Here is a 142,066-nt window from a genome sequence, read left to right as displayed (position 1 = left end):
TCAGTAGTCTTTACAGTTTGTTGTCAGCTTAAAGGGATACTCCACTGATTTTTCATATTAAAGCAGCACTATGCAGTTTTTTTGTTTACCTTAACTGAATAGCTTCGGTAGCCTGGTTAAAACCAGCAGACCATTGTCAGTTGTAACTGAGTTATGGTCTGGAAAAGCGTCATAGACAAATCATTTCCAGAGGGGAGTCACCAGCAGATGTCGCGGGTAGACCTAAAACCAATCAGAGCGATGAAGGTGATGACGTTTGCAGAGCGGCGGAGAAACATCTCTGAGTATTGTTCTTTGCTCGGTTTTTAACAAAAAGGAAACGTTCAAATCACTTTAAAACGATAGCTGATTCGAGCGAGTGATGTTCGACAGCGGCGTCCATCTTTGTAATGTAGGCAACAAAATCTGCTTCAAAATCCCAGCGCTGTCGTCATCGTGTAAAGCCCGCCCCAACGTTTCTGATTGGTGCCGCGATTTCTGCAGACTGGAAATGGGTTTGAATGAGTTCTTTGCCAGACTAACTTTCAGAGCAAATCTAAATTTGCCGGAAGTTGTCTGGGTTTTCCCAGGCTATAGCTTCGGAGTTATTGCAATGGTTAAATAACTATTTTCGAGTTGAATGTTGGGCGCCTCGCCCCTCCCCCCCTGTTGCCTGTGAGCGGAAAAAACACACTTGCAACTTTGAGCCGGCAGGCCGCAGCATCAGAAAGTGTTGCGTGATGTAACGAATTGCTTTACGACAAGAAGGATCTGCTAAAATGAGCAGCAAACAAAAATAACCCGGCGCGGATACATGTGGTGTTCAAGGCGCATACTACAGTATAGACGAATCCGACGAGCGTTCTTGTGTAGGCTGCCATCTTGTGGCGACGCCATTACTGAGCTGTTACACCGGCATAGACATATGCACCGGTATGTAAACAAACCTCGGAGATAAGGTGATAACGCACCCTTGATGACCGCTACAGCCAGGCAGACTTGTTGGGTTGATGATGTTAGACATTGGCCTCCAGTCACAGATGAAGGTACAAACGATCTTACAGATTATTTATGAAAATAGCTTGGCAAGCAAGCTAGGCTAACGTTTGCTACCGAGGAAACTAAAAAAAGACCTGTCCATTTGGCAACAATAAATAAATAAATAAATGAAATCAAATAAACAATTTCATGTTTTTTATTTGTGTCCATTATTTATCTCATTTTTACATTGCAACGGGCATGGGTAAGGTAACGTTACAGCTAGAAAGTATACATAATATCGACCAACTACTGTTTTTAAACCATGGAAAGAGGTCAATATAACAGCAGGAGAACAATTATATCACATAACGTTACATTCAGCTCAGGAAAGCCATTTAATGACCATAGCATGTAAATTGAATAGAAAAAATAACAAGAGAGGAGATTTTGCTGATCACTATATCACACATTTATTATATTTTTTTACTTATGTCATTAAATAATTGTTATTATACGCGAATGTCCGCGTCTTGTACTCGCCCAGGAAATCTGTGTAAACCGTACGGCACCAGACAGGGGCAGTCGACCCGGGGTATTCACAATGTTTTCTCTTCAAAATTGAAATTTTACTGCCACCATTAAAACAATTTATAACGGAAACTGTTTACCCACTCGACATTATACAAGGGCTAACGTTGTAACGTTAGTGACAGTCGTAAATCGCGAGCTGTTTATTCCAGTGGACGCAAGTTGCAACTAAAACAATAGAAGGCAATGGCGCAACGCTACCCAGCAACAGCTCAGTAATGGCGCCCCGCTTACTTCCGGTAGTTTCGCCGGATTCGTCTATACAGACTGCCGACAGTTCAACGGGGCGCAGCTCTTAAAGGGGCCATCCTACTGAACAGGTACCGGTATACAGGGGGAGGGGATCAGGCCGTGAGTGCAGAGAGATCTCTGCGTGAGTGCTATTTACGACAGTACAAGTACTCCACAGTGACTCTAGGGGTCACAGTTTAACAAAAACGGAAATCCTGCATAGTGCTACTTTAAACCATGTTATTCCCTTAACTAAGACAAGTTGATACAAACCTCTCTCGTCTCAGTGCGTGCTCTAAATCACTCTGTCTTGCGGCGAAACTTTGATAGCACTTAGCTACAAACACCTCCACATTTTCCCTATTTAAATACAGTTACACGAGTAGTGTATCTCAACCAACAATAGTGACACAAAATAAAACGTAGCGTTTTTCTAAGCATCTAAAGTGGATAACTAAAATACCACAGAGTCGAGGCGAAGTGATCCCAAGCACTTGCTGTGGTATTTCGTCATACATTATAGTTATCCACTTTACACGCTTAGAAAAGCGCAACGTTTTATTTTGTGTCACCATACTTGGTCAAGTTACACTACTCGTGTAACTGTATAGGGAAAACGTGGAGGTGTTTGGTCGCTTCTCTGCTTGGATCCTAATGAATGAACTGGGCTAAGCTAAGTTCTAACAAAGTGTCTCACGCACCAGAGCGATTTCAGGGCTGCAGACTAACTTTTATTACTAGGAGCGCTGACGCTGTAGCCCCTGACTGAACATTTTAGGAGCGCAAGCAGAAATTGTAGGGGCACACCTTAAATCAGCTTGCAATGCAATTATTCAAAATTCTCCCAAAATAACTGTAATACTGACAAATTCTTTAATAATAAATACTTAACGTACAGATATTACGATATGCAGTTTCATTTTAAGTTCACAGGGCTATAAACTCAAATTTGAGGGCAGCATCACCTCAAAAGAGAACTCACATTGAGTTCTACAAAAAATTAATAAATAAATAAATAAATTCTGGTAGCACTGGGGCTGAAAATTAATCACTAAGCTTAATTTAGGGTGTAGATGAAACTTTAGTTATTATCATTCATACTGTTTTAGTATTAATTAAAAAACAAAAGGACTGAAAAAAATGTATGTTAAAGAGTGAAAATGATGAGGAGAAAATAAGGAGTGAAAATAAAATGTGGTCCGAACTAATAAACGGTCCGTGAAGCATAAATATAGATAGCGGCTGTGATATTTGTCTCCAACTCCTTCTCACAGATGTTTATGCGCACTCCCTATTCTTGTCACACTCACTCATTCGGGAGTCATTGACGCCCCCCTTCCACATTTAACCATGCGTTTAATGTGTGGCAAATTTACTGGTCGCACATGTGACCGAATGTAAAATTCAGTGGATTTAGCGCACACACTGAGACAAGAGAGAGGTACAGTATCGACTCGTCTTAGTTAAGGGAATAACATAGTTTAATATGAAAAAACAACAACAACAACAACAACAACAAAAAAAAAAAACGGTGGAGTATCCATTTAACACTACAAGGTAAATCAACAAAACAAATTAGTTAGTAACCTAGTAATAGCAAGGAGCTCAAAATCTCTCCCTCTCTCTCTCTCTCTCTCTCTCTCTCTCTCTCTCTCTCTCTCTCTCTCTCTCTCTCTCTCTCTCTCTCTCTCTCTCTCTCTCTCTCTCTCTCTCTCTCTCTCTCTCTCTCTCTCTCTCTCTCTCTCTCTCTCTCTCTCACACACACACACACACACACACATTGCTCCCCATGTGAGCCAGAGTTCAGGGGTCACCAATTACTTGGGGAGGCTGAGAAAGTTGGAGAGGCCAACCCACGGCTGCCATGTTGAATTAATGTCTGTTTGCTCACAGGTAGGAAGTCAGACCTCAATACAGCTCAGTGGATCTTTTGAGTTATAGGCCAGTAATACAATATGCATAATGTATTTGAAATCACTTACATGTATAAAAAATAATTTCTCTTTTTGTATATGAGGTTAACATAAAACAAAGAATATTGCACACATACATTACTAAAATTACCACAGGAACCATTGTAACAGTGTGGTTTAATCAAATGAAGGAGAATTTCAAATTCCAAAGAATTTGTATTTTAATAATAAACCAAAATAGATCAAACACACAGGCATTAGAACAGAAAACCACACGTAGAGTCAACAAGAACCGACAGAGACTGAACTAAACGGGTTATATAGACAGGACAAAATGAAAAGTGGCAGGTGGTCACACAACCCGATCTCACGGGAATTTATACGAATTTTTTTTACGAGGTGTCTAATTCGTAACAATTCATATGACCTCACTTGTACGAATTAGTGCAATTTTTGCTAAATTGTACATATTTTACAAATTGGCCAATTCGTTTGAATTCATACAAATGACCTACCCCTGACCCCTGACCCCGCCCCTAAATCCAACCATCACGTGGGTTAAGACAAATCGTACAAATTCGTACGAGTGAGGTCGTATGAATTAGTACGAATTAGTCACTTTTTAATCACTTGTACGAATTCGTACGAATTGGTCATGAGATAGGGTAGGGTCACAATAATTTACGTTAACAAATAGGCACACACTAGAAAACCAGGGCTGTGTCTGAAATCCGAATGAATATGCACGTCTCACCTGAAGATGTGGCCCGCAGCTGAATCATCCATTCTTCCATTTGCCAAACCGCTGGTCCAATGTGGCTATAGCATAATATCATACAGGTAGAATTTCCTTTTTAATTGATTATCAAATTGTTTAATTATGGTTTATGCATGCTATTTTCCATGACAGATAAAGATAAATTGTCCTTCATGACTCCTGGAGCTGCCAGTTTGCAAAGTTTTAAACAGAGAGCACAAACTACGCAAAAGCAGCAGTCCTTCTGGCGCACTCAGTGTCTGAATTCGCTCACTTGTTTAAATTCATCCCTTTAAGTGGACTGTATTAGTGGAGTAATGTAGGGAATAGTGAATGAGGTTATGGGGTGATTTCGAACACAGCTCAGGACAAGAAAGACAGGAAATGAACATAGGAACTGGGAGCACAAAACTAAGCCAATACAGAGCATAAACCTGACATTAAACCCCCTCCTCCTTGTGCCATAACAAAAACAAGTCCAACAGAGGAGGGAGGGGGCTCTGGAGGGGGATGTGTGTGAATGAGTGCACTCGATAACATTCACTTTGGTTATGGACACCACTACAAATGGCTGTCCCCTAAAATAGTGCCCTATTTAAGGGTATAGCTCCACCACTGGAAGAGGAAACTCAGACAGTGCCGATCCCAAGTGCGGATAAAGGTGAAGAGTTGAGTGTGGGGCTAGGATGAATGTGGTGATGATGATGCTGGAAAAAAGCCCTGCAGCCGTCTGATGTATGGTCCCTTTTTCGGCGTAAAATCAATTACTCGAATTAGCGACATGGAATGTTAGAACCCTTTACCAGCCTGGCAAACTCATTCAACTGCTTCAGTGATTTTACAACTACCAGCTTGATATCCTTGGATTTTGGAGGTACAGTGGCTGGGATCTATAATCTTTGTGTTGGCAACACCTTCATTGACCACAAATACATCCATAAAGAGAATTTATTTTGTGTGCATCAATTAGCAATGGCGCACATTGCTACTCGATGTTAAGTGTCGACGAGGAGTGGATATTGGTAACACAGTCTCATCCCAAGAAGTCATATAACTGACGTCTTGGGACGTCTTTTGACCATACGTCAACATCCACCTTTTTAGGGTACTCTTAAACGTCGGTTACATGACGATCCCGGGCCGTCATACAACTGACGCTTTACCTTTAACGTCGGTTAGGTGACGGGGTAGGTTTAGGGGTAGGTTTAGGTCTGGAGTAGGGTTAGGATCCGATAACGTCACCTAACCGACGTTTAAGGGTACCCTAAAAAGGCGGATGTTGACGTATGGTCAAAAGACGTCCCAAGACGTCAGTTATATGACGTCTTGGGATGAGACTGCGCTGATATTGGATAGGACCATCATCTCCTGCTTGCCAAATTTCGATTCCTCCTTAAGCCACCCTTTGCCCATCCACAACAACCATGACTGTTCAACGTTGCCAAACTTAAGGACCCAGCCATCGCCCGTTAGTTTCAGCTAGAGCTTAGAAATCATTTCAACTCCCTCGCCCAGTTTGATGACAGTGAGAACATAGAGGAACAGTTTTTGGATTGCGGTCGTCGAAAGTGCCGAGGTCACAACTGGCAAGCAAAAGGGCACATACAAAGAACGCTGGATCAAGGATCGGACATGGGACCTCATTGATACGGGGGGCCGACTGAAACAAGTCTGGGATCAAGCCTCAACTGAACCTGTCCTTTAAGCTGCTGAAGATAACTACCAGGCGGCAGATCGGATGGTCAAACAAAGCTGTTGGCGAGACAAACGCGAATAGATTTTTTTAATTTTTTTTAATATTGTTGAATTTGATATCATTAAATGTTTTAGTTAAATATACACTATGTGTAAGTTTTGGATATGTATATCAACTATTATGTGACAATTGTTTTCTTTTTCTATCTTCCTGAGCAAAACATTATTCTTTGTACAAGCACAATCTGGAGCTGAGCCCTGAATTCCTCACATCATAGCTTTCCTAACTCCAGTCACTCAGACATGATTTGTTCAACGCCCGAAAGCTCTCTTCCCACCCTGTTTAAAAAGAGAAAAAGAAAAGTGGCCATTGTTCAGGTCAGAGTTTGCAGAAGGCAAGCCCTTTGCACTTTGTGAATGATTTAAGTCTCAATGGGTTTGATTCATTGTGTTCAGCCAAACCAGTATAATTTGCAAAAACAGCACTTGATTTTGAAATAAAGGTCCAGTGTCGTCTTCAATTGAGTCCTTCTGCTCAGTGGCAGTAATTACAGGGGCCTTCTCTGTCTCTCTCTTACTGGGTCCCCAGTCTCCCTCTCTCAGCGTCAGTGAAAGTCCAGCTGAGCTCTGATGCAGAGCTAATGCTAACAAACTCAGTCCAGTATGTGCAAAACACACAAATACAAATTCACTGCACTTATTTTTAATTGTTGGTAAATACACATGCAACGCATTTCAGAATCCCCTTTTCTGTTCCTGTATGATAGGCTCCTACTCTGTAAAATCCCTCTGAATTCTGCACATTTGTTTGCACTAATATGTTGGTCCACTAGGTGCCAACACTCAAATATTGGCCTTTGCTTTTAACATAATCATTAATTGACCTGAATTGCTGAACTCATAAATTCTGAGTTAAATTTACCTTATAGCTTTTAGCAGCACAGTCATTTTAGAACATACCATTTTTAGCCTTTTCAATGAAATCCATACGATCAAATAAAAAAAATCCTCAAAAGTATTTTATGTAGGCACACACAGACATCAAGAATTAGCGTATTAATCTCAGCAATGGTGACAAACAGATCACCTCTGAACAAAAGCTCATTATTTATTCATGCAGCAATGCATGATGGGAGCCATGAATGAGTTTTGATTGGTGGCACCCAGATTGCACTGCAACATTCTTTATAATTGTCACCATTGTTGAGATTCAGAGGCAAATTATTGATGTCTGTGTATCTTTAAAAAATTTAAGAAAAGTAAAAAATTGTCTAAGTGAAACTTTTTTGAAATTATTTTGAATACATTGTAAACGTTAGAAATATTTTGTACAAGGTCAGTGCTGCTATAATTATTACATAAAGTAAACCTAACTCGGAAATTAGGCTCTATATGAATTCAGAGATTCAGGTCAAATAATTGTGAAATACTGATTATGTTAAACACAACCATCACCATCAGATCACCTATTTTTCTATTTGTTTATCTGACTGTTATAACTCATGTATTGCAGCCAAACTAAATCTAAAATTAATGAATTAAGTGTCAAGAGCCCAACTAAAGCTAACACTGATCACAATAATGGTGACTTAAAAAATCCGGGTTTCTCCTTTAGTGATTCTGCTTGTCAACATCAGGTGTCTTCAATAATACTCAATCATCACTCAATTATTCACTTAATTATCTCATTTAATTTAACACTCTGCTCAGAGTTTATATAATTCACAATTTTAAGTGTTAATTTAACACTGGGGATTTTGCTGTGTAAAAATAATCTGCTCCTGGGGGTGAAGCCATAAGCTTCCTACATCCTACGTCGGGTCAGAGTTTACTTTTCTGTTGGACTTTCGTACGAAAACTGGAAGCCAGTGATTATATAGTTTATAAAGTTATAAATACATGGCACGCAATAGATGTTTTAAAAAACAAAACGTTTTGTTTTAAATTATTTTAACATAAACACATCTCTAGACAGGTAATGAAAATATTCTAACATTTATAATTAATTTGTGGCTTAAATGCTTCAGCTATATGTAACAAAATGTAAGTATTTATCCCAATATACCATAATGGACTCAATGTACCATTAAATACTAATATTAGAAAAATAGCAATTCTGCTTTTGTTCAAAAATACCAGTAGCGACATGTCTCTACCAATGTCCCAATGCATAGTGAGCCAAGGTCCTCATTCAATTCATTTTTGTATGTTTTTGTTTTTCAATTGTTGTGGGTTCCATGAAGTATTATCAGGCCTACAATTCATAATTATTATTATGTTTGTGTGTCAAACTGATACTAATTGGTTAGTACAGAAAAAAAAAATCCCACAGTAAAAATTGGAACCATTGCAATTGGAGCAAACAGATCAAAACAGTATTATAACAATATGGAAACACAGCACACGCAGATGAAAATGGTCTCTTGAACAGATGTGTGGTTAGACATGACCACAAATAGAAATAGATCTGACCACACACACCGTCTTGGAGGAGACTATTGTCCAAACCTACTGAGGCTTATCAGAGCTAGGTTTGGTTCAGGTTTAGAGGTATGCCAAGGCTTTGTTATGTTACTGTCTCCAACACAAAAGACAGTAAGTGGTGCTTGTGATGGTTTTGGGTGGTGTGTTTGTGTGCGCGCACGCAAGTCAGTTTAGTCAAAAGCACATTTGTGGTTATGCATCCTTACATCACAATGGCCATCAACGGTGCTTAGAGAAATTTCTCTGATTTCTCTGAAATGTGGGTATTGTTTTATTTGATTTTGGCTGTAGAGGCATGACGTTCACAGGTCATCCAACACAAAGCATGTGTGGTTGAAGCTCTGACCCCTATAGTAATTGGACAGCTTAAGGCTTTTCATTCTCGTAGTTTCAACGAACAGTGTTTGTTTACATTCCCCCTTCTTTTCCTCTCTATTTGTTATATTTTCTTTTTAACACTCTGTTGTCCCCTAGATGTGGTTGGTTTAAGGAGAAAAAAAATAAGTTCCTGGAATTTCTTCCTTACTTTTGTCATGGGATTACTTAACTGAGGCTCTGATGATTTTTTCCCAAGTGAAGCTTTTTATGTTCAGGTCAACCAGATACAGAATTATTCTGTTGTAAGCTGCCTTAAAGATTTATTGGCTGACTGATTGCAGTTATCTTGACTTTACCTTACCCTTTTCCAAGAAGTTATGATGTTATTACCATTTAAAATAGTACACACTGTTCATTCTGTCTGTATAATGTTGTACATTGTAGTATTTTGAAATGTTCTTACATGACCTACCAAGTGTCTAATTAGCGAATGTCCTAAAAATGAAGATGGGCACATTGTTAAATATAGTAAACATATAGTAAACTGGTTGTCTGGTGTAGTCCGGGTGTTATGTTCATTAAGAAACAATTTTCATTCTGTAAATTTCACCCTCACATTCTCACAGGAAAATGTAACTATTTTACAAGGTGGCGATTTTAAATCGTACAAAAAATGTGCGATTTTAGGAAAAAAGTAAGCATGAAGGTCTTTGCTTGACCCCGCCCATAAACATAACCTTCACTGGAGCATAAGCAGATCATACAAAAAAATATTATTTAGCTACATGTTCGCATAAACTTGGTTACGATTTGGCAACAGACTGAATTAAGTGTGAATTTGTGAGCAAAACTGAAATGGTATTTTCTTGTAAAGCATATTGCCATATTATTAAGTTAAACGAGTGCACTATGCTTTTGTATCATCCTTTGTTCTCCACCACAAAGTGCATTTGTCAAGTTAACTCAGATGAACAGTTTGTAAGGGAATGCAGTGACTCATTCTAGGTGCATTAACTCCTTTGAATAGCTTAATGGTTTAGTTGCCCCAAGGCCACTGAAACCCAGTGAAACAAACGTAAAACCTAACTCAAGCTGCTTAGACGACAACAACATGTAAGCTTAGTTTGAGAGACTATGTAAATGTAAAAAAATAAAATAATAACCTTGACAAAACGGTCGTCTTTCTTCTGGAATTATTGGAGTCACGATAAATGGTGATGAGAATACTTTTGAGCAGTTGAAATGCCTTGTGGTGTGACATGTTATACTCCATCTAAAACTAAAATTATATATATATATATAGATGTTGATAAAATATTATGTGATGATATCTGAAATAATTCAGTGTTTTGTGCTTCACTTCAAAGCAGAAATAGGGATTTTAAAGACAGTTTGCTGGCGATGAGAAGTGCAGTTTGAATGACTCTGAGTGTAAATGTCAAATAACCTCAGTCTTTACAGCTGAAGCAAGGGTATTTCCCAAAAGGCCATTGAAGGAGCAGGACACCATCCTCTATGGCATTTCTCTGTCATTGGCCTTATAAAGCTGCAGGATTTGTGCGAAGCTTCTATTATTTCTCTCTTTGTCTTTCTCTCTCTTTCTCTATCTCCCTCTCCTTCTCCATTGCATTCATTTCATCCTCATATAACCGCACCATTCGGTTAAAACTGTTTGGATTTTTATTTTTTTTTCCCTGAGTGTGAGTGCTTGTGTATCTCAGGCATACAGCCTGGACAAGTGAAGTAAATGCAATTCAATTAGATACTGCCCTCAGGCTTGTAGTGTTCCTGCGTCTCTCCATCGCACATATTTATCTTACATAACTCACAGGAACTAGTCCGTCCATTACTGCACACTCACTTTTTAAGTGCTTCAGCCCAGAGAATAACAAATAAAGATGGTTGAAGGCAGCGTGTTTGTAAAATAGCTGCCTGAAAGTATTGTTACGTTGGGGATTTATAATTTCCTGTCAGCAAAGATTATTACTCTGGATTTAGTTGTCATCGCATGTCTAATGCTCAAACCAGTCCGTCAAAAGAACTATTGATTGAGAGGATTACCGGCTATTTAGTGATTAAATTGAATTATGATTTATTTTTCAACAAATAATATGGTTTTAGGATATTAAAGTGAAGCGACAGACTGACGTTCTTCACGAGGCTATTATCTATGCATCAGTGAACGATAAAGTGAATCAGTTATCCGATTGTTTCTTTCTGGTTTTGCACAATGGTCTCCTTTCAGGTCAGACTCTCAGCTACGTCTTCAGCAGGATTCTGTTTCCTTAAATATATATAATACTTCATGTTAGTAACTAGGGGTGAGCCTAAAGGGCAAGGAATGTGTTCACTTTAATTGAACCAACCCTGACAATCTTTCACTCTGCAAAGATTCATATCCCCTATCCACTTATGTGCATCAAAATTGTCATAAAATTTAAACTGGCCATTTTGTTGCCATATAGTACTCTACAGCCTCATCAACTCATTTTTTTGTGTAAATGTAAACTTTAAGTATATGCCTGTGTAGGGACTAATGCTTGATTAGTGATATATATACTTTATTTGTGTTACAAGTACATTACATATTCATTATGAGTGTCTTCGAAACAATTACAAGGAATTTGCCATAAGTGTATACATATTTGATTTTTAATTTTCACTTCAATTATTTTTAGACATTATACTGAAGTACAATTATTTTAAAGCTACACTTTATAATTTTTACCCCCATCTAGCAGTGAAAAGGTATATGACCATCCAGTGAATATTAGTTTCGGTTTCTCTCAATTCCGATTTAATTTTAACTCCTACGGTGGCCAATGTAGTCCAAGATTAAGATGGCTTCCATGAGTGTTAACTCAAACGTAAACGCGAAAGGCGAAGCATGAATTAACGGGTATGTCCCACTTTGGCTAATGTACTTTCAAGATGGAGGAGCAACATGGCGACCGACATTAAAACCCCTTACCCGTATGCATTTTCAATGGCATATTATACACTCACGAGAATACTTTATTACTTGAACGAAGTAAATATACATTAATGAGCACATATATTTTTGAAAGAACTAAGTATTTTTAGCTAATAAACTAACACAGTTAGTTTACACAGTGTAGCTTTAAAAGTTGTATTGTAAAAATAGGTAAAAGCATGATGCTATATACTTCTAAAAATGTTAGTATATTTGCAATATACTATTGAAAAGGGGAATATATTTAAGTACAGTATACTTTTTTCACAACTTTTGCTTTATATAGCTTTATAGAAAAGTGGAAAAGCAGTTGACAGAAGGAAGTAAGTGAGAGTTTCTGCGACTGTACAAACCTCATGAATATTTAATGAGGCGACAGCTGGGGCAGTTTATGATTGGTTGTTTGTTGCTAAACCATTCGCTGTAGCTTCACACTATACACCTTTGGCCTCACATTTAGGTGCTAGTTAACCATGTTCCGGAGCAGTGTTTCATAACCCTGAATAGAAAGCAGTGTGATGGTGTAAAAAGAGTCATGTGGCACCTTATGACAGAAACCATTTGCTGCTTTGCTTTATCTATTCTTCCACTTCCACAGTTAGCAAGCTCCTCACTTCTCTCTCTCACTCTTCCTGTTATATAGATGATTTAACTGATGAATCAAGCTGAGCAATGCACAGGCAGCAAAGAAATGTTCCCTCTGTTGCCGTTCACTGTCTGTGTGCATCAGTTTGAGTTCTAGAAGCAGAGTCCTGCCATGCATGTAGCAAGTGCCTCTCTGAGCTCCAAGACACTCAGCTGTCACACATCTGTCTGCCTGATTACTCGTCTCTCTGGGTGAAAAGTGTAAAGTATTTTCTCAAGCTGCTCTGTTGGATGTTAAACCTAACCATTTTATAAATGGATGTTATAGATCTTATTATGAGCATCCATGCATGTTTCTTTTTTTAAAAATTTCTTTTATTTTATTTTATCAGACCTTGTAATGTTTAACCCTCTGGTGCTCCTCAATTGGGAGTCACACTTGTTATCTTCGCGGTCAGAAGTGACCAAAGAACACCAACTTTGCGACAGATTGTTCTTCACTGAAATATGTAAGAGTAAAACGGCTTCACGAATTGATTGTATCGTTAGATCATTGTGTTTAGAAACAGGTTGTCCCGCTATCATGCCTGTAAACACGTTATGAGAGAAGAGATTTGTGAGTGATTTTGATCACAGATAAAACATTAAGAATAAACACTTTAAAAATAAGAATTGTCCATTTTGATTTTTTTTTTTTACACAGCCTCACTCCTCCAAAATCAATTGACCGCAAGCTATTTTTTAAGTGCAGCACTCTTCAAAATTCAACAACCGATGGATAGATCCAAGTCCTCCATATATTTTTTTCTTTTCAATAATCTGTTACACATGGATGAATAATATGTCACAATATGGGATCGAAAATCTGCTGCTACTTCTGTTCAAATATATATAAAATTAATCATATTAGGCATACACCATAGAACTTTTTTGGGCAAATACTGATATTGATTTTATTCTTTTGTTGTTTGATTAACATTAAAACATAGACAGCAGCAAAGCTCGAATATTAGGCTGCGGTCACTTTAAGAGATGTGCGGACCCAATATAGCCTACTGATACATAAGCATTTGATTTCTCAACTGTTTACTTTTATTTAGGACATAACCAACTGTTTTTATATAATTTTGTGTGATTTAGAAAAGAACAAGGAACGCAATTCAGTATTTGTGAGCTGTTTAAAACATGGTTTTGGGCTCTTTCTCGGCTCCTTGCACTTAAATATTTAAAATGGCAAAAACGTAAAAATTTAGTGAAGATGCAGTTCAGTCCATTGTTCCGAGCGTCTTTCACGCTGGTCCCGGGCTGTTCTCCTTGTTGAGTCCTGATGTATTTTGTACAGATTTCGACCGATACATTGGTAAGTCGCTAATGTTTATAATTTAAGGTAAATTACACATTACACATTTTATGTGGTTCATAATGTTTACACTGGCTTATAGAAACAAATATTTTGCTTGTCTCAGATAAGGGCAAATCGAAATATCAATATATTATACTAATGTTGTATCAAGAATATTGATCCTCACATTAAATGAATGTTTCATGACCTTCAAAGTAGTTTTGTGTTGAGATAATGTCTCATTATCTCAACACAAGCAAAAATGCTGAAAAATATGTTTGTTTAGGACTATTTAGTTTATTCTGTTTTTCATATTCAATTAGTAATCACAAGAACTTTTTGCTTAGATGGATCAGTGTTGGCACTAGCAATACTTGGCTTATTTATTCTTGATATCAGATTGGAAGGAAATTCACTCATCCCTGGAGGCTTTTAAATATGAAATCTACACAAGTGGAAGAGCTGTGAAATAAGGATTGTTGTATTAATGTTTATGCCAGTTCTGTAATTTTACTTCAGACACAGAGCATTACATATCTCTAATACACACCATCTCTTTAACACAAACACTGAATAAAAGTACCAAATTACTCGCAGAACTTTACAGACTCTAACCCCTCTAATCCCCTGCATGTGAGCCGTAAGCTAGCAGAAAATCTCCAGATGATCTTCAGCTAGCACATAGTGAGCTAATTATGCTGAAGTTGAAATTCATGTGGTGTAAAGTCACCATGCTCAGCTTTGAAATGGAGAAAAGAAGGAAAGATTTAAACAAGTGCAAAGCTTTGCAGAGGTGAGGAAAGTGAAAAATACACATTAAACCATTCAACCATTTAGGTGGGTTTTGATTAAGAAAGAGTACAAATGCAATGCTCTTAGAGTTAACACTGGGGACGTTTTAGGGATGCTTAACTCAGGATTGGTACTTTAAATGTCCTGTTACTTTTGTTACCTTCAGCCGCTTAGTATTATCCTGGGTGCGCATATACTTCCAGAAAAGAGATGTGAATTTTAGTTTCCATGCTCTGTAAACAAACAACCAACCAAAGAGCGCAACAATCAGCCGATAAGACTCCACTCCACATGTACAAGCTAATTGCTATACAACCCAGAAGGCTTCAGTAACGGGACCCCCTTAGTGTAACCGTATGGCTCTGAGCCTGAAGTTGGCATCCTTTTAGAAACAAGTAAATGGCCCCATGACCACACTGGGGTGTAAGGCAGTGCACCATCTGTGCATCTGGACACAGGAATAATGGCAGAGAGAGACTGAAGAAACACATGCTGGGTTTTTTTTTACATTAGGTTAAACGCACACACACATTTATGCTTTCAGCTTTAACACTACATAACCTCTTCTGAAAGACCTAACTAACCCAGCAGATTGTGTGCGTGCGTGTGTGTGTGTGTGTGTTCAACCTTATGTAAAAAACAAAAGAAAACAGTTTTTAATTGTACTCAAGATTTATGTTCAGACATCATTAGTGTAAAATGCCAGGCAGTTCTGATATTTCTGCTATTTTTGTTGTATCATAATTATAATTAATTTTTAAATCGTGTTACACATCAGAAAATGCTGGGTTGTTCCAACACAATGGTTGGGTTTAAAAATGTAATTTTAATATTTTAACCAACGGATGGATTTGTCCATATTTAACCCAACCATGAGTTAATACAAAAAAGTATTTTTTTAGAATGTAGATATTTCTAATAAGACATAAGCAACTGTGTTAGTCTGCATGTGTGTGGGTCAGATTTTGCCTACTTTAGTGTAAAAAGTATACTAAAATAAGTTTATTTCATACTAAATATACAACAAATCATCAATTTACTGACATATCACTTGAGACTTATATCTATAATATAAAAATATATTTTATATTACAAAATAAATCTTATAAATGAAAAAAATATTTGGAGTACTTCTTTATTGCACAAATCATATTTCCTAATATTAGGGCTAAAGTGTACCTATATGCTTATAGTTCAATTTTAGCACAATCAAATATACTGTAGTATATCTTTAGTTGAACCCCAGCACTATTTTTGGATAACATCTTCACTGTCATTATCAGTTCATTTGTAACACTTGTGTTCAGTAACCTTCGTTGTCTGTTTGCATTTAACATAAAATAAATGTTGGTATATTTATTTTTCACCGGGAAAGGAAATTAAACTTTGTGGTAAAAGCCAATGGTCCTCATGAGGAAACAGCTTATTAAACATTAATGTCTTATACAGTAGTTGAGCCAAAACTGAAAATTCTTTCATTTCATTTCATCTCTAAAAATCAGATATGACTTTCTTCTGTAGAACACAAAAGAAAATATTTTGTCCCAGTGCTTTTTTGGGTCTATGCAATGAACTTTAATGAGACCCATTGTAATTTGGAAACCAAAATTTCTTCTGAATGTTCACATAGAAAGTCACACAGATTTGGAACGATATGAGTGTGAGAAAATGATACTTAATTGTCACTGTTAAACAAATGTGTGTATGAATATGGCACAGATGCAGAGAGAGGAAGACTGAGAGTCAGGCCCCAGCTGGAGAGAGATAATAGCACACATTAACTCACTCTGTACCACCCAAACTCCTTGCAGTGAGAACTGGGACCGGCCCCTCCATCTTCTACCTCACTACACACATCCCATTTATCCCTAATCTCACTTTAGCTCCCCTAAAATAACATTGTTAAATCCGCTAATCGCCCTAATCAACCATGAAAGCAAAGGTGGCAGGTATAGGCACCAAAATATGTTATTTCTCTGTTCGTCTGTTTATTTCAGGTTATCGTTTGGGGTTTAGTAGTGGCTGAATTGATTTTTTCATCCTTAATTCTCAGAGCTTCGTAAATAATCCAAGTCAAAAGAAATGTAGTTTTGTCATTTTCTAGGAATTGGATGTGCTAAAATTAGAATGCCATAAGTGTCCAGAAAAGACCCAAAGAGCAGCAATAGAATAAAGAAACGAGTACTTTGCCGTTCAAACATGATCTTTTTTTATTCTCCCTTTCTCTATTTCTACATCTCCCTCTCATATGGAAATGGCTGTGTCTGGCATTAAATATGTAAAATTAGCACTTTAAGTAGAACACATTTCTGTGTTGCGCTCCGAGCTTGCCCAAGCTCAGGCATGCATATGATATGCAATTGGTCATCCCCATGGCAACCCAGATTGGATGAAAAGGTTTAGTGAGTGAAAGTGGATCAGATTGGGATGATTTTTTATTTAGTGAGTTTATTCATGGCGTAACTCACACCAAGTGTCTGCTAGAAATGCTGTATGTGTCTCTGTGGGGGAGAGAGAGCTTTAGACAGACAATGAGGTGGAGAGAAACATAACTGCATGCTGCATGTTTTTAAAATGGCTATTTGACTAATGTAAAAAATACAATGGCAATGTTACTGGTATTAAAGGGTTGGTTTACCCCCGCAATTAAAATCTTTTACTCACCTTCATGTTGTTCCAAACCTGTAAGACTTTTGTTCATATTCGAAACAAAAATAAAGATATTTTAATGAAATCTGATCTGGACCAAATCTACTGGACCAAATTGACACTTTAAAAAGTTAATAGAGGTCGTAAAATTAATCCATATGTATTGAGTGGTTTAGTAAAAATTTTCTGAAGAGACATGATCACTTTATATAATAAACATGTTTAATTTAGGCTTCATCACATTCATCAACTCACACATCAGTTAAAAGGAAGTTCAAGCATGCTCAACCAATGAGGTTAATTATTGGTACGCAGCAGGTTTGAGCTTCTGCAAGAACCAATGAGGTTCATTCTCGTGTTACCCAGCACGTTTGAGCTTCCTCTAGAACGAACAAAGTTTTTTCTTGCTGCTAAGTACGTTGAGCTTATGTTTATAGTTCTCTGATCAATGTGTATGTGAATAAATTCAATATATTGGCAATAAATTGGCAATTCGACATAATTCTATGATACTGTGTATGATGTATTACCCACTCGGTAGACACAGCTCCTCACGATAAAGTTGTCCAGCTCCTATAAGAACAATTATTTCTTCATTGCAGAGTATATTTTAATTGTGCATAGCAAAGTTTCATGAATTAAAAAAAAAAGTAAAATGTTCCAGCATACTGCTCAAACAGAGTCCGATTCTGCCATGTTGTTACGGCTTTAAACACTGTGATTTAAGACCTATCCCTAGTTTCTGTGACAACCCAAGGGAATCCAAGGCAACATGTTTATGATTTAGCATCGTGCCTACCTCGAGCTCTGTAGTGTCAACGATATGGCCAGGGGTTTGAAACCCTAACATTAGCCCACATGTTTCTGTTTTGACTGTGCAAGTGCTGGGAACCTCTCAGAGTTATTATGCTGCTTATTCAGTGCCTTAATCACCCCATACAGTACCTGCCCTCTGTCCTTATCCCATAGTGCACTGCCTCAAGCAACTGGTGGCCATTTTGGCTTTGAACCAAGCCCTAATGAAGAGGCATCTGTTTCGATGGATGTTAAACACCGCTGTTGACTTTCATTTCTCTTCTTGTCCCTCCTTCATCCCTGGAGGATGGAGGGATGATAATGGATGGATGTAGGGTGCCTGTTTTTCTGCGAAATGTGAATTTGACGCCAGCCCCTTCTCTTCCTGGCTGCGGCCTAATCAATCATAACCGATCACAAATTCATCAGCTTGAATCAATTTTGGACTGTTAAGATTAAACGCAAAAAAAAGTTTGCGGGGGGCTCCTTCTTCCTATGACTAATTTGTTTAATTTAGGACAAATTAACCCCAATGCCTTTTAAGGGTAACCATAAGTCTAGTCATTACGGGTCTGTCCAGTGTATTTTGAGACTTATCAAAACAAAAATGATTGTTTATGTTCACAGCCAAGTTGCATTCAGATTCTCATACATTTCGTAAATGCCTAAAACACTTATATATTTAAATTCACTTCACATGAATCTATATAAAAAAAAGCAATGCCAACTTCATGGCAATCACTCATACGCTCTCCTTCCACATATTTAAACACTTTAGCGTCCAGCTCTACGTCCGGAGTAGTGTATCTGTTTTGTAAATATTGATTCCAACTCAATTGCCAATGACAACTCAAAGAAACCTTTGCATTCATCAGCATTAAAGGCCCTGGGACAAATACTGTGCCTTCAAAGGCCTTCACCCATCCAGCAATTAGTGCTAATAGGTACTGCGGGCCAAAATCTTTCCCTTCCTCCACCGCTTCTCTCTTGAGCAATTCGCCGCCCCCCCTCCCTTCACCTTGGGGTGGTCACAACCAGGGGGCCAAGCACAGGAAGTTGGTCAGCTTTGAAGATCAGAATTGTAGGTCCAAAGAGCACTTTCAGGGGTGAGCTATGGTCAATTTGGTGTTTCATATTCATTTAGGGGTGTGAAGGTGGAGATATCACTGCTGCAACCTCTGACCCTATCCGAAGGTGAAAGGAAATATTTCTCTTTGTGAGACATTCTCGTTTCTTTGCCAATGGATAGTACACCGAATAGTCTAAAAGCATTTGACCCTCTTAAATGGAAAGTTCACCCCCCCCCCCCCACACACACACAAAAAAAAATGTTGTTTGGACCCCATTCATTGAATGGAAAACAAAAGTTTTTAGGTGAACTATCCCTTCAAGTTATTGCCTCCAAATCAACTCTAGTTTTTACACTCTCTATTGGTAATGTTTCAGACACAGCTTTATTTAATAAAAAACATGTTATACGTTTGAAAGCTCTTCTCGCTGATCCTCCTACGCCAGTTTTTTTTGGGACATATTTGGCCTTTGAGTCCAAGCTCATGGTAAACCTATTTCATACTAAATGAAATATTAGCTCTTCAACCTGCTGCAATATTAAACCAAGGAATACGCCAATGTGATTGTTTATTGTGTTTAAAACCTGACGTTGGATTGCCCGTAGGAAACCATAGCGGCGGTCTTCCAAACCAAAGTCACGCACAACCAGGTTTGTGAATCCGGTTGGCAGCGGTATGAGTTTCAGTGCCGCCTCCGTTGAGGTGAGCAGAGGTGTCAGTTTAAACTAACGTGAAAGGGGCCGGTTGCTTTCTCTCTGCTCCAGGCTTTTTCAGTCCAGCACAGTCCCGTCAGGATCCCGTTTCCCCCTGGCGACCGACTCCTCCAGCACCAGACGCTCAAATCAGTCACAGATTGGCACGAAGAAGAGCAGAGAGAGCATGAAAAAGAAAGAGAAATGGGAGGAAAAGGAAATCCTAATGAATAACATTTGGGGTCCACACCTTGTCTGTCTATAGACCCCCCCTCATTTTTCCATTCAGGCTTAACACTTTGATCACACATTCAATTTGTAAATGTTACCAATGACCTCAGTCCCTTTTTTCCCCCAACTTCTCCCGCTCTGTCTCTCTTGCTTCTCTCTATAGCACAGCTCAGGCCCCGGGCTGTCGATTAGGTTTCAAAGTGTTGATCCTCATCTGAAATCTATTGCTGTTATAAAGTGGAGGAGTAGGAGAATGTCCATCACCATGCGATCTGTAATCTGTGATCCCTTTGCTTTGGGAATATGATGGTATTTTGTTTCAGTCGGTGCCCTGCAAAAGGGCATCCAACACACGTTTTTGGGGGTATATATCCATTTTTCTTTGCTTTGATTTTTTTTTCTCCTTTCCATTTTGAATGACTTGCATGTTTGTGAGTGTGCTTTTGACTTACTGATGATGGAGGCATTATGAAATTGGCCATTAAGTTTCCCTTTGTAATATTTGATGATGAAATTCATAATTTTTCAAAGAGAAGATGGTTTTATCTGTCAACCGTGTCTATAGAGATTGGTGTAATTTCTGCTCTGGGAAAACACAGCCCAGCTTGAGCGGCTTTTCAGCTCTCTCTCTCAGTGTCCGGTACCACAAAAGGCCGATAACATGAATATTGGCGTTGTCCCTCAACACTTCCAATGGAGAAATTCCTGGGTAATCGTTGGCGAGGTCCACGGCGATTTTGACTAGATTAGCCCTTCCTTCTTATCCCCATTTAGATATACTTTAATGGATTTAGTTATTTCTAAGTGCTGACACATAACTAAGAAGTTGTCAGAACTTGTGGAGAGCTCATTTCTATATCCTGCTTTTTATGTATTACAGTGTTTTTGGGTTTTTTTCTGAAGCACTCACACAAAGTTTTTCTTAAGTCATTGATGTGTTGTTTCCTGAAATAAACGAAAAACAAGATTATTATTTGCAACTTTTAATTTGAAATTACGTTCTAGGTCTTCAATGTTTAATAAAAAAAGAACGACAACAAAATTAAAAAAGATTACAGATTAGAACGGAAACAGTTCAAGCAGATAGTTCAAGTCAGGTTTGCCGTGTTGTTAACAGAACTTAATCAGAAATCACTCACAAACTTCTTCACTGGAGTCTCTATGTCAGGTATTTCTGTGATCAGAGTCGTCCGCAGTGAGCCAGGACTCCAGGTGCTGAAAGAGAACTAAAGAAGGGGGTTTGTACTGACCTTATCAGTATCTAACCCCTGTCATATCACAGCCTTTAGAGGCACACAGACATCTCAACACCACACACACACAAACGCACACCTCAACACGAACACTCGTTTCAATGTCATACATTACATGAAATACGCCGCTCTTATTTTCTAGGTTATTTGAACAATTTACAGAATGTACCAAAGATCCTTTAACTCTGAACTTTCTTTCAGAAACCATAGGAAAACAGTAAAAATCCAAACAAATGGGATCCAAATAAATAAATCAAGTACGGTTTCATATCAAAAAGTTTTTTTTTTACACATCAATCAGAATTAAATTGTTGTTACAAAACTGTATTATGTGTGGGACACAAATGGTGGCTGAATCAGGGCTACTTGTGTGTTATACTGTATTTCAAGTAGTGAACAACAATTTTTTGATCTGTTAATCACATAAGACTACATGAAACTAGTGTGTGGCTATTTAAGAAGTCATGCAAATTACTTTTATGATATTTTTATGATGTGTTGTGCTTCAAAATGTCTTTTTCTACAGATTTTTCGTTTAGTACTCACAACTGAAAATACCCTCACTAAAGCAATTTCTACTTGAGGAGACATTTCCATTACTTAGTCTTGCATATGGAGCCGCTCAGCTTTTCTATACGCCATATCACTAAGCCTGTCTCATCTCTTAAAGGCATTGGATGTGTCTCATATAGAGAGGCAGTGATGGTAAACACTTCACATGAAATGCATGATTAATTGAAGAATCTGGCAAAGGGCCGTTCTTCTGTATATTCAATTATTTTGTCTGAGTCAAATACCAATTTAGGATAAAGCAAATTATGGAGAGCAATGATTTGAGTGAAGCTAATACATCCAAAAATATAATGTTTGACAACTAGTCTTTCATTCCAGCCAACGCAAACACCTAATTGGGCACCATAGAGCAACTGTTTGCAGAAAGCAAATAAAGCTAGCACGGCTTTAGCTTGTGCGGAAACATTTGCCCATGTGTGTGAGGCGAAAGACAGACTTTTAGGGGGCAGCTCACTGGAGATGTTGCACACACTCAAACACTCCTTAAGATTGCCCCCAATAAACGCATTCACAGACATTTATGCGTTTCGGCATCTGCAATATTGATCATGTAGCAGAGGCGGGTCGGAGGTTTGAAAGCTTTTACAGTGTAGGGAGCTAAAAACGCCTTGTGGGCTCCTTAAGGTGAAATGCTGCACGTCGCTTCAAAAAACGAGCCTTTCCCATCCCAGAGGCCCCCAGAGCCACGGCAGCAACTCTACACGAAATGCTCAATTAGAGCGGCACATCCAATATTTATCCAGTACACTGCCAAACTCGCAGCTCAATTTACTAGACACAACGATTTACAAGGCATGTCCTGGTTCAGGCATTCCTGAGAATTTTTGAAACCATTTCATTTTTGTTTGTTTAAAAAGTGAACTTTGTTTGCCTTGCTATTACAGTTCGATTCCCTTTGGCACTTAGAAACACTATCTTCTCTTTGCATTTCTGTTATTATTGGCTCTTAGTTTTTGTTATAGTACCTGACTTTTTTTTTTTTTTTTTTTTGCCAGTGGAGCAGAGGAAATCGTCTTTAGTCTTCAATATTTCGCCCACTTGTATTCCTTATACAGAGTCACATCTTCATTGGTGAAACCTAAATTGCACCTCTGTCCAATAAATGTTGCAGAGAGAAGAGGGGAGTAATTAGTTCTTTTAATAAGCAATAATTCATAGCTCACTCTGCACCCTGTCAGATGCAGAGATGGGACAAGCCACCGTTTCGCCTCCGGGACTGAAGGCAGCCTCATTAAAAGTGCATTAAGTGCTCTCTCTCACACACACACACACACAAACTCATACACGTGCACACACACACACATGTGAATATGGAGTTATTTAGAATTTAATGTGCTCTCTCATAGATACTAGAAGTCTTTCCATGAGAAGTTCTCTGCGGTGTGCATATGCAATGTGACAGCGTGGTTACAGTTATAATTAGAGTAAGTAGTTTGTCTAGGATGGACTTGAGAGCACAAATAGGACATTCTGACTTTGAACATTATACAATTGGTCTGTGGCGAGGAAGAGTCCGTTGCACTTGCACACACTTGTGTGTGTGGAAGAGAATGCGGCAATCCAGGAACGTTCCACTGAGCTCAGTGCTGACGAGAGCTGAACAGACAGGCCAAAGCAGGAAGCCCTCAAGTCATGCAAAATGCAACACAAATGCTCCTCCATGAAAGCCCTCTGATGGCACAGACACTAATACGCTCACGCAATCAGTGAGTCTCAAACACACACACAAGTATTCTCCCTTTCTTACAGATCTAAACACTCGTGAACAAGAAGCACACACTTCTTTATTGACTTGTGTATTTACACAAGTTCATTGACTCTTAAATAAATACTTGTCCTCACCCACAATAATCTTTCACTTTTCATGTCTGTAAAATCCTTAACATAATGCATGGTAAAACGGCTAAATAGACTGCTATCGGACAAAAGTCAATATTCAACAGTTGGGCAGCTGCAGAAATGGTTATTGAGGCTGGAGAAATTCATCCGAGCACATATGAAAACAGCATATGCCTTCCTTCCTCAGGGATGTCAGTTTGGATTAGGACTTTTTTAAATATTCATCTGTGGTGCTTGTGTATATAACATTTACACTCTTGATTTTTCATTGAGTGATATGTTCATATAATGCCAGGTACATGCCAATGATGTTCAGGATGTTGTAAAATGTTTTGTTGATCATAACCCAGGCAGATGTGCAGTATTTACAATGTGAACTAAGTTTAGGCAGATCATTTAAATAACAACAACAAAACATAAAGATAAGTTCAAACAGCAAGCTGTCAACTGCTGGGCACCTTAAAGGAGTAGTTCACTTTTTAAAAAAAACAAAAAAAAACTTTTGCTGGTAATTTATTCACCCCCATGTCATCCAAGATGTCCATGTCTTTCTTTCTTCAGTCGAAAAGAAATTAAGGTTTTTAATGAAAACATAATGGACTTCATTGGGAACCAAACGGTTCAAGGTCCAAATGAGAGTTTCAGTGCAGCTTCAAAGGGCTTTAAATGACACCAGTTGATGAGGGTCTTATCTAGCGAAACGATCGGTCATTTCAAAAATAATATAAAAACGTTAAGTTTTATAAGCACAAATGCTCGCCTTGTTCTGTTCTGTGATGCGCGTTTGTGAATCTCCTGTTTGAACTCTTCCATTAAAATGAACAAACCTTTTTCCGAGTCAATTCGTTCATTTCATTCGTTGAATGAACCAAATGACTCAAAAAAAGATTTGTTCATTTTGATAAACGAGTTCAAACAGGAGAGTCACAAACGCGCATCGTAGTACAGAAGGCAACCATTTGAGCTTGTGAAACTTAAACTTTGGTTGTTGTTTTTTTTAAATGAGTGATCGTTTCGCTTGATAAGACCCTTATTCATCGTCTGGAATCGTTTAAAGCCCTTTGAACAGTTTGCAGTTTGCACTGAAACTGTCTTTTGGACCTTGAACTGGAACATGTTTTCATCAAAAAAATTACTTTTCCACTGAAGAAACAGTGACATGGACATCTTGGATGACATGTGGGTGAGTAAATTATCAGCAAAAGTTTTTTTTAAAAGTGAACCAATTCTTTAACTTCTCAACTATCATGAAGCCTGGGTAGATTATTTACAAATTGCAATCCGTCACTGATTCCAAATTACATGACAGAAATTATAGTTAGTAATGTAATCCGTTACATTACATATTTAAGGTAATGTAATCAGACTACTTTTGGATTACATTAAATTACTTTTGAATTTACTTGCCCATAACAATGATTTGAAGGGGATAATATTGTGAAATATTTTGTGAAAACCATGCAGTGCATTAAATATTACAGTACATCAGGGTTTCCCAGACCGGGGTTTGTTAGTTTAATGAAAAGCTATTAAGTAATTCATAAATAACAGATAATTTGATTGTTGCTTAATTTTTCACATTCTTTATCCATATCCTCTCTCTCTCTCTCACTCAATCACTCTCTCTCTCTCACACACACACACACACACACACACACACACACACACACACACACACACACACAAAGGCCACATAAATCCACTTCTCCACACACTTTCATTTGGCTGGAAGTTGTGGTTTCCACACATCAGTATCCGGTGGTGTCTGTTTGTGTGTCTGAAGGTGTTTGAGGACGTGTCCATTGTGTGCAGCCCGTAATGGAGAACATTAATGATTTAGACCCACAGAGAGGGAGAGAGAGTGGGTGGTTATGGCTTTATAGTTAGCACTGAAACACAGTGGGATATCTATAATCACTATTGTAGATTTTGGTCAACTGATTGTGATGAATTATGCATTGCTAAAAGCCTCCAGCTTCCACTGTAAATCTCCCCTTTTCCCCCTTTGTTGTTGTTGGTAAAAGGCTGCACTTGCAACAACCACTTTATCAAAATCCCTGAATCCCAACATTCTCCTCACTTCTGCACTTATTCGTACAGCAAGCTAACACACACACACACACATAGACAATCAACAAGAATCCTATACGTACAACACATCGGCCTTCTATTTTCTGGTAAACTGGTAAATGGTAAACATCTTCAAGACAAGACCTCGTGCCCCAGTCATTTCTGTTCAACTACACATCCTGATTTTGCAGAGTTAAACGTTTTCCTGGGTCAACATATTTAGGGCCAATCCCAATTCTACCCCTTACCCCTTCACTTTCCCCTTCCCCTCCGTTTTGCGCGTCCACGTGAAGGGGTAGGGCTGTCCCAATTCTCTTTTGGTTGGAGGGGGAGGGCTAGGGTGAAGGGCCAGATAGCCCTTCAAACGAAGATTTTTCGGGAGCACACTTCAAACTAGTGATGGGAAGTTCGGATCATTTTACTGATTCGGATCTTTGAGTCTCGTTCAGTAAAATGAACGAATCTTTTATCGAGTCATTTCGGTCATTTCATAATTATATAATTAAAATGTCATGTTAAATATCCCATACATCTAGTACTTACGAAAATCTTAATTACATTTGTAAAAATAACATAATAGGGTAATGCAGCCAAAGCCAAAAGCAACTGAAATAACTGTAACGTTAGCTATTAATTAGTTGCTGGGTCTAAAGTTCAGGCTATTCAGTCTGACCCTGTTATAGTTCACCTCACCTCCTGATCCGAGACGTTCTTTGCTTTGCAACTTCATATTTATCAGGTTTGTTCTCCTCCTCTCATGTCTCGAGACGTTAGCTGTTGACTCGTCAGTGTCTGACTCTGATCTGTGCTGTCTGCTGGCCGTGCCATGCGATATAGCAGGACCGGAAAGATTAAAGATTAGTTCATCTCTCGAGTTCGGGTTCGGCCGGGTCCGAGTCTTTCGTTCTTCCTGTCAGTCCCATAGAGTCTATGCTGTCAGCACCGGAAAGAGAAATGATTAGTTCATCTCTCGAGTTCGGGTTCGGCGGGTCCGAGTCTTTCGTTCTTCCCGTCAGTCCCATTAAGTCTATGCTTTCAGTACCGGAAAGGGGAATGATTAGTTCATTTGAGTCTTCGGGTTTGAGTCCGTCGTTCTTTTCTCACGTGGCCACGGGTCTCGCATCAAATACAACATTAGATTCGTATTATTGACTGCGTCTGAATATTGTGTTATATAGGCATTAAAATACAAATGTTCAATAAACATTAACGTCCATTATTCCTTATTCCTTATTATTGTCCCTGTCCGTCTCTTTTCTATATTATGCATCTGTGGTGTGTTTTATTATATATTGTACATTAATTAACTACTATTATATTATACATCATCTACGTGCTTGTTTGTAAAAGGTTTGTGAATTAGTTTGTAAAAAGTTTGTGAATTTGGGTATTCAATACGGTGACAATTCACGTGACTAAAGAACGAAGGACTCAAACCCGAAGACTCAAATGAACTAATCATTCCTCTTTCCGGTGGTCTGACAGCATAGGCTCAATGGGACTGACAGGACGAACGAAAGACTCGGACTCGAGACTCGAGAGATGAACTAATCATTTCTGTTTCCAGTACAGATTCAGAATCCATATGTTGCGCAATGCGCATGCGCGGGTAACACAAGATGAACGAATCACTCCCTGAGACAACTCGATAGTCCCGAGTCATATTAAAGATTCGTTCAAAATGAACGAATCGTTCATGAACGACACATCACTACTTCAAACGAAGGGGTAAGAAGTGTCACTGCTAACCCAGGGCTGGCTGCCCAAGCGACAAAGGAGACCCATAAATTTAAGTATTTGTGGCTTTAATAAGTATTATAACGACAAATAATGATTTGCTTTATGTTACATTCAATATTGTGTTCATATTTACGGTCAGTTTCTTCACAGAAACGTTTGTAAAAAAAAAAAATCGCTACAATTGCTAACGATAGTCCCGCAACATATTTTCGTCGTCTCCGTTGTTTCCTGCGAACTTCACAAGATGCAAGAAAATAGCTGTAACCCACGCGACTGAGATAACAGCAGCTGTCGACGGGATCTTGGAAGTTGTGATAAACATCGGCGCATCTCCTGTGACGTAGGCGCTAGCGACGACTTATAATGACGTTTAACGGAGGCGTAGTGGTGTCCCATTTCTTAGGGGAATATTTTCACCCCTACGCATTGCCACTCTGTTTCAAGGGTCAAGGGGAAGGCGAAGGGGTAGGGCTAGGGGAAAGGGAAGGGGTAAGGGTTAGAATTGGGATTGGCCCTTAATTACAACCATACCCCTATGCCCAAACCTGCCCATAAGTTATCCCTAAAACCAGAGGGAAATGATAGATGAATAATATTGATGTAGAAGCACATTACCCTGGTTGTAAGTGTAAACTTGACATAAATTGTGAACTTCTAGACTGTTGTTCAAGGAACATGTACTTAAAATCAGGTTCTGCCACTCCAACACACCAGCATGGTCTTGCAAATTTTATTTGCAGTTGACTTAAAGGGTACATATTACACAAAACTCACTTTTACATGGTGTTTTAAATATGTGTCAGCAGTGTATGTACTCAACCAACCTATAATGGTAAAAATACACCCGCTCATTTTTTTTAATCCTCATAAGCAGTGCCTCAGGATAAGCCGTTTGAAGTTTCTGTGTGATGTGACTTCACATTGTTCAAGCCCCACCCACAACTGTTTACGGACTCTACCCACACTTCAAACGAAGGGGTAAGAAGTGTCACTGCTAACCCAGGGCTGGCTGCCCAAGCGACAAAGGAGACCCATAAATTTAAGTATTTGTGGCTTTAATAAGTATTATAACGACAAATAATGATTTGCTTTATGTTACATTCAATATTGTGTTCATATTTACGGTCAGTTTCTTCACAGAAACGTTTGTAAAAAAAAAAAAAATCGCTACAATTGCTAACGATAGTCCCGCAACATATTTTCGTCGTCTCCGTTGTTTCCTGCGAACTTCACAAGATGCAAGAAAATAGCTGTAACCCACGCGACTGAGATAACAGCAGCTGTCGACGGGATCTTGGAAGTTGTGATAAACATCGGCGCATCTCCTGTGACGTAGGCGCTAGCGACGACTTATAATGACGTTTAACGGAGGCGTAGTGGTGTCCCATTTCTTAGGGGAATATTTTCACCCCTACGCATTGCCACTCTGTTTCAAGGGTCAAGGGGAAGGCGAAGGGGTAGGGCTAGGGGAAAGGGAAGGGGTAAGGGTTAGAATTGGGATTGGCCCTTAATTACAACCATACCCCTATGCCCAAACCTGCCCATAAGTTATCCCTAAAACCAGAGGGAAATGATAGATGAATAATATTGATGTAGAAGCACATTACCCTGGTTGTAAGTGTAAACTTGACATAAATTGTGAACTTCTAGACTGTTGTTCAAGGAACATGTACTTAAAATCAGGTTCTGCCACTCCAACACACCAGCATGGTCTTGCAAATTTTATTTGCAGTTGACTTAAAGGGTACATATTACACAAAACTCACTTTTACATGGTGTTTTAAATATGTGTCAGCAGTGTATGTACTCAACCAACCTATAATGGTAAAAATACACCCGCTCATTTTTTTTAATCCTCATAAGCAGTGCCTCAGGATAAGCCGTTTGAAGTTTCTGTGTGATGTGACTTCACATTGTTCAAGCCCCACCCACAACTGTTTACGGACTCTACCCTGTTAGCATAGACCCCGCCCTGAGTGAGCTGTACACTGTCCGCCATGTTTATCCCCTCACCAGAGCATTTAACAGCAGCATTCAAGTACATTCAAGAAATGTATTCTTATTAAAGCTACTAAAGTTATTTATGGAAGCTCTGATCTGCAACGAAAATTTTTTTTTTTTAAAAAATCTGTAAAAAAAATACAAATAAAAATCTAGCATTTCGAGATTAAAGTCGAAATATTTTTCGAGATTAAAGTTGAAATATTTCGAGATTAAAGTCGAAAAATTTCAAGATTAAAGTAAAAAAAAAATAATTCGAGAATAAAGTCAAAATATTTAGAGAGTACGTGAATACAGTCTTCTGTTGAAGCTGCGTGTGTGCTTGCCATTGTCTCACATTGCCACACACACAGGCATTCATAATGGTGCATGGAGAGTGTTTCACACTGTGTGTGTGTGTGCGTTTGTGTGTGTATTTTGTTTCAACAAAAGGAAATTCAACAGGTGCCAATCTACCAGCCAGAATAGACTTTAGCCTGTAGGAAAACTAACCCGGAAAACACTTTTCAGACTTGATGGAGAAATCCAGCTTTATAAATGAATGAATGAATAAATGAATGGGGCATTCATATAGCACTTTCATATGTTTACTAGGCCTGTCCTCCCCCATTAGTGGTTATTAAATCTGAAGAAATAATGGAATCCGGCCACATGATTGATACAGAATTATGCAATTAAAATGTATAGAGAACGTATTTACGGTGAAGATGGTTACTGTTCTCGACCCAGATAGTGTTGCCTAGACGAGCACGAAAACACATCAGAAACACTGCCACTATAGCACCTGTGTAGAATTTTGTTGAATGCCCAGATAAAAGTAAAAAGCTACTATTTTGTGTTGATCCATGGCAGTTCGACTTTACAAGTGCATTTCTTTACACACACACAAACACACACGTGCACGCTCCGAGCTAGTGGACGCACACTGTTATGAATGCACACACTTCTCTGGAAGACTGCATTATCGTAATGTTTTGACTTTATTCTCGAAATGTTTCACTTTATTCTCAAAACGTTTCGACTTTAATCTTGAAATTTTTCGACTTTAATCTCGAAATATTTCGAATTTAATCTTGAAATGTTAGATTTTTTTTTTTACTGATTTTTTATTTATTTATTTACATTGCGGTTCAGCTTCCGTAGTTATTCAATCAAAAACAGTGAGTGATTTTATTTTTTATTTCTTTTATTTTAACAGCACTATTGCGCTGCTTTCACTTTAATACACAAATCTAATATACACATGCAATTTTATTACTTGCTGTTTACATTCACAGGCATACCGCTGTGTTTCTGTGAAGAATGTGTGTTTTTGACAGTTTAAGCACAATAACACATCAAAGAGAACTTAGTTTAATACTCTTGCGAAGCATCGTCGAAATCCAGCTGTCTGTGTATGTGCTTTCGATGTGTGCGCTCAGAAAAAAACATATATCAGAAGTTTAGTCTGATATGGCTTTAAAACACAAAAACATTGTAATGTAGATATATAACTTTCATGATGATGAAGAACTGCAATGTCAAGTGAGCGTAACCGTGATGGAGATGATAATCAAAACCAAACAGATGTTTTAGTTTTTGGCAGAGTATCCGATGCACAAGCTGTAGGCTCCACCCTCCTCTGGAAAGTGGGGTAAGGAGCAACAGCTCATTCCCTTACAATCAAAATAGGCATTTACAACATGATACAATAAATGGTTTGTGGGCTATTCAGAGCTGAAACTTCACAGACACATCCTGGGGACACCTGAGACTTAAAAAAGGGCCACAATAGGTCACCTTTAACTGATGGCTGTGAGTCAGTTGTAGCTGTTGTGCTGTCTGCATCTCTCTTCTCTTTTTTACTGTTTTGTTGTTCCTCTTATCTTCAGTGATTCTGCATGTTAACCACAGGTGTAAAAAGTCTATCTGTGTCTATCTGTGAGCCGACACATATCGGACACTGCCAACTATTTTTTTTAATTGTATATATATAAAAAAGTAATGCATTATACATTTCAAACAATAGAATGCTACATTATCTCATGACTTTGTTGCATGAACTCAGTTGGCCTCATTCATTAAACACAAGTACAATTCATACAACTGTACAAATACATTTTTCATAAAAGCCGATCTGATAAAAATGTTTAGATTCACAAACGTGTTTGTATTTTCAAAATGTTAGTTGGTATGAAAAAAGTTGCACTGTTTCCAACCATGCAAATCCTAAATAGTGCCTAAAACATCTGAATGTTAATTGTCTTCTTTTAGGCATTTTGAAAACACTTTATACCATAATAATAAATAATAACAAAATCTATTATTGTAACCATTTGTTAAATGTTTGTAAATTTAATGGAAATCTTAGTCAGTTTTTTTTCCTATTACAGATTACTATTATTCTGAACCCTTGTTGTATCTGTCTTCCAGCTTTAATTTAATAATTTTAGGCCAAGTCTCTTTTGCATTTATGCTCTAGAGCCAAAACTGAGAAGGGAGTTGATCCCAAAGAATTCTTGTTACCTATATGTCATTTTTGTTGTATGTAGTGTATGAGTGAGCATGTGCACCTGATTTGAATTCAAGAACATAGGCTACATGCTTAACTATCAAGTCAGAAGAGGACGGTTTTCTGAAACTTCCATTTTGTGCACAAATTACTCCTTATGAAAGTTTTACTGTTACAAGTTCTCCATTTCGTGCACCTTATGTTTATGTTATTTTGGACTTTTAGCTTGTATTCTGCTGAGTTTCCTTTTTCCAGCACCATTTTGAAGTCAGTTTGTAGTTTTTCTTGATTAGTACTTTGATTGGTCCCAGGTGTGTTTTGTTTGCCATTATCCATTGTTTTATATATTTTTTTTGTTTTATATGTGTCCTCAGTTCTGCTCTGCTCTGGTCATGGGGTCTATACGACCCCAATCGACTTTTACCTAATAAAAAAAAGGTTCCCTTCATCTCAGTGGAATAAGATTTTGTGACTTTTCATACATTATTTACACACACACACACACACACACAAAAAAAACCTGGGCTTGATTCGGTTGTTCTTAAGATATGTAAAAAAAATGTTTACACTTCTGGTCTTCTGGGTATGACCCCACATTAAAATGAATGTGAAATGTGAAAAAAACTAAACATATAAAACTAATCAACTAAACTAATCAAAAAAAAAAAAAAAAAAAAAAAAAAAAAAAATCCAGCATAAATCTGAAGGTTTTTACACAGAAATGAAGGCCTAGTAGCTACTAGAGCATAAATGCAATGTAACATATAAAAAAGTAATATTTCATATGCAAGCTAATGGTGTAGTTTTTTGTAGATTTGTAGTTGTGGTATGGATACAAAAGTACTTTTTTTATCTCCAAAAACAGCATTAATGAATAGTAAACAAAAAAATTTATTTGTATGAATAAAAATGTATATTTTTTGTACAATTACTCATTACAATTACAAGTTGTAGACCCCGAAGTCCAGAAGTGAAAACAGGAAACAAAGACCATTTAAAGGTTAAGAAAATGACTTGACTTGACTTGACTCGTGACTTGCCTTCAGATCCAATGACTCGTGACTTGCCTTCACTTGAACTGTATGACTCGAGAATGATTTCATATATTTTTTTAATATAAATTATTGCAACATCAATTGATGAACAAAATAAAAGCAACGGAACCATTGACGCAGTCATCAGATTCTGCACGATTGCGTGACGCTGCACAAGCACAGGAGCGGTGAGCGCGCTAAATACAAAAACATCTCCCAGCATCGTTTCTTTTTGGATATAAACACTAGAAATTGGCCACATTCCTACAAGAAGATTGCTCTACTCATAATAACTGGCAAGGGATATCGGACACGACCATCCTCGAACTTCACTCACCATGTCCAAAAGTAAGCTATAGCTTGTTTAATCTGTTTGTTATATATTAAATATATAGTTAATTTAATTCGTTTTAGAGAGAACAGTGGTCAAAACAGCATGCCTCTTTATATAAAACTATGTTTTCAAGCTTAAGTCAGTCAATAGATTAAACTGATAATAATTAGTTATGGCATATAACAGTGTATTCAGTATTCACACAGACATTTGCAACAGTTTTTTTTTTTTCCAAATCATGCTTTAAAGCCAAATATGTCCCTGTTCCAATGACGGAAAACAACAAAAGAAACTGTTAATGATGTTTTGTCGTGTTTTATGTTTCTATTGAAGTAGGGCAAGATGTTATCAGGGGTTTGGGGGGGTAAATGCCAGCAGAATTAATATGCAACCAAAATTCAAGATGTGGTGGAAAAAAAATGGCCCTAGTAGCTAGTCTATTTATATTTATAACATATGATATTTAGTAAACAGTTTAGTAAACAAAGAGTGGTTTAGTTTCAGAATGAATCTTCTGTTTTGAAGGAATCAATTGAATGAATGATTCTATGACTCGTACATTAAGACGGTGATTTGGCGCCACCGATTGGCGTTTTTAAAAATAAAAATTAATTGATTTTCTTTAGCATCTAATTTTCTCTATATTAAAATGATAATATTTAAATTAATAATCTTATAACATTATATATGGTGTTGTGATTATTATATATAGTGTTGCAGTATAAATGCATGGTTAGAAAAAAAATGTTAAAACAGAAAAAAACGCCCCTGGAAATCAATTTTAGGGGTCATATCTGGGCTCTTAATGGGAAAGTTAACGTCTACCAGTGATATTCTATAAAAAACAACAACAATATAAGCAAAGTTACATCATGTATAAAACCAATATAATTAATGCATCACATGTGTGAATTTAGCTTCAAATTATTTATCTTCTTTTTTCGTGTAATTGTTATTATAATAATAATAATTCCAAATTTGGGTAATCATAAAATACATCCTTTAATAAATCATATGAATAGTATTTATATTGCGATTTAAATGTATAATAAAGGTAATCATTTCTGAGGGAAAAATAAATAAGGTTTAGGCCAATATAAACTCTACTTTTTTTGTTTGGCATTTTAACTTGACTTCGACTTGACCCTTAGCAGGACTTGACTTGCTTGAAGTGAACCACTGACTTGACTTGACTTCACTTCACTTGGTTGACCTGCGACTTAGACTTGCTTGAGACTTGATGGTATGGGACTTGAGACTTGCTTGTGACTTGAACATGTGTGACTTACTCCCTTCTCTGGTGCTCCTGTAATTCCTGGTTTCTACTCCTTGTGTTTGGATTGTTACAAAAGAAGACCCAAACAAAACACGATGGCTACATCAAGGAAACTCCTGTTCCTCCAGCAAGGCTCCATAGAGGAATATACAGTTCAATTTTGTGCCCTGGCTATCTTTTAAGACATTTTCTTTCATTTTGGGATAAATGAGTCATGTTTTCCAAGAGGAAATGGCAAATTCACCCTCAAAAGCCCAGGGGTCTCAATTCTCTCAAGCCCAGTGGTCTCAGCTCTCTCAAGCCCAGCGGTCTCTCAAGCCTCAAGCCCAGAGGTCTCAATTCTCTCAAGCCCAGCGGTCTCTCAAGCCTGGTGGTCTTAACTCTCTCAAGCCCAGCGTCAGCTACACTTACTGTGATGGCAACCGCTATCTTGTGTGTTTGGGCTGTGACATGCTCCTCCCAAGGTGGCTGCATGCACTACAGCTCCTCCTGAGGCAGTGCCCGCTCTTGAACTCTCTCTGTCATGGCCAGAGAGGCCATCTCTGAAACCTCTGCCTGCCCTTTCATGGCTAAGGAGGCCATCTTCTTTGAACCCTTAGCCTGCCCTGTCACGGCCAAGGAGGCTGTCTCTGGACTCTCTACCTGCCTTGTTACGGTCACTAAAGCTGTCCCTAAACTCTCTGTTCCCCCTCTCAGCTCTGTTAAGGCCAAGGAGATCGTACCTAAACTGTCTGTTCTCCATCTCTCTCCGTTCTGCTGGGCTCATCATGGTCCTCAGCTCTGCCAGTTCCACCGTGGTCTTCGGCTCTGCTGGCTCTGCCGTGGTACTCTGCTCTGCCAGCTCCACTGTGGTTTTCAGCTCCACCTTGGTGGTCTCCTGCCCTGTCTGCTCCACATTGTTTCCCTGTTCTGCCCTGGCTCTACACTTTTCTGGCTCTGCTTCAGTCTTCAGGCCCACTTCCACCACAAGGACCTGACCCTCCATTTTTTTTTTTTTTCAGTTTGAAGTTTTTCTTGATTCGTTCTCTGAGTGTTCCCAGGTATGTCTTGTATGCCATTACCCCTTGCGTATATTAACCCCAATGTTTCCTTTGATCTTTGATAGTTCTCGTCCATTGTTGGACATGTTATTGGCATCCTCAGTTCTGTTCCCGTGATTCCTGGTTTCTACTATGTACTTGTGCTTGAATTGTTCAATTGTGCACTCTCCCTCATCTCTGAGTTATTAGCAGAATTCCATTTATGAACTAGGCCCATTATGTGCATGTTCAACTCAGCAAGTGGTGTCCAGTTATCATTTCAGAAAAAATGGCTTTTTTGCATGTATTAAATACAAGTCTTTAGACATTCTCCTAACAATAAGTAACTGTGGAACTACATGTCAGCTAACTCATTAGTATTACACATTAGAGTATAGGTAGGTCTTAGGGTCTGTAGAATAAGTTGACAACAAAATAAGTAGTTGCAAAGTTACTTATGGTTAGTAGAATCTCTAAAGTAGACTATTGAAAGGACTATGGATGTGTATATATATATATATATATATATATATATATATATATATATATATATATATACTGTAGAAATGAAATGAGTATGGTAATATACCAACAGCCACCCAGTGAGAAACTGTCTGTTTTTTATGATACGTCGCTGTCCTCAGGTCTCATGAGATTTGATGACCTGACAGTGAGGCTGCAGTGCCTCAAGAACTGAGACGCTGGGGAGCGAGGTTAAGCCTCCAAAGTCCGAACACCACCATTTAGCACAGACCACTCCACCTCACACTAAATTAATATTTCAGCACTCAATCTATATTCATTAGAACACACTGCCTCTGACCGCCACTTCTGTGGCGCATACACAAGCTTTTATTTCTTCATCTTATTTATTTATTTCGTTCCCTGAAGCAAGTTGACATGCTGCAATTATTGCTGACTATTAAAGGGCACTTAAAACATCTCAACTGTTGCCACGGGCACAGCAGCGATGTGAATTAAAGAGACTCTTGGATAGGGGCAGGTGGGTATGATGTGAAATGACAGGCAGAAGTGGGTAGCTGGCACACTACATTTCAATTCTTTAAATGCATCTGCAGGTTCAGCTGAAGTCTTGCTGATCAGGGTTAGATAAGATTTAGCCATGATTTCAGAATATCAGCATACAAAATTATCTCTGTAATAAGATAAAATCAGTTTTTTTTTTTTGGTAATATTTCTAAAAATCACGATTAGAGTCGACTCGCCATGAAATCTTAAATTGATTATTCATATTTTTAATGGAATATTGCATTGAGCATATTATTTTTTATTTTATTTGTGCACATCTTTATTTTATCAAACAATTCATGTACCTTTTAAACATTCTTTTAATCTTTAAATAAAAACTTCCCCTGTCTCTCAGACCGACAATTAGCACATGACAATGATCAAGCGATTCGATCAGTTCTAGACTGACAAAGAAAAGTCCCGCTATACATTTGTGTGTGTGTGTGTGTGTGTGTGTGTGTGTGTGTGTGTGTGTGGAATTAATGTATCTGTTCCGACTGAATGGAACATTCTTTTTTTTTTTTTTTTTTAACAAAGAGATGTTCTCATCTCTTTTCTATCACACTACTAAGAAAATTGTCCAATCAATGATATTTGCACTTTTAGGTATTTGCACTTTTAAAACTATGCCATGGTAAAGCTCAGTAAATACGGTTTGACTTCCTTTCTTCTCTGTGACAGTCAGATGGCAGAAACCATTTACGTACCATAAATTCAACATATAACAAATAATACATTCAAAATGTAATAATGTACAATCTACTCCAGCTACTTTTACTTCCACTCACATTTGCGTTTTTCATTATGCCATGATGTTTTGATCTTTTATTGGTTTACACATCTTCACTTGATAGAAATTTGCAGCTCAGAATCCAGTGGAATGCGGCAATGATGAAAACATGATCTTGTTTGAATGGAAGTCAATGCAAAAAAGTTTGGTGTGACTGCATCTTTAAGGATTTGAACAATGCCACCATGATGTTTGTGCATGGACATGAGTGATAACTTAAAAGAGAACTCCGGTGCAAAATGAACCTTTGGTCTAATAAAACATTGGTTTCCGTTCTCTGAGATTTGTTTTCATGATAATCGAATGTAAAGAGTTTTATCTTTAAAAACTGTTTTGGGTATAATACTAGTATATGGGGGCATTTAATAAGTAAAAAGTAATCGCTAGTTAATAATACCTCTAGCAAGCCTTAAAATAGCCCCACACTAACACAGTAACACAATGAGGGTCCCTACATGCAAAACTAAGGATTGAGAACTTTGTACTTTGCATGTTATGTTACTGTGGGGCTATTTTGAGCCATGTTAGTGGTATTAACTAGCTATTTCTTTTTACTTATTATATGCCCCCATATACTAGCGTTATATGCTAAACAGTTTTAGAGATAAAACTCTTTACATTCGATTATCATGAAAACAAATCTCAGAGAACGGTCGACTAGGTACCAATATTTTATTTAATATTGGTAGCTAGTTGACCAAAGGTTCAAAGGTTCGACCAATAGACCAAAGGTTCATTTTGCGCCGGAGTTCTTCTTTAAGTTACTGAGGAAAGGTTTGTCATATTTTTTTCAATTATGGAAAATTTGGGAGATTTTAGTAACGCGCAAGAGGATTTTCTCAACAGAAATTTAACAGCCCTAGTAAAAATCTAGTTCTTTCAACAATTGCCTTCAATTTCTCCTGAATGTAGAACATAGATGTGTTATCCATTTCAACAGCATCCTTCAAAAGGACTGTCTGATAATATGACACCCTATCTTCTGTGTATTTTCACATTGAGGTGTCTCAGATCAGGCTGCAAAGAGAGAGTCTCTCACAGTTGAACTAATCCCTGATCAGTGCAGCAGACAGTGACACAGTGCAGTGTAAGCTGTCTCTGGGGCCTCTTTCTGGAGCCTGTCACAGCTCTTGCATTTAGGTCACCTTTACTACATGCACATTTGCTTTAGCCATCACTTCTGCTTCACTGCTCACTCTAGTACAAGCCACAGCAAGCTGAGTTTAGTTGGCAACTCCCGCTGAATTATTTCTCTGTGTGTGTTTGCAAATGCCTATCTGTGCAACCTATCTGTTTTCACATGTGCAAATTGGGTATTTAAATTTAAATTCAGCTTATTATTCTGTTTAAATGTCAAACAGTTGAATGCATACTGGTTCCAATAAATACTATCATTATACACTCACCGGCCACTTTATTAGGTACCCCATGCTAGTAACAGGTTGGACCCCCTTTTGCCTTCAGAACTGCCTCAATTCTTCGTGGCATAGATTCAACAAGGTGCTGGAAGCATTCCTCAGGGAGTTTGGTCCATATTGACATGATGGCATCACACAGTTGCCGCAGATTTGTCGGCTGCACATCCATGATGCGAATCTCCCGTTCCACCACATCCCAAAGATGCTCTATTGGATTGAGATCTGGTGACTGTGGAGGCCATTTGAGTACAGCGAACTCATTGTCATGTTCAAGAAACCAGTCTGAGATGATTCCAGCTTTATGACATGGCGCATTATCCTGCTGAAAGTAGCCATCAGAAGTTGGGTACATTGTGGTCATAAAGGGATGGACATGGTCAGCAACAATACTCAGGTAGGCTGTGGCGTTGCAGCGATGCTCAATTGGTACCAAGGGGCCCAAAGAGTGCCAAGAAAATATTCCCCACACCATGACACCACCACCACCAGCCTGAACCGTTGATACAAGGCAGGATGGATCCATGCTTTCATGTTGTAGACGCCAAATTCTGACCCTACCATCCGAATGTCGCAGCAGAAATCGAGACTCATCAGACCAGGCAACGTTTTTCCAATCTTCTATTGTCCAATTTCGATGAGCTTGTGCAAATTGTAGCCTCAGTTTCCTGTTCTTAGCTGAAAGGAGTGGCACCCGGTGTGGTCTTCTGCTGCTGTAGCCCATCTGCCTCAAAGTTCGACGTACTGTGCGTTCAGAGATGCTCTTCTGCCCACCTTGGTTGTAACGGGTGGTTATTTGAGTCACTGTTGCCCTTCTATCAGCTCGAACCAGTCTGGCCATTCTCCTCTGACCTCTGGCATCAACAAGGCATTTCCGCCCACAGAACTGCCGCTCACTGGATGTTTTTTCTTTTTCGGACCATTCTCTGTAAACCCTAGAGATGGTTGTGCGTGAAAATCCCAGTAGATTAGCAGTTTCTGAAATACTCAGACCAGCCCTTCTGGCACCAACAATCATGCCACGTTCAAAGTCACTCAAATCACCTTTCTTCCCCATACTGATGCTCGGTTTAAACTGCAGGAGATTGTCTTGACCATGTCTACATGCCTAAATGCACTGAGTTGCCGCCATGTGATTGGCTGCTTAGAAATTAAGTGTTAATGAGCAGTTGGACAGGTGTACCTAATAAAGTGGCCGGTGAGTGTATATTAAACATTAAAACATATTAAACCTATTTAGCCTGGCCACCTTCATCCAAGTAGTATACAGGGGCCTTCACTGATATTGCATTCCTTTTTTTTTCTCTCCCCCCCCCCCCCCCCGCAACTGATATTGCATTCCATCAGTAAGAGTAGAGTGTGAAGGTTGAATTAGCAGAGCAATAGCACAGTGGTACATTAAATATTGCAATCCACACAACATAATGGAAGACATAACAGATTTCAAGAGAGGAAAATTTGTTGGTTCGCTTCTCACTGGCTCATCTGTGACCAGGACAGCAAGTCGTTGTGGTGCATGGAGAGCTACATGTATGGGTAAAGTCGGCATACCACCATAAGACGAACCACATCCAACAGGAGTAACTGTGTCGACGCAACAGAAGCTTTCTAAAAGGGATGCCCAGATTTTAATGTATTCAAAAAGCATAAAAAAGCTGCTCAACTCTTTGCAGAATTATGGCGCTTTTCCATTACCAGTACCGCCTCTGCTCGGCTCGACTCAGCTCCCTTTTCGTTCTGTTTTCCATTGCAGACAGTACCGCCACAAATAGTACCCGGTCGTCATAGCGACGCCTTTCGTTCCTCGTTGCCCCATCAAGCTCTCGCTGGATCCTTTCTTCGGCCACCAAACAAAGGAAAGTCTGCACCTCCTCGTTTGACCATGGTGTATTCTTCTGAGTTGCCATAATAATAGTAGTTAGTTTAGTAGCTATCTCTGGCAAAAACTATTTAAAAATAGCGGGGTTATTCTGGATACTCCATCTGGCGTGTGCAATGATGACCCAGTGAATGGTGCCTATTCACTCTGACCAATCAGCAGTCGGCAGTGTTTTCACGTCACATTTTGGTATCGCCTTAGCTCGCCTTAGCAGAACCTCGCCGGAGGTGGTACAAAAAAAAGTACCCCAAAGCAACAACAGGTACAACTTTTACACAGTGGAAACCAAAAAAAGGCGAGCTGAGTTGAGTCGAGTCGAGCTGGTACTGTGTAGTGGAAAAGCGCCATTAAATGCTCACCTCAACGCTCCCGTTTCCACCAAAACTGTTCATCAGGAGCTCCACAGAGTCAGAATTCATGGTCGGGCTACTATAGCCACAGGTCACTCTTGCCAATGACAAGTGTTAGTTTCAATGGTGCCAACACTGCAAATATTGGGCTGTGGACATTGTGAAACATATATTGTTTTATTGATACTTAACACCCAGACTGTCACACCGATATAGCGGAATTTTGAGCTTCACACCGCTCGGCTTCACTCACATGATATGCTCACAGCATCACAATGTGGATTCTTGGAAAAAGAATGTCTCAAAATCCCTCTGGCCGCTGTGCAGGACCTGTCATTCCCAAGATATTTATGCTGTATTGGCTACAATAGGAGGGCCTACACCATACTAATTAACAATTCAGGGGTAAACCTTTACGCTTACTTCTCAAGTCATAGGCCTATGTGTGAATTCACCACTCATGAGACTGCCATAATTATGTTCAGTTCTGGTTTAATTTTTATCGTAGCCCATTTATAAGGCACACTTTTGTTTTATTAAAGCCGCAGCCCAGAGTTTTTCCCCTTTGTCGACATCTCTGTTCGAAAAATGGAATTACAGTCATTCGCGGAATTATCAACTTTACGTGAGTTGTACTTTAACATCCTCGACACGTCACAGGGCGAATGAACACAGTTTTTGAAGAGAGTGTTCAGCTGTCAGTGTCCGTGCTGATGTGGATACTGGCATTCAGAATCACAGATTATTCTGTATTCTGTGATAATTTAATAATTTTGACCAGAAAATGTCATCTGAACAAGTAAGAAATATCCATTTTTGTTCTGGTTCTGACCGTAAATCGATGATCAAATCTAAAAATCGCTTATCATATTGAGCAAAACAGTGCAAATTATACTTTGTTCTCAAATTGTTAATGTTAACAATGTCAGCAATTGCGTAACAACATGTAATGTCCTTCAGAAATGTATCCTTTTTTTTCGCATGGGTCCAGTTTCAGTCTCTTTTTTTCTGTAGCTTTTGCATTTTACAGCGGATGAATCTGTTGTCACTAGTGATTGTCGTTTGAACCTTTCTGGAAACGGCAATTAAATTAAGTTTAATTATATCAAGTGCTGTGAGAAAAGGCTATAAATACCCTCCTCCAACACCCTCACAATCATAGCTTATTAGCCGAGACTCCTTTATGTACAGCAGTGACGTAGCAGGCTAATGCAAAGGCATGCTCGAATCTCCCGTGGAAATCCATCACTACCACTGGAATTTAAAACATTATTACAGGCTTACCACTTTGAATCGAGCTAAGGCAAGCAGAGAGTGTTGATCACTGGTTGGTTATGTATTTTCTCAAATATATATTTTAGATCATTTTTAACCCCCTAAAAGCTATGGACTGCAGCTTTGAAGATACTTGACTAATTGAAATACCACTTATCTCATCGTCATATTTGTGGAGCAACCCGTGACAGAGACAGAATTGTTTTGGACCCCATTGATTTAAAAATATTTTCATTTGACATTCTTTATTCTTTAAATGAATGTCTGAACTGTCCATTTTAATGGTTGCCATAGCATTACAATAGTCTGGAATAGCTCATAAATCTCTGGACAGAATCTGTTATATTTCACCAAGATGGTTTTCTGAGTATCTAAGATTCAGCTGCTTATTGAATCTGCAACAGTTTGTCTGTGTGCAGTGATTATGTTAACAACCAAATGCTAATAAACATTGATAAAATTGTTATGGCCAATACAAATTACTCGCCACTCTATTTATCACCACTCTATTGTATCAATTAAACACACTCCCCACAAACCCAATAAGTACACAAACACTCAGACGAGCACAGTGCTATATTGTGACTTTGAATGAGCTACTAAAAGCAGATTATTGATCAATGAGTCGAGTGTGAGCAAAAGAGGACAGGAAGGATGAGTGGAGACGGATTAGACAGATAATCTCTAGTAAAATAAAAAAGGCGCCGCCGGATCATTGATCAGGAATGGATGACAGTGAATGGAGTGGAGGAATGAAGGACCAGTACTAATTATCATTTGAGTGAGAATAGCCATGAAGATCTATAAGTCCAGACACTGTCCAATGCCACTTGGGGCAAACTAATGCTAATATTCTCTCAGAAAGAACAGCAGAGTCAATACACCTCCATTAGTACATAGACACCCCTTCACTCCTCTCCTCTTTTATCTCATGCTCTTTCTCGCTCTCGCAAGGCCAAGGAGCCCATTCTGCACTCGGATAAATTTCACCCCTGTCTTTCTGCTGTTCACACACACAGTCTTACTCACAAGCACGCTGGTCACTCAATTCATTCCCCCATTAGTCTCAAGTTTCAGCACTGCTGTGTGTGGAACATCGATTTTGTCTTTTCTGTCACACTAAGTGAGCAATAGACAGCTGTACTGCAATGGGTTTGAATCCAGGTTCTTAGTATAAACATATTTAAATATTATTTGTGGCTACAGTTGATACAGTCTATGTTTCTTTTTTAAGAATATCAACATATAGTGTGTGTGAACAATATACTATAGGGCATTACTGGTCATCACATATTTACAGTCGTGCTTAGAATGCAGAGAATGAATGGTACCCCTGATAAATATAATAAAAACTGTCTGTTAAAAAATAAATATGCAGTGTTTATCCTTTTGATCTTTCATTCCAAAAATTGGGGTGTGTGGAATCTAAACATTAAGGGGAATATACTTCAGAGATATTTTACTCTTAAAAATTTGAATGAAAGCAGACAGATGTGTATATATATATATATATATATATATATATATATATATATATATATATATATATTGGCATTTTGTTTCATTGAATTTGTAGGGTCATTAAAAACAAATATCCCCAGACATCACTCATGTCCACTACTGTACTTGTTGTTATGTATGACCAAAACCAATATATACTTCCATGTGTTATCTATCAAACTAATTATGAATATTAAAAATGTAAGTGCACTGAACATGGATGATGTCATGTAATTTCCTGACATATCTGGTGGAACCTAATGCATAAATCAGACACCCAAGCTCCCCAGATACTCTAAACACATTTGGCTTTTCACCCTCTCCACTTTCACATAACACACACACACACACACACATACTTGACTAGATAACTTACAACCAGACAGAGAAGCCTGCTGGTGTTCATACACACGTGCACCTCCTCTTTCTCTGTCTCAGTCTTCTGCTTCACTGATCTTCTTTTCCAAACGGTTCATTGTCCACTAACCCCCATTCAATTTCCTTAAGCGCCAAGCATCACCCAGGCCACAGAAGTCTACTAAATTAGTAGATCAATAAGCTATCTGAAACTCTTTAGGGGGTATTGAAAAAGCCCTGTTCTCTTCTCCAGTTGCTCGTCCTAACGAATAGGATGTTGTTTATGTTGTAATGTGCTGTGTCATGGAGTTCTTGTTACAAGTGTCCCCCTGGACCACTGGCCACTTCAGGGACTCGCTCACTCAGTCTCAAATTCAAATTCATATTGGTTTATTGGCTACATATTTTAGTATACTTTTTAAGAGGGGCTAGGGGGGTATGTGTGTATATTAAATACTGAATTCTAAACAAATTGCTAATTATTAGGTTAATTCATTTTTGACATGCATGACCATTAAAATGAATTTTACAATTTTGTAATGCAACCCTTTCTCATTTTCTTCGTATGGCAAAAAGTAATTATATAATTTGCTTTGGGTTTACAGACGTCATGAAATGGAAGTTGTGATAGTCCTTTCCTACTAAGACGTATATATGACTGAAAAAGAAAATTTTTTTTGGGTGGGACTAGATTTTGTCCATCACGAATGGATTGGATTGTTGTTGTTTGCTATTGCTGCAGGTTTTCCCGCCCTCGGGCCACTAAACAACACGTCATCAGATCAAAAAATTATTTTGTTTAAAGATTATGAGGGCAAATGAATTATTTTTTTTTCATTTATTTTGAATATTGATGGCATGGATAAATCATATATAATTTATACACTACACTAGTCCATTAAAAATAACAATTGTCCATTTTGAAATCATAATGTGTTAATCAGAAACTCAAGATCATAAATGGAAACGTTATTACTTGAAAATGTATGCTACCCTTTACTATAATGGCCTTGAATATAATTTGCTCACTTGCGTTTGGAATAATGTTTTAGTTTTCCCTTCCGCTCACATTTAGTTGTTTGACGCATGCAGGCAGCATCGCCTATAAACTCAATCACATAACAATAGGCCACTACCTGCTATCACTTATGGCCTATTAATCATCAAACATGAATGACGACGAGATGTTGATTGTGGAAGGTGAGAAACATATTAGGCCAGTTATTGGTTTATTAGGTCAGCACTTGGCAAGTTCCACGTGGAATAGGCTACATAGAGATGCCAATGTGTTTACACTCTGCAGTGAGTGATTGTGATTGCGAGTGCGCGAGAGTGTAAGGAGGTCGTTCTAATGAGGCTAGTTTGGTTATTGATCATGTCGTGTTGCGGCCATTGTGTGGATGTTTGGTTAGTAGCCTATTGTTTGACATTATGCACTGCTGCAATGTCTCTTCGTAAATATGAATGGTTGTCTATCTAACTCTCCTTTTTCTGTTTTACCTTCATCAGGTCTCTTTGTTTCTTTTATTATGTGCTTCTTTTCCATTTTGCTATTGCGTATCTATTATTAATGAGTAATTTTTTTAATATTAGGAAGTACACACAAAGCTATTTTGGGTTTCCAATAATTGCTAGTACCATCCTAAATCGTGTCCTTGGCACCTGATTTTCTAAATTAATGTTACAATTTGTTTTGTTGCACTTGTGTTTTCTCAAACACCCTCTTTGTTTTTTCCTATTCTATTTTTTAGAATAGTAATTATCTTATTGTCTCATCCTCCTCCTAGCATCATATTAGGGGCCCTTTCACTCCAATGAGTGGTCTTACCCTCAGGCCAGAGACACGACCTCTACTCTCTGTGGACCCCCAAACTCCTGCACCCACTCTATCCAACAACGTCTGTCAAGCCTTTTCTCGTCACCTCCAAATCTCTACATTTTGTTTCGACTGTTGTTTTTGTTTTTATTAATTAAATTTAAACCTATTGTTGTCAGTGCCTTGTATCAAATGATTGATTATATGTACAGTATATGTACTTAAGCTTCAAACTCAGTTAAACAATAGAATGTTTATGTTGAAGAGAACATTTAAAGGGATAGTTCAACCAAAAATATAAATTATGTCATAATTTACTCACTCTTAAGCTGTTCCAAACCTGAATTCATTTCTTTTTTTCCCTCTGCTGAACACAAAAGAAGATATTTTGAAAAAGGTCGGTAACCAAACAGTTGATGGACCCCAGAGACTTCATGGTATTTTTTTTTTTTACTATGGAAGTCATTGGGGTCTATCAACTGGTGACTGACATTCTTCAAAAACGTATTATTACTGTGTTATTACAGTTTTTCTGAATTTCTGAAACACTAAACCCCAATCTCTGAACCATATTCTTAATAGTCTAAACCAATTTGTTGAAAAAAATCACTCTTTCTGTAAAATATTAGACACATTCATGTAGTTAAAACACTGTTTGCAAATCTCATGTACTTTTTTTTTAAAACTCTAAACACATTCTCACTCACCAAAACGCATTTTGCACTGTGGTGCACTTACTTTAAAAAAGTTGTCATTTTTTTACACACATTAACTCAAAATTGTTCACTTTTTTTTTCTAAAGATGTGACCAAACCAACTGTACCTAATACAAGTCAGTTCAGGGTCTCACAATTTACTCAAAATGTTGGATGTTGTTATATCAACAATGGATGGAAACAATATAAGAGGGAGAGAAGGAAGAGGATGAGTAAGAGGAGGTGAACAAGGAGGAAGAGGATGAGGATGAAGAAGAGCAAGGTGTGGAGAATATTGTCAATGCTGACTGCTTTAGGGTTTTTGCCTTTCCCTCAGGGAGATGACAGTGTCTGAGATGTGGAGAAACTCTTCCAGCCAGACCAACATAAAGACATGATGCTGAAGAAGAATCAAATTTCTCTCGCTGACCTTTATTTTGCAGTTGCACAACTCTTCTGAGTGTACTTTACTGTAACATGCGTTCATTTAGATTTTTTTTTTTACTGTAACCTTTTTGGCTTTGGCAGTTGGGTCGCTGTATTTTCACAGTATGCAAGTGGTGCATATAGAGACATTCAATAGGCCTACTATTCAGGATTACTATACTTACTATACTTTTTTACGTAATTACAAAATTTGTTTACTTTGTTACAATATAGTTTTTTTCTGTGCTCTCCATTTTTTGATGTAGTGACTAATGAATGATCTGGTGTTTATAATTTTGACTCGCTGTCTGAAAGCATTGTTTGATTTTGAGCACAGATAAAATGGTTTTGCCAGATGAGTCAGAGGTTCTGTGAATGTGGTTTGAAAATGTGGTTTTATGTTTAAGGTTTTGAGAAAGTGAGTAATGGTTTAAAGATGAAAATGTGTTTTGGCAATTCAGAAAAACTTTAATACAGGTTTGAAACAACCTGAGGGTGAGTAGATTATCACAGGATTGTCACTTTTGGGTAAACTATCCAAGGATTCTGTGTTGATGACTCTTTGTGGAGGTGAATAGATGTCTGATGCTCTAACACTTTGTAGGGCTGTTACCATGGATATGCCTTGATTATACAAAATACATAAATTAAAATTAATATAAATTGTGACATTGTTTGTTCCTCTTGATCTTGTATGGTTACCACAAGTCTTAGTGATGAAGATAGCCTTTTTTCTTTGCGTATATATATATATATATATATATATATATATATATATTGCCGACAGAACATATAAAACTGAATCAAAAAGTTAAACAAACATCTTTAAGATTTTTTCTTTACATGTGAAATAAAGAAAACAGTTACAAACTGAAACAGGAAGTGTTTCTGGACTAGTGTTGTTTACATCTTGCAAAATGGTCTATAGGATTTAGGGTGCTGCTTTTCCATCTTAAATTTCTCTGGTGCTTTCCTCCCAGTTGCCAATGACAACGACCTCTGTTAGAGAACTAAGAAAGGTCTTGAGGTCAAAGTACTTGGAGGACCCCCAGCAACACAGGCCACTTCCAAGTTGGGTAGAACGGCACACACACACACACACACACACAAAGTGGGACAATGAGTACAGATGTACAGACGCAACGCAACCACAACCCCCAACAGAGTCTACTTGACCCAGAACTGTGCAGAATATTTTAGACAATGGAACCTCATAACAGAGAATTGCTGTCCACACTTATGTCCACTTTTAAGTTGTTCTTTGTTCTCATCTGAAGTATGTGTGTGGATACATGAGGTATGCAGTATAGTTGATGCTCAGTGAACATCAGGAAGTGATGGACTGTGACAAGGCATGGGGTGGAGAAGAATGGTATGTTCAGCCTAGAACTTACTGTGTGCCTAGAGCACACACAGCAACACACATATGTGTGTGTGTGTGCGTGTGTGTGTGTGTAAAATAAAAAATAAAAGTTTTTACATGACCTTTGTTACATTTGTAAAAAAAAAAAAAAAATCCGATTTGAATTACTAAAAAATGGAGACATTTTTTATTTTTTTTAACAAATGTCTTTGATGAATGAAATTTTCCTGCTGAATGTTCATTTTGGTTTAATTTGGCAAAGTGACTATATAATCACTCCTAAATGGTCAGCCACACCTCTTCCTGTATCGGCTGTCAATCATGCAGACAGCATGTCTGCTTCCAGAGCTCAGGTGCCTTGTGGACTGCTGTTGTCAAGCGCAAGCATCAGAGCACTCGGAAATGTGAGAGTCTCTGGCGGCCGACAGGAGGCCACTTTAGGAGATGCTATCTCGAGGACCCAAACACCCGACACACTCGCCAATGCACACACACACACACACCTTTATAAAGACACGGACACATTTGCACCTAAATGTGTGCACGTCATTGCTCTTGGGAGTGCTTGGATGATTCAGCTTGAGTTTGAATGGGTTGGGCCATTATTACATATACCCAAACATGAGACCATCGTATTTTAGGTTTCTTCTAGATTTGATCTGTTTAGAACAGTTATTGGCTTTAAAGGAAAACAAGGTCATGGGTAATACCTTTAACGTAAGTTTAAGGCCAATAACATATATGCCGACTGTAGAATGTAAAGGAGATATCCGGTCTTTTGAAGAAATTAATGGTTTAAAAAATGTTTTTTTAAATAATTCACAATGGTATATTTACATATGAAAACATCATGTGATTTCTGAAACTCAAAACCATCATTTATTCTAGTTAAATGTGCCATTAATCAATACTATAGTACAGAGACATCCATAACCCGCTGCAGTCATTGATACCCCTAAACCTGTACATATGGCATGTTTGTGTTGTGGCTTCTTTGATCAGGCCTTGGTTTTAATGGATTTTTCTCCTCCTTTTGGCCATGGGACAAGAGAGGACAGGGATATAAAGTAGAGGGGTGGAAGGTCATTTGAACCTTGTGGTTTTGGAGCAAAGTGCAGGACGACAGAAGGTGTTCTCCCTGTATTGAGACATCACTCTCTCACAGAGACAGGAAGTCTGCTCTCCCCCTCCCACTAACACATATGCAGACTGTAGACCATTAACAGATACCATGCGTTAATGGGCAGTATTGTAGCAATAGATGGAATGGAGTTAGGTATCCAATACTGAATTCACAGTGATTATCTTGCCACCTCAGAACCACATTGGAGTCCCTGCCTGGTTGAAAAATGGCTAAGTAAAGTGGACAGCATCACTGTATTTTGGCACTTTGGCCCTTAGGCTCTGAGTATTTGGTTACTTCAGAACCTTATATGGAGAAATGCTAATGTGTGATAGAATATGAGACTGACAATAGTGGTTGTTGACTGAACTAAAAGACATTTTGACTGTGGTTTAGATGGATGAATATGTGATTATATATATATATATATATATATATACAATCATAATCTTAATATTTTTAGATTTGAAAGTTCTCTAAATTTGGTGCACTGATCAGAATCTATAAAAAATACACACTAAGAAGTCGTGAGATTTTCCTTAGTAGTAATATTCAAAATTATATTTTGGTTAGCCTACATCATTGCTACAAAGCATTTAAACAATCATGACGCTTATCCAGTGTAATTGTAAAGTATATGTAAAGTTAAGTTTTAGTATTGATTTATGTTTTATTTTACTTTATAGTTTTAATTTTTTTTTTCTGTAAAAAGAGTGATTTTATACTGGAAAAATTGGTAAGCCCAGACTCAAAATAATCCAAATGAATGAGAACAAAGTCAGGGTATGAAAATGAGCGGTGTTCTGTTAGCTTATCGGTAAAGTTATTTTTAAGATATTTTTTAGGCTATCTGTTTTTCAACTTTGCATTGTGTGAAAGTTCTGTTTTATACGGATTTGAAGTCATGTCAGTGAGGGGCTTTTTAAAAGTCATACCAAGATCTGGAGGTTTGAAAATGTATAGAGAATTTGAATGTTATCTTTATTTAATTTTATAAATATATTGACATGGACAAGCAATAATTGATTTGCTAGTTTAGGTTGAAAATTAAACCTGATCTGTAATTGGCCGATGTGCGTGTAAAAGGTTTCAGCCTTGTTTGCAATGCTGTTATCTAGCTAATTAATAAAATGAAACGCACAACTAACAACTTATCTTCTTTATCCTTGACCAAATAGGCCTAACGTCAGTGAAACTTTTTTTACCCAAAGAACATCAACTTTTATCAACAATAAAAATTTGACCACTCATTTTATATTTAAGCTACAATACCATGCTATAGTTGTTTACCAGTGCCGCCGAATGGCAAGTTGGCCCGTTTGCCACGTCTTCAGCGACTTTAATTTAGGTCAAGAATGAATCGCAGAGCTGAAGAGCAGTACCAAATGACACGTTTTTGAGGTTCAGTCTTTTATAAAATACCGTGGTCTAACATGACCTCACTAGAAATAATAATTTGTGTGCCATAAAATCGTATTCTTTTTAGTAGGCCTAATCTGACTTTTAATTTCATCACTCGAATAACCACAAATTATACGCTTTTGAAAGTTGTATTTCTGTTTGATCTCCCAGAAACACATAAAATAAATCTCAGCTATTCATTTGAAAAAATAAATAAATAAATAAATAATTGAACAGTCTGAGTAGTTTACTTTAGATAGGCTGGTTTATAGCCTAATTAAAAACTATAAAACTGCATGCACAAATTCATTAGCGCTTTGTAAAATCTATTAAACACCAACGTTTATTTGAGTGCCTAATTTAGTTCACTGTTGCAATACAAGCCCGAGTTTTAATACTTTTTTTTTGTAATCTAGAGGAAGCATTCTCAGGTGGAACAAGCCGCATGCTTGATCTGTAAAAAATCCTGAGACTTAGTCCATGCTTGGTCGTCGGATTGTGATTTTGTTGGCTTGCCATAGTTCCTCAAGAACATGCGACTGTATCACTGTTAACGAGACTCGCGTGTTTGATCAAGATCCGAGAGTGTGACCTAGCTGATTCAATATCATAACAACTAATCAAATCAACAAGTTATAGTACAAAAAAGGCAGGACACAAAAGTTTCCTTTTGAAGTGTAAAACAGAAGATTTAATGACACTCGATAAAATACTGGTAGCTTACTTAATTGGCCAGGTTATGCTGAAAATGAATTAAAACGAAAAAAAAAAAATCTAAAAGGAATATAGTACATATACAAACATGCGTTAAATGCAAATTAACCAATACATTCACTTAAATACGTTTTCATTTGCTCATTTTAAAAAGTAGAGGGCCATTTAAAATACAAATGCATGCATCAATAATCTATCTTTGGCAGAAATGTAGTAATAATAATAATAATAATAATAATAATAATAATAATGTAAACCTTAAAACGTTAGTGTTATAATTTGCTGCCATGTGAAGACACTTGACAGGATGATTGGCACTGGCATTTCTGCCAGTATGGCTGGGGTATAGGTGTTAATTTTTATATAAAATTGTCTATAGCATACAATAAATAAAATAGGTTTTGCATAGAAATGCAAGCCAGCTTTTTTACTGACCGTTATCTCAGCTATGTTCTCAGCAAAACACACAAAAAGGCAGACAATGCTTATCAAAATTGGGCCGTGTTGTCGGTTCTGTTATAAGAGCTAAGAAAACTGCATATGTCCCTTGCGCGAGGGTCTTAAGTCATATATCTCCATCAAACATACTGAAATACTTGCTGGCATTTGAGAAGTAGAAGTAAGGCGCACTACCTCCAGGATACACGACTGGCAGAGGCATTGGAAGCATGCACCTTCCGAGAATATTATTCTCTTTATATAAAGCGGGGAGCGGTACCGTCTTTCCAATGTCACCGAGATCGCTAGTCGGTCCCTCCAGGTCAGTAGACAGTTGTCTTTTTAATTTATTCCGTCGATTCTGAAACCAGATTTTGACTTGAGTCTCGGTGAGCTGTAGAGAGTTCGCCAGGCAAGCGCGCTCTGCGCTACTCAGATAGCGTTTCATGTCAAACGTAGATTCCAGTTGGAAGATCTGTCTTTTTGAAAATATAGTGCGTGTTTTCTTTTTCGTCATCAGTTTATTTTTTTTGCCGTTGTTCTTTTGTTGCGCGTCGTCGCAGCTGTCCGTGCTCTCGCTGCGGACGTCCACGGTTTTCAGCGCGTTCACTCTCCCATCTCCATCCATCTTGACTTTATCTGCAAGCCAGGCAACCGCTATTGATATTCTTTCTGAACAAATACATCACTAATAGCACATTATTGCAGTTGTGAGCCTAAATTAAAAACAATATCTTACCAATGGCGTGCAATCTTGCATCCGACCCATCTTTGCATGGACCCTCTCCGGGATGATGCAGACAGCCATCCCGACACACCACAAGAGAAGTCTTTGAATGACAGCTGTCAAAGTTTCTGCTGCTCGACTTGGAGTTGAGGATATTATCAATGGTGAACTTCAAAGAAGCGGGTCGACATGACGCTTCCTCCTTGCTCATATTCTCCGTTAGATGCGGGGTCCTCGTTGTTCTTGTCTCTTTTTTTCTTTTTTGCCGCGTCGTAAACTAACGTCTCGATTCTCCGAGCACCATCGCTCCACGACGTGCAGTGCTGCTGCGTTCGCCTAGACTGTTAGTCCACTGACCGGAAGAATACGATTCTCCATCGTTTATTGGTCACGAGAATCAGACAGCACGGTGGCCAATGGCAGAGGGGGGTGGGAGCTAGAGCTCAGACCTATCCAGACATCTGGCACACACAGGCTATATGAATCACATTGCCTACTGTTTTAAACGAGTGCTCTTCAGAAAAGGCCAATTTTTCGGCCTTTGCCAGCTCTTTTGATGATGCTTTTGGGGTGTCAGTTTAAAAAGAAAGGGAGCTTGAGCTATGACTTTTTCAAGTTATTGATCTCATCTGGCTATTATTAAAATAATGCTTTTAGGCATACTTCTTGCACTAAATTAGTGTGTAAAATAAAAATCTTGTAACTTTCGTTTTTTTTTTTAACAAAGTTTAATTAGATATTCCCCCAATGTGATTCTTTCGAAATATCTTAGCCGCGCAGCCTGAACGATGACCCTCACTTTTTCCGTTCAAGTTATTTTTAAGTCGTATTTCCTCGTCCTTTGATAATTTACCTAATCATTATGTATTGGACATTGAAAGCATACATGGACGATAATGTTGTAATGCATATTATTTTATTGAACCCTGCAGTCAGTCACCACAATTAAGATTTTATTGTCTTTTCTTCTTGTTTTTCTTGTCCGTGTTTTTTTTTTTTTTTTTTTTTTTTTTTTCAAAATAGACCCTGAAATACTTCTGAAATCATTGTAAACTATAATGATATGATTGCATATGTCTAAATACGACGAAAATGTTGTTTCAAACAACATTATTTAGGCTAAATAGTACTTATTCTGTTGTCAGAGTAAATATGCCCAGTAGGCTAATAGAGTAGCTATTTTCATGAGATTTATTTGTAGGCCTCGTGTAGGCCTATACATTTGATATTCTACACAATTATGCATTATTCGATTTAAATTGGATTATTTAATGTAAACTGTACATATTACATTCAACCGTGTTTTGATTTAGTATTGCTTTTTCTGTTGTGTCCGTAAAAACTGACTGCACATAAGAGGGCCTATATTTAAACCAGACCTTTTTTTCTTTGTGAATAGTGATAGTATCCTTTGAAAACTGGTTAAATTTGATTTACTCGTTTAGAAAATATACCCAAAGTAATCCAGATCATCTGGACACCTGTGAAAATAAATTTTGCATGATGATTGGTTTTAAAGCTGTCCCGTAGCACATTCATATAAATGTCTTAGAGACCCATTTACAGAAAAATCATATTACTTTTACTGGATTCGTTTATTAAAATGTATAATGTGAAAAGTGACAAAACTTATAAATCAGTGGTTCTGAATTAGAATAGGCCTATATTTGCACAAAGCAAGTGTGGCCCTTATTTGCATACATGTGAGGGCCCCCATGCACAGAAGATATATTATAGACATAACAGTGGCAATTAACACAAATTTCTCTCTCTCTTGTGATAGGCGTTCTCTTTTCTTTGGATGCAGAATATGTTGCAGTTTCCAGCATGATCAGTTATTGCACCAATTGATGATAATTGTCATGGGTCTCAATTGTCAATACTGTATGTCATTTTCCCATCAGACAAGGCCTGTCATCTGCGATGTTATTAAATTCATTGAATGAGCAAAGGACGATAACGGATAGTTCACTGAATTCGAGAAGCCCATGATTGGTGGCGAGACTGGAGACACATTAAAACTGAGTGTTGACATGGGTGTTGTTTTATCGTGATACAAGATGGGCACCCGTACAATCCGTTGGGAGTTGTGGTTAAAATTAACAACATCTAAATCCGCGGCCAATTGTCTTTTCCATTTGTTTCGGCGGTTCTGGAACCAGATCTTCACTTGTGTCTCGGTCAGGTGCAAGGAGGCCGCGAGTCCCGCGCGCTCAGAACTACTCAGGTATCTCTTTATGTCGAACGTGGATTCTAGCTGGAAGACTTGGCTTCTGCTGAACACAGTTCGGGTCTTTTTCTTCCGGGCTGAGCCTGACTCGGAAGTGTCGGGACCCGAACGTTCATCGAAGAGCTGTGGAGCGTCCTCTCCCTCATCAACCACACACTCGCTCGTTTTTCGGTCTACTGCTCCACCAAGAAGCTCAGAGGCTACGGGGGTGTCCCTGTCGCTGCGGCAGTGTTCACTGGAATTGCGGGTTTCTTCTCTTGGACCTAAATAGAGATTGAAATGAACGTGTATAAGAAAAGCATGCGCAATGTATTTGATCAGAAAGATGTTGCCATTGTGATATCAAAAATCTGTTCAGCCCGTGCCCGTTGATGTGCATGTTGTGTATCAGTCTATATAAGCAGCCAACTTTCTCCCTGTGGCTTTCACGGCTTTGCAGAGTTAACGAATCAGACAAACCAATTGCACTCTTAAGCTTTTAACGAGTTTGGGAAGTCTTTCATTGAGACTCGGCTCTCTGCGTATCCGAGTTGCTTTTGTTGGTTTTACCTAATGAGGCTTAAAACTAATGTGGACCTGTCAGAGGAACAATTGCTGCTGTACTAACACGGAGAATAATGAATCAGTTAGGAACTAATAATGAGCAAGTCCGCCTGTTTCATCAACGAAAAGCAAAGCCAATTTGTTGTGTGCACTCATTTAAATTAAGTCAACCACGTAGAGATCACTGTTCTGCTTATGCAACCTCTATAGTTTTTCACTTTGGCTATTATAATTTTTTACACAATAACTGAGGAGTTTTGAACTGTAAACTTACTCTCAAGGGTTTCCCGTCCATACCACTCCAGAATCGGTGTGCTCCGACACATCTCTGTCTTGACGCCTGTGCTGGATGCTTGACTGCACATTTCTTTCCGATACGCCTTGCTGCCCTTAAGAACAATCTCTCTGTCCGTGCCATCGCCATCCTGTATAGGACGCACAGACTTGTCTGTCCTACACGTGCCAAGTATATTCTCGATAAAAAACGACGAGCCCCTGGATGTGGGAGAAGTATGCTGTGGTTGGCTTTTGTCATGCATTTCTCGAACAAAATCTACCAGTAACAGCAGCCGCCGGCGGGTGATTCGAGAATACTTCTAAGCAAAAGGCAACAAATCCCTTCTCTTCGGATATCCCCGCTCAACCATCGCTTCAGTATATGACGAAATCCTCCGTGCGTCCACGGCGTCAGTGGGCTACAGAGAGAAGCGAGCGCTGTATAGTGGGCTAAAGAAAAATCCAAGTCAAGTCAAATGCTTAACAAGCGGAGGGCATTCTGCTATTGGACGATCACAATAGCAAATGGGATTATTCGTGAAAGGGTATTACCGGCTCCGGTTCGACATCGCTTTTGGTCGTGCCTCAGGGTCAGTGGGACCCCTGTCACAGAGAGCTGTATGTGGGTCAATTAGAGAGCAAATCAAAATACAGATAGTGGTTCAGCGCATCGCGTCAGCTGGGGATCTCGTGGAATCGGATGCTGCTGCGTCTATTGGTCGGATGGGTTGCTACATCACAACGACGTTACAGCAAACGCCACTGTATATGGCATGCAGGCAGCGAGACAGCCTTCGTCGGGGCATCCCGGGATATGTTGTGTTTGGTTTATGCGTTCAATTAAGTCAAATAAGATATTTAAACCACAACTAAAGATTCCGGATTTTTTTTTTTTTTTGCAACGATCTGTAAACACTAAACCTTCTAGCTCAGCCAGACGTTTATTTATTGACCCATGAAAATCGTTTTAAAAATAATCTTTCGAACACTGATTGGACAAATAGGCTGCATTATGCATTTAGGTTTCTTTTTTTCTTCTTTAAAAAAAGGTTTCCTGGTTATTTGAGTGCATGTAGCTAATTTGCAAGCATATATCATTCTAGAAAATCAAATTAAATAAAAAATGAAAGCAATTCGAAATAATTTATATGTTGAAAAATTCATTATAAATATATGCTACATTAGGACCTCATGCACGAAATAATAATACTGAGATCTTTCAAAGGTTTTTTTTAGAACCTTAAAGGTTTCTGTCAAGCGCTTGGGGTTCCCTTAATTGTGTGGCTTTAGCTTTATTTCATTTTGTTTGTTCATTATTAATTTTAATTTAAATGTATGAATTAAACAACTCATAAACATACTTTATCAATACAAAAAAATCCATTAAACAAGTTCTGGCATCAAAGGTTGTTTAAAATTTAGTCAAAACCCCTGCGGTTCTATATTGAATTTGAGTGCATGTGTTATGCGCTATGAAGCATAAAAAAACCCAAATCCATGCTAAATGGGTCCACAAGTGTAAATACCTAGCAGTTACTTGATTCTTAATATCACCTTCATTTGGTGTGACGTGATATATTTGTTTTGGTTCACTTATGTTGAATAATAGCCTACTTTTTACTTAAAATTAATTTGAAAAGCTATGTGATTTTAATCATGCCAAATAAGCAAAATAGGTTGCGACAATTTTTATTACAGCATGTGTTTTGCAACATTGGCCCAACTAAATGAAAATAAAAGATAATTACCTAAAATAATGCATAACGTTTTTAAAATTATATATATATATATATATATATATATATATATATATATATATATATATATATATAATTTTAAAAACTTTATTTTAAAATTTAAACGTTTTTAAAATTATATTTATATATATATATATATATATATATATATATATAATTTAAAAAACTTTATGCATTATTTTAGGTATATATATATGTGATATATTATTGTTTTATTTGTTCTAAAATGTCTGCGATTTGCGATTTGACGTTATAGGCTACCGCTTCAGGACAGCATGTCAAATAGTTTGAGATAAATAACGAGGCTATTCTGGCCTAAAGAAAACCCGTTACCCAACACAGTCTAAACTTATTTTAATGATCATGAATAAGCGAAGTCACGGCCTAATAATCTTCCGGCTACATTTAAATTGGTAAATAACTTCAGATTCAGACTACTTCCGTTATGTTAATACATGTAAAGCAAATAGAAAACTCATACAATCCACAAAATGAATAGGCTTAAAAAAAGATTTGGCCTAGGCTATTGCTATTTGCAGGAGTGCAACGGTGAAAATCTTGGATTTTGAAAATAAGTTTAAAGGCCCTAGTAGCATAATTTTATTGTTTTTGTTCCATATTTTTGCTATATTAAAATATTAATAATTATTAGACATTGTTATTGTGGTGGACTTCGTATACAATCAGGAGTCATTGTCGGTTTTATTTTTATTTTTTTTAGGTGAATTCAGGCTGATTGGGATTTTTTACCATTGAGATGATGACTGGGGAAAAGTGTCCCAATAAACCTGAATTTCTACGTGAAGATGAAAGGTAATTTTAGCCTAATAACAACATAGGCCAATCAATAAATATATAAATAAACGTCCATTTCGTCTGATGATAAAATTTGTGTGCAGATGTATTTTCTAGGATTTTCGTTTACATGAACGTGTTAACAACTTTGACATTTGGAAAACCCATTTCTTCAGCGTTCATGAATTAGCGATGTCACACCCTTAACTCATATGCCTACTTTTTAATATTTGGATAGCGTGCAATTGAGAACTTTGTTACATCCTTTAACTTAAAACGTGTTATATCAAGAATTAGGAATTTTCATTAGGCCTATCTTTAAATCATATTGTTGAAGAGCTAAATTAATATTCTTTTTTACGTCACCGCATGCTTTTCATAATGGGGTTTTAAAACGATTTTCGTATTTGGCTTAAGAAATTTATTTTCCTTACAAAATTGATAGGCTAAGAATACATAGTAAATAGTATATAGTTATTATAGCCTATTAATGTACGATTCTTGTCAACGGTGTGACTTGTAGCTTTCCGTTTCTTTTTCACGATAGATAGGCCTAAATAAAAAAAATGTTGTGTTCGTTAACAGGCAACGGCGTTGTGGCATTAGCCTATTGATTTCAGCAAAGACTAGTCGAGTATACTCTGTCTATTTTATTTGTATTATTATTATTAAATAAATCCATAGATATTGGCCCACTTGATGACTCAGAGATCCTGTCTTGGAAAATAAAATTTAGCCTGAGAACGCCTAATTTTTTGACAAATATGCTTCAGCAGGCTGCTTAATGGTAACAGGCAACAGGCAATATCTAAGGCACTTACTGTATTTAAACAGGCTTCAAGTTTGAAAATCCATATTGTGATATGTTACATATGTCAAGCAAAATGATGTGTGTTTTCTCTGCGGCCACTTAACCCACTTACTGCAGGTTTTGATGTAGGCCTATATTGACTGGGGTTCACTTCTCTTCTCTTCTCTTCTTTCCCTCCTTTCTCTTCTTCTTGTGAGTGAGAGGCAAAGATTATTTAGCTCATATTACTTTGTGTATTTCGGCACTTTCTCTGATATGGCACCAAGTGCGACCCCCTATGTGAGGGCAGACAGCCCCTGGCCTCATGGGCATGTAACCCCACTGATCCTTATCTAGACTGGCATGGCCTTTTCACACTGCTGACCAGTTCTGAGACCTTTAATACTTTAGTCTCTCTCTCTCTCTCTCTCTCTCTCTCTCTCTCTCTCTCTCTCTCTCTCTCTCTCTCTCTCTCTCTCTCTCTCTCTCTCTCTCTCTCTCTCTCTCTCTCTCTCTCTCTCTCTTACTTTTTCTCCCCCAACACACATACATTTCTTCCATTTATTTAACTACCCCTTGCCCTCATTGTCTTTCACTATGTCACAATTCTTACCCATCACATGAACTCAGCCCTCCCCCATTTGTCCTTATGTTCACATGATATCGCTATTCTCCCAATAAGCTTAAACCGCACATTTCTTTCCTATGATAGACCGAGAAAGGAAACATGGCAAATAAATTGTAATCAAGTTATAAAATTTAACAATTTTCTTTTGTGCCTTCATTTCAGCTTCTGTTTGTTAAGCTCCTTGTGTATTTTCCTCTGGGCATGTTGTGATGGCTCAGCCTAAGCTCTCTTCAAGGGCATTCAGTATTTTATGAATAGAGAGTAAAATACTTTACAGATTAGCATATGACCCAATTCAGCTGATTTCTCCATCCAAACGGTCACCCAGTTGCATCTTGAAAAGGTGCTTTATCGCTTTAAGTCTCCTATTGTAAACCTGTCTGGTTATTATTACTATAGCCAAGCCATTCCACAGCCACTTCTTTCTACTCTATCCACAAATCTTGTAACCATGTTGCATTTACACAGGCCACTCTTTGGCAGTTAAATAAATTATAGTATGCCTTATACATCTGTCTTGGCTTTGAAGGCATATGGGGTGTCTATGAAGCCCCATCTATTGGTGGGGTTACAGTACAGCAGGAAAAAGATGCCTGTGATTTAATTGGAGATACATTTTGATCACTAAGATTGTTATATATTTTAATATTTCAGTGTTTAATGATTTCAGTTTAATGCGTTCTTTATATTATTGTTCGTCAACACTTTTACAGACAAATTAGGCAATTGTACCAGAGTAACAGAGTTAGATGGTAACATAATTTACCATTTTAGCCAAAAACTCCGCTTGCATAAATCCTAAGAGCACATGGCACTAATGAAATCACAATTAAATTACTTTTAAATGACCCACTGTGTGATCAGTGATAAATGCTGGCTTCCTTTTGATATTGTGGGAAAAGTTTTGACAATTTACAAAATAATTTACAAAATACAAAATAAATAGATATTTTCTCAGTGAGAGAGCATACACATCTTTCAGTCCTTCAGACCTTATCAGTGAGTAATTGTGACATCATTCCTGTATCTTACAGTTGTGGGAGATAATTCCACCAATTTAAAGTCAAATTATAGGACAGCAGCAGAATTGATGCTGAATTGACAGATTTGTGGACACTTTTTTACAATATACAAGTTGTTTTTAAACAATTTAATGTCCTCCATAAGATTACTATTTATGGCTTTTATAAATAAAATAAATGAAATATTACTACAAGAAAAGTGTTTAATAAAATAAAATCCTGATTTTCAGCTGTAATGATATAATATTATATCCTGTAACAGACTGCTCCTGATGGAACTGCATGGGATAAGTTTAATAAAAAGTAAATAATCAAATCAATTTAAAATGCAGAAAAAATAATAATGTATGCATTTGGTGTCCAAAGTCATTATTATTTTTTCTGCTTTTTTTTTTTTTTTCAAATGGTTCGATTTATTTATTTCTTTATTTATTTTTTGGTTACTCATTGTTACATGTATACAATATATAATCACCCATGGTCAGTTGTGGTTCATCTTACTCCTTTTCCTAGACACTATCATGGGCACAACAGCAGAAGAGCATATTTCTTTTCACATAAAATTATGCAAAGTCTGCCTTTCAGACTTTCCTCATGAGCAAAAAAAAAAAAAAAAAAAAAAAAAAAAAAATGAGGACAAGTATATGTTAACAAAATGCAGAACCATAGTGATGTTTGTTACTCTGTTTAAGTGCTTAACACACCCTGGGTAATAAATGAGTGTCATTTGATCACTGGATTTACAGAAGTAATTTCACTTTTCAGAAATATTTTCTAAATGCAAAATTGCATACTTAATCTACTCCTGCTGAACACATGTATTATTATTACTTGAATATCACTAAGTGAGACATTTAACCATGTATTGATGTCTTTGGAAGTCTTTAAACATGTATGTTCATAATTAAGTCATTAATAATAATAATAAAAATTAAGTTCTCAGTTCTCTGATGTCAATTAATGGACATGCAGGTAAACAAATGAAACATTTTCTAGTAAGTGTTTTATTTCGATTTGTTTTTATTTTGAAATTATTTACATTTCAAATTATGATTGAATTATTTACTTTTCATTATGTTGTCCGATTATGTTACTTTAAATGTAATGGATTATGTTATTGCTACATTTCTTTCTCATGTAATTTAGAATCAGTAAGTGACTAAAGTTTGGATGTAATAAGCAACACTGAGTTTCTTGTACTGGCTCCTTTTAGCATCAGCTATGTTTTAAGGTATTGTTACTTCAGTGCGAGAGAATAAGGCAGTCTTGATCTCTAAATTTTATTCTAAAGTCTTTGTTTTACACAAACATTAGAGTCTTATTAACAGTCATCAGAGAAAAAAATGGCACCACATAACATGTATAGAGCTTGTTCAGTGTTTGAGACTAGATCCTTTTTTCTTTTCTTTTTTTTTCATATATCATTCAATGACAAAGAAATTTTGCATAGGGCCCTAAAGAAAACAGGTCAGATTCTTAGAAATTTTTTTTTTTTTTTTTTTTATTAATTTTGATTTCTTAACTTGTATACCATTTTTATACCAGTTTATGAATAAGTTCATTATATTTTGCTTTTAATTATTAAGTTTTGAGGCTGGGACATCATATATCCCAAATTAGCTTTATATATCAGAGAATAAGATAAAGAATGATCAGAGAATGAGATAAATCATGCCAGAATACTTAAGATTTTTTTTCCATATATATATATATATATATATATATACACACACACACATGAATTGACATCAGAGAACTGAGAATTTTTCATTATTATTATTAATGACTTAATTATGAACATACATTTTTAAAGACTTCCAAAGACATCAATACATGGTTTAATGTCTCACTTAGTGATATTCAAGTAATAATAATACATATGTTCAGCAGGAGTAGATTAAGTATGCAATTTTGCATTTAGAAAATATTTCTGAAAAGTGAAATTACTTCTGTAAATCCAGTAAACAAATGACACTCATTTATTACCCAGGGTGTGTTACGCACTTAACAGAGTATATATATATATATATATACATTTGCATTTGCATATTTGCATTTACATTTGCATATATATATATATATATATATATATATATATGCAAATGTAACTTTAATATATGTTTGAATAATAAATCTATATAATTTATATCCGAAATCTAGATGCATTTACTTGAAGCAAAATGACAAAATATAAAGTTTTGGTTTCCAAAATATTGTCAAGAAAAAAGTGACTTTCCACGTGAATTAACTTAATTTTCTCAGACAGATCGTTTTTCTTGCAAATGCATTTTGATTTAAGAAAGTTCTGATATTTGTACTGTAAAACTGGTCCAAAATACTCTATAAGGATATTAAATTTTGCAGTGTGGCATGGCATCATGTCTCTGACCCTTATAACAAAAACAAGTTGTTTCAGTTCAGAAACAAATAGTTAATTAGAGGTTCTCAAATGCATTTCTTTAGTAGAGAAAATGTTAAACCTATGTAATCTTGAAACCAATAGAATTAAAAAAATTAAAAAATTATTTTTCACCATAAATATGTGCCAAGGTCAGGACAACTTCTCTGTTGTTGTAGGAATGTTTGTCTGAATGCCCTGCTGCACCAATGGGTGCACGGCACGCATGATGTTCATGCATAGACAGAAGTTCAGTCAGTCATGATCTTTAATATGATCTTTAAGGACTGTTTGCTGTTTCCTATAAAAGACAGTAGCCGGGTTCAGGCTTATACCCAGCTATGCTTCTCCTGGACTCTTCATTTGACCCATTAAACTCTGCATTGACATAAGACACATTTAAGGTCCAGGCATCTGCTGTAGCTCTTCAGTGGTGCGGTCAGCCCGAACGCCCTCATGGTCTCTGTGGTATGAACCCGAATTGATTCGCCACCGTGAAATTGGACTTGATTTATGGGCGGAGGAACGGTCGAAGTTTTGCTGAAGTCTTGCCTTTGTGGTTAATACCGCATCAGTTTGCAATTTTCTGAAACAAAGGGTTAAGGACAGAGACGCAAACGTTAAAATCATACTCCAGAATTTGTATTGAAGGAAACATAAAACAATGTATTGTGTTAAATCATGATATGTATCTGCTATCTAAATTTTGATATTTATTTATTTATTTGCTTAATTAAATAAATCATTTGTAGCAGTTTACTACACTTTCTGCTGGATGTTTAGAGGAGCATAATAGCCTTGTTATTGCAAGATTTGTATAATTATTTAAGCTTGGCCTAAAATGTCAGTTTATCTTCTTTATCAGCTGGAGGTTTTTAATGAAGAATGTCTGTTTGTTTAACCTCTTCATGCTACGTTGCCGCCTGTCAACCCCAGCTCGTCACGCTGCCACAAAGAGGTGAAAACGTGAGGTTTTTAAATGCAGTTCAGATCAAACTTAAAATCTCCCTGCTCAAACTCTCTACCTCCGGTCGAATATAAAAAACACAAAAATAGAAATAAAAAGATGAGAAATATATATATAATTAAAATTGAACTGTGTAGCATTGCAGTGCTTATTGTTTAAATGTTTAATTTAAACTAAACTAATGTTTAATACTAATTTTAAGCAGTGTAGTGAAAGGCTTTTCATAAACAATGGATCAAAACCTCCAAACATTGCCGTATGTTTGTGTGCGACAGAGAAATGCAGAGCCACATGTGAACACAAACAGTCAAACCAAAATGTATTCAGACACCTTGCTACATAAATGAACTAAAGTGTCCTACAACCACTAGTAAAAAAAAAAAAAAAAAAAAAAAAAAAAAAAAAACAACAACTAGGAAATAAACCGAAACCACGTACAAATCAATTTGAAGACTTGACATGTATTGTTGCCGGAGTGACTTTGCGCATGTGTTGTCGTTTTTCATGTCTGATTTATCATCCCAAACCCAGGCTCTTATTTCTGAGTTCATCTTCTTGACTGAGTTTATTTAACCTGACAATTAACTGGTTGTTGCATGGGGAGATGCAATGCACGCTTTACTGAACTGCTGCTGGATAAAGGGATTGCGTGAGAAAGAAAGAGAAGGAGAAAGATGACACAAAGAATGTGCAATGAAAAGCAAAGGCTTGGTACTGCTGTGCTCAAGGTCATATCTGCATTATATCGATATACTACACTCTTAAAAATAAAGGTCCCAAAAGGAGGTTTCACAGCGATGCCAAAGAATAACCATTTTGGAGTCAACGATTAAAACAATTCATACTTAAAGAACACTTTAATAATCCAAAGACCCTTTGGTGTAGTGGAAAGATTGTATGTTAAATGTTCTTCATGGAACCATCAATGCCAAATCAGAACTTTTATTTTTAAGCAGTGTTTGTCGTAATGACGAGGACATGACACCGTTTGGCATCAGCCCACCCTAGGACAGGTTATTCAGAGTAGATGCACTATTATTTCTAAACCTGCCAATGGAGGCTATGAACCGTTGGATTGGTTGGTCACATCACTGGCTTTGAAGTTTCCAAGACCAAGGCTTTCTGTATTGACTAATACATAACATATTTTTTTGAGAAAGAAAATGAGAACTTGGATGTCAGGAGGGATCCTCTTTCAGTCGCCAAGTCTAAAAGTAATGGGCAACTTTATTCAAAAAGACAGTGGAAACAACATTACCTCACTGTATTAGGGGGCCTGATGGTGAATCAGTATAATATATAAAGAGTTATCCTGTCATCTCTCCATCTCTGCTTCTTGAGGATGGATTGCTCATGCCTGGCCAGCCTAACTGTGGTAATTGGTGAGCCTGTTTGGGGAGCGGTGATTAAAGATGGATGTGGGGAGTGGAGGCAGGACTGGGTTAACAGAAAGCGACAGGAAAGATGAAAGGCGGTGGTATTAATGCCTTTGCCCAGAGGAGAGGAGACGCTTGTTTTTCACTCTGTTTGTCACGCAAGTTTCCTGCCCCGCCCAGCTAGACCATCGACAGGACACTCCCTCTTTCTGGAGCTCCTCACACAATCTCTCCAGCTTTGCTTTTGCATGTGTTGCACTTCTCCGTGTTCTGTGCTGTGTCTACTTCTGATATCTGTGCATCTCGGATGTGTCTTTCTGTCTATCCATTCGTCGTCTTCTGACTTTGGCTGTGTTTGAACCCTTTTTATCTCTCTCATTTTTGCTGCCTGCCAGTTACTGATGCCTTTTGTAAGGGGAAAATGTTTTTAAAACATTATTCTTCAAAACTTTTGTACGTGTAGGTCAGGCATTGAAAACAACTGCTGGTTTCAGGGTGCTCGAAGTGCTTTTAATTAATTGATGATAGTGGAAATGCTTTAACATAACTTCCATCTTTGGCTCACATTGTTCTTTCTCTCAGTTGAATGTTACTAAAATAGCTTTAGTAGATGAAACTTACCTTTTAAGGGCGTCTTAGGCAAAAAGAAAAAAAAAACTAAATCTACCCATTGAGGTTTAAATGTTTCATTTTTGAGGAAAATGCTTTTTATATATATATATATATATATATATATATATATATATATATATATATATAAAACACAGTGTGGAGCAGATGATTGCCAAGATGCTCCTCAAGGATAAATCTAACAAAACGCATTTACATTTTAAATTTAGACTTCATCCAAAACAACACTAATATTCATATTAAGAATATCAACACATTTTTTTTTCAATTACAGCATATCTGTAAAAAGTAAACTTGTTTTTTTAATTAACAATTCTATTGACTTTTTTTTTTCAAATCTACTAATATAAAATTCCAATTTTACAAGAAATGTTGCTAATTATATTGTAACTAACACATCAGCCAAGAAAAAAATTCATTTGCGAATATCACACCTGTATTGACAATACTGTAATAAAATATTTTTAGGACAACATTTCTATCAATATAAGCATTGCAATTTGGTCAACAATATTTTTCATCTCCTTATCTTCCCCAACGTAATTATTATTATTATTTTTTATTAAAATGTGTTACATATATTACATGTACATATAACTAATCACAATTTGTATTATTATTGTTATTATTATTATTATATAATTTATTATATTTACATCTTATATTATTTGTATGACAACCTGACAATCATTGTTTAACTTTTTTTTTTTCATGTTTTTCTTTTACATTTAGGATTTTATTAGTTAATGCTCTCTCTGACTTGAGATTTCCTGAGCAATATATGCCAAAAGTACCAAAAATAATGTTTAAATAATTTAAAAATATACTTTAAGGACATGTTTGATATAATTACAGGACATGTTGCTCTTAGATCCATATACAGCCACAGAACCATCATAACTTTAGTCGTGTGCACAGTTTTTTTTTTTAATTATTATTGTTGTTTTTTTTAATTATTGTATACTGTATTAATTGCAGCTCATAAAGTCAGTATATGAAAATAAATGTAATATAACTTATACAAAACATTGTACTTTAATCTCACATTTTGACTATTCTGAAATGATGTGGCCAGATATGGATTTCTGCTTCACATCATATAGGCTAGTGGTAATAACTGAGTAGCAGGTTACTATTTCACAATTGATTTCTAGCTATAATCTCTAATCCATTTTTCTGAGTGGTCAGTTACCCCATGAGGCATCTCAAATGCTGTAATCATTTGTCGGATTAATGCCTATTCAGTTGACTTTAGTTTGTTTAGGGCCAAAAAAAGACAGAGAGAGACAGCGAGAGAAACTTTTTTGTTTGTTATGTAATTGTTCTACGAGTAAAATCACATCCTTCATTGCCTTTACCAACTTATAGATGATTAAATCATGTATTTGAAATTGAAAATCATTTGTAATTATAGATTAAAGGGGAAAACAAAAACAAATTCCACTTACTGTTTTCATCCCTATATTAAATATCGACAAACATCCTTTAGAGATCTGTTTATTTAATCATTGAAATAATTTAGAAAAAAAAAATGATTAGCCTGGTTATGCTGCTCCCCTTTCAACGATCATTTGGTCAGGTGTGTCCGGTGCAGGGATTTCCGATTTCAGTTTTCAGAGGAAAGATCTGTCTGTCGTAAGTGCCGTCATTAGTTAAACATGCTGCTGTCTCTGGTCTGGTGTACAGAGGGCTCCATGAGGTATGGATGTTGTCAGCTTCTATTTGCTTAGTGTGACATTTGGAGCTTGTCTGGGGTCACTGAACACTTTTATTTCCCCTGCTCACATGCAGAGTTTCTGTCTCGAATGAAAGAGGATATCAGGATGAACGGGAAATACAAATCAATCATTCTAAAGCTGATCACTGCAGTGTCAATATCAACTCACTCTTGGTGAGGTCATTTTCTTCTGTACTAAATGGGAATACTTCAATTTTTTTCCCTGTGACACTTCACAATTAGCTCCAATAGATAACATACAACAATAAAGCAATTCATTTGTTACAGTATTTATTTATCTTTGTTAATGTTAGTTAACAAAAAAAAAAAAAAACGTTAATTGGTTGTTCATGTTAGCTCAGATCCATTAAATAAAAATGACAGATACAACTTTTGTTTTTAATAATGTATTTATACATTTTGAAATAAATATTACCTAAGATTTACAAATGTTTAAGAAGTACTTTTCACTTAGTTCATTATGTAGTTAACTTATGTAGTTAAATAGTGATAACTAAAGCCTTATTGTAAAATGTTAACACCCCCCTTAACAGTAATTAAAGGCACTTTAAGTTATTGTTATTATTATTAGTATTATTTTAAATTAGCTTTTCACCCTCTGGAACAATTTAATACTTTTGTAGTTATTGTTTTTCATGAATGGTTAAAAGATGATGATGATGAAAAATGTGTTTTGATGCATTTGGTAAATGTGTTAAAGTGTGTTGAAGTACATTCTTTTCATTCATGGAAATTCTTCTTTTGATGGTATGTTTATCTGAACAAATTTTGGTTGTTGTCTTTTTATACTAGTCTATTTGTAAACTATAAGAAAAGCAAAAAATTGTTTATACTTTTACATTCATCCTTTGTGGTATTCATATTGTTCCTGATGGACCCATCATGCACAACATTTGGGTTTTTTAAAACAATACAACCATGACAATTTACTTAAAAATACTTAATGACGACTTAAGTTAATTACAAGCATGTTGTGTTGTCAATACATGGTGAATATTTATAGTTGATTTGCTCTCTACAAAAGTTATTATTTCCAGTATAGGCTATTGCACAAAGAACTATGATATATGAAATGTGACATTACACTAAATCACAGTGTGTAATTATGTAGGCAATCTTTGTGCAATTTGAGATTTAGGGCTGTTTTATTTGGCTAATGTTTAGAGATGTATCCTATTTACTATTAACATTAAGTGGACTCCCAACCAACTCTTGAACCAGTTTTAAAACTGAACTGAATGGAGACTGTAGCTGCGTTATGTCATATCGACCAGTAGAGGGCAGCAAATTTATTCAAAACAGGTCACTCTTTCTCTCCAAGCTGTCATTAGGCAAAATTGGGAAAGCCTGGCGCCTGGCCACTCCCTAGTAAGCATTTTGGTAGTAGATCCACCCGAGTTCCGCTGGGGGCGATCGTCCGAGTGCAAAATGAATGGGCGTCTATGGATCTAGGCGACTAAATTTCTCTTTTACCCGATTGCCATTGAGAAATCTCAGATTTGAATGTAAGTTTTGCAAGTTCAACATGGGTTAACTTAGTCTAACTTGAAGTTAGTCTAACTTCAAGTTTAGTCTTTTTAAACAAAAAAGCTATTAAATGGCTTTAGAAAACTTACAACACAACAAGAGTTGTGGACTGCATTTTAATTTTTTAATTTTTCATACCTTTAGGATCTTTTCTGAGACATTTTTGGAGCTTAACAAAATATCAATTTTTACTTAAATTATTGCATTGAATTGAACTAGACAAGTACATAAGAATGATTTCATACACAATTTTGTTCTGTTTGTCCAACACAGTCTCATGCAGTTTCAAACATCATCATTTGGTCTGGTATGGTGTCTTTTTACTCATTAAATAGGCTCACATGTGAAGATTTTATTATTTGATTGCATTTTATGTTGCAGTGAGTAGGTGCGGTCACATTTGTGAATTTTGTGAAATTACACAAAAAAGTCCATTGACCATTGTCAGCAGTGTAAGCACAGCTCACAGGAGTCACTTTCAAGCAGCTGTGTCAAATCCAGCCAAGTCCACTGACCAACTTGGTCCCATATAGTGACATTTTTGACCACACACGAAATTCCTGATCGTGTGGAACCATTTATGAGTCCTGTTGATTCAAGTCACACATTTAAGCTTTTCAAAAGCCATTTTGATAAAAAAATCAAATCAAAAAATTCAAAAGCCATACTCATAAAAATCAGTATCTCTGGTCGTACAATGTGTATGACGTCATTGACATTTTTAAAGACTTTTTAAAGCAAATAAGTGACTCTAAAACTCTAAAACCAAGTAATCTTTAATTTCTTTGCATCAACATTCAAATCACTCAACTGTCTCATCCCAAAGCGTCATATACTGACGCTTTTGCCAATACGTAGCCTATACTTCCAACGTACATGGCACCCTTTAGCGTCAATATACATTCTTCTGTTATAGGTTTAGGTCTGGGGTAGTGTTAGACCACTAGGAGGCGCCTTCTGGCCCATACATGTCTCATATTGAATCTAAAGGGTGCCATGTGCGTTGGATGTTTACGCATTGGCAAAAGTGTCAGTAAATGACGCCTTGGAATGTGAACGGGCTGAATTACTAGACAAAAAATCATTTCCTGAGAAAAGTGGATTTTGAGGGGTAGGCTATATCTCCATAGACCTACATTCATTCTGCTGTTCACAACCAAGAAGTTTACTGAGAGTTAAAGTTCTCCCATATTAGATATCCTCTGGTGTTAATGGCTGAATTGCATCTGCTTAAATGTATTTTGAGAGAGAGAGAGAGAGAGAGAGAGAGAGAGAGAGAGAGAGAGAGAGAGAGAGAGAGAGACACAGAGACAGAGAAAGACAGAATGAGAGAGAGAGAGAGAAAGAGAGAGAGAGAGAATATTGTCACAATTATTTTTATTACAAAAAAAATCAACATCTATTAGGTGAAAATAGATTTTATCATAATAGCAGCCAGATACATTTATGCTTGTCACACAAAAAGAGAGTTGACACTTAGTTTGTCAAATCAGTGATGCACACACACACACAAACACACCAAACACTCACACACTTGAAGTTTCATAAAGTGTTCTATTTTATTTTATTGATTTATTTTACTCTGTTAATTTTTACAATTAACTTAATTTGTATTTAGATGTTATAATATTTTCCCATTTCGATGTATTTCTAATTAGTCTATGTATTCCAAGCTTTGACAATATTGTATGATGTAGCCTACAGCCAATAAAGCAATTTTGAATTGAATTGTGATTATTTTCAAACACAGACAGCCGTGCCGTGAGTAGGCCTATATTAATTTAATCAAATCATTACGATCCTTAATTAAAACAGAAACAAATTAACTAAAATGAACAATGCTTTAATTATCTTCCTCTTGCATATTCTCCATACCTTCTGGTATCTGTCGCTTTAGTGGTCATAGGCTTCTAAATTAGCTACGAACGTAAAATTATGTGGGGCTGTGACATCACTACTGCACTAAATAAGTTTACAACGTGCAAAGTTATGCATTAACACACACACGGCTTCCACAAGCGCCCATATTTGAAGAAACACCCATTAATGTATGTTACTGGATCAGATTTTTCCTCTGTTAATAAAATCTCGTAAATCCGAAAGAGGGTGGCGCTGTTGTCCAAGAAATGCTTTGAAGTGACATTTCCTTCAAAAGAGACCATTAATCACAGTCAGACATGGTCTCCACACAGACTGCAATATCTGAAATCCTTGTGAGGAGATTGTTTGGCACCCATGAGGAAAACAGCTTTTGTTTAATGTAAAAATGCAGAATGTTTTCTGTCAGGGTTGTGTTTAGGAATAGGGAATAGAACAGATTACAGTAGGCCTATACAAATTGTCTATGGAAAGTCCCCATAAAACATCAATGTGTGTCGGTGTGGTTGCCTCGTCTTACATCACCTATCAATTATATATAATTCATATATAAAACCTGGAAACTTTAAAAAGGATATTGCAAACGTTGATTAAGACATTCTTGCATTCATGCCAGAGAGATGATCAAACACATCTGTAGCCTATCTTATGACTGGCTTTTATTCTGCTAATGACTTGCATAGACTGTTTAATCAATCAACATACGCGCACTGAATAAATAATGAGGACAAACGACGTTTATTCCCAGAAAAGAAATTTAGTTCACGAAACTCACGTGTTGATATTGTACTGTTACAGCAGTAGTTTTTGTCAATTTGTGACAGCTTTTCTGTATTGATACCAACCCTGTTTGTCCATGTTTGATGTGCTCAGTTCATCTCTCCCTTTTTTGTCATTTGTAGTCATGAATGATTGTGTAGTGTTCCACACTCATCACAACAGACAAAGCAGAAGGACAGACTTCAGTATTCCTAAGGTATAAATGATTCAGGAGACTTAGATGTACCATTGTGGGTAACACTTTGTAATAACTACACGCTAATAATCATTAGTTAAGTATGAGTAAACAGTTAGTTCATCATTAATAAAGCATTATAAGACATTAATAAGCCATTTATAAATACAGCTATAAATGCTTTCTTCTTGATTTAAAAGCATAGCTATAATTTGTTTAATAATTGTATTTTCATCCTTTATTAATGATCAATTTATCATTTCTAAATGAAGAATTGCATTTTTTATGAACTAGTTATTTAAAAGTTTTCAGTGGTTCATACGATTACTTTAAGTAAATGATTAATAAACTATTTAAATGTATTCATACATCTTATCATTCAGACACATAGTGATGGTTACAGAGTGTGTTAATAAATGCTTTATTAAAAATGAACTACTATATTGGAATGGAATTTGAGATTTGAAATCCCAATTATACATTCAAGGCTGCAAATAACAATAAGAAAGATCGATGAATGGAAATAATTTTCCAAATCCTGGAAACTGGGACTCCTGGGACTGAATGACAAGTGAACATATTTTATTTGATAAGTGCCCAGAATTCAACACTCATGCTATTCAATTATTTAGTCAATTTAAACTCTTTTGACTGTTTCTCAAAAAAAAAAAAAAAAAAAAAAAAAAAGAAGAAGAAAAGAAAAGAAAAAGAAGCTGAAGACTGCAGGCCCTCTCCAAAGGGTTCTGTTCAATTTCAACATGGAATTTCACCATGATAAAATATATAATATATTCGCCTGCTGGCTTGCAAGACCACAGCAAAATCAAATTGTTTCCAAAAAAAAAAAAACCCAACAAGATGTTTACAGAGGTGGAGAGACTTTTCGACTTTTTCGCCTGAAAATGAAGCACTGACTATAATGCCCACAGCCATATTGTGTGAGGGCTTCACACACATCTGCCCCATCCGCTTCATCTGTGTCTTCAGGCAAGATGGCCACCTCTGCCCCTGAAGCGTCGGATCTGCCCTAGACGCCTGATCTGCCTGCTCTGCTCTGGACTCAAGCTCCTCCTGCTCCGGTTCAGTCTCCGGCCCCCCTTCCACTCCATGGACCTGGCCCTTCATCCTGCCCCCGGGTCTGCCTCTTCATCCATTATCACATTCACCTGTGTCTCATTACCTTGTTTAGCTCATCCCATATAAGCCTGGTTTTCTCATTCATTATCTGAGAAGTCTTGTGTTACACTGCAATTCTGAGCAATCTTCCTGGTTTCATGACTTTTGGTTGTGGATTTCTTGTCTGCTCCGTAGATTACTCTTTTGCCTGTGTTCCCTGCCTTGTAGGATTTATTTGTATGGACTGCCTCCCTGTGTTTGACTATGCCTGTACTTTGGACTACGTCTTTGGATTACCCTGTTCTATAAATAATCCACTTGGATCCTCAACCTTCTTGTCTCAGAGCAGTTTGCGTCAGATTTATTGACATTTCAGCAGGTAAAAGAAGAGATTTGGTTGTAATGATTTTGCTGGTTTCCATGGAAATAAACCTTGAAATATTTTGCAGATTTTCTTTTCTATTTAGTCTGCTGATATACTGTATAAAGTACCCAACACATTGGTGACAGAGGTAAGTTTACCTGCCTTGCACTGAAAACCATTAGTGAACATATGAAGAGTTCAGATGCAAAAGCCTCTAAATGCCATTTGAAATTTTCTTCTTTAATGATGATTTTTATCAAACTTGTATATTTAAGTCCAGTAATTTCACTTAAATAACAATTAATAGGTAATTATCATTGCCATTTAAGTGAAATCACTGAACTTAAATATACAAGCTTGATAAAAATGATCCTTCTAGAAGAAAATTTCAAATGGCACTTAGAGGCTTTTGCATCTGAACTCTTCATATGCAGATTATGCAAACTGGATTTGTTTTATTAATATATTCAGCCCTGTAAGTGTTTGTCATTTGAATGAAATAGACTGACCACTTTAAATTAATTAGACAGTTTTGTCTGCTGCTGCGGGTTCATGAAAATGTCATTTAGCACACTGTGGACCTTTTATGTACTTTTCTTTTGGTGTAGTCAAATCTAAAAAATTACACATTTAGTTACAAGAATGTCAATTAACATTCAAGGTTGTCAAATCTATTGAAAAATATTTAGAATAGCATGCTACTCTTATTATGTCAAAGAAATGAAAGTAAGGGTATGAAGGGAAGAACAAACAAAGTTGGGACTGGAAGTAGAAGCAAAACATAAACATTAAAGGCCAATGGAAATTGTGTTAAGAACTATCTTTGTATTTTTCTGTGAACTCCATGTGTTTACTGCACATAGGTACAAGCATATTTATACAAGCATAGGCATTTCATATTGTATTGTTTTGATTGGGAAACTGATGAAATTGGATTAGTTCACCCAAAAATAAAACTTATGGCATTATTTACTCGCCTTCAAGTCATCCTAGGTGTATTTTTTTTTCTTTCATCCAAGCACAATCCAAGCCCTCCTCCACTGTGATTGGATGGCTGGGTAAAAAGTGACAGTGATGAGTGCTGCGTTTTATCCAAAGTTGAACATTTTTCAACCAGTAGTAAAAAAGAAGAGAGGTAAAAAAAAAAAAGCGTGGTAAAAAAAAAAAAAAAAAAAAAACAAAAAAAAACGCTTGGCGCCTTGTTACGCTCATGGCGTTTAAAATGCCGTTACATTATTGTTGACTTGGTTGGAAATCATTGTATATAGCTGGGAGGTTAATTTTTTGAAGTTATTGAATTTCATAAGTTCTTCTATAAGCTGCAAAGTTTGTACGTTTTTTTTTTTTTTTTTGTGAGTGTGGTTTTATTTTCAATTAAAAGTCTACGTTGTTGATAATGAAGGAATTGTTCCCTCCCAACCCCATATTTCTATATGAGTGTGTTAAGTGACATGAAATGGTGGTTCTCAAATAAGTGGTGAAGATGTGTGATTCTTTTTTGTGCCCACATGGGGAAATAAAGGTTTGCTCTGTGTCATAAATTCTGGGTTGTTCCAGAGTGGGGTTTAATTCTAGTGATGATTTTGTGATTTGATCGTTTTCCACCAGGCTGTCAGAGTAGAATAGATGGTGAGTCGATTGAAATTGTGAGAGAAAGGGGAGGTCTTCAACTGGAATATTTGTGCATTGCTTTTGTTCCAATTCCAGCCACAGATAATTATGCTTAAATAAATTGATCCATTTAACTAGGTACTGTAATTGATTTGCCAGTAAATAGTGATGGAAATTTGGAGCCTCAAGCCCCCATGTGATTTTTTTTTTATTTTGTAGTTTTGAGAGTGATATTCTGTTGTTGTTGTTTTTTTGTTTTTCCAAATAAAATTGAGTTGTAATTGAATTAAGAGTTTTGAACCATTTATCTGTATGAGTGATAGGAATCATAGAAAAAAGGTAGAAGGTCATTAATTTGGGGTAGTGTTTTTATTTTGACAGCAGCTATTCTTTTGGTGAGTGTGAATGGGTCTTTAGACCATTGAGTGGAGTATAATTGAGGGTGAAAAGCTCTAACAACCTGGGGGGAATCTGAATACTTGATGTTGCCTGTGTGAAGGTGGTGGAAAAATGTGTCCTGCGCTCCAGAATCCCATACAACATCTGAAAGTGGTAGTAAAATTGACTTGTTCCAGTTGATAGTGTAATGTGAGATAAGGGAAAATCTGCTGATAATATTGAACATTTCTTGAAGGGATACTTGTGGGTGCTGTAGATAAAGTAAAATATCATCTGCATATAGGCTTATTTTGTGTTGTACATTGCCTGAATTCTTTTGATTATGATGTTTTGTCGTATTGCTGCTGTGAGCGGTTTGATAAAAATGGAAAAGAGAAAAGGCAAGAGTGCGCATCCCTGTCTGGTGCCCTGATGCAATGTGAAACTCTGTGAAGTAATTCCATTAGTGGTGATAGTGGCCCTGGGTGATGTGTACAGTATTTTAATCCAGTGGATGAACGACTCTCCAAAACCAAACTTGTGAAGCATATTAAATATAAAAAAGGCAGTTTACCTTATCAAAAGCTTTCTCTGCATCAAGTGAAATGATAATGGTTTTTCTGTTGTCTTCCTTGTGATATTTTGAATAGGTTAAAAAAATCTGCGGACATTATCTGTGGTGTGTCTATTTTTAATGAAACCTGTCTGATGTGTATGAATGAGTGTGGGGGTGACTGTTTCAATTCTGGTTGCTAGTGCTTTGGTAATAATTTTCAAGTCAGTATTCAATAGTGAGAGAGGTCGGTCGAGGGGTGAGTTGGATTTTTTTGGGGTTTTAGCAGTAATGTAATGGCTGCTGTATTCATGTGTGTGGCTATGGTGGATGACGTTTTAATTTCTGTAATTACTCTGTTGAATAGTGATGATAATACAGTATGTCCCAGAAGTGTCGATAGTATTCAGCTGGAAATCCATCTGGCTCGGGAGATTTATTGCAAGGAATTTTATGAAGTGCTTTAGTAAGTTCATTAATGCTAAGGGGAACATCTAGAATGTTGGTTTCTTCTGCAGTGAATTTTGGCAATGTTATGCTGTTCAAGAAGTTGTCAATTTCGGATTGAGGTTGGTATGTGGGGGAATAGAGGTTGCTATAGAAATTCCAAAATGTGTTATTTATATCCTGTGGGTTTTGATTAATGTTTCATGTGATATCTAAAATGGTTGGGATGATTGATTTCTCTTTGTGTTGGAATAGATTTGCTAAATATTTAATGTTTGCTTTATTACTATATTGAAAACCATTATCTCTCAGTTGCTGAATTTGAAATTGTGTTTTTTCTGTATGATGTCACCAATTTGTGTTGAGTTCCTTTAATTTCTTCTGTTTTGGTTCAGTGGGATGGCGAGATATTTCATGTGTTAGGAATTCGATTTTTTGTTTTCATTTGTTGTTGCTGTTTTTTCCTATATGAAGGGTATGATATAATTTTTCCTCTGATTACGGTCTTCCCAGTTTCCCTTAGCAGTGAAGGTGTGGTATCTGCAGAGTTATTCGTCTCCAGAAGGAGTGCCCACTCTTGCCTTATAAAGGTTGTAAAGTTGGGGTCTTCTAAGTATTAAAGCGCCATTTTGAAGTTTTAGCATATATTTGTATTTATAGACAGAGAAGTAGGGACGTGATCACTGATTACAATTGGATGGATTGTGTTATCTGATATCTTGATTATTAGCGAGTTGCTGATGATAAATAAATTCTAGATGAACATTGATGGACTGTACAAAAATATGAATATTCGTTTAAAAAAAGGGTTCCTCAATCTCCAACAGTCTCTAAGGCCATAGTCCTCCATATATTTTTTTATTATGTCAGTGGAGTGCCAGTTTCTTAAATTGCCAGATGTGCTTGAACGATTGTATTAAAGTCTCCTGCTATGATAAGGTCAGCTACAATGAGCTTTAAAAATGCATTAACCATCTCTGCTGGGTGTCATTGTCAATATGTGGGTATCAATACGTAACATTTTAAGGTGCAAAACGTATTCTTTTTTGTATGTTTAGATAGATGCTGAAATGTACAATATGGACACATTGACAACATTTAAACATTATTACATATATTTATAGCTCAAGACTAACATGAAAAAACAATGAACAGCTGTATTTTTATTAGCTCAAGGTCTGAGCGCACTACGAGATCTTTTACAATTGGACTTTTGCCTTTACCGGCTTTTAGAAACTGTTATGGACAGAGATCTTTTTTTATGTGCTTACAAAAACCTGGAATGAGATCCCACAGCACATCAGAAATATCACATCAAGAAGACTATTTAAGATAACATTTGCTCGCCATTTAATGGACCGGTATATCTGTGACCATTGAGACGGCTTTACAGCCCCTCATGCTGCCCAATTTTTGGTTTGTGTGTCTGTTGTTGTCTCTAGCTGTCTAGTGTGTGAGCTTTGTTGTGTATGTGGTTTTTATGTTCTGCAGAGCAGGAACCTGCTGAAAATCAGTTTTATACTGAGCCAGGCCCGATTATCCTAAATCTTTTCCTGTTTTAAAAATAATAAAATAAAATAAAATAAAACCAACATTAACAAATACAGTAACAAATGTATTGTTCATTGTTAGTTCATGTCAGTTAATACATTAAAGAGCACCTGTCATCATGGATTTTTGAAAATGACTGTTCATGTAGTGTGGAATATAGCTCTAAGGGAATGAAAACATCCTGCAAAGATTTATATCTGAAAGTGCACCGTATATAAAGTTATTGTCTTTCAAAAGTGAGAGTCGACTCTGAGTCTATGAAATGAATTGTTTTTGAAACGAGTCATTAGCTGTTACACCGTGACGTAGAGAGGTCATTGGCCGCTCCCAACAACTGCGCGCGCAGACTTGAAGTGACGTCTAGAACACATTCAAATACTTCAGCTGAATCGCATCATGTCGAGAAGACGCTGTGTTCTACATTGCAAAGACAGTTCAGCCACTTGTTTACATTGTCCAGGGACGAGCATGTGAAGAATTAGTGGTCAGAGTTCATATTTGCAACAAGTAGTATTTGCAATCCAGTGTATATGGATCAGGTTCGTCCTCCTCCGAATCACAATCTGTAAGTATTATTAATGTTTGCTGTTATGTTTTCTGTAGCATGCACAATATTATATTGTGTTGTGTGTGTTGTGTACACTCCGCGCAGCTTCTAAGCGGAGTAAAGTTAGTTTTGTTTTTGATATTCACCAGACATTCATTGAAAAATGGCAATTACCTCCTAAACGACTTAGCCAAATATCGCTCTATATAATAAGCACTGCCCCTCAAAAGCCCCCGCAATGTGAGTTTCGCCGGGAAAGCTCGCTCTTTACGGAGACGCGAGTAAGGGACCGTGTGGAAAGTGCACTTTTTCTGACACGTTTGTTCAAACACTATACAATTTTCAACACTTGACAAGCTACAATCCTGGTTATGGGTGTTCCGTTGCCGACAGTCTCTGCCTACGGTTTACCAATAACAACTGACTGGGTCATTTGACCAATCGCCGCAGATTACCTCCAGTGAGACATGCGAGCATTCAGCCAGCATTGTAGTGGGCACATGCCCAGTAAACCCAACTGGAGTACTGCTGCAGCTGAAGACATACAGCCTAGCATTCGCTGAAACTTTTTCAAAGGAATGAGGCTGTCTTTCTGAAAAGACGTGGCTAGGCGCTGAACACGACGCGCACGCTGTGTTGATAAGCGAGCCATCATAGCCCCCGAGTCTAGTTCTGTTCCAAGAAAGGAAATTAACTGCCTATTCGATTCGCTATTTTTGAGCAAAGTAAATGTATTCACAGAAAGCATGGAGGGCGGCGATGAAATTGGAGCGAATACTCCAGCAGTACTCCAGTCCTCTGGGCTCTGACCGCCATACTGTGTGGGCTTGACAGGCTGAACCAGAGGTGTGTGAACGCTTGGTGTTTGAACACACCGTCTTGCAGACAGCAGTGACAAACTGTTTTGTAAATGATGACCCAATTGCTGTGAATGGGGAGCGTTTTGTGTTTGCGTTTTGTTTTTGATTTGTAAGCCCGAGCGCTTACAAATCAGCTGGCTCGTGAGTTGGCACGAGACTTACATACTTGTGAGACGCCCCGATCTTTTTGGATGGGGGATGTATTATTACAGCCTTGTGGCAAATAGGCGACGCCTTAGGTGGAGCGTTTATTCGTGTGCTTGGGAGTGGGCACGAGACTTACGTTCATATAAGTGTTTACTGGCCGTGTGACAGAGCCAGCAAAGAGTGGGGGTGGAGTTTTGATGGCGGTCCGGCCGCGGTGGGACTCGACCGTCTGTTTCTCAGTGCTGAAGATGCTAGGAGGACTTTGCGTGCTCAGGTTTCCGTGCAATCTTAGGGTGAGGCCCACGGGGGTCTGGGGCGGCTGTCCGAGTGCGATCTAGGAGCGATCGAAGACTGGCTAGGCTGGGCGCTGTGAGGTGGCTCGTGCAAGAGGCTGGATGAGCTAGAGCTAGAGCGTCGAGGCGGAAATAAACTCATTGCCTTTGTGGTCTGCTGAACTTCGTAGAACCGGTTGACAATACCATTCACCACCGGGCCGAAGAGACCAGAGGGAGAGAGTGGCGCGAGTGTCGGCCAGAGGTGCCTCTCTGTAACAGTCAGCGTGGCCAGACATTTGAGCTGCAGACTTTGTGGCGCGAAGGGACCGGTCCATCGCGTGCCTCAAATCCGTGACAGCCTCTGAGTTTCTGCCTTTTTCGTCCCACTCACGAATGAGGTCAGCTTGGAGGATTTGGAGGACGGCCATGGAGTGCAGAGAAGATGCGGCCTGGCCGGCGGCGGCGTAGGTGCGGCCAACACAGGTGGATATTGTTCTGCAGGCTTTCGGCTGGGAGACCGTGACGTGGGACTGTATTCTGGCCGAAAAAGGCGCATTCCATGACTTTGAGAGCTCAGTGTGGAGTTCTGGTAGGAAAGGGGCGGCCCGGGCAGCGGGCACTGGGTGGCGGTGACTTTGGAGGAAGCAGCCGTCGAGCTTGTTGGGCGCAGACTCCGTAGGCGGTGACCACTCGAGCCTGAGGCGGTCAACGGCCTGAGTGAGGAGGCGCATGAGCTTGGCTTCCTCTCCAGCACAGGTCCGGCCGGATTCCTGGATCGAGGAGGAGGTAGAGTAGTGAGAGCCCGACCACCCCTCGCTGTCCGAAGCCAGTAGAGAACAACAGTCACAAATGGCATTGTGTTCTGCCTCTTCATCCGACGTGACGGCAGTGGTAAGGCCAGGTTCACTGGTAGGCTGCTGCAGTTGCTGCAGAGCAGCCAATGAGCTCGCTAGATAGCCCGCTCTAGGTCTGGCAGCTGCTGCACTGCATTGACGACATATTCAAAATTAAGGATAATTTTTGGTGTCAATATCTCGAGAAGATGAATCTTTCCAACCCGATCTCACGGGAATTCGTACGAATTTTACGAGGTGGCTAATTCGTAACAATTCATACGACCTCACTCATACAAATTAGTACGATTTTGCTAAATCGTACATATTTTACGAATTGGACAATTCGTATGAATTCGTACGAATGACCTTTGAATGGACTCAAATACCCCGCCCCTAAACCTAACCATCACGTGGGTTTAGACAAATCGAATGAATTCGTACGAGTGAGGTCGAATTAGTACGAATTAGCCACTTTTTAATCACTCGTACGAATTTGTACGAATTGGTCGTGAGATAGGTCGTAAGCTAACTTGCGCAATATGAGAGAACCTCTCGTAGGAGAACCACATTTTATGTAAAAATACCCACAAATACTCAGGAGATCTAATTCCAATGCTACACGTAAAGGTATTGGAGTCCATTCAAAGAGTCAAATATAGTATAATGCAAATAGTAATAACATTCAGTACCATGGTATTAAAGTACCATTATGATTCCATCACTGCAATATCACAGTGCCTTTTGTTAGAAAAATAAAGTTACTGTAAAAAAAAAAATGTCTTACTATACCTACTTTAAAAAGTATTTTAGCAGTATGGCAGGAATATGAAATTCAGAAATACTCCTACACATATATATATTTTTTAATTATTTAAATCTGATTGTGATAAAAATAAAAATGAAAAACTGGAATGTTGTTGAACTGTGATGTTTGTAGCCTCCCACAAAACCACTTCTGTGTCACTTCTTTGCCAAGGAGCACAATATTAAAACCCCATGACTTTCAGAGAGTTTTAAGATGTGTAATTTTGAGTGTGTGAGAGAGAATATATGTGTGTGTGTGCGTGCGTGTGCGTGCGTGTGTGTTCCTTTTTCTTCTGCCGTGTGGGATGGTGTGACCCTATAGTGCTAGTTTTAGGTGAGTTCAGTGCCATTTTGCTGTGAAGGAGTGAGCAGCTGCGCCATGTTTTCTGTTGCTTCTTTGCATTGGTTTTATTAGCTTTAACTAAAGCCAGTCAAACATTTCATATTTAACTAATTCTTAAAAGAAAAGGCTCTATATATAACCTTAAAGGGTTCTGCCAGGCACTTCATAAATAACCGTTTTATGTATTTAGTTTAAACAACCTGTTTTATTCAATCATGTAAGACATTTCTCCTTATAGAACCTTTTGGAATATAGGGATTTCCTATATTGAGATGAAAATCAAGACATTCTTATTTCTCAGTGGCCATCTGGAAAAAAAAAAAAGAAAAAGAAAAAATAGACCCACAGTTGCTATGGTGACAGAATACTTTGACAAGCACTCCATGCGTAGATAGATCGTTGCAATATATACATACTGTATTGCTGATAAAGTCATGTGCATAGCTAGTAGCTAGACAATGACCAGTGCCATCTGTACATCACTACATCGATGTAGGTTTATGGCTTCAGGTTGGCTAACAATATTGGAAGGATTTCAATAGCATTTGATGCAGTGCCGAAATCCTACTCAGAATCCACCTACAATTAAATTGGCAACAGCTGGGCTTGTAACCTTAGAGGCCATTTTATTTTTTTTATTTTTTTCCTTAAATTAAGAGAGTTCCACTGATGACTGTGGACCTCTTTTACAAAAAAAGGAAATGGAAACTGCCAAAAAAAAAACCTCATATTACATTCCTGGGCTGTTGTTCTGTCTGTTGGTTGTGGCTGTGCCCGTGTTAATAGGTAGGAAGTACTAGACTGATTTTAAAAATTAATAATTTTACCAAAAAAATCAATCATCTCCCTAACCAGTCTTTTGCCCGTAGGCTTACATGAATTCCTGTGGTATATAAGAATTATTAAAAAAACGGGCCCCTAGAGATATACAAGTTGAATTTTTCTGTATCATGATCACAAATGCATTTCCTGTTTATCCTGGTTATTCAGGATTAATGTCTTCTATAATCAGCATGCCTATTTATCTATACTGTTTTTTTAAACACACACAATCACGTCTGGTCCACTATCTTTTTGGGGACTCTCCATAGACGGATGGTTCTTGTACTGTACAAACTGTATATTTTGTCTCCTTACACTAACCCAACCCCTAAACCTACCCATCACTAAAAACTTTCTGCATTTTTTATTTTTTCAAAAATATATAATTTAGTATGTTTATTAAAGCAATTCCATGGGGACCACTGGCAAATCAGGAGAGGTTGTGCTTTCCACTGAAAGTTTTCTGGAAAGATCTTTTGATCTCTCCCTCACTCCGTCCTTGTCATGGTAACATCACTGAGATGCTTTTAGTACTCAGTGGCTTAGATAATATTGTACATTATGTCCAAAATACAGGTTTTAATAAAATAACATCAATCAGAATCATAATGTGACGCTGACACATAATTATACCAAATTTCGAAGAGCTGGAATAAGTGAGATTTTAGTCTAATTTATCATTTTTACTGTTGTAATGATGGACTGCTATTACAGGCCCTTTTTGAACAGCTGAAATGAAGTCATTTATTCAAAAGTCACAATATTTAAATAACACATTTAAGGACAGTTGATAAAAATAAGACACTTCACATATGTTTTTTCAGTATAATGCTGTATTTCTTTGAAGGCACAATGACCACATATGTCATTTTAATCAAATATCTGTTTATAGCATGGCTTTCATCATTTGCTCTTGAAGCATGCCCATGATAGAATAAGCAGTGAATGATTTTATGACAGCTATGAGCTTATAAAGCTACAGTAAAAACCTTATACTGTAATGAACAACCTTGTGTAAACTAAGCATTTATAAGGCTTTTGAAGCATCTTAGTCAGAGGAACAGTCTATTTATATTATAATCAAAGGGCAACACCTAACCAGGTCTACTGATTCTGCAGATGGGATGGGGGCACAAACAAGTTGTAAACACACACACACACACACACACACACACACACACACACACACACACACACACACACACACACACACACACACACACACACTAAGTCAAAGCAAAGATAACAACTCCTGCATGACCCAAATCTGTAAGATCCCAGAGGTTCTCAACTTCTGTTTTAATTACACCTACAGGAATTAAGCAAGAAAGAGTTTAACATGAAATTCACACTAAAATAATGTGAATAAAATTGGAACATCTTCAAAAAGATATTCCAGAGCACACACATATATATTCATATCACAATTCAGAGTTTTCCCCTCGGAATTGTAAGATATAAACCCACTTTTTACTTTTTTTTTTTAAGTCCCTTTTTTATTTTTTATTCATGGCACAAACAAGCTTCTATACACCACAGCTGGGAACCTTATAAAAATAGTCAAAATTATGAAGGAATGCCTCTTTGTGATATTTTTTAAAATTTATTTATAGCCTTAATGTTTAATGGTTATAAACAAGGTTTCTGAAGGTACAGCAATGCACTGCTCTCTCAGATTAAAGTGGTCTCATATTTCTTTTTCTTTTTTCTAACTGATATTTCAGTATTTGGCCACAACTTGACATTACTGTAGATGCATATGGTGTGTACTGGAAATATTATGGTCAATTGTGTGTCTAGCTAGAACAGACTTACTTTTTTTCTTTATTTTTTAGACTTTTCAAAAATGTATTACATTTTGGACATCGCTGGTATAAACCATTCAAATAACACCACATTGTGCTGCGGGACACATAAGTACTGTAAATAAATAATGTTCCTGTATAATCCCACTTTCAAGCTGTTTTGAGAAAAGCTTGAAATCATCAGAAGTTCAGTCGTGATTTGTGGACAGCATAAGCTACATGAGTCCAGAGGGACATTTTAGCATGTCACAGTCAGTGTTGAAGTGGGTGAAATTGAATCAGCTCTGTATAGGCTGATGGCAGGTGGCCTCTGCCGCACCATCGTGATTCCCTTATTTCCCGTCTCTGGTCCCGAGAGACATTAAGCCTGTATGCACGGAAAAAAAAAAATCAGAGATGTAGCCCTTCTTCAAAGCAGCTGGAACAGACTGATGCCAGGAACATCTCACAAGTACATGAGCACAGCAGCAGGTTAGGATCACCGTGATTTTGCCAAGTAATACATGGTCCTAGATCAACATATTTTCTTGATCCTGGATCAACATTCCTGTCCCAAAATGTTGTCCTACCCAATCCCTACCCCTAAACCTAACCCTACCCATAACTTTTCCCTAAAATAAGACGGTAATAAAATAAAACTGATGTTTAAGTATTTCACCATGCATGGTTCTAAGCCTAAACTTGACATAAACTGTAAACTTGTTCCTCAAATCTGATTGGTTGATTGGAAAGTTGATCCAGTACTTGGTGAAAGCATGTTCACCGTATTATGTTTTTTTTCCACATTTCCTTTGCTAAGTCACCTGATTTAGCCACTGAAAGAAGCTGAGAGGATTGATGTCGCGATCTTCAGGACATCATTTAATGATATATTAGTTATATAGAAGATGACTAGACCTTGACAAAGTTTGACACATAGGTATGTCATTAAGAAATGAATGCAGCACTATTTTAATTCTGCACATTTACTATATTGTAATGTGTATATGATAAAAAAACTGCATTTTTGTATTATGTTTTTGTTTCTGGTGTGCATCAAAGAATAAATTGCATCCGGCATATTCTGCCCCCTGCTGCACTGGAATGTCAAGTGGCAGTAGCTCTTTAAATTGTGCCATTAAATCCATACGGATTCAGAATGAAAAGAAAAAAATAAAATAAAATATGCAGTCATTCCAAGGTGCTAAGATTTTCTTTGCCTCATATCGGGAGCAGTCAGCAGGCGTCAGATTGGCTATCGTTACATCTCTGCTGGAAATATATATTTATATAGGGTTGTATAGATATATAGATATATTTTTTTAAGAAAACAGACCTTACATGTTATCATGGAAAGTCAGTACAATTGCTCGCGTTTCATGCTTCAAATCAGTCCAGACATGCAACCCTACTCAAGAAGACAATCATCCAAGCAGATATATGCAAATTCACTGACTACTGTCTGACTTTTTCTTTTGATTTTGAACTGGAAGTCTTATACAGTAAATAATGCAAGTTTTACATTCATTCTAGTAGCTTATGATCATATGCATTTAATGTAGAGATTTTAAATATTTAGACAATCAATAGCTTCAGGTTATTTTACTGCCCCTTTCAACATTTGTTTTAAATTAATTTTTAAGGGAGTTTCAGCCTCTTGATGTCAGTAAGCACAATTCCTTAATGTCAGTGAGCACAAACTAAACTAATCACTCAAAATACAGTCGTCTTGCTTTTCTACTGTTTTGGCATTACGTAGCACTGCACTTTTAGGCACTGCTAATATTGCCGAAGATTTATTGCTTGTTTGAATTTTTCATCATTTCTAAGTCTGCTTGAAAAATGGCTACCAAAGAGATTAAATGCAGATGTATTTAAACTGTTCTTTTGCTACTTGTCAGAGTAAGGTTATAGTAGTTTTTCACACAGAGCAGAGAAGTGAAAAGTAAATGTGGTTTTTCTGAGAAAGTAAATAGATATAACAATAACAATGCAGACCTTAGTAAAAAAAAAAAATAGGAAAAACTAATATTTTCACACAGCAATTATTATTATATGCTTGCATTTTATAGTATTATTTAACATGTACAGCTGACCTTCTGAAATATTTGTGGGGAAGATGTATTCTTCAAAGGCGAAAATAATGGAAAGGCAGATGTGAATACTTATACATATTATCATTCGCAAGCCCATAAAACAGTTTATTCACAATAGTTAATAGTTTAAAGTTTGTCTGAAATAACGCCCATAATTTGTGCAAAGTGTAATGGTACAGAATAAGGTGGATTGTAACAAATTGTTAAGAGCAAGCTAATACATTTGGAGCCACACCATTTGCAATCTCATGCTGCTATATGCAACCACCCATGGACAAATCTTTGTGTACAGCTGAAAGCATTTACTGAAACACTCTTTTCTGGCTTTGTTTTTACAAGGACAGTAATTTACCACCTCCCTTTCTAGGCTCTTGCCTCTTTAGTACACGCACACACACATACACCGACTTACTCACACCGTCTTAACTTACTCACTCATTGTCAAGTTATCAGGGTTTCTTTGCCTCAGTGTCTGCCAAAACTTGAAAAAGGGCTTCAATCAATTTAGAGGGTGCATGGAATAACTCAAAGCATCTAATCCTTCATCATAGAAAATCTTTCAGCATTGACTTGATCTTCTTCTTTTAGTTGTTTTCAATGATTATTTCAAATGGTTAGCTTAATAACCTATACAGAAAACATAAATATATAGTCACTACACACAGTATTGACCCATTTACACTCAAGATATTTAAAATACAAATAACATTGTTAAACTTTTCAGTTTACATAGCAGTTTAACAGGAATGAAAAAATGCCAAACATGCACAACATCTGTAGACTGTAATCACTAAAGGAATGAGTATTTTCATATCAGTAGCATCTCCGAATTGATGAACACATTGTGGCTGTTCTCAGCAGTCTTTGAACAAACAGTCAGCATGTGGTTTACGCCAACGCACAATGCTGATAAACAATATTTCCCCTTTGGTTTTATAACCACCAAATTCACACTTTGCAGTCAAGTGACTACCACGGATACCCAACACTATCTCACGACCAATTCGTACGAATTCGACGCATGATTAAAAAGTGTCTAATTCGTACGACCTCACTCGTAATAATTCGTACGATTTGTCTAAACCCACGTGATGGTTAGGTTTAGGGGCGGGGTCAGGGGTAGGTCATTCGTACGAATTCATACGAATTGGCCAATTCGTAAAATATGTACGATTTAGCAAAATCGTATTAATTCGTACGAGTGAGGTCGTATGAATTGTTACGAATTAGCCACTTTTTAATCATTCGTCGAATTCGTACGACTTGGTCGTGAGATCGGGTTGGGATACCTGGCGGGCAGCAAATGCTGACAAAATGGCGACAAACAGTGGCCAGCCAGGGGAATTGCAGCCTTGCAAATTTCCAATACTACAATCAATGAACTATTTAGACCATATGTCACCGAATGTTAAAATTAGATATCAAGAAAAGATTAATATACTCGGAACATGTGATCCATACACAGCACCCGTAAAGTCTCTACCAGACTTCGAGTTTGGAGATATTTACATATCTTACAATGAATCTGCCAACTCACACCGCAAAAAAAAAAAAAAAAATGAAAGCCTACAAAAGTATAGATAGCTATCTTTTAAGAGTGGATGGGTTAACAACGCTGTTAAAAAACAGGAATATCTTCATATGTACTTCCTGCCCGCCGACGAATGACAGCTTGAATAATTAAAACTTATGCCAACTGTATCATATATGGCTAGCAGGATGTCAAAAATTGTAGCCTACCTGCTTATCCACTCCACATAGCATCAGACAACAGACAAGAGCAGTTGGGGCAGCGGAATGTGTATAATCCTGTTAGCAATCTGTTAGCCTGTAATATAGTATAGTAATAATCAACGCATTCTCATCCCAAGGCGTCATATACAACACTTTTGCCAAAGCGTACACATCCAACACACATGGCACCCTTTAGCGTCAAATGAGACGCTTCGGTTATGGTAGGTTTAGGTATGGGGTAGGGTTAGGGTTAGACCACTAGGAGGCGCCTTCTGCCCCATATCTATATCTGCGTCTCATTTGACGCTAAAGTGTGCCATGTGCATTGAATGTCTACGCTTTGGCAAAAGCGTCATATATGATGCCATTGGATGAGAACAGGCTCTAATAATGGTGCGTTCATGTGCTATGGTAATTATGGTAAATACCAAAAGCCGACATGAACACCCTCTCATGTGGTATTTTCCACTGGGTAACTCGTAGAATATTTTGATGCACGAGCTGATATGTGATAACCTTTGATCTTTTCAAAATGGCAGAGAGCAATGCAAGAGTCGTGAATGGTAAAAATATGTACTGTTCATGATCTAGATAATCTACAGCATATTTAATTACCGTTTGAGTTTTGGTAAATCATTTTCTTGCTGTAGCAGATGACTTAAGCAATCTAAAATAGTTGTAGCTAAATAACAGGTCTGGATCTCCATCTATTTACCACATTACGACAACAAAAGCGCTTTTAAATACCAGTTCACAAGTGGAAAATATCATATTTTCCGAAGCAAGTGAACGCACCACAAGAGTACGATACTCTTGCAACTCAGCATGCAACTGCAAGTAGATAATTTTACTAGGCTGTGTAATAAGCAGACGCAATGCAAAAGTAACATGTCATTCATTCTCCATGTATTCATCCTCTCATATCATAAATCAAAACATGTACAGATGATAAAACACCAACTTTTGTATATTAAAACTGGGGACGTCCTGGCAAGATCTTTGATTAGTTTACTGGGTTTCTTTGCTAGAAAATGACATTCTTGCCCACCAGCCAGTACACCTAGTTCTATGTGGCATGTGCAATTCAAATGCACAAACAGCTTCCAGGTTGCATGATATGCTCACAACCAATAGGCTGCACTCATTTTGATCTCAAATCTCTTTATTTAACAATGATGAATATATATATTTTTTTTTATTTCTTCAATTGCAAATTTAGCTTTACACTCACTCACTCACTCACTCAGTCACCTCCCTCTTTGCCATCGCCACCTTGACACATACATGATCTCATGTGTCTGCATGTAAATTGAGCCTCAGTTAATGTGTTTTGCTTGGCCCTGGCGCTGTGATTTAAAATATGCAGCTTTGTTGTTTCTGAACTCGGCATCTGCTTGGTCTCATCTGGCTGCCTATATGTGGTTGCAATTTTTATGTTTTTTTTTTTTCTTGAATAGCCAAAACACTCCAAGGGGTTAAGACGTTCCCATGGACTAAGTGAAGTATGCACACACATACTGCAGGTACATAGTCACACGATTTAACACCTTACATTGCTCACTTACGCTTCCCTTACTTACAACTTCTCACTCTCTCACACGCCTGATATCCTGTTACGTGAAGGTGTTGCTTAACACATTGTGTGATCCCTTTACAAAACTCTGAACATCATGAAGATCTGTTTTTTTTTCCTATATAGATTATTCTCTGAAAAATCTGATTATATCTTCCTCATACTGTCTCAGATGACTTTGATTTCTTGCTTAACAAGCTCTCAGATTTGATTAGACTGAATCTAATGTCATCTTCTCAGATTTTCTTTCCACCGAACGGTCTGCTCATAGTATAGTGGAACCTCAATGCAGTGTCTTTTTGGCTGGCCTGCTGCTCTGTCCTCTGTATTTCCAGCTCCTCATCATTAGCCCTCTTTATCTCAATGCATGAAATTAAAGGGGAAGGATATCATGTTTTGGGGGCATAATGTCAAATAGGAAATTAAAAACGAGAATTTGTGCAACCTACGTGACTGATCTGCGACAACGGGTGCCTGTGACCAAAGTAATTGACAATCGCAGTATCTTTCCTCTGACTCAGACTTTACTTATGGTACAATGGTATAAAAAGTCAGTTTATTTACGACTGTGTCTGTGCACTGAAAGCACTGAAAGTGCTAGAGTAAATCAATTGTGCACATTATTGCTGTATTCCGACCTTGCCGTTTGAACTAAGGGATTATGGCTAGCTATCGTTTTATCTGGTAGTCTACCGCAATGATTGTGGTCACAGAGGGAAAGTGCTGAGATGCGAAAAGTAATTTCACCATCACCCCGAGAGAGAGGGGCATGTGAAAATACAGTCAAATTTGTGCACTTGCGCGATATTTTTCAGCAGCCTGGACCCATGAACCAAATTTTCACCTGAGATAGGGAACAAATCACAAAAAGGGGAGCGAGTAGCAAGACGATGACGACATACATGCGACACACCGAAGCAGTTACTTTGTTTACATCTATGAATCCATCTTGGCAGTGGACGCGAAGTTACCTTTTGATACAGCCTTTGTGTATACATAAATCTCTGACCCATCGTTTTGGCGAACAGGACGGCCGAGGGATGTGAGAGAATGGCGCGAGGCCAGTTAGCGATTGCTAATGTGCCTGTGAGCACACTGGTCTTGCATCTCTCACGGAGGAGCGGAAGCATAAAGGGGGAGCGACCATGTGGATGGTCTAGAGAGGAACAGGCCTGCTTTTGTTTGTATTTTGTTATATTTTTATTTTGGTAGCCAGCAGTCGTCCGTGAGGGGCTGCTGTGCTGGCAGGTATTTATATGTTATCTTCGGTAGCCAGCAGTTCCGTAAGGTATTTCGTTTGCTTATTTCATTTAAATAAAGTTTTATTTGATTGTTCTCTGGTCGAAGATGTTCTCTGAACTTTGGGGCATGCAAAACCTACGCGAGAACAGTGGGATTGTGGCTAAGAATCTGATCAGAAATGAAGATGTCTTCCTTGCGGGGTGTGTACGTGTATACTTTCATGGTTGTCTTCACTGATATGATCCCTGAGGCAAGACAAGAAAAAACTGAGGTTGTGAAAAAATTCCCTTTATGTTGTATAGCCACCAACTGTGCAATTTCACACTGTCTATGCATGTATGTGAATCTTGACAAGCACAGATATAATATCCCAATCCAACAATGTCAAGCTGCTTACCCTTATTTTAAAATCTTAATCATCTTTTTTTTTCTTTTCATCTGCCATTCTTTGAGTCATTGAGCATGTGGAACGAGTTCTAGCAATTTGAAACTCAAGCAGTGTGTTATGAAGCACTAGAAGTTAACGCCCACTCTTACTTCTTACACAATCACCAACAGTAATTTTCTCTCCTGTAGTGTTGTGAGAGGTTCTGAGCTACACAGAACAGTTACACAGAACATGTCACACAGATCAGAAAATCCCACAGCTTACTAATGAGGGGGAGAAGTTAGCAGAAGGAGAGGAATGGTTTCAGATTGGACCATTTCATATGTGCTGAGAGAGAGAGAGAGATTGTAGAGAAGACTTATTAAGCTTTTCTCAGTTACAAAGCCTGCCTGAGCTCTCGAATGTCAAGTGCAAGAAAGATTTCTTGTGCATGAGGTGAGATTCTTAGAAAGTAGATTGTTTATATTAATTAAGTGTATTATAGTTGGACAACTCGACAAGCTGTATTCCACCATACATTTATGTACACAATAATAATATTTTACATTGTAATCCTTTTATTTTAAATATTTGGTATGTTAGTATACTACTGCACATCCCTGTGTGTGTGTGTAATAGAGTGTTCGCGTGTTGTGTACCCGCATATAGGCTCATATTACTCGTGCGTCCTTCGATAACTGCACTAAAATAGGGCCCTAATCATGACAGCTCATGGCAATATACAGTGGAAGAAAATGTGGTGGATAAACTATCACATCACATCAGGACTTCAGTGGTTGTCGGTCACAGATCTTTAGGTTTTATTTTAAATGCAGTTTTATTTGAATCACAGCAAATTCTCTTTTATTACACATTCTTAGCAGAATCTGCTCTTATTTCTTCCTGCAGAGTTTAATTCCAACTTAGGCTATGTTTACACGGAAACGATTCTGAAGAGAAAACGCGAAAGTGGCGTTGCGTTATCATTTTTTATTCTGCGTTTAGCCGAGCATTTTGGGTGTGAAATCCGCGTGCAGATGGTGATTCAATGTAGTATGCACTCCAGGCGGCTAAGAGTGCATACTACAACACCAAGCTCGCGCGCCTGCGTACAACCTTCACAGTCAAGCAGACTTTTGCGTTTTTACCCTTTACACGGGAACGGGAACGTTTTCAAGCCCCAAAAACGCTGTCGCCGTGTAAACGAAAGGCACATCCGAAAAAATATTTTTACGTTTTCACCCGGAATCGTTCTCGTGTAAACAGGGCCTTAGCTAATCATCTATGCATGCAAAATTGAAAATTCCATCAGGTGTTGTAAGTTAAACTCAGGGTGGCAGGTCTCTTGGCGCATCATTGACTACATTTACAAGCTGTCAATATTCGGGTTATGGTCGGGTTAAGGTCACTTCTGGTTTTTGAAACATTCGGAATAACCCGTTTACATGCGTGAGCAGAGAGGGTTACTCCTGTATACATGGAATTTGTAATCAATTGGCAATATCCCGATGTAAACAGTGACGCACGGTTAGTGTCTGGACGTACGGACAACCTGAAGCAATATGCATCATTTCCGATTCTTCCGAACAACAGCAGCAGCATGCGGATAATGAATAGTTCGGGGCAGATAGAGATCGCCTTTGTTTGCGCTTTGCGCTTTTTTCTCCCTCGCTCTAAAAGTATGGTAGTATGTTTACCTCTACTTCTTGTTTACTTCCGGTATACTGCACGTGGGTTTTTGTATGCGGTAGTGGCGCATACAAGAAGTTCCTCTACTCAGAAGACAAAGATTCCTTGCAATTGGAACATGCGCAGAACACAAATGAAACATAGTCATTGATTACGTTTACATGCACCCAATTTTTGGGTTATGGTCGGGTTTTGTCACTATTCGGGTTTCTGAAACATTAGGAATAACCCGTTTACATGCGTGAGCAGAGAGAGTTTCTCCTGTATACATGGAATTGCAATATCCCAATGCAAACGGCGACGCGCTCAATATGACCCAATATGCGTCATTTCTGATTCTTCTTCCTGCATCCAAAGAAAACAACAACAGCAGCATGCGGATAATGAATAGTTCAAGGCAGATAGTGATCGCCTTTGTTTGCGCTTTGATGCTGGCAATGTTACTGACCTCGTTCCAAAAGTATGCTCTGCTGTGTCTCGCCTGGTCTCGCCATGTTTACTTCCGGTATACTGCACGCGGAGTTTTGTATGCGCCGAGAAGTTTCTCTACTCAAAAAACCAAGATTCCTTGCGAATAGAACATGCGCAGAACACAAATCACTATGGGGATATGCCGATACGCGTTTATATGACCAAAAATTCGGGTTAGAAAAGGGGTACCCCAGGTATAACATCCCGGTTTTTAAAATCGGGGAAATGAGCATATTCGGGTTTTTGCCGATGTTTACATGGCCGTTTGCGACCAGGTTATTTCTAATATCCCGGTTTTGAACAGGTTATTGGCTGCATGTAAATGTAGTCATTGATGTTGTACTCAATGCTGCTGTTATTGTTTACATTGGGATATTGCCAATTGATTTCAAAATCTATGTATACTTGAGTAACTCTCTCTGTTCACACATGTAAATGGGTTATTCCAAATGTTTCAGAAACCCAAATAGTGACCAAACCTGACCATAATGTCACCGGGTGATTAAGAGAATGACTGGCAGGTGTGGAGGGGGAGGATCTCAAGTGGTGATTGGGGCACATGCTCCCAAAGTGGAATATAAAAAAAGGCCATTTTGAAGAGAAAGGAGCGCTGGGGAAGAAAGGAAAGAGAGAAGACACAGGGAGAGAGGCACAGAAAGGCAGCGGAGGGAAATCGCGAAAGAAGAGAACTTGTGGTATTTTTATTCCTCACAGAGTATGGAGAAATCCCAAGCCAGCAGCACGAAGGATCCCGGCGGAGATATGAGTGGAGGCTTAATTCACTAGGAGGTATTGTGGATTGCAGTGGCTAGTGTGTAAACAAACAGGTTTGAAGTCTCAAGTGTTTTACTGAGTGCAGGAAATTCTAAATTCTACTTCCACTCATTGAGCCGGTGAGCGAATGAGAAGCCATGAGCTGTTACTGACCCTCTAATGTTCAGAGCTGGAGGAACCATTGAGCCGGTGAGCGAATAAGAAGCTATGAGCTGTTACTGACCCTCTAATGTCTAGAGCTGGAGAAACCATTTAGCCGGTGAGCGAATGAGTAGCTAAGAGCTGTTGCTGATCCCCTGTAGTTCAGTCTCTGTCGCCAGGAATGAAGAAACACTGAGCCGGTGAGCGAATGAGAAGCTGAAAGCTGTTACCGATCCTCTGCTGTTTTAAATAAACTTTTGTACACAGTTAACTGTTCTAGAGCACAATGTGTCATGTTGTGGTGTGATATGCACCAATAAGATACAATATAAACAGTATTTAATAAATGTATACGCAGGAGATCGTAGGAGTGCATAAACCACAAAGCAAAGACAAAAACCAACGAGTAACTGAAACACAGGGCAATATATACAGGAGATAAACAAAGGCAAATCTAGACACAGCTGAAACCAATTAGTAACCAAGGCAACTAATAAGGGTTAATCAAGAACTAAACTCAAATGAAACAAGAAACAGAAATACAATAATGTAATAAAAATGGAAACATTTTTCCTTCGCGTTTTCTGCATAAAACGACAACGTTGTTAAAGCAATCCCCGTTCATACAGATCTGCAAAAAAACAACTAAAAACACCATTATGCATGTCAGTGATGTCAGTGAGTGCTGTTGTCACTTGGTAAAGGTTTTGGAACCTTTTGCAAAGGTTTGTGCTGTCTGCATTCTTTTCAAAATACTTTTCTCTATTCTGCTTTAGGAGATTGAGATAATAATACATTTGTGCACCTGCGGTCCACAAATTAGTTTTATGCAGTCATCAAGTCTGTCATTATGTCTGCTTAGCATTTGAGTGCCGCAGTGTGAAAGGATGAATAACCATTTCAATGTTTTTTTTTTTTTTTTTTCGTAATCTCTCATGCTCTGAGGTATTCATGGTAGTATTTGGACTGAAAATGGCTTTTTTTAATGACTCACGCTCACGCACACCTGTGAAGCTCCAGCTCAGGGACATAGCACACAAGATGTATGGCATCAATTGTATTTTTTTTTAGGCTTGATTGACTATTTGGCAATAAGAAACACACGCCATACCAAATTTCCCATTTTGTTAAACCAAGCTGAATGTGATACGAAATAGAGAGTTAAAAATAAGTTATCTGCTGAACTAAAAACAAATAAATTACAGGAATTGGACGGGTATAACTTATTATTGCCTAGTAATCACTATTATTACTGCTCAGACTTTTGTCTTGAAAAACAATATTTGCCACCGAACTTCAGATTATGCTGATTATTAGACTGACTATTTTCTTGTGGTGGATGGCATAATGGGCAAAAATACACTTTAAAAGATTGGGTTCAGAAAGATTTTTCATCAAATATATATTAAATTGATCAAAGTGATTTATAATATTCTAAAAGATTTATATATTTTAAAATAATGTTAATGTAAAATAATGTCAGCATTAATAATAATTAGAAAAGGTTACTAAGCAGCCAATCAGAATGATGTCTGAAAGATCATGTGACACTGAAGACTGGATTAATGAATGCTGAAAATTCAGCTTTACTGTTACAGGAAAAAATACATTGTGAAATGTATTAAAATAGAAAAGTTATTTGAAATTGTAATACCATTTCACAATATTACTGTTTTACTGTATATGAACAAATAATCAATTATTAGAGACTTATATTTTTACCAAAACCTAACCGTAATATGATAAACACATGTAAGGACGCATGTTTACTTTATTAGTCTCACATTTGTGAAAAATAGATGGCAAATAGGATCACTACATCACTGAAGCAAGAACGTATAATTTGAAACAGGGAAACGACAGTACTAGAAGTAGAAAGCATTTGTTATTCAGGGAGGTCAGAGAGCTATTCAAGCTGAAAGGCAATAAATACTCAAGCATCCTTTACTTAACCTGGCACAAAGATGCGTATCTCTGAACTTACAGCAAATTGAACCTTGCAGAATGAGTCCAGCAGCAAAAGGCTATGCTAAGGTCAACTAAGAGATCATGTAATGTAGAAACGGATTTGCAATATAACCTAAATAGTTTATAGAGACAGCCTCAATAACTAGTGAATCATTGATAATACAATCTTTTTTTTTTCCAGTGACAGGAAGATGATATTTATACTAAATGTAGCTTGGCATCAAGTGCAAATAAATGCAATAGTATCTTGTTTGCACAAAGTGCAAAAAGCTACAGTATGAATTGCTCAAACAACACCATCCCAAACTAGATTATTCAGTCCCAGATGAAGAGATTCAATACACCATCAAAGTAGTTTTACTGAATAATGAAAAAGGATGATTGGAGTCACCCAATAGTGAATAAGTTTATATAGCCATGAATCATTTTAGATCCTCTGACATATGGCAAATCTAATAGGCAGTCAAAAGCAGAAAAGCTTCATGTACTCATTCCCAGCACTGCCACTGGTAAAAGCAGAATCAAATCATCATATCGGTCAAAGGCTTTCCTCTCTGATCCTCCTAGAGCACGGACTGCACTAACAGTAGCACAGTGCCAAAGGCACAGCAATTATTTATTAACGTTCCTTTCCTTTGCTTACCTTTCCATTCATTCCCCTTCTTTGATTTTGACAACAATCAGAGCCCATAAATCCAATATATTATATAGAAAGTGTGTGTATTAAAAGTATTTTCATAAAAGCTTGTAAAGGAGCCAAGGTAATTTACTCTATTCGGTGTGATGGCGAAACAAATTACCAAACATTGCTTTTGGAATCATTTTTTTCTCAAAAAATGAATCATTCACAGACTCGCAGCCCTTCAATTGCAGCATGTGAAATTTGACAGTTCTGTCACCGAAACTTCCTTCCAGTGTGGTGAAAAATGAGAAAACATGATATTTTAAATTTGTAAGTATGTCAAACTCAATTTATTTTTCACATAGCTTTGGCCCAAGCGGCACCCATTATCCAGCTGGATCCAAAAATTTATGAGAAGTCTTCTTCAATTGCACTACTGACAGTGAAGTCTCTCACCCTTCATCTCTCTCGAACTCAATCCAAAGTGAACATTGGTGTTAAATGTGTCATGGAGCTTCGATGTGGGTGAAGATAGATCCCCTTTTCATTTCTTTTACAAAACTCTTTGAATGGTTTGAATAGAAACTCAATTTATACTTCTAAGTTCTGAACCATCGCTATGACAATACTTTTTTTTTTCAATCAGCTTTAGATTCTCAGTCACATTTTTAGAGTGGAATGGAACTGTTTATAAACTGAGAATATCATAATTGGACTGAGAACAGAAACATAATATTAGACGACTTTTGAAAATAAATATAGGAATGTGCTTTATGGGGTTAGAAAAAAGTTTATGTGTACAGTCATCCAATTATTAACTGCCATAAAGGATTCCCACACTCTAAACAATGCTGGGTTGTTTTAACCCAAAATTGGGTAAAAAATGGACAAACCAAAATGTTGGGTTAAAAATGTAATTTTACTTCAACTGTACATTTTTTAATTACATTTTTAACCCAACATTTGGGTTTTTCCATATTTGACCCAAAATGGGTTAAAACAACCCAGCATTGTTTAAAATGCATAAGTGTGACAATGATTGAATTAGATGATGTACAATGAGAATGTCTTATTCCTTCTGAAAAGGAGATTTTGGGTTTAAATATTTTCCTCTACCACTAACTGTTGCATAGTTTGTTTCTTCAAAATTAGTAACAGTGTCATACCACAATGTTGACCGAACAATAATGTGCAACACTGCATAGGCATCAGAGTCACGTTGAAGCAGACATATGAACATCATTTCAACTGTTGCAAACAATCTAGGACAATTATTCAATTAGTTCAGATTCTAATTTTATTTTATTTTTTTCCGTTCTGAGCTGAATGGAATACTGTACCAGCAAAATGGCAAAACCTCACACAATGTTTAATCACAGCCATTTCAAATTATGATAAGCCCACTTTAGAGACATGAAGAGTGAATTATAACGCTTCTGCTCTGTTCACAGTAAAAAGAGAATTACAATCCATTTATTTGATCACTTTTGTTTGATCATCAGCTGTGCTGTAATGACCTCTCAGTCATTTTGAAGATATCATTCACAAGTATATGGAATAGAAAAGGAGAGAAGCCCAACATCCATAAAGACAGATGTTTCATAATATACAAAAACAACCACAAAAAAGAGGCTGTTTTGCTTTTATAAATTTACAACAGCCTCATATATCATTCTTTGCATTATATCACTATGATATTTTAAACAAATGGGAGACACTGTACAAGCATAGCCACAAAGCTTAAATAATTTATAATCTGATAAATAAATCCTGTCGATAAATAAGTGTTATCATTGAAAAGTGTAGTCCAGTAAATGGCTATTTTGTATACTTTTTCATGGCATGTTAAAGAGCAGAAAGGCAATGGTTTGTTTCACTGAAGAACAGTTAAGGAGAGTCTGTAATAGAGCTTTGTTAGAGTCAGTACTTGACGAACCTCGCAATACTCAACCACATCAGGGCAACTCTCTCTTTCCATCTGTCATCCGATGACAACCTACTACTCCCTAACCAACTGTGTCCATTTTGTCACTCTCAGCTGGAAAGAAACTGCATACTTTCTAGAAATTTACTTCCCTTGTCTTGTCTTTTTTTGTCACCGTATAAAAGGAGACTGCCTTTCATGTTACATAGCTCTCTAGTCACAAAGACACAAGCCATATGTGCATACTCATCATAAAAATATCTCTTGATAACTTCAAAGTGCCTGCAGCCATAATAAAGATAAGCCTGTTTCCTCTAATGCAGTACAGTGCTGCCCAATTCAGGAGGCTTTTTTTTCCCCAAGCATCTTTAGCTTTTTAGTGCCACCTATGAGACCAGCCTCTGTTGTCCTCACAGATGCAAGGAGAGCATTACACAACGGAGTAGCAAAACACATCAAGGTCATTGTTGTGTACAGATTGTCAATGCAAAGAGAGTGGTATTTTTGAAAAACGTCTTTCTTGTCAACCACCTGTAAATGGCACTGGATGCTGCAAACTAGCTGCCAATGTTCTCTAAAAAGATCTTTTCCAGGGTTTGCACAGGATCTTCTGAAAAGCTCGCCGGAAGTCCTGGTTGAAAATTGTGTAGATGACGGGGTTGAGGGAGCTGTTGCAGTAACCGATCCAGAAGAAGAACTTGAAAAGGGTGTCTGGGATGGCGCAGGGCTCCCTGCAGATCCCATACAGGCTGTAGCTGAAGAAGAACGGAAACCAGCAGACCACGAACACTCCCATGACCACGGCCAGCACGAAGGTGAACCGCTTCTCCCGTGCCTGGGAAATTTTTTTTCTCGAAATGGTGTTTCTCCTTTTTCTGCGGGAGGAAAACAGGTCCAGGGATTTGCTGCTGGCTCTGGACTTTCGGCTGGAGTGCTTGGAGCTGGAGCTGTTCTTGCGGCTGGATCGGCGGTCTTTTCGTGAGGGCCCCGTCTCGTTTTGCACCCGTTTGGCCTTCTCATCAGATGAGCTGCTGTCATCCAGATCGGCATCAGGGTCATCCTCGCCTGCTTTGCGTTCCCCCATTGGCGGCGAGGGACAGTGCCCATTTTCTCGCCTGGAATCCTCACGGCTCAAGCCGTTCTCCAGCCGTGGTGTTCCTGACGCGCCGTCCGGGTCGCGACGCTTTTCCGACATATTTCGGGTTCTCGTCTTAGCCACCTGGTAGATTCGGATGTAAACAAGGATCATGATGACACACGGGGCAAAGAATGACCCGATGCTGGAGTACAAGATGTACCACGTGTGGTCATTCAGCTGGCATTGCGGTTCGTTCTTGTCAACATCTTTATTCCGGTCCATGGAGATGAGTGGCGGGAAGGAGATTACAGCTGAGATCAACCATACCACCACAATCATGCCCTTTACCCTGCGAGGCGTCCGCTTTAAGTTGTACTCGACCGCCTGTGTTACAGACCAGTACCTGTCCAGACTTATGGCACACAGGTGAACAATAGAAGATGTGCAGAAAAGCACATCAAGTGCTAGATAGATATCACACCAAACTTTACCAAAAAACCAGTAGCCCATTAATTCATTGGCCAGAGAGAAGGGGATTATCAGTGTGGCCACCAGAATGTCCGCACTGGCTAGAGACACAAGAAAAAGGTTTTGTGGAGGCTTGAGCGCTCTGCTCGTTAAAACAGCGATAACGACCAGCACATTCCCCACAATTGTAAACAAGATGAGGAAGCTCACCAGCCCCGCGAGCCCTATAATGGTGGCCGGAGAATAGCGACTTGTAGAATTCCTAGAGGAAGTAAAACCAATGTCAATGTAAGTGTCCACTTCGCTCGTAAAGCTTAAGTTATGCATATTGAATCAGAAAAAGCTCCGCTGTCCAGTCAATCGTCCACGCGCGTCTTCGCGAATATTCTGTTCGTAAGTTAGTTGCAGGTTTTTCTCCGGGGTTTTTTTTTTCTTACCTTGTATTCTTATTTTAATCCCGTTCGCGTCATTTTCTTTTCCAGACAATTCCTCTTACGGCTCATTTGGTTGCGGCTTTGAAAAAGAGACCCATCCCGTGGTGAGTTTGAAGGCACCATCACCGTCTCTTACATCCGTGCGACCTGTTCGTCCTCTCACTGGCGTCTCTCTCAGCATCCTCGCACTCTCTCCACCCGAGCGAAACACCGCGCGCTCTGCTCTGCGCGCCCAGGACTCAACTATCCACGTGCTGACAACATTAAACTGATGGAGAGCCGCCCCGCCCCTGGAGAGAGTCAGACGGAGAGGAGAATCTACTGCTGAACTACCCGAACACCGTTTAGCTTCATTTTGTATGTTACCCTGGACATATCAGACCATAGCGCGTTTTTGCGTTTCTGCTTCAGCGGTTTATCTTTAGCCTACGTGTCTCTGAACATACCTCAATAGCTATAACATGGGCAAACAAAGAAAGGACAGTAGGCTATTTGTTAGGTAGCCTACTTTAAGTAGGAACAAATAAATGTGTTTTGTTTTAGAGTTCTTGGCATTGTCAGGATAATGTGTTCAAGGGTGGGAAAGGGCTGTGAACTGTGAAGAAGAACTGTCGCTTACGACATTGTGCTCGCTGGGTGTCACTGTTGTAACAATAGGATTGTGCTTTTAAATAATGGGAAACCCCGGGCCAAGCCAACCATACTTTACAATTCACCTTTTTTTCGCTTTGGTCTTATTTTCACAAGTGTCCGACTAATATCAAAACGGATAGGTAATCAAAAATGCAGCCTATTTGTACATTATTATTATTATTTACATAAAACCTAACTAGAACTATTTTATTTTTGTGTTTTATTTTGTACGTTCCAAACAAGATAGTGAAACATTTCGTTGTATTATAGTATTACCATTGGCTACCAGATTTTTATTTATTTTGTGGGGACATTTTTTGGTCCCCATAAGGAAAACAGCTTATATGGCTACTATAATGTAAAAATTCAGAAAGTTATCTTTGATTGGTTTGTGCATTGTTATAGGTTATTTGTACCGTATAAAATCATTATTTCTATGGAAAGTCACCATAAAACATGGAATCCCCGGGTCACACTGTGTGTGTGTGTGTGTGTGTGTGTGTGTGTGTGTGTGTGTGTGTGTGTGTTTTCACAATGTACAATCAAGTTTTTCATTAAAATTTAAACGTATATCTTACATGGTTTCATATTAAATTTACTAAATGTTAAAGTTACCAAATTGAAAAAACATAAATAAAATGAAACACAATGAAATGTTTAGTTGTGTGAAAGGAAAGACAGGTTAATGAAAGCTTCTTAAGTACTACCTGTAATAGTTTATACTTTAAAATTGGCACTGTGTGCAATGAATATTATTTGGTACCCATCAAAAATTGTTTGTGATGTGCCTCATCTGTAAATCCCTCTGGTTAAAAGCGTCTGCTAAATAGCTATCATTTGCATGAATTACAAGCTTTCATCAATTTCGACTTAGGTGCCAAGAATTATTAATCGTACATGTGAAAATTACTATATACATATATATATATATAATAAAAAAAATCTGTTTTGTATAATACAGAAATATATAAACGTTAAAGCAAAGTTGGTAAAAATTCAGAATTAAAGAATTGACTCCCTTTTAGTTTATGGTTTGTAATTTGATTTGCTCTTTGTCAAATAGGAAGTTGAATTGAAATGAAAGAAAATGGAACTTGAATTCATTTCAATTATTAAAATGATCTCCCTGCATCCAAATAAGCATGCTTCCCCATAAGTTGGTGAAAAACAGTATGTGAGATAAGGTTTCCAAATCAATAAGGTGAAAAACCTCTGGCAGACATTCTTATAGTTATTCTTATGTATGATTTTATACATTCATACATATCAAACATACTTTTTTAATGGTAACAATGTGAGATTCAAATCAAATATAGAGCCTATGAGAGAATGCAATTTCAGACACAGCTTGAGACATTCAGCAGGTAATTCTGTGAAGTTGTTCGTATAGGTCACAGATCTTATTTTAAACAGATATGTGCTTGTCTGTAAGGCCCAAATCCTCCAAGTAGTTTAGTTTAGTTAAAATGTATTCTTATATTCTGCATCCTTGTTACAACCTCAATTTAAATAAAAATTCAGGGATTAATTTGGAATTCAAATACATTTTCTTTAATTCAGAATGGCACACTGCCTTATACAGTATACTAGAAGAATACAAATATTGATAATTTCAGACTCTCCGTATGTGTTCTCTCTTGCTAAATGGTCTAATTCTTGGAAGTTTTGTTTTGGGACACTTCAGGTGGACGTGTGTGGCTGTGTGTGCAGATGCATTCATGTTGCTGAACATCTAGTGGCTTTTTTTGCTTGAACAAGGAATTTATGTGCATGAGTGTGTGAACGATCAATTTTGTGACACACACCTATCTGACTGCGTTGGCTTCCTGTTGTTCTGTTTCTGTTGTCAGTTGTTCGCGTGTGTAGTTGGGATGGCGGGTGGGCCTACAATTCAGTGCTGTTAAGAACAGTAGAATTTGACCCTCAGGCTCTGCTCTTCTCAAAGCTGATTTGTATTGAGCCTTCCTGGCTTGTGATCATTAAAGGTTCCCCTTGGGCCACACTTGTGTCTGTTTAATTGAAGCATGTGTGTGTGAGTGATCCACATCATTACCTTGAGTTGATCCCTGTTCTGTCCTTTCTTCCCTCTGCCCATGTTGGATTGACATGTGAGCAATACAAACGCAAAATGATGGAAAGAAAACCAATGCACAATTTTGTAGGGCAATCTGAGACATCCGATTAATGTTAAGTGTGGTTGGTGTTTATAACTTTGTAAAATGTTGGCAACATTTTGCAGTGAGAAAAATATGAGTATCAAATGTAATTTTCTGCAAGACATTTATAGGATCATCAAGGTTAATGGATTATTCTGTAAAGTTAAAGTTAAGAACTGTATCTTGCTCAGTCACTGAGTGACAGTGTAAAAGGTTACCTTGGTTTTGAGCCAAGGTTGACATATGAAGATTGATTGAAAGAGTGTAGGCAATTATTTTAGCAACTCTGTGACTGCTGACAGCTAAAGAGACATAAGTGTCTATCCACATAAGCCTACAATGTGTGTGTGTGGTTCAGGTACATACTTGGGGACATTTTTTGGTCCACATGAGGAAAACAGCTTATGAATAAATTCGTTTTTATTATTATTATTATTATTTATTGAAATTCAGGAAGTTTTCTGTGATGGGTAGGTTTAGGGTTAGCAGACAGAATATATCATTCTCTATGTAAAGTCCCCATATAACATGGAAACCAAAAGTGTGTGTGTGTATCCCACTTACAGGCCCACACAGTCAGACGCCATGAGTCACTTCGGCGGGTTTGATTTTAATTCCCTTTAGTTGGCGGGTGCACACAGTGTGAATTGTGATTCGCATCAACAGCAGGATTTGTTACAATTGAATTTCAGTGCATCAATCACATTTTTTGACAGTATAATTGTGTAATATAGTCAATTAATTTATTAGTTTGTGTTTCATTCAAATCAGGCTTTAGTAAATTAAATCAGAGCTGCTACTAAAGGAATTTGTAAGGGCACAACTGTTAGTTGAACTATTGTTTTAGAAAGTCTCTAGTTCGGGTGTTTGCGTTAAAGCTGTAGTCTGTAGCTTTTTTGGGTTAAAAAATATCCAAAATACATATTTGAGAAAATACCTTAGCTCGAATCGAAGTGGAAAGCTTGATAGGTCAGAATGTCAACAGATTCAATAATAATAATACATTTTATTTTGTAAAAAAAAAACAAAAAAAAAAAACTTAAAGTGCTACAGGTCTGACCATAAGAACAATATCTAGACATTTTTAAAAATCATAAGATCTGCTAAAAAGTTATGTCTTTAGTCACTTTTTAAAAAGTTTCGATGGTCTGTGGTGTCTTCAGATGGTCCGGGAGGGCATTCCAAATCCGGGGAGCAGCAGAGCAAAAGGCACGATTGCCCAATGTGCAGAGTTTATTTTTTGGTATTAAGAGGCGGTTTGAGTTTTGTGATCGGACGGATCGTGCTGTAGAAACAGGTGTAAGTAGTTCTCTCAGGTAGGGGGGTGCGTTTCCATGGATGCATTGGTGATTCAATGCATCCATGATTCAACAGATTCACCTGCTGTAAAATGCAAAAGACTTCGTTTAGACTTTAGAGTGGCTACAGAAAAAAAGTGACTGCTACCGGACTCATGTGAAAACAAGGATACATATTGGAAGGACATTACATGTAATCACACAATGCTGATGTTGTTAATATTAACAATTTGAGAACAAAGTATAATTTGCACGGTTTTGCATGATATGATAACTTATTGTTAGATTGTTAGATTTGATCAGTTTCGGTTTACTGCAATGTCAGAACCAGAACAAAGGTGGATGTTTCTTACTTGTTCAGATGACATTTTCCAGTGAAAATTCTTATGTTGGTCATACTTCCAAAAAGAATAGTCTATGATTCTGAATGCCAGTATCCACACCGGCACGGTGACTGACAGCCACACACTTTCCTTAAACATTGTGTTCATCCACGCTGTGCCGTATCGAGGGTGTTGAAGTACAACTCACCTCAAGTTGACAATTTCACAAATAACAGCAATTGCAGATTTCGAACAGAGATAGCGACAAAGAGGAAAAACTGCGGACTGCACCTTTAAAGAAAATCTCCCACGAGAATGCTAAAGGCAGATCTAATAACATGAATTGTCCTTTGTTGCTGTGGTTCAGTGTTGGACAGATTTTGATACAGGTGAGACTGCCTGTTAGTAAGCTAAATCAGCTTAAGACAGATGGTAGAAGGAGAGAGAGGGAGAAGATGTTTATGTCTTGAAGAATAATACTGTAGGTCAGGATGTCCTTTTGCTGTTCAGTGACTGAAATGGCTTATCATGCTCATGGTGACTCTCACAAAACCCATCAACATCTTAAAATAATAGAAATGGACAAATCATTTTCTTTCTTTTGTTTCCATTGTGGCATGAATTTAATTATTTTGAGACTCATTGTGCTCAATTATGCAAAAACATAATTATGTAAAAAATTGTTAACTCTTTACAATAAGGTCTCATTTGTTAACACTAGTTCATGTATTAACTAATATGAACTAACAATGAGCAATACATTAATACTGTATTTTTAATTCTTTGTTAATGTTAGTTAATAAAAAATGCAGCTGTTTGTTGTTTGTTCATTTAGTTCACAGTACATTAACTAACGTTACCAAATACAGCTAAAATTAATAATGTGTTAGTAAATGTTGAAAATTAATATGAATAAATGAACTAATGTTAACTAATAAAACCTTATTGAAAAGTGTTTGGGTTAGGGTTATTTCAAGTAAAAAAAAATGTACATCATAGCTTTGTGTTTTATCACTTTTAAATTAGACTGGTTGGAATTAAAAAAAAAAACTCTTACTCTTGTAACACTTTACAGTTCCATTTGTTAACATTAGTTAACTATATTAGTTAACATGCACTGAAAAATGAAAAATACTTCTAAAGCATTTATTAATCTTTGTTCATTTTAATTTCAACCTTTACTAATACATTTCTAAAATTAAAATCTGGTTAAACCCACCTGAAAAAAACTGAAACTGAACTAACAAGAACAAAGATGAATACTGTAAAAAGCTGTTAAGTTTAGTTAATGCATTATGAGACCATATTAGTGTTACAACAAAAAAGTGATTTATTAAAATAATAATAGTAATGATCATTTTGTGTTCTCTTTTTTCTTTTTTACTACACATTTGTGAGATTCAACCTTTTAGTAGCAACTAAATTATAAACTGCTCCTGAGATTCTCTAGTGATTTTACACAAACAAATGAAGGACCTATTTATTCGAAAATATTAATATTTGGACAATTTAAATTGGCACAACCAAGCAACTTACCTTGCTCTATTTTTGGTCTACATCTTACTCTAAGCTCTATACCTAGGTAGTTGTTTGTGTGTGTGTGTGTGTGTGTGTGTGTGTGTGTCAATACAGTATTTCTTTTGAAATGGACACAACTCATCTATGCACAGTGTGCAGTATTGCTATCTCTAACTGACCATTTCAAGTCTCATTGCAAACCACACTGACAGCTGCATTTTGGAAATAGCCGACCGCTGCTTCATGCACCCAATTTTCCCCACCCTTGGTGCACGATCTCATTTCACAACAGGAGATGTTTGAGGTTTCAAATGCTTGAATTTATGGATCCTGGTTCCCTTCACCTCTACAGTCTATATTTTACATTGGCAGTCACAAATGAAAGTCTTCCGGATACGCTTGCCTTGAAGTTAATTGATATTACCTGACTGAGGCTCCTGTCCCTCTGTGACTGTCCACCTGGATACTCTGGATACGACTTCTTGAGGCACATGTTGGTTTTCCAATATCATAAATGTCATGTGTGTGAGATGAATGCATATTGTTGGCCTGCTGCACAATCCTAAGAAGCGAGTCAAGATGGAAGCGGCAGGAAATAAGGAGAAAGACGGGATAGCCAGTCCATTAGAAGACTGACAAGGCGTCAGAGTGAGATCTTTTAATGATGGAGAGAGCAAAATAGAACAAGACTCGTACTGTATGTGAGTGTCATATCTTTCCTTTTCTTACAATGGGTGATGACAGCATTGAGGATGAAAGAAAAGAAGGGGGCGAGAAAGGGGGAACAATTTAACATGTGCTGAATTTCCATAAAATCCATAGGGAGTGGTATAGCTCTGGTCTGAGAAATTTCGTTCTTTTTATTGCACCTTTGTGCTACATTATAATATGGAGTTAATGCATGTCAATATTTCAAATTCATGAGACGTTTTGTCTCAGTGCACCACAATGGCTATGGCAAATAATAAAAAATAACTTATTTTTCTGTCTAAAATCATACCTTTGTTTTACTGCATATAATTGAGCAGTAAATTACTGATGTAATTAAGAATATAATTAAAGGAAGTTTATTTTAAGTCCTCAACATGTTAGCAACATGGAGTTGATTGGAAAGCACCAGACTCTGTGTGACTTTGCCTCAGGTTTGCTGTCTGTTCGTTTGAAGCGCTTGATCACTGATATTTTTGCAGCAAGAATATTTATTGGCTTATTCGTGATGCTGGACAGTAAGGATCAGAATTCAGATCAATGTGCACTAACTGATGAATATGTCAGAAGTAATTGAGGCTTATGCAGGGCAGGCACACTGCAGTGCAATTTGCTTATTTTCTCAGGCCCTATCACAATAACTCAATAACAGAAAATGCATTCTGTTTATTGGAATACATCAGAAGAAATATATGAAGAAATCGGTTTTATTCCACAATAAATATTGCTGCACTGCCCAACTGGATATAATAAGTAATTCCTCACATAAATTCTGCATCTAAATCCAAGTTCAGGCTGCTATATTGGTTATTGCCATACTTCTAATGTGTTAGTCTGCAGATAAGGGACTCTTGAACTCAGTGATTATGTGAGCTGTTGGACTGATTTTGTGTACACAATTATATGCATGAGATGTTCTGTGGAGATCTCACAGTTCCTTTTCCCATTGTTCAGATCAATGCGCACATTTCCTCATCACTCTCGGTTAATACTAACCGTTTTATAACTCTCCAACTTCTTTAATCATAGAGAGAGAACTGATGTTTATATTGCATGTGCTTGCTGCTGAAATTGCAGTGCTCTAACTGTGATGCTTAAGGACCTACTTCAACCCGCTTGATCCGAGTTGAGTGTTTGTTTTGCTGCATGACAAACCGCTTCTTGCACTATGTTGTTTTCTCTCCGAAAGGTTAAAGCATGTCTCTGGAGTGTGTGTGTGTCGGTGCATTATACTCCATCTAGATTTCAAAATGTCCTATTTTTTGTTCAAAACAAGAAACTGATAAATGTGTACAGGCACGCAAAGCTCAATTCCACAATACAGAAAGGTGGTGTGACTCAAACTTGGATGCGTTCAGACTTACATCCCAGGTGGTGAAAGTGGAGAATGTGAAATATTAAAAAGGGGGTCAAGGACATGCCACTTTACTCATTGTCAATGTTGTCAGACTAGCCACCCAATCTGAACATATGCTGTCCTCTGTGTGTGTCTGCATGCATATGCATTTATTTGTGTATATAGTACCTGATCTAAACCTTACTTTTTTTTTTTTTTTTTTTTTGCCTGAAACTGCTCGTCATGCAGATTTCTTTCTTTGTTGCAGTTAACTGACATTGTGGTGACAAGGTTACCTTAATGCTTCATGAATTTATATTAAGCTTATAGGCTCACATTAATGCACTTGGTTGAGTTCTCCCACATCTTGGTTTCTTGGATCTATTAAATGAGGGTAAACAGAATGCCGCTGTCCTTGGTGCTGACATTCATTTGCATGGTAGAATTGAGTGAGAAATTCTATTATAATGTAACGGATATTTCAGCTGTATGGAGCTGTTTGACTTATTCAAATTGAATTTGAATAGTGGTAAGATGTGATTTGAATGTTTACAATTGTTATTTCTGCACATTTAGAGCAAGTGTCTGAGTGGTCTTTTAACAGTATTAATGAGTTTATTACAATATATAGTGCCCTAAAATTAACATAAAATGAAACATTTCCAGTGCTATTCATTACTCAGGATATATTGAATGCATTTGAATAATCTAGTGTATGAGCTAATTGCTGATAAGGAAAGGCTTATAGACATTTAAGTGAAGCTGGTAAATCAGATGGAATTTAATCAGTAATTTAAATACAGGCCAGTCCGCTTTACAAATTATTTTTCTCTGGAGGGGTAATATAAGACGGATGTCCCTTTATTAAACTGCATTAAATGTTTGTCTTGTCTGCGTTTATATATTAGAAAGTATTCACACTCATTCACTACTATAATGTTAATTAAAACCTATTACTGTCGCAAAAGCAGCATTTCGTGTCCTGATGAACGCTTCACACAATCTTTTTTAAAAAAAATAAAATAACTTATTCCAGCATATAAAGGGTTAAATTTTATGTTTACACAGGATTATTGGATCCTGCTGCTTCCAGCACTAAGAATTTATTCCATACAGTAAAGTTGATCCAATAACCTCAAGCTCCAAAAGTACCATGCAAATCATTGGCTCAAGCCTGCATGAATAGGTTTTTTAAAATATTTATACACCCAGTGGATTTAAACGCTGCGTATTCTGTGAGAGTGTGTCTATCTAGTTGCTTGATTGCTTTAAATTGCGAATTCCCAAACTAAAAAATTACACATCATTTTCATAATTGCTTCATATACATAATTCCCACCACTTTGAAATGTTATGCCAGTATGCCAAATCCCTCAAAAGTACTAAAAGTGAAAGAACGGGTAATATTTTTTATGAATAATTATTTCTTAGTTTTAGGGAACAGTTAAAGTCTGCAAAATTCTCTTTCATCTCTCCTTGGCTTGTTCACATTATTACAAGCAGTTGGGCTCTACTGAGCATTAAGTACACCTCTGGTATTCCACTATAAAGCAGATTCATGGCTGCGCCTCTTCTTCATTTTACTTCTCATGAAATATGAAATAAAAAAAGAACGTATGTTAAAGGCAGTGTCAGTGTTCAAGAGAGGACATGAACCGTTTATTGAGCACAATGCACCTTATGATCTTTGACACACAACACCTAAAATGCAAGGTTTATTTGTGAGTAGTTTCACCTAGACGTAAAATTATATATAACTACAGTACAAGCAGTCATGCAGTGTTCTCTTTTCCAGCAAATAATTGCTTGTCTTTCATGGTTAAAGAAATTTTCTCACAGTGTCTGAAACAGTTTACTTTAATCTTTAAACCCCTCTAAACCCCTCCTTTGTGAGATACAACTCTCCTCTGATTGGTCAGACATCCCAGGCTATTGTGATTGATTGGTCTACTGCTTACAGCGGGCATCAGAAACAAAACATCCATTAACGTCCATCTGAATTTTAGCTTCTCAGGCTCAGCAGGCATATGGTTTCGGTTTTATTGCATCAATTCGGGCCTAAGTTCTCCTTCTTTGGAAGTGCATGCAAAGTGGATTTGCTTTCGCAGCACAGAAAACGTCTCGGTTATGTATGTAACCCAAGTTCCCTGAATAGGGAACGAGACGCTGCGCCAAATGCTGTGTGAACGCCCCTGCGTGAGTGTGTCATGAACCACGTATGGAACATCATAGGCGGGTGATGTCATCGTCCAGAAAACTATAAAGCACCCCAAAATCAAAACCGCGACAGCGGTTTTTTCCCTTTCAAGGGAACTCGAGCTGCGTCAAATGCTGTGAGAACGCTAATACCCACGTCGCCATAAGAGCAAGTGCCCGACTGAAGTCAAAGCGCACATTCAGACAAAAGCACCCACGCCCCAGGAGTGGAGCTGAGGTTTAGATCGTAAAACCTGACAAAACACACTTTCTATATGTAGAGAGACTATATATATATATAGAGAGAGAGAGAGAGAGAGAGAGAGAGAGAGAGAGAGAGAACACTAAATGACAGAGAAAAAAATTCACACACAGAGCGCTTGCTGAAGGCACAGAAGCTGTCACGGTTTTGATTTCGGGGTTTTGATTTCGGAGCTTTCTGGTCGATGACGTCACCCGCCTATGATGTTCTGTCTCGCCATTGGACAAAATCCATACGCTCTTCAAGATGCACTCACGTAGGTGCTTTCTCACCGCATTTAACGCAGCTCGAGTTCCTTTGAATGGGAACAGCGTGTTCTTGACATGTCGATAACATGAACCAGACTCTTCCAGGCTTCTGAACTAAAGTGCCTGAGAGCAGGTCAATGTACACAAAATGGGTCTAATAGTACCGTGATACAGCTGTAATATCATAGTATTTCGATTATATACATTTCCCATGGTATAGTCCTCCTGGATTATTAAAAGAATGCCAAGAATACCATGGAACAAAAACATGGCAATGCAATGGTACTTTTTATTAGTGGAAGAAAACAATTTTCAAGCTACCCAAAAACAACATAAATTGAAATGTTAATTCACTCTCATGGCAAAAAAAAAAATAAAAAATACAGTTATCAATGTTCATGACCTTTCGGCAATTGTCAACACATCAGGCTACCCTGGAGTCTGCTTGTTTTCCTTCTCTGTCTGCTTCCCTTTTTCCATCATTAAGACTGAACCGAAAACACACATTGCTTTACCCCAGCAGGAGCTGCCATTGAACATTGCCTCTATTTAAATAGTCATCATTATTTGTCTGCATATTTGCCAGTTTTATCACAAACACTGCATAGCTTTTATGGTTTAAGAGATGGAAGAGAAGATTTTGAATAGAGATATTTTAAAAGGGGAATAAATCATTTACATGTAATTGTGCCAGAGCACACAATAGCCAACATTTTTAATTAGGAATTTGTCATCAGTTCAAATAGTTTCATGTTTGAGTAAGTTTGTAAGTTTGAGCATGTTCACTCTTGTTTGATGTTTTGGCAGTGAGTCTGCCTATTTAAAAAAAAACAATAACAACAACGACATGGTAGGTGTGCCAAGTTTGGGTAATTAAGAGGATTTTATCATTGAGTTTCTGCAAACTTAATTTTTACATATTCAAATCGCTGACTTTTCTTGCTAGATGGAATGGATGGATTAAAGTTTTGGCAGCCAGAATGGAAAAATTATTAACAGACAGATAGGGATAATTTGCATAAGCTCATGGTGTTTGGTGCTAATCAGACATGTTTTATCTAAAACTCTAAAACACTAATTACAAATCAGTGTTATGATAATGTTGTAAAAATTCAGTGTCCCACTTTCAGTGTTTTGTTTTCTCGTTTACTATTATAAATTCAAACCAAAGTTTTTCTTGCATAAGGACACAACGTCAGCCTAAACTTTCATCTGAAAAGTCAGAGCTTGCTTTAAAGAGCCCCTATCATGGATTTTTGAAAATGACTGTTCATATGGTGTGAAATATAGCTCTAAGGGAATGAAAACATCCTGCAAAGATTTATATCTGAAAGTGAACCGTATATGAAGTTACTGTCTTTCAAAAGTGAGAGTCGACTCTGAGTCTATGAAATGAATTGTTTTTGAAACGAGTCATTAGCTGTTACATCGTGACGTAGAGACATACTGGCCACGCCCAGTTACTGCGCGCACAGACGGAAGTGTAAACTTGAAGTCTACACATTCAAATACTTCATCATCACATCATGTCGAGAAGACGCTGTGTTCTACAATGCAAATTTCATTTACCAGGGACGAGCACGTGAAGAATCGGTGGTTAGAGTTCATATTTGCAACAATACCACAACAGTATAGCCGATTGTGTTTTCATCATTTTAATTATGAATCGTTCAAAAATTCAAATGTGGATTCGCAAGCGGTTGTTCCTGAAGGAGGGCTCAGTAACTTACTTACCCAGTGTATATGGATCAGCTTCCTCCTATGAATCACAACCTGTAAGTATTATTAATAATTGTTGCTTTTATGGGTTTTGAACGGTTTTGTAGTGTCGGGCGCGAGGAGGGAAGACGCAATAAGTATGTATGTGTGTGTGCGCGCGCATGTGTGTGTCTGTGTAAGTTACGCTCAGCTCAGCTTCTAGGTCTCCAATGTCAATTTTTTTAAAATATGTGAAATGTTTGTCGCTGTTATTGGAGTTGTCATAAAGAATAGAGCATCTTGTAGAACTGCAGTGCTTTATCAATATGTTTGTGCGTTATGCTAACAAACAATAACTGACTGGGTCTGTCATCTGACCAATCACCGCCGATTAGCGCACGCAAAGGAGTGGTTTGGAAAAATGAGTCCTTGTACGAATCATTTGGGAGTCGGTGAGCAAATCAGTTACAAATAAATGCATATTATAAGACAAATAAAGTGTTTTTTTTATCCTTGCATGCATGTTAAACTGTTTTTGGGAACTCCTAAAACAAAAATAGGAACATTTTAAATGCTATGATAGGGGCTCTTTAAATTCACAGTTCAAAAAGAATACCCGCAAACTCTACAAATCACCACTTCATGCCAGAGAATTAGACTTCATTTAACAGCACAATCTCATTTCAAGATCCTGAGAGTTCTGCTGAGCGAGAAGCCTTGCACGGTATACTCAACATTAAGTAACTGCCTTAGAGAGGAGAGAATTACAGAACAGATCAGATAAAACAGATAGAGAGGAAACTCCATGCTCTTCACATCTATTGATCCAGCAGAGAAGACTGTAGATCTCCAGCTAGCATCCGTCCAATAATTATTAACACTGCTGGAATTTGAACGTTTTCACCTCTTTTATCGTTTAACGCCTGACTTTAAATTTCCATCCTAAATATGGTTTAGAAGTTTCAACATGTCATCAAAATTCACCATAATCACTTTCTTAAGGCATATTCTTTTGAATGATTCGTTTGTGCACTTTATTCCAAATAAAACATTGTTCATAATCGTAAGTTAATTGCTTCATCTTCCTCTGAAATGACATTCCATTTCCGCTGACATCACTTTTCTTTTAGGTTCTAGTGTAACAGCAGCTGTTCGGTTCAACTGAAAGAAAAATGACAGTGGCATTGAAGATTTTCAGTTCAGTGTAATAATGCTCTTTTCTGACCAGCTTTAGAATGACCAGGACATGCAGATGGCAGCCTGATAAAAAGTAAGAAATCCTTCCGGGAATTCAGTCTCAAAGTTTCAGTCTGTGTAATATGCTACATAGAACATAAGATTGCACCACTCACCCAGCAGGTCTGAAGTGGCTCATAAGGGCCATTCAGTTGTTTGTTTCTTCAGAGAACTCTGGAAAATGAAGCGGAAAATGATAGCAGCAGCTGGGACTAAAAAGGCAGATATCTTGAAAACTGCTCATCACAAAGTACCACGGTTTAAGAGGAATATGCAAGTTAAAATGACTGTACACAGAAATAGACCCGGAATCTGCTTTGTATTTCTGTGCTAATTTTGGGGAATGGCTTTAAACTTTGTAAAATGGGTATATGAACATAATATGGGAGTATAGGGAACTCCAATGACTTACTGAAAGCAAAATAAAATTTTCCGAAATATGTAATAGATTTGTTATAGACCTGCTCATATAATATCTAAGACACTAAATATGCTGTTACTCTAGACTAACACAGTCTCATCCCAAAAAGTCATATAACTGACGTTTTGGGACGTATTTTGACCATACGTCAATATCCGCCTTTTTAGGGCCCCCTTAAACGTCGGTAGATGGCGATCCCGGGCCGTCATACAACTGACGCTTTACCTTTAACGTCAGTTAGGTGACGGGTTAGGTTTAGGGTTAAGTTTAGGTATGGGGTAGAGTTAGGATCCCATAACCTCATCTACCGACGTTTAAGGGGGCCCTAAAAAGGCGAAAATTGACGTATGGTCAAAAGACGTCCCAAAACGTCAGTTATATGACGATTTGGGATGAGACCGGGTTGTCTAGACATATCATTTGCCCCTAATATATAGTATATTACTTTCATGCTTTCTCTCTAAAATAGCAGTCCTTGTATACTCCCTTATTTGTCTAATAATCTGTCCTCTCGTTTGCTTTCTGCAGCGATCTGATTCCCTTGCTGCAAATGAAATAAAAGACAGACAGCTGGGCCACAGGCATGATGTGTTTTCACCTCTCTTTTTTTCCTTACCTCTCTCTCTTTCATCATTACACCCAGGTCATCTTCCCACCTCACCATCTCTTTACTCTCTCCGACTCAGTGGCACTTTCATGGTTTCTCAATTTATCCATTATTCTCTTACTTACCTTTCTCAGGTCTGTATGCTCTCCTTCTCCTCTTATGTTCCATGGTCTTTACGTTTGTGTGAAGGAGTGACTCTGGTTCAGCTACTTATCAGTTCTGTCAGACAGATGTTCTTGATAATAGTCAGTGTTCCTTTTTTAACGTTTATTTTTGTATTTGTCTTTTGATAAAAAATCCTATAGATTTAGCAGATATGTCATATTCAAATATTCAAATATTTAATTGATTAATTTGAAAATGAGCTCCTAAAATATTATTATAGTGAATAGTCCTACAATATAGTGTAATACAATTATTTAATTTTTTAATTGTCTGAATGTGTTTTAAACATGTTTTCGTCGGCAAAGTTGGGGTTGGTAAGATTTTTTTTTTCTTTTTTTTTTTTTGACAGAAGTCTCTTATGCTCAGCAAGGCAACCTTTATTTTATAAAAAAAGGACAAAATACAGTAACAACAGTAATTTAGTGAAATATTATTTAAATCCATGTTTAATATTTCTATTTTAAAATTATTCCTGTGATTTTCAGCATCATTACTCTTCTACACTACAGTATGCCACATGATCCTTCAGTAATCATTGATGATTTGGTGTTGAAGAAACATTTCCTATTATTATCAATTTTGTGCAAACTGTTCAATTAGATTTTTTGATGAATATTAGTGTAAAATTAGTATAAATTGAAACTATATTCAAGCATTTTATAGATTAAACATGTATCAATATTGTGAGCTCCTAAAATGACATTATGATTTCAGTCATCGTCCTTATGTTTTAAATGGGTCAGAGTTCACTCCTCCACGGGAACTAGACTTGTGTACGACCATTATCGGAAGCCAGTAATTATAGTTTATAGTTAGAAAAATATGGATATATTTTGCAAAATGGCATCACTTTGTTTCAGAAAGCCATTATTAACCCCCTGGAGCAGTATCAGTGTGGATTCCTTTTATGATAGATGGATGTGCTTTTGGGCTTTAATTCACCATTCACTCCCATTATAAAGCTTGGAAGAGCCATAATATTTTTAATAAAACTGATTGTTTTTAGCTGAATAAAAAAGTCAAATGAAACACCTGCTTGTTTTGCACTAGTGAAAGAATTCACATTTTCCAAATGCTATTGCTCAGACTTTGCAATGTTAAGCAGATGTGGCCCTAAACTTACATTATCACACACAAGGTGCTTTTTATCTCACACGTGAATGCATACACACACGCTCTCACACATTGTAAATCTTGTAGCATTACCTGCTCCAGTGGCTCAGAGCTACATTTGGCAAAATTAAATTGGCACCGAATGACCAACAAAATATTCCAGATCTTCATCCGCAGCATTGTGAAGTCTTATGGCTCCAGATCAGAGCATGTCCTTCAATCTCACACACAGCGGTTTGATTGACAGCCAGAGCACAGTACACCTGGATGTCTGTGAAGTGGGAATAAGCCTGCAGTTTCATCGACTCTTGCAGCTTTTACTGTGATGGAGCGCGAGAGCAAGAGAGATGAAGAGAGAGCAAAGGATAAACCTGAAAGAGAAGATGCAGGTGGACGTGTGTTTAGAAATAGGATGAAGAGCTTTGAGTAAGAAGGGAAATGGGATGGATTAAGGTTTGAGGGAGAGATGATGGAATTGGAAGGAAAGAGGATGGAGATAGATTTGCGTTTCTAAACGGTTTTTGGATGTCAAAATTGTGGAAACAAACAGATATTGCAAAAAAGCATACAGCTGTATATTAGTCAGCTGAATTGTGTGTGTGTGTGTGTGTGTTTGTTTGTATCATATTTCCAAGGCTGATTTGTGCAGGCTGTATTTGAAAACTAATCAAACCAACACTGTTTTTGACCCTGCTTTAACAACTCTTTTTGGGCCGCCCACGAGTGTGAACACTCTTCACGATTTTTCCAAATGGAGTTATTCATAGACTTTCAGAGCAGTTTCGCCACCACTTTGTAGTGGTAAACACCCAGGCACAGTTTTTTTATTCTTCTACGAAACAAAAGAGAGCATATGTATTGTATTATCAGGGCTAGACTTCTGAGCATGCAGGCACTGAAGATGTTGAGCTAATGAGCCGAATGTCATGATGTTAAGTTCATGTCAGTCACCTCCGAAGAGACAAGTGGGTGATAATTGCATAAACTTTGCCGTGCAGGGCTTCTAATTAGTGTAATGTCAAAACACGTTAAAGAAATTATTTTTGTAAATCAGACACTAGTTATAACTCTATGTGGCTTGCATTGCTTAATTACTTATTTGGTATTAAGTATTTTCTTTCGTTAATTAAAGATAAATGCTTTATATCTTAGTTTAGTTCTTATCTCCTTTTGTTGCTCACTCTTATTACAGTCAAAGCAAGGCTTTTCTTGTCCTCAGTAGGGGGGGGGGGTCAAATAAAGGTTTTTTTTTTTTGTAAGTCTCTTCTGCTCACCAAGCTGCATGTATTTGATCAAAAATACAGTATGAACATTAATTCTGTGATTTTTATAGTGTAAATATTATAGTAGTTCCTCTTCTGGTGGCCACCGGAAAAGGGCTACTTTGGTTAATAGCATTGGTGATATGAGGATTACAGTGAACGTTCTCTGACGAGACCACCTCCTCGACCCCTCACTCCTCTAGCGCATCGCAGACATGCTGAGACTGTGTTCGTGGGTGGTTTACAGTGGTGGAGGAAGTACTGAATCTCAGTACTTAAGTAAAAGTACAAATACCCAGATAAATATTTACTTTAGTAAAAGTAGAAGTAACACAATGACAACCATACTTAAGTAAAAAGTAAAAAGTACTTTATTTTAAATGTACTTTAAGTATTAAAAGTAAAAGTACTTGCATAACAATTTATTATCTTAATGTCTATTTTCTAATGATTAATAAAACATTTAATTCTAACTCATTCAACCTAATAGCCTACTCCTATAATGATGTTCAATAATGATGGAAAAAAAATGTCACCATTTCTGAAACAAGCTTGCAATTAGGCAATATCATGCTTATCCTATATGTTAATAACTATAACTATATGTTTGGCAGTAAACGCGATTCATTTATGGTGTAATTCTGAACCTCTTGGCTTGCCATAATCCTAACCAAACCAAACATATATTACACACGGTGTGTTTCCTATGCACGTAAAAACAAATTTTCGCGTATGAGTTGCATGATAAACACACTGCGTGTTAGACGCATTTAGTGTGACCGGGTTGATATACTGTATCTATGGCAACCAAACGTCACTGGTGAGACAAACGTGCAACGAACGGACGGTCAGATTACGTTTTGGCAGGGGAAAAACTGATCAGAAAATGTAACGAAAATGTAACAGAAGTTGTAGAAATGTAGTGGAGTAGAAAGTATAATAATTGCTGCAAAATGTAACGAAGTAAAAGTAAAAAGTAGGCACTATTTATTGTACTTAAGTAAAGTAAAGATACGTGAAAAATGTACTTAAGTAAAGTAACGAAGTATTTGTACTTCGTTACATTCCACCACTGGTGGTTTATGCTCTCTTGTGACTGACCGAGAAAATGGTTTTAAGTCACAGCACTGGCCCTCGATCAGACCATGTCCACACTGGTGGTCCAGATTCGTCCCATGGCTAAACCTTGCAGAGGTGCGAGAAAGATCGCTTTCTCTGTGCTCCTATCTCACAAAGTTTGTCTTTTTCGGCGACACTGTTGTAGACTGTGCCCAGCGGCTCTCCATGGTTTAGAAGCAGGTTGAGGAGAGAGCCTGCACGAGTTTGGTTCAGAAGGGTGCAAGAGCTTGACCCGATGTGCCATCCAGTCACTCGTGCTTTCTCCTCAGTCTGGTTGTCACCAAGGGTGTCAGTCCCCTTTGGAAAAGATGTCACAGCCAGCTCTACTGTGACGTCTAGCTTTCGCATGAAGACGGCACCACCCTGAGACAGGCGACACAGAGTTGGTGGAAGTTGCTCTCCGGGATATGGAGTTCTCACCTCTTCCTCCCCCGGAAGAGGGCCAGGTGGAGAATCTTTGTTCATTTTCTGTTACGCCGCTGGCTCCCTGGAGTCCAGTGGCACCCACATTTTCAATAGAGCAATTTCTTCCATCTCTGGGTCACAAGAGGTGTGGAGTGCAGTAAGGCCCATGCCTTGCCACTCCTTTCCCCCTCTTCCAGTGCTCAGATGTCAGTGACGCCGCCAGGGCCTTGTTACTCTCATCTTTCGCTGGGCAAGGAGGCGCAGAAGCCAGGACTCGACGCCCACGGGCCTCGCTCCACGTTTCCCCTCCTTCCTTCACCTCGGGACAGCCAGCAGCCAAACACCCAAGAGAAAGTTGGGCCTTCCCTGCTGCCTGCCCCTCGGTGGAAGCAGGTAGGTGTTGCCCAGCACACCCAGACCCCTCTCTCAGCCGCAGCAATGCCTTCAGAGTCTGGTCCTTGCCTTTCACCTCGCTGTCCCTCCGCGAGTACGCCAGTGGTCCGGGTTGGCTCGTTGGTACGGTCTCGAAGCCTGGCTAGCGCTTCCAAGGCTGTCCCACTGGCTCATCTGTACCATCCGGCTCGGCTATGCAATTCAGTTTGCCCGTCGGCAAAGTACAGGGGTATCCACTTCACCCAAGTGTGGAGTGTTGATGCCCCTTGTCTTGAGGATAGAGATCGACGACTTGCAGGCAAAGGACGCGATCGAGCCAGTCCCTCCAGCCGAGATGAGGTCTGGGTTTTACAGCCCTCTCTTCATTGAACCCAAGAAGAGCGGGGGGTTACGGCTGATCATGGACCTGCGCGTTTTGAAATTGGCCCTACACAAGCTCCCATTCAAAATGCTTATACAGAAGTGCATCTTCGAGTGCATCTTCAGCCGTTTTGGGTTTCAGGTCAACTGGGACAAGAGCAAACTCTGTCCCACACAGAGGATCTCTTATCTCGGTATGGAGTTGGACCTGGCCTCACCGAGGAGCACGTCCAGTCAGTGCTCAACTGCCTCAGGTCTTTTCAAGGCAAGTCAGCGCTCCCACTAAAACAGTTTCAGAGGCTCCTGAGGCATATGGCAGCCACTGTAACGCCACTCGGCCTGCTGCATATGAGACTACTTCAGCGCTGGCTTCACGATCAAGTCCCGAGATGGGCATTTAATAGGGATCCCAATTCGTTGGAAACTCGAACGAAAGGGAATGTCTCGGTTAGGTATGGTAACCCTCGTTCCCTAAGGTGGGAACGGAGACGTCTCGTCCCGTCGCCATGCTTGCTGTACTTTTGCTGAGGACTGGACACTGTCCGGCTCCTCAGCGTAAAGCATATGTCTGCGCGCTCACTTCCGCTTTATACCCACACTGGCAGGCGGGGCGGGGAATGCAAGTCCTGCATGCCAATATTCATTGGCCCGTTTTAATTCACTCGAAGGCAATTGGTCTCCCTAGCATGATCCCAATTTGTTGGAAACTCCACCGATGAGACGTAGGAGTTCTCTCCTCAGGGAACGAGGGTTACCATATGTAACCGAGACGTTTTTGGCTGATGGCATGACCCCCTAAAAAGAATTATTGTGGTTGAAGTGTTAAGTTTTGCTTTTTCAAAGTTTTGTTTAAAGTGCTCAGCACAAAGGAGTGAACCTTAACGTGTAAAAAATACATCAATACTGACTTATGATGTATAAAGGGATTTGTGTTTACTGTGTTCACAACATAACTCTCCTGGAAATGCATTCCTTTCAAAAAACAACAAAGCCATGGATATCTGCAATGTACAAAAGACAAAACTGATACTTGTCAAAATACATTTAAAGCATCAAAAACACCATTTTATTTTTTATTTTTTATTCAGCACACTTCTAAAAATAAAGGTTCTTTATTTGCATATACTGGTTCAGTGAACAACCTATTAACATTCATGGAAGCTTTCTCTTCTGTTCTTTATAGTGGAAAAATATTCTTTAGATTATTAAAAGGTTTTTCAACATTCCTCCCTTTGCCTTTTTTTTTAAGAATATTCGAATAGCCGTTACCTATGCGTGTCAAGAAATGCTTTGGTTAAATTGGCCTAAATTATAAATGATCATTTACAGCAGAAATGTGAATTATAAATATTCAACTACTAATTCACATGCATGTTAATAGCACCTGCTGAGCGAGCTTGCCATGGTGCCAGGGTTCTCCTAAATGTGGTGTGTGTGTGAAAAAGACTGACAAAGAGAGCGCGAGAGTGGGCCGCGAGGACAGACAATGATGAGAAGAGGAGCTGAATGTTGGAATTGCACTGCCTGTACATCTTCTCTGTTTCTTATTTCTTTTCATGTCTTTTTTTCAGATGCTGTGCCTCTGTTCATGATGGCAGCTGCTCAAAACAAGTCCTCCAGCGAATATGCCCAACACACACACACACACACACACACACTTCAGGGCCTCATTCTGTGCACCTCTGATGTGCTCTCATGCAAACACTCTCCAGGTAACCTGTCACCACCACCTTTCTGACTGCTACAGCACACATACTTTCTCACACACCCCCGCACAAAATGTGGCATCTCTGCTAATTTGTTTATCGTGATAGTTTGAAAGACATCAACACTGTTGATCCAGAAATCAGGTGGCAAACCGTGGAAATGTGTGCTCTGATGAATTTGATTGTGAGAATTAAATGACAGCTAATTTGTTTAAATTACATCTAAAGTATGTTAGAATTGGTTCTTGGTGAAACATATGTAATAAAAATAATAATTAAATAAATTATTATATATATATATATATATATATATATATATAACACACGATTAAATAAGAAAAAAAATGCAAGGATAATTTATGAAATTTATGACTGTGGTGTGTGTGTAGAGCTAAAGGACAGTGTGTGTGGAGAATCTAAAGTGGTGTCTGAGCTTGGAAGTAATTGGTCCCGGGGGAGGCAAGCACCTTTTCCTTTTGTCTATGTCCTCTACCTTTATTCGTCCTCTGAATGCACTGATTTAACGCTGCCTATTTAAGCTGATGCCTATCTTAGTCATATTTGGGATATCTGCATATGTTTACATACTTATGCAGATATGTGTGCCTAACACTTTGTGTGTGTGTGTGTGTGTGTGTGTATGCGTGCGTCACACATTGTCACTGTTGAGACAAGAGAGATAAGGTTTTGTCTTTATACCGTTTATCATTCATAACCTTGTCATCAAAAGAAAGACTATACAATATTTTGTTAATGTGTGTGTTTCAAGAATATGGTGATGAAACTGCAACTGGGTCGGACAGTAGAGACATTTGAGCTGTCTGGTCTGTCTGTGGTCACTTGTCGCTGTGGAAACAGAAACTATATTTCCGTTTGCCGAGAGCAGCTGTGGATTTTTTAATTGTATTTGTTTCCTGATGCATGAAGGATTCCCTGTCCATTCATTGACTAAAGGCTATTTGTATGCTTGATTTCATTAATTGTTTTAATGTTTTCTTTTTTATTTGCTTGTTTGTATTTCAAGTTATAGTATAGCATTTTCGTGTTTAAAAATGCCACAAATTAAAATGATCGGTTACACTTTAATTTGGGGACGCTTATTGTTAAAAGCATATGCACTTTGCACAGTGATTTCTTACCAGAACACTTTTAATTTCATTGTGTCATCAACACCCAGTAATCAGCTGCAGTATTTTATCAATGAGACATCGCATTCGACTATTCCCTAAATACCTAGAATGCTTTAGAACCGCTTTAAGCACTGAACTTAGAGGCAATTGATATGTGTGTGCTGCAGTTGCTTTGGTGGGTGTTATATCAGGTTATAAAATCTCTGCTGTCTTTCTTTTGCTCGCCGGGAGCTGTTTGTACTTCTCTAGGGTAATAACAGATAAACGTCTCCTTCATATAAACTTGTATAGAGAGATTGAGACTTGGCCCCAACCCTGCAAGTTCCCCAATAAACCTTGATCAAATTCATGCTCGTTTTTTTGCCAATCAAATCGCTAGCCAGGCTTGTGTTAATCGTATTGACCTTTGGATAATGTCATTGCTATTGAACACTATGAAAAGGTCCCCAAATCAAATCTCAGAAGAGCTGAGCAAATAGGAATGAGAGGAAAGAGATCCACAGGGGCTTTTCACTCCACCATGCGTTTACTGGCATTGTAAATGCTTGGTATATTTTAGAGTTTTCGATTATGAACAGTCTAAACTTTAATAAACTGGAAGGCTACCATAAAAATGCCTCTTGGCATTTCAGAATTCTCCTACATGGCTGGCATGTCTAAACTTAGAGCGAATGAGCGACACAATGTGAAAACTGAAACATTTCTGATAAAAGCAACTGTTGACTATATGTCAAGAGTTTTTAGTGTAGACTGCATTGTTTTTTATAATGAGGTTGTTCAAGTTTTGTCCTTGCAGTGTAGACATCTTGTTAAAGTTTGTTTATGCAAAGAGTAAATATTCACTATGAATATTTGCCACAAATAAGACTAAGGAATGAAATGTCGTTGGATCACAGAACAATGTGTGGGTTGATTTTTTCTGGTATGTTTACCTAACACTGATTTCAATTGAAAATGGAAAACCTTTTATGTGTTTTGGCCGTTCATTTAAGAGACAACAGTGTTGTGGGGCCTGAAATGCAAGCTTTTAGAAACTGATTTAAAAAAACAAATTTGCATCGCCAACTACTGGCCTGGCATGCAGAATACAGCCTTTTTAGTCATTATCGCAGATCTGTGTGGGCGGGGATCGTTTTGACATCATTGCCGTCTGTTTTAAGTACATCATCGTCGTCTAAACATACTTTGTGACAAAAACTCAACAAGCAATAATACAGAGTTGTGTGTCTTCAAGCAGCATCAAACTCCAGAACAAGTGGTGGTGCTAACACACTGAAAGCTACACTCTTAGAAGAAATGGTTCTATTTAGAACCAGAAATGGTTCCATCCCCCGCTTCTTATATGGAACTCCAAAATGGTTCATTTTTTTGGTAAAAGGTTCTATTTGCCAAGTATGGAACCCCAGGGTTCTATATAGAACAAAGAGGAACCCTTTTTTTAAGAGTGTATAGAACCTTTTAGGGGTTCCAAATGCATAGCGCTGATCAAACCTTTTAAGGTTCTATATAGAACCTTTTCTTCTAAGAGTGTATTTGCCATTAACATTAAAGGCGCATTCAAGAGTTGCATCCCAATTCTAAGGCTGCATCCTTAGAAGGACACGGAAGCCATGCCTTCGAAGGCCATTTTTTTTACATGTGACGGTCGTTCCTGTCGCCTACTGTGACGGCTGCCGCTGATGAGTGACTGTCTGAAAACTAAACAGGGTTCTCAAACTGTCTAAATATGTTCTCCATGGTCTATTTCTGTATATAATAAAGAGTGTAAGCTATACATGCATCTTTGTAAGATAGAAGTCGGCATTTGAACTGCTTTAAAGTTTTTCTTTATTTTTTTCAGTTCATTAGATATTTAGTTAAAACCCAATACTTCCGTTTAAAAGGAGAGAAAGGCAATTTCTCTCGAAAAAAATCCTGTTGCCACTGACAGGCAATGAATTTTGTGGTAGGCAAGGCTGCGAAGGATCCATTTGCTGTATTCTCATTGCACGGGATGCATTTGAAGGAGCCTTCGAATTGGGACAGCCTTCGTTGCGCCAATGTGTTGGATGCAGCATCCGAATTGGGACACAGCTAAGAATAATCATTGCGTCCACCTATTGACTAGAAAGATCAGCATGGAAATAGAGCTGATGTTGTCTTTCCTTTCTGGTTTATCCTTCTTTTGCATAGACTTTCTTATTCGTCTCTATATTTAATGGTGGGTTGCAGATTGAATACTTGTATGCTTTGCGATTTGCTGTGAATAGGCCTTTAGTCTGACATAGTGTTTGTGATGGTTCTTTTCATTCTACACAGAAGCAGAGTGCAAGTAATATCGGTTAATTAATTCTTGTGTGATTAAGCTGCTCAGTGGAAGATTAATGGATGGATGATTGCTTGTCCTCAGAGGGTGCATAAGCTCTAAGCATTCTTGTACAGAACAATAGCATGTAAATGACACCAAACAATCTGCAAACTCAGATAAATCAATAAGTTAAATAACCCGCAAACTCAATCTACAGCTACAGTTCATATTCATGTTTCTCTCTCTCTCTGATGATTTCTATCCTCATAATTATTTGCCCCCACAACTCCTATGTCCCGTTGTGGGTTTTGTGTCTTGTTCAACGTGTCAACTGATTAGGACTGCCCTTAGAGAGCCTGTCATCTTCGAGTAATATTAAAAAGAGCCAATGGAATTGGCGTGCGTGAAATGCAATAGACAATGCACCCCCGCAGCGCAGGTATAAATATGGAAGTGGATGCACGCACTAGTAGTCTTTCGCTTCGGAGCCGATCGTTTGATGTCTCTAGCCCTCTGGTTATCTTCGGGGTCTTTTTAACCCTCAAATGACTTTTGGTCAAAGCAGCAGCAAAGTGGAGGGTAAATTTTTGTCATATAAAATACACACTTGGTCTTTTCAGTTGTAGTTGTAGCCTTTTCATGTTATATTTCTGTATTCAGAGTATCCGAACGTGTGGAAAAGGGAGATGTTTGAGGTGCTGGATCTGGTGCGCTCAGAAGTGGAGATGCGTTATGACCAGGTCGGAGTTGCTGCAGGGCGAGAGCAGGCGATCATTGAGGCAGCTCAAGGGAAAAAAAAGTTAATGTGACTTCCCTGAAACTTACCGGTTTTACAAGAGAGCAACTAAGTCATGAGTTGGACACACTGCGGGATATCTTTACATGTTTTTCATCTTTATGATGAAAACATTTATATTAACATTTATATTTATTCGAACAACTGAAAGAAGATCCACCTTTGGAAATACATTAATTATTTTTTTCTTTTTGAGTAGCACTAGCGTATGTGTCTAGCCTACCCTATCTCACGACCAATTCGTACGAATTCAACAAATGATTAAAAAGTGTCTAATTCGTACTAATTCGTACGACCTCACTCGTACGATTTGTCTAAACCCACGTGAAGGGTAGGTTTAGGTGCGGGGTAAGGGGTAGGTCATTCGTACGAATTGGCCAATTCGTAAAATATGTACGATTTAGCAAAATCGTACTAATTCGTACAAGTGAGGTCGTATGAATTCGTACGAATTAGCCCCTTTTTAATCATTCGTCGAATTTGTACGACTTGGTCGTGAGATCGGGTTGGTCTAGCATGTTCATAGCATTAAATATTTGACTGTCAATGCTATTTCAATAGGACTCTATATGTTCAGTCATATAAATGTTTATGTTCCGAACTAAATGAAATGTGAAAATAAAACACAGCTCTCCCCTGTTCATTTCAGGGGTTCTACACATGCCGGCGCCTCCGTGTCCTAATTATAGCCTATTGTCTACTATATTTGCTTCTTATTTATTAATCCAGTCAATTTGTTGATGAAAACATTAATATATTGAATAGCCTATACAATTTAAACCAAACGAAAATCACTTATAAAACGTTTTGTTTTCCGATATATGGTGACTCGAGCACTGATGGACCGCTCCTTGATCATTTTGAATGGGGTCAGACCTAATTCTGACTTCTTACGTTTTTTAAGTGAATTTCGTTTTTTATAAATTGTATTTCATTTTAATCAATGGTTTCATCAACAAATGTACTGGATTCATTTCAACATTTGCAGTAAAAACTTGAAATATAAATTCTTAGAAAATGCATTTAATATCAATATATTGAAACGTCTGTTTATATACTCCATTAATAAAGGAGGTTAGGCAATGTAACGCCTACAGACGTAACGTTACTGGGGTGCGTAACGCCCACAGACGTTGAACGAGACAGAGTTAAGTGTAAGCACTGAATACGTGCGCATTTCTTGTTCCAGTTGAGTTCCCCTTTTTTAGCCGAACCCTGTCGAGTTCCTCCATACCCTTCGGCAATGAACGTGGCAGAACGTCTGAAGCGAGGCTGAGAGAATACGTGTATTCTCTATTGTTATTTGTTAATCATCTGATCATTGTTCACAGGTGTTGCTTGTCTTGTAATTAGTATGTGTATTTAAGCCCTCATGATTGCCCTGTGTCTGTATCTAGTATTGAATGTTTGTCCAGGTTAATTTTCAGAGTTTCATGCCCTTGCCTTGCCCATGTTTGATTATGTTTTGTAGTAAAGTAGCATTTGGGTTCTCAACCAGCTTGCCTCCAGTGGATTCATTCATAACACCCACCTTTCTTTTTTAAAGATTTAATTGTTTCCTCTCCCACTTTCTCTCTTTAGTTTTGAGAGCATACAGTGAAGTTAAATTAAGAAGTCAATTATAGCTCTTTGTCATGTGGCGGTCAGGAAAAAAAATGAGCAGTTAGCCCAATTATGATTAATTATGTGCAATACAAATTAGAATGTAGTCAGATATATTGTAAAGAGAATGAAAGAGAATGAAAGAACAGAGAAGGGTTGACGCAAGGGACGTTTTGTCTGTTTCTGACAGTAACAGTGACGATGGTACTTTTCTCCATCTCCTGCTGATTTAATGGGTTTTAATTCTTCTCTCATACAGTTTATTGAAGAGATGACACTAATGATGGCTAGATATGATGCTGTGAAAAGAAAAAAATCAGCCCTTTCTGTAAAAAATTGGGATTTAAAGGTGCACCTCTTTGTTAAATATATTAAACCCCAAAAGAAATCAGTAGTTGAACAATGGGTTTAATTATGTACACTCACGTGAGATTAAGAGTCATATCAATGTCCTAATAAAGAATTTCTATTACATTTTCAGATCACATGACCAGTTGAATGCTACTTACAGTACTGTGTATCTGAGAATAAATGAATAATGGGTGACTCTGAATCAAGCATCAGTAACCAAAACCTAAACAAAATTACTGAGAACATTATTGGTGGAGAAGGTAGAGAGACAGAAAGAAACAAGGTTGAATGATGAAAAACCAAAATGATTTTGAGAGAGAAAGAAAGAGGGCAAAGAAAGCAAAATATAATGGAAAAGATGATAAAGGCTAAAGCATTGATCATGTACAGATACCAAATGGAAAACAGTCCATTGCAAAATGAGTTTAGCAAAAATTGAGCTGCAAATGAATTATTTAAATGGTCGTATATCAATGTGATATGCCTATGCAATTTTGGGTTACACTATTTTACTGTGTCTTACAGTGTAATGATACAATTAAGCACTTAGTAATAGTAATTAACTACATTTACATAAAATTTACACAGTATAATAATGTGTTATCCAATTTAGCATTTGTTCTGAATAAAATTCTGCTCATGGGTTTACATATGCCTTACAGAATATGCAACATCTGTCTTGTGTTCCCCTTGTCTTGTGTGAACCTTTTGTTATTTCCTGTCTTGTGCTATGTTTTTTTAGTTCTTTGTAGCCTAGTTTTTCAGGTTGATTAGTCTTCCCCAGGTGTGTCTTAACTTGTTAAGGTTGTTTGCGCCTGTATATTTAAACCCCTGTATTTCCTGTGTTCTTTATCTAGTCTTGTCCTACATGGATGTACCTTCGGTGTGTCTCAGGCCCCGTTTACAAGTTCATCGTTATTTTGAAAAACAGGGCATTTCCACATTTCCCTTCTTTCTGTACCCTTTGTTTGCACGCAAATGGAGAATTCGCCCTTTGAAAACGATTCTTTCAAAAAACTCCGGGCAGAGTGGAGATTTTGGAAAACTTTGTTTGCACATTGGCACATAAGTGGATAAAACCGGAGTTCCCTATCGTAGGAACACTGCGTCGTTAAAAAAAAACACTCTTTGGGGGATGCTCTCTTAGTGTGCGCTTCTGAGGTTTGAATGAAACTAATCCAATCCTTATTGGTGTTGTGTCATGACGTAACATGTGACGGCATAACTGGATGCATAAAAGTGACGCTTATTTTCTATTCTTATTTGGTGTTGTATTTGATGTTCTATTGTCTGTTGAAAATCCTCTATATTACGGAACAATACACTAATTGTGTGCACCCCTGCCCTAGATATTTCACGGGTGGGGACACGCATCAGTTGTGTGTGTTGTTTAGGATCGCAGCACGCACAGGCAGCTTTCGAGGGGGCTGCTTGTGAACACTGTGAAGCACTTCCCATTAGAGTGCTGTGCTCCGGCTTGGCTATTTTCCGATGATGGTCAGGCTCGCGATCCCCACGGTTTTGGCCGTTGAGGAACATGAGTCACACTCGCCGGCTCATGTTCCCACGTATGAGGAGTTGGTAGAGGTTGTGACGCGAATTTCTCCACATGTAAGGTGTACGTGGCTGCCATTTCGGCGTTCCATGCACCATTAAATGTTGGGCCTTTGGGAGGCACCAATTGGTCATATTTTTCTCCATGGAATATGAGACCGACAGTCAGGTCCAGGATTCCTTCCTGGGACTTGGCGGTAGTTCTGGAAGGGCTATCTGTGGCTCCCTTCGAATCCCTCCAGTCACCGAATAAGGGCTCCCAGCTAGAGAAACCATAAGTAGGCCTACAAGGTGCGCAATTTGCCTTCACCTTTTATCGTAAGGGCTCATTCGGTGTGAATCCTCTAGGGTCCTCCTCTCAGGATTGCCCCTCCAGGAGATTTTTGAGTCAGCCGGTTGAGTGTGCCTACCCCGCACACTTTTGTCAGGTTTTAGTCTGCACCTCCAAGTTGAATCTAACTTAATCATTTTTTAAATAATTGAGCCAAAACCAAAATGTGTTAGGTTGTGCCCCGCTCTCCCCTAATGTAACGTAAACTCAACGGCGTTCATAAACACACAGAAAAGCGATTATGCGTGTTGATAGCACGCCAAAAATGGAATGTCATACCCCATTTCATGAAATCAGTCTGGGAGGGTAAGTCATTAATGACATAATTTTGATTTGTGGGTGAACCCTTTAATGATAAATTATACTCAGATGCAGATGCAATGCATGCAATTTAATTTCACCGGGAAAAAAAATCAATGCTGAGAGTATGAGAGGAGAGGCTGGTGACATTTTTGGGGGATCCATGGATAGATGCATCGCAGGAAATTCAAAATTTTTTAGTTCTGCTGCTCACAGCCATATGATACCACTATATAATAGGGACCCTTAGAGCATCTCTCACACACACATCATTATGTCAGACAGCGCATGCTGAAACACACACACAGGCCATAATAGAGACAAAGATAAGAGTTTCGTTGACTAACTCAGGGAGGAAATCACATCAACTATGTAATTGATCAATTGCTTGCTTTCACACACTCTATCACAATTTCTCTCTCTCTCTCTCTCTCTCTCTCTCTCTCTCTCTCTCTCTCTCTCTCTCTCTCTCTCTCTCTCTCCCTCTCTCTCTCGATATGTGTTTGTTTGCAATGCCAAAGATGAAATTATATGCATCTTTTATGCATCTTTCATTTTATGACAGTGCATGAAACATTCATATAAAGTCACACAATAGAAAAAAGAATAATGGGAATCCTTTATTAAAGCAATTTCATAATTATATGATCTTGAAATGGGTAATAGATAATCAAAATTCCTTGAAAAATGTACTTTTGGTAATTTGGCAAATTTGGTCACCAGCTATTTAGTTTTTCCTGTATGACACAGTGGACATACACGTTATGCCATATGCACAAGTTAAACTGCTCATTGTAACTATACCCTATACATCTAATCATATCTGACTTAATTGTACGTATATGCGTACATTATACAGCACATCACCCTACAGCTACCTCTCATTATTCATCTCATTATATATCAACGCATTCTCACCCCAAGGCGTCACCTTTGACCATGCTTCAATATTTGACGTTTTAGGCGCACTTGCGTCACTTACATGGCGCGATCCTACGGCGTCATCTAACTGACGCTAAAGGAAAGCGTCAGTTAGAGGACGCGGTTAGGTTTAGGTGTGGGGTTGGGGTAGGGTACACGCGATCCTAGGGCGTCATCTAACTGACGCTAAAGGGCGCCTAAAGCGTCAGATATTGAAGCATGTCCAAATGCTTCCCAAGACGTCAGTTAAGTGACGCCTAGGGGGTGAGAATGGGCTGTATATACAGTATACACTATCCCATCAAATTTATGCTATACATCTCAACATATGTACACCATATATCACATTATATCTACCCTGTACATTTCATCATCTAATACACCTCAGCTTTATCATTTTACCCTACATACCTTCATATACTACATGATCATATCTACCCTCTACATGTCATTGTATGTAGAATATACTTCATATCGACCTGACACATCTCATCATATATACACTACACATCACTTCATGTCTCTGTAATACCTTTCACCCCTGATCCTGTACTCCTCCCCACAATCAATTGAATTATATTCAGTTGAATAATTAAAAGGACACTTAATTATTGAAATGGCTCATCCGGATTTTTTCCTCAGACACCTATTGACCTGTAATATTAAATTTGACCATGTGTTTTTGTATTCCCTGCTCTACAATACAAAGAGAATAGAGGCCTCACAACAACCAAAAAATCGTGTTCTTCTTTATTGTACGCCATGTGTGCTATACCATGATGAAATGGTACCTCGTCTATTTTTGCATGTGCTATTTTGGGCATTTGTTTGGATTTGGATTAACTGCAATTCTGTCAAATCAAACCTTTTGAAAAAAGAAGAAGATCTGGTTGTATTTTTGTTAGTGTCCTGTTAGCATAAGCGACCAGTAAAGATCAGCTATAACTACAAAAGATGTGTGTGTCACTGTCGCCTGGTTTTGAAATGTGTCTGATTAATTTCTTTTTGTGGGGACAAGAGAGGCAGAAAAAAACAGCACTGGCTTCTTAATCAAGATTAAGAGTGCTAATAGAAGTGCAGATGCCTCTCTGCTTGACCCCAATAAGAACACAGTGCTGTAATCAGGACACTGTAAATTATACACAGGAGACCCATAAGTGATTACATAAAGCTTATAACTCTTTCTTTCTCTCTACACCTTAGGGATGGAAAGAGTACTGAGAAAAGGACCAAACCCTTGTAAATCACCTTGCATGATTACTTTGAATACTCTTCTCCCATAAATTTTGCATCTGAAAGGTAAACTCCTATGCAAGGTAAAGCCTTTTCAGCACAAATTTTTCACTGTGTGTCTTTAGTAAATCCTGAAAGTAGTTTTTTAATGGCAAAAGAGGGTTTGCGCTGGTGCAAACAAAGTCTGGACCATAAGTGGTTGCCTATATAAGGCGCAAAATGACACGGGCACCACACAGGAGCCAGGCCTGGTTATCGGGGTGCTCGAGAGAGAGAGTGCTAAGCACCCTTAACTGAAAACAAGAGTACCCTCATGTAATAATGTCATATTGGCAAAACTGATTTGTCAAACGCTCCAGTGTGTATTTGCGCTCTAGATGGCATCAAATGGGTTCTATAGCTCTCTCACGACCAATTCGTACGAATTCGTACGAGTGATTAAAAAGTGGCTAATTCGTACTAATTAATACGACCTCACTCGTACGAATTCGTATGATTTGTCCAAACCTACGTGATGGGTAGGTTTAGGGGCGGGATCAGGGGTAGGTCATTCGTACGAATTCATACGAATTGGCCAATTCGTAAAATATGTACGATTTAGCAAAAACGTACTAATTCGAGTGAGGTCGTACGAATTGTTACGAATTAGCCACATCGTAAAATTCGTATGAATTCTCGTGAGATCGGGTTGGTTTTTGCAGCATTGCGCATCCTCACGAATCCTCTCATTATAACAAACAAAGTGTATAGTGTAGTGCAGGGCAGTGTAAACAGCTTCAGTGATTATAAGGGAAAATGCAGTATCATTAAAAAGTGCAGATGGGGATCATTTGAACCAATGAAATATTGTGTTCATTACCCTATACCTCCACTATCATTAATCACGGTTAGAATTATGACATTTTCTACCTTCTAAGTGGTACTTAGTCTGGTCTTTCTACTAAGTCTAAAAAATAGTCATTTTTTTCTCTGTCTGCGAACAACAGTATTAAATTACAAGGTGTTGTATTTACATTTTCATATTTTCCATAGGTTGCAAAGACATTTTAGATATTTTTTATAGATAAATGTTGTTAGTCTTTTCTTTGAACTCACTACATAATACTAGATTCATAAGACATAAGTAACTAGACATGTTAGCTAGACTTAACTAGACATGTAATGCTTTTAATTTCAGCATTTAGCATTTGACATTTTGCCGGCAGTAATTACAGCTTGTTATTCTTGTGATTAGTAAATGTTGTGTGTTTGATGGGCTGAAATAATTCAACATGCCATACAGATGAACAGGAGACTAAACACTCTGTCATTCAAATGATGATACGTTTGTCAAACATTGTTGTTTCGATGAATATTTCACACAAAAATCATGTGTGAGAACAGTTGGGATGCACTGCCAAGTAGTTTGCTAATTATAACTTATCATAAAACAATAATAAATTAAAAAAAAAACACTGACATGCATAAATGGAAATTCTGAATGAGAAAATCATTGTTAAGACAAATATTAAGAAATATGACTTTTAATAAATAGCATGTTAATATAAATTATAAATGTTTTTGGTTACACTTTATTTTAAGGTGTCATTGAGCGTCATTGAGCATTGCATTTATGCATATTCCTACATTTACATATCACACAGAGGTACTGTACACCCCTATACACTTTCATATCATGCGGACGGATTCTAAAATGATTGCGACATTTGAAAATGTCACCCACAATGGTGCTCACAAAGGTAACCCACAGATACCAGAATGGAATGGGACTTTAATTGGATAAATTGAACTGGTTTAAAAAAAAAAAAAGAAAGAAAATTATTTAATTTACCTGAATCCACCCTATTCATACTAGAATAAAGTCAGTGGTCCTAACTTACACACATAGAAACAGCAATTCTGAAGGCAAAGCAATTATCTTGTAAGGCCATCTAATTCGATCCTATGGCAGTACTCGATTAGAGGTAAAGGTCTCACGTGTGTTCCGTTCTTCTCATGGCAAAAGAATTTTTAATTAAATGAAATTCATTTTATCTTATGCATTAACTCCTTATTTTATCTGACTCCATAAATGAAAAGGTTTTTCAATGATTTCATGCATCATTTATACGTGAATGTTTGACTAATTCCTAACTCTAATGAAATAATATAAGTTATATATCATATCTACCATATATCTTAGTCATAGTCAATATAAGTCAGTTAGAAGAATCATCAAATGTAACAATTTATTATGTCAGGTAAATTTATCATCAGTTCAAAGATAATACAATTTATGTAAAATGTTCAGGTGGAGGTGATGGTGCAGTGGATAAAGATACCCGGGTTCAAATCCACTGTGAGACACCAATGTGTCCCTGAGCAAGACACTTAATTACTTAATTAGTCGCTCCAGAGGCATGCGACCTCTGACATACATAGCAATTGTAAGTCGCTTTGGATAAAAACGTCAGCTAAATGAATAAATGTAAAATAAAAAAGAAGACGAACGGGAGGAAGTGTGTGTGTGAGTTCAAATGTTAATTTGCAGCAAGGTCCTTCGTCTCCTAGACCAGTAGTCAGGTATATCTCTTCAACCAGTTTTTCCGGTCTTACAATCTGATGTGGGTGTTTAACTCCTAGAGGAATGAAGCTACTAGCAATGGCCAACCCACATTATGGCAGCTAACACACGCACACGAGGCTTACATTTTAATTTACTGATCAAACTGAATTAAGTACCTCACCTTTTCATGACTTTGACAAGCTTTGTTTTTATGTCTTCTACTTGGCTCCGTAGAGGAACTTAATTAATTTTACATATGCTTTTTTTTTTTTTGTTCCAGTAATTTTTTTCTGTTTCTGAGTCATGTAGATTTGGTAACTAAGCACTTGTTGTGGGAGTTCAAAGGGGCCAACTGGTACTAATTATTTTGCCTTAGAAATGTACCAAGTCTTGGTACATTTCTTGGTACACTCCCAATGTCATTCACATTTTCTACAGGGCAAATTATGAATGAGCTCTCATCTGTCATGTGGAGACCTGTGTCACGCCATTTGGGGGTGGATTGTCGGCTTGAATTCTGCAAGGGGAATTAACATGGTTGGTTGCCTCTGGGTTGCCTCCTGCCCTTCCTCAAACCTTTCTCAAGGGCTCTACGTGCTTTTCTTTTACTTATGCATATTAGGCTAGACCTTTATCCAACAGAATTTTTTAATGAATGAATGAATTCATGCTAGCTGATTTTAAATCTAGAAAGGGATTGTAAAGCACAAGACATATAATTGGCAAACAAGATAATCAGTGGTTTCAATGTTAAATCCTTCATAGTCCTGAATGTTTAAAGATTATGAAGTCTTGTGATTAAAAAAAATAAATAATTTATAACAAATACTGCAATATTGCAGTTTGAATTCTTCTATAAGCTATACAAGCATTGCACAGCCTCCTACCCAGCATTTTAATTTACCAACCTACACACAGTTTAGCTGTGATAAGCCAAAAACATAGCAAAGCACGCGAAATGCACTTCTTAACCTAATATAAGCATGAAACATCCATAAACTAATTCAAGGAGCATCACTTATTGCAACAGAATAACAGCTTACACAGTTTATTTTACATTAACTATGGGAGTTTCACTTCTCACAGTTTTGCTTATCTGGATTTTTATCTGTATGTGTGCTGTGAGTGTCTTCAGGACATGCTGCATAATTGCTTTTTCTGCTTGGTCTATTATCATAGACATCATTTTTCTGGCCACACAGAAAAACATTGCCAATTTAACCAGGAATATTGCATTTCTTTAATGCAACCATGACTCTTGTAAATGTTTTTTAACATACGGAGTTTAAATATGTGACTATTGTTGACAAAGATTGACATGCCCTTCTATCACATCATTTTAAAACGTATACACTGAATAACAAATTATGTAAAAAAATAAAATAAAAAAAAATACTTGATTCTTGCTGTATCAAATGGCATAAACGCATGCAGCAACCTGCAGAATAGATACAGGACTTTGCAAAATGTTTCTGCTCTAGCCAGAGCCAGATGACACATCCTCACAAAACAGAAATGTGATAATCAGCAAGTCCCCACTGCCTGCTGCTAAGATAGATTCATACAGAAATCAGTATCACATAAAGGAAAGTGTTCAAATCTTAAAATGGTGATGTATGAACTGATCAACATAATAACTCGGCAGTAGCAGTGTGTTTTTGCATGGTATTAGGTTTGTCTATATGCAGTAAAATGCGACATCTGGCACATGCAGTTTCACCCTCATGTCCGACTCATTGAAGATTCATAAACAAGTTGTTTATTTGTTATTAAATTATTCAGATTGATAGCAGATGTTCTAACAAGACATGATACATTATCAAGAGGCATTATCTTTCATTCATTCTTTCTTTCTTATTTCATACATTCTTTCTTTCACAGTTTCTTTCTTTTAAATAATAAATATTTATATTATTTAATATATTTGGCCTACTACAGTATCTGTCATTATATTCTAAGTTCCTTTTTTTCAGAACCAGTGTTTCTTCTCTTTCTTGGTTCATTTTTTATAAAAAGTACTGCATGCAAGGGTGTGATAAGTCCACCAAAATTCCACTGAGTTTTTGGTCCGTTGCTTTTTATCATCTACATGCTGCCACTTGGCATACTGCAGGCTTTCTATTTATAAAAAAATAACTATAAAATAAAAAAAATCGATAGCAAAATGTGCAAGTTTGGGCTAACATGTTTCAAGGGAAGAAAAGTTAAGACTGTATTGCAACTTTTTAAAACATACTGGGAAATATATCTTGTTTCATGTGGTTACAGGGTAAGTGGTGCGTGTATAATAAATAAAGATGTCTAAGTCAGTGATATAAGATTGTGAATGCATTTTTATTGTACTTACCCTGTAACTACTGTACATAGAAGAAGAGGGTAACAAACACCACTTTAATTTACAGCCCGCAATGCCACACTTACCCGAGGTAACAAGTTACCCTTGTTTCATCTACTTAACATGAAACAAATCTTTCCCCTTTATTTAAGCAAAAGTTGCAATAGTTTTCGCTTTCAGTACTTTATAAATGCATAGATATGTACCCTGTAATTTTTAAAGCCTATACAGTACGTATTGGTTTCCCATTATTTCAAAATGGTATGTTCTTGATAAATTGCTCCCAAATGTAAGATTGTTATATCACAATAGGATAAGAACACCTTAATTCTAAGTTGTTACCTCTTTATTCCCCAAACTTAAAATATTGTTCCCTTATATTTACTGTATATTGTACGCTATAGGTACGCTATAATTACAGAAGGTTACGCTGTAAAATCGCTTTAATTACGCAGTACTTTCCGGGCTGTAATCTAAAGCGTTACCGATTTGGTTAATAAAACTTGTGCACTTTATATATTTGGTTCTGATTCACTGCTTGCAAACAAAGTCTATTTTACATTTTTTATCTTGCTACATGCTCAAAGCGCCGTATGCGAAATCATTATTCTTCTGTGGCCATGGAAGACACCCGTTGGACGAACTGATTAATTGATTGTAATATCCAATAATTTCCATCTGTTTTGTCTCTCATTAGCAGACGGGCTTTGTATTTGTTCATAATTATTATTTATTTGTAATTTGTTTGCTATTTGTATTACACTGTGAAGCGACCTTGGGTTCTTAAAAGGCGCAATAGAAAATAAACGTATTATTACTATTATTATATTACTATTATTTGTCTGGTAGGATTAGTGCTTAGTTTCTGTTGCAGCAATTTACCTTTAGACATGCATCCTTTCAACAGGCCCATTATTCGGACCTGCAGCTGGCGATTTCCACACGATTTTGGAGTGTTTTTTTGGAAATTTAACACAGTCTCATCCCAAAACGTCATATAACTGACGTCTTGGGACGTCTTTTGACCATACGTCAACATCCGCCTTTTTAGGGTACCCTTAAACGTCGGTTAAATGACGATCCCGGGCCGTCATACAACTGACGCTTTACCTTTAACGTCGGTTAGGTGACGGGTTTAGGTCTGGGGTAGGGTTAGGGTCCGATAACATCTAACCGTACCCTAAAAAGGCGGATGTTGTCAGTTATATGAGGTCTTGGGATGAGACTGCGCTGGGGAATTTGTGCCCATTCATCCAGTTGAGCATTAGTGAGGTCAGACACTCATTTTGGACGAGAAGGCCTGGCTAACAATCTCTGTTTCAGTTCACCCCAGAAGCGTCAGGTTTCGGTGCAAGCCAGTCAAAATCTAACACAGAATTCATCCAGCCATGTCTTTATGGACCTTGCTTTGTGCACAGGGACATAGTCATGTTGGAACAGAAAAATACCTTCCCAAGACCGTTCCTATATTGTTGGAAGCATTGCATTGTTTAAAATGTCTTTATTTGTGAAGATTATTCAAGTGCTTCACTTAAAACAAGGGCCAAGCCCAACTCCTGAAAAACAGACTCACACAGTACGATTATCCCTCCTCTACCAATCTTTATAGTTGGCACAATGCAGTCAGACAAGAAATGTTCTCTTGGCATCTGCCAAGCCCAGACTCACCCACCAGACTGCCAAACAGAGAATCATTATTCGTCACTCCACAGGACACTTTTCCACTGCTCCAGTGGCAGCGTGCAACACCACTCCTAACACTTGGCATTGTGCTTGATGATACAAGGACTGCATGCAGCTGTTCGGCCATGAAAACCCCTTCCATGAGGCTCTCGCTGCATAGTTTTTGTGCTTATATTAATGCCTGTGGATGTTTGGAACTCTTTAGCTATAGAATCAGCAGAGCGTTGTCGACTTTTACCCACCATGCAGCTCAGCACTCAATGACCCTGCTCTATGACTTTACATGGCATTTTGCTCTGTGTTGCTGCTGTTTCTAAATGCTTCAAATTCCCAATAATACCACTTACAGGTTGCAGTGGAATATCTAGCAGGGATAACATTTCATGAATTGACTTACTGCAAAGGTGGCATTGTATCACCATGCTTGAATACTATGAGCTCTTCAGAACGACCCATTTTTTCTGCAATGTTTGATAATTCAGACTGCATGGCTAGGCGATTAATTTTATACACCTGTGGCAATGTTTGAAACACCAATATTTTTGTCCATAGTGTGTACAAATTGCTGTTTCTTAGGTTACATTATGTATTGTAACAGTACTACGGCACTACCTCATGTGCATTATTAATTTCTTTCCCTCACTCCTTCTTTCCCCTCTCCCTCACTTCTTTTATATTTTCAGATTCCAGCACATACTCTGGAGAATACAGTAGGCAGTATGCTTGCCTTTGAAGCATTGCTGCTCTTAGAGATGAGAAGATTTGTGAGTAAAAGAAAGGCCAGTAGGACAGTTGGCCCACACGGACCGATATTATACCTTGTATTACAGTAATATCTGTCTCGGGGTGATGAGTGGGATGTTATAACCCATATGAGCTGCAAAAAGACCTGGAGGCTTTGGTGAATAACAGTTAATGAGCTTTATTTTGTTTTATACTGTGTTTTTTTTATTTAAAAGTTTTCAAGTACCTCAGTGGGTGGAAAAAATGGCACATTTTTGCATTACTCATACTGTATGTTAAGCTATTGCCTTATATTGGCTATATATAAATTTCTGTGTTCACTTTGCATTTGTAAATTTGACCTGGTGCTCTGATAAAGCAGTATTGCTTACTGTTTAGCACAGAAATTTGTTTGAACTTGAAAAAAAAACTGTGAATTGAAATGGATGGATCGATTTACTTGCCAGTTCATGCATGAGTGACTGTTTTAGTGTTTTTTCTTGATAAATATTTGATAACAACCAACTGATGTAATCCACCATTCACACTCCATTCCAAAGCCCATAAATTGAACACATAAATTCAGCCCCAGAATCAGTCTGGCGACAAATGAAGTTCAACTGAGGGTTGCACTAAAGAATAATCAATTAACCACTGACATTTTACAAGAGAGCAGAAGTCAGCTTAAATTCACATTTTATCTTTCATAACAGTTCTGAGTTCTTCAGCACTATTGTGTAACATAGAGAAATGGTTCACATGTACTAAAGGAATAAATATCCAGATATACCACTTTTTTTAACAGAATTCACCAGATATGACCAGGCTATACTGTAAATCCTAAAAGTTCAACAAGTATAATTTACTTTGTGATGAAAAACCAGTGGTGAAGCTCGCAATCACAATCCATCAATAGCATGTAGTAAATTTTTCCTTCACACCTATACCCTATCTGTGATCATTTTAATGGAACGTCCGTTAGAGTGATATGAATCGGGTGTTGTACATCATCCCAGAGCTTCTACTCTCTTTATGTCCCTCAAACTCAATTAATAACTATTCAGTTAAGAAGATTTTGCATTTGTAGGTTAAAATTGGGTTGAGATAACTGATGCAGAGAAAGCATATGCAAATGAGGCAAAGGGATAAAAGCTGTAACTATGCATTTGCTGTGGTGTGTGAAGGCATAATATATGAAATGCAAGTAAAAATACTGTAAATAAGAAGTTCTTCATGAGACCTGATCTCACAGTTGGACAAACCGGACATATAGACCATTTTGCAAGATGTAAACAACACTGGTCCAGAAGCACTTCCTGTTTCAGTTTTTTAACACTACATAAAAGCTGGGATAAAATACAACCAACAGAACATATAAAGCTGAATTAAAAAGTTAAACAAACATCTTTAAGATGTTTTCTTTACATGTGAAATAAAGAAAACAGTTACAAACTGAAACAGGAAGTGTTTCTGGACCAGTGTTGTTTACATCTTGGAAAATGGTCTATAAGGACAAGCTGTGCAAATAATCAGTTCATCATCATCAAGATTCACTTGCATGGGGGTTGATGAGTAATTT

General features: G+C 37.7%; 3 protein-coding genes and 1 long non-coding RNA gene across 4 annotated transcripts; 1 reads left to right on the top strand and 3 right to left on the bottom strand.

Moving 5' to 3' along the window:
* Positions 1–33,209: 33,209 nt before the first annotated feature.
* Positions 33,210–122,927, top strand: LOC148978503 (uncharacterized). The gene is made up of 3 exons (XR_016169016.1): positions 33,210–33,425; positions 58,532–58,623; positions 122,562–122,927. It is a non-coding gene; the product is annotated as an uncharacterized LOC148978503 (long non-coding RNA).
* Positions 51,773–53,381, bottom strand: hmx4 (H6 family homeobox 4). The gene is made up of 2 exons (XM_039690408.2): positions 53,017–53,381; positions 51,773–52,916 (listed from the first exon to the last, which is right to left on the bottom strand). Exons 1-2 carry the CDS (start codon positions 53,213–53,215, stop codon positions 52,405–52,407), a joined length of 711 nt encoding a protein of 236 aa, XP_039546342.2. The 5' UTR covers positions 53,216–53,381; the 3' UTR covers positions 51,773–52,404.
* hmx1 (H6 family homeobox 1) lies at positions 54,598–56,512 on the bottom strand. Its single transcript, XM_039690396.2, has 2 exons — positions 56,052–56,512; positions 54,598–55,497 (listed from the first exon to the last, which is right to left on the bottom strand). The coding sequence occupies exons 1-2, from the start codon at positions 56,314–56,316 to the stop codon at positions 54,905–54,907; spliced, it is 858 nt and encodes a 285-aa protein (XP_039546330.2). The 5' UTR covers positions 56,317–56,512; the 3' UTR covers positions 54,598–54,904.
* On the bottom strand, positions 99,074–102,024 carry adra2c (adrenoceptor alpha 2C). The gene has a single exon (XM_039690386.2). It carries the CDS (start codon positions 101,424–101,426, stop codon positions 100,128–100,130), a length of 1,299 nt encoding a protein of 432 aa, XP_039546320.2. The 5' UTR covers positions 101,427–102,024; the 3' UTR covers positions 99,074–100,127.
* Positions 122,928–142,066: the final 19,139 nt, after the last annotated feature.

Source organism: Pimephales promelas, chromosome 6 (assembly GCF_988280905.1).
Source record: "Pimephales promelas chromosome 6, fPimPro1.hap1.1, whole genome shotgun sequence".
NCBI classification, from domain to species: domain Eukaryota; kingdom Metazoa; phylum Chordata; class Actinopteri; order Cypriniformes; family Leuciscidae; genus Pimephales; species Pimephales promelas.
Note: the sequence above shows the minus strand (reverse complement) of the source record. Positions and strands in the feature narration are given on the sequence as shown.

What these genes read in the sequence shown, in the direction of transcription:
- hmx4 (XM_039690408.2), bottom strand. Translation starts at nt 53,215, where the DNA reads ATGAGCAAGGAGGAAGCGTCATGTCGACCCGCTTCTTTGAAGTTCACC. An exon ending in TGCAAGATTGCACGCCATTG is followed by an intron (nt 52,917 to 53,016) that starts GTAAGATATTGT and finishes CCTGGCTTGCAG; the next exon opens with ATAAAGTCAAGATGGATGGA.
- hmx1 (XM_039690396.2), bottom strand. Translation starts at nt 56,316, where the DNA reads ATGCATGACAAAAGCCAACCACAGCATACTTCTCCCACATCCAGGGGC. An exon ending in TGGACGGGAAACCCTTGAGA is followed by an intron (nt 55,498 to 56,051) that starts GTAAGTTTACAG and finishes ATCTCTATTTAG; the next exon opens with GTCCAAGAGAAGAAACCCGC.
- adra2c (XM_039690386.2), bottom strand. Translation starts at nt 101,426, where the DNA reads ATGCATAACTTAAGCTTTACGAGCGAAGTGGACACTTACATTGACATT.